General features: G+C 36.8%; 2 protein-coding genes, 1 long non-coding RNA gene and 3 other non-coding genes across 6 annotated transcripts; 5 read left to right on the plus strand and 1 right to left on the minus strand.

The window, feature by feature from the left end:
- Nucleotides 1-9,181: 9,181 nt before the first annotated feature.
- Nucleotides 9,182-26,171, plus strand: LOC115436802 (uncharacterized). Its single transcript, XR_003937873.1, has 3 exons — nucleotides 9,182-9,192; nucleotides 17,063-17,067; nucleotides 26,087-26,171. It is a non-coding gene; the product is annotated as an uncharacterized LOC115436802 (long non-coding RNA).
- On the minus strand, nucleotides 24,686-72,877 carry LOC115436798 (junctophilin-1-like). Its single transcript, XM_030159737.1, has 7 exons — nucleotides 72,222-72,877; nucleotides 44,952-45,711; nucleotides 38,156-38,274; nucleotides 34,588-34,863; nucleotides 29,330-29,751; nucleotides 27,096-27,192; nucleotides 24,686-25,139 (listed from the first exon to the last, which is right to left on the minus strand). The coding sequence occupies exons 1-6, from the start codon at nucleotides 72,598-72,600 to the stop codon at nucleotides 27,112-27,114; spliced, it is 2,037 nt and encodes a 678-aa protein (XP_030015597.1). The 5' UTR covers nucleotides 72,601-72,877; the 3' UTR covers nucleotides 24,686-25,139; nucleotides 27,096-27,111.
- Nucleotides 72,878-97,349: 24,472 nt separating this feature from the next.
- Nucleotides 97,350-106,369, plus strand: LOC115437384 (peptidase inhibitor 15-like). The gene is made up of 5 exons (XM_030160611.1): nucleotides 97,350-97,601; nucleotides 100,495-100,613; nucleotides 100,692-100,824; nucleotides 102,379-102,494; nucleotides 105,048-106,369. Exons 1-5 carry the CDS (start codon nucleotides 97,350-97,352, stop codon nucleotides 105,181-105,183), a joined length of 756 nt encoding a protein of 251 aa, XP_030016471.1. The 3' UTR covers nucleotides 105,184-106,369.
- A 6,891-nt stretch (nucleotides 106,370-113,260) lies between these two features.
- trnay-gua (transfer RNA tyrosine (anticodon GUA)) lies at nucleotides 113,261-113,347 on the plus strand. The gene is given in 2 exon segments: nucleotides 113,261-113,297; nucleotides 113,312-113,347. It is a non-coding gene; the product is annotated as a tRNA-Tyr (tRNA).
- A 1,434-nt stretch (nucleotides 113,348-114,781) lies between these two features.
- On the plus strand, nucleotides 114,782-114,868 carry trnay-gua (transfer RNA tyrosine (anticodon GUA)). Its single transcript is given in 2 exon segments — nucleotides 114,782-114,818; nucleotides 114,833-114,868. It is a non-coding gene; the product is annotated as a tRNA-Tyr (tRNA).
- Nucleotides 114,869-115,299: 431 nt separating this feature from the next.
- On the plus strand, nucleotides 115,300-115,386 carry trnay-gua (transfer RNA tyrosine (anticodon GUA)). Its single transcript is given in 2 exon segments — nucleotides 115,300-115,336; nucleotides 115,351-115,386. It is a non-coding gene; the product is annotated as a tRNA-Tyr (tRNA).
- The last annotated feature ends 28,793 nt before the right edge of the window (nucleotides 115,387-144,179 follow it).

The raw sequence follows: 144,179 nt of genomic DNA on the forward strand, positions 1-144,179 counted from the left end.
ATAGATTTTATTAATATAATTAAAAATCTTCATATCCCGGTTGATTTGGTTCTATTTACTATTGATGTGGATAGTTTATATAGTAACATCCTTGCACGTGCAAAGCAGGGGGCCGAGGGGGCTTGAGCCCCTGCCGCTTTGATCCTCTGCCTAGAAGTGCCCTTTTTACACATTTTTTTGTTTGTTTGTTTTGTTTTGCGCAAAAAACTGCATGACTAAAATTTTCGTGACTAAAATTTTGATCAATGATAATCAATGTTTAGAGTGGTTTAATATGGCTGTCACTGGACCTGGTCATAATGCCCTTTCATCTGTGTCACGCCCCACTCCTTCCTCCTGTGCAACCTTGCAACACACTCACACACACACACACACACGCACACACACACACACACACACACACACACACACGCACACACGCCCTGGTCTGGAGAATGAATGAGGAGAAGGGAAGCTCTGTGATTCCAGATATGTGAGAGTCCACCCCACTATCTGCCCAAAACATTCACTTGTCGCTCTGGTCCTATTCTTCAACAACTATAGTTTTGGGGCCAAAACCCGATGGTAAGTGAGTAAATAATTCAATATCATCATCACATCATGGAATGAGCTCCCAGACTAGCACACTCTAACAGCTGGTGTCCACCTGAGTCTGAGTCCTGCTGAAGCACTCACACATATTTACTTATGTTTTATTTCCATAAACTGTTGAGTTTTAGCCACAAAACTGTAACACATGGTAATAGTCCTCACTTTGGAGACTGAGAGATATATATTTTACACTGTAGAAAATGCACATCTTTTACAGTAGCCTACTATACACAGAAGAGGTGCAGTCTGAGTCTAGTCTAATTAGTCAGATACATTTATTGAATGAAAATAAGCAACAGCCAGCCCACAGTTTTCAGATAATTTTAACAAGGTATTTCCAAGGACTTGCTTGGAATGTGGAGTCTGGAAAATAATGATAATACTGAATGATAATAATACTGATAATGATAATAATGATGATAATAATGAATGATAATAATACTGATAATGATACTAATGATGATAATACTGAATGATAATAATACTGATAATGATACTAATGATGATAATAATTAATGATAATAACACTGATAATGATACTAATGATGATAATACTGAATGATAATAATACTGATAATGATACTAATGATGATAATACTGAATGATAATAATACTGATAATGATACTAATGATGATAATAATGAATGATAATAATACTGATAACGATACTAATGATGATAATAATTAATGATAATAATACTAATGATGATAATACTGAATGATAATAATAAATCTAGTAATAATAATGATGATGATGAAGATGTAGCATTAGTATTATATATCTTTTTTGGAAACTCAGTGACACTTTTCATTGGATTTTGTATTCATTCCATACACATTGGTGGCAAACTACTGTTGTAGCCACATCTGCCCACCACCAGCCACTCACTCATCCCTGACATTCACTCATGAATAATAAAATAACTTGACATGCATGGTGTGTATGTGGGTGTAGTTGTCGTATTTCTTATATATTTTATTGTTTTGTTATTTAGTTTGAAGATGCCTCTCAAACAAAGACACATTAAACAAAAAAGAAAGGAGCTACTTGAAGCTGCTAAAAGTAGCGGATCCCTTACCAACTGGGTGAAAAAAAGTCCTACAGGTATGCACAATATAAGGAACAACATTCCATACTATTCATGGGCATTAGGCACACCATTCACATGCATTAATTATCTTCCTGTAAATGTCTGCAGTTCCAGAACTTGCCACATTTGGGATGGGGATTATTCAAGACCAGTGAGACCATCCTTTTCAGAGTGATCTTCACCTGGCCTGCAAGGAGCCTACAACAAGAAAGAATTTCAAACCTAATTTTTATCACTTTATTTGACTTTGTAAGTTATTACATATTGTTATTGTAGCTGTCTGCCAAACTAATGTAAAAATGTATACTTTGTGTAATGATTTATTAAACATTTCAAATCATATTTAATTGGTAGTTATTCGTTTTCATGTGCCCTTTTGGAAGTTTGAGCCCCTGCCCCTTTATAGCTCTCTGCACGGCCCTGCAAACATCGACATAATGGAGGGTATTCAAACAATTATAGAATTCTTTCTTAAATACCTGGATATTAAAAGACCAGATAAGGAGCTTTTACAATTATTAGAAATCAATTTGACTAGAAATGACTTTGAATTTAATGGAGACTTCTATTTACAAATTAACGGTATGGTAATGGGTAAAAAATTTGCTCCAGCCTATGCGGACATTTTTATGGCCAACTGGGAGGCCACGGCTTTAGAAAAATATAACAAAAAGCCTTTATATTACTATAGATACCTGGAGGATATTTGGGGCATTTGGCATTATTCAGAAGAGGAGTTTAAACAGTTTTTCAATACACTTAATACTCACAACCCTTCCATTACATTACAATACACCGTAGATTCTAATTATATCAACTTCCTTAATACTATCACCTTTAAAGGGAAAAATTTCACAGAGAAACATACATTAGATATCAAAGTTTACTTACAGGATATAGATACTCATGCATTATTACATAAAAAGCACTTTCACCCTAAACATACCTTTACAGGGCTGATTAAATCCCAATTACTTAGATTTCATAGAATATGTGCTCAGGAGTAAGATTTCATGAATGCCACCAGAGTGTTATTTGCAGCACTGTCCAGTAGAGGGTACTCTAGGACCTTTCTTAGACAGCTCTTCAGAGGATTCAAGGCAGTCCAACCCATACAAGTGGGCTCCTTATTACCCTTAGTTATTACATACTCACCTTCTGCAGCAGTCCTGGCCAAGAGTTTCAGGGAAAATTTCTGCACTTCAATACAACTAAATAACCCACTCAGTGACATTAGATGGAATGCAGCATACAGAAAAAATAAACATTAGAGAGATATATTTGTCCATGCTAGAAATAAATCCAATAATACCAATAAAAGTGGAATGGACACTTTCTTTAAACAACATAGATGGATTTATTATTATCAGGGCCGCTTCATCTACAAAACAGCCAGAGAAGGAAATATTTATTCAAAAAACTGTTTGTTTGTTTGTTTGTTTGTTTGTTTTTTTATTTATTTACATGTAACAAATGCAAGAAAAATATGTAGGAGAGACCAGTTTGAGTTTGAATATTAGATTTAATTGTCCTAAACATAACATAACAAAAGCAAAAAATACTGATAGGTATGTAATCCAACATTTCACATCCCATGGATGGGATGCTGTGAAAGTACTTGTCCTGGAATGTAATCCACATTGGACCAAGTCTCAAAGACAAAGGGCAGAAAGAAATTGGATCATAAAATTAGGCACTACTTACCCACAGGGTCTGAATGAAAGAATCTACTTTACACCTTGAAGTTTACTTCTTTTCTTGATGTATCCCAATTTAGGGAGTGAAGAAGCTCTGGGGTTCCAGGGACTGACGAGGGTGGAACCTCTGTCATCAGGACAGGATGGAGAGAGCTATCCTAACCCTAACCCCTAACCCTAACTTCTCACCCTAACCCGAACCCATCAAGACAGGATGGAGATTTCAAGACAGGATTGGACGTTTTCTTTAGACTTCTCAGGTTGTTCATATTTGTTCAGGTTATTCACATTTTATTGTTACAGGATAATTTGTAAATGTCAATATTTTCATAATTTAATGTTATTTTTTTGCACTAAAGCAAAGAAAAAAATTAAGTTGTTAATTCTAGATTTTTTTGGGCTTAATTCAAGATTTTTTTTACTTAATTGAAGATTTTTTTTTTTTGCTTAAGTCAAGATTTTTTGCTAAATTTGAGACTTTGTTTTCGCTTAATTGAAGACATTTTTTTTACTTAATTGAAGATTTTTTTTGGGCTTAATTCAAGATTTTTTCCTTAATTCAAGCTAAAATTGTTTTGCTTAATTCAATTCAAGACTGTGGAAGTTTTGCACTTGGCAAAAACATCCCAGGGGCCGAACTGGACCCTTTGGCGGGCTGCATTTGGCCCCCGGGCCGCATGTTTGACACCCCTGCTGTACATGATGTAATTTATCTGGGGTTCGATTAGCTGTGAGAACTGTACATCTTCCTCCGTTAAAAGATGCTCTATGGGCCAAAGAGTTCAATTGTGGGTATTTTTGAAGGTTTCCTGTGAAAAACTGACTACATGTAAGCAGTGTTTAAAAAAACAAAACAAAACAAAAACAGTCAAGCAAAAAAAAAAAAAAAAAAATGTAGTTAATGAAAGATTGCTTTTGACCTGTTATATTGTATGTGGAGTAAATTTTTGTATGAAATGTGTGTCAGTGAAATTAAATGAAGTTGGGTGCTGATAAAGATGTTTAATTAAAAAATAGATAAATAAATAAAAAAGTAAAAATAAAAAACGGGGATGAAGAGGAGCCTGTCTTTACATGAGGGAGAGCTTCATTGGACAGGGGAACAGTGTGAGGACCAGGGTTTTTTTTATTTATTACCTCCGCCAAGGAGGTTATGTTTTTGCCAGGGTTTGTTTGTTTGTCTGTTTGTTTGTTTGTCTGTCCGTTAGTGTGCAACATAACTCAAAAAGTTATGGACAGATTTGGATGAAATTTTCAGGGTTTGTTGGAAATGGGATAAGGAAGAAATGATTAAATTTTGGTGGTGATCGGGGGTGGGGGGGCCCACGGGGGGGGCGCAGACCAGAAAATTTCATCCAAATCTGTCCATAACTTTTTGAGTTATGTTGCACACTAACGGACAGACAAACAAACAAACAAACAAACCCTGGCAAAAACATAACCTCCTTGGCGTGGGGGGGCCCACAGGGGGGGGCTACTGATCAGCCTTGGCGGAGGTCTGCGCTCTCCGAGTGCTTCTAGTTTCTTAATGTTTTACACAAAATAACCCTACCCCTGACCCTAACCCTGAGCCCTATCCCTAACCCTAATTCTAAATCCTAACTCTTCATCCCTAACCCTTATCCTAACCCTAACTCTAACCCTAGTTTAACTCTAACTCTGATCCTCCAATCCTAACCTTAATCTAACCCTACCTTTATTCTTACCCAATCCTCATTTCTTTCTTAACCCAATTTTTGTATCCATATAATATAATGATTATTATACTTGCAATTATTTACATTTTTATCATTATTATCAATGTTGTTGTTATTATTATTTTACATTTATATGAAAATGTTTATTATCCTGTTTATGGATACTTACCTTTATGTACCTGAAGGAATCCTATTTTTACAATAAATTCAACGCAAGACACCAAATGAAAGGTATACATTTATTCCACAATATTTTTTTCACAATAATGACACACAAAGTTTCAACCTTGTCATATATACTATTTTCTTTCATTTTAATGCACAAACTGACTTCCCCTCAGGTTTTTCATTGCCGTTTACAGGTGATGTGATCCATCCATGACGTCCTTTTTCAGTTTCTCCACAGCTGTGTGCATTGGGTGTGAGGGTGCGTTACATAATTACTGTTCTTATGACTGTTACAGGTGTGTGCTGTACAGTCAAACACATGCATGCACATTCTGTAATGATTAGAGTGGAAGAATGTGTTTAGTGCAAGATTAGAAGAACACTATTAGAACACAGTGACACCAGACCAGTGCAGGACATACTCCTTATTTTTACTGTATTTTAGAGTTTCTGCTTTTTTGTGAATGCTTTTTAATCTAAATTCATCTTTTTTTCCTAATTTTACGATTGTGCTGTTCTTCTGTCTAAAATTGTTGATATTTGTATTATTATGTATGTTTTACTTGTTTTGCATATATGTTAAATTTCATTGCATGTTCGGAATAAATCACTAAATCATAAATCAGAATTGCTTCTATGTTGTACCGCTTTGTGCGTATTTAGGAGACTCTGCAGGCTTGGAAATGAAACAAAGTCACCTCAGAATGTTACAAAAAGTGAACATTTTCAGGGTCTGTTCCATTTTATTGATCTGTTCCAAAACACAGTAAGGAGTTGTTTGCAAATCATTAACTTTTTTTTTTTTTTTTTTTTTTTTTTACTTAAACTGTATATGATGCCATTATATTTTCATTTTTATACATTTCCTAAAGATTGTGTTGCTACCTGTGACAGAGACAGACACACTAACACAACAGTTGTCATTGTTTTATAGAGTTTAAATAGTTAGTTTGGTTAGATTTTTTTTTTTTTTTGTATATAAATAGTTAATTAAAACTAATTTTACCATGTCATGTTACAACACATGCTGCTGTTTTGTTCCATTACACACCTCCTCACCTCACTGTCATTTGTAATAGGTTTTATATCTTTTATATTCTATCCTAATTTATTTTCTATACCACTTTATTTATTCGTGTTCTATTTTTACGTTTTTTTTTTTTTTTTTTTCTTTTTTGGATTGCAAGACCCAGAGCTACTTTTTCCTCCATATTTTACTTTTCTTAAGCGATTCAACACCATTTATTATAATATTATCCCCTGTATTTTGTGTTTTTTTAGTGCAGAGCAGGTATTTTCCTATATTTAATTCACTGATTACGTAGCTGCTCATTAAAGCTCAGATTAAAGTTGAAGGTTATTATATCAAAAACAGAGAAAAGTGAAGGAAAAGGGACTTTTTCCTCGAAGATATCAATAACTGAACATAAAACGAGATATCATGTCTGGATAACATGCCACTTTTAGTTGTTGTGTTATCTGTACACATTATAAGCTTTTCGCATGTGTATTCACGCCATGTCAAATACCACGCAATTAGCGGTTAGGGTTAGGGTTAGGTTTAGGATTAGGGTTAGCGATTACGGATATGTAAACCGGAGATCTTGGCATACATTGACACTTGATCAAATGGTGTTGAATAACATGTGAAAGGATGAAAATGCGTACATATATCACACCAAATACATAAGAACTCGTGGGTTTTACTGGTGAATCAATGCTGTAGAACACATGTGTCAAACATGCGGCCCGGGGGCCAAAACCAGCCCGCCAAAGGGTCCAATCCGGCCCCTCGGATGAATTTGTGGAATACAAAAATTATAATGACAGTATTAACAATCAAGGATGTGAAAATCCTTTTAGGTCAATTCAATCTGAAGTGGGTCAGACCAGTAAAATGCAATCATAACAATCTATAAATAATGAAAAAAGCACATTTTTGTCTTTTTTTCATGTAAGAAAACTAAAATTACACAAAAATGTTTATATTTACAGATTCTCCTTTTACAAAAAACTGTGAATAACCTGAACAAATATGAACAATATGAAATTTCTTAATAGACGTATGTAGAATTTTAACAATATTCTGCCTGTTACTAAATATTTTGTGTATTTGTAGATCCACTCTGATCTGTAAGTTGTGATGCACATGTGTAAATGATAAACTGAGGCGTAATATTGTTAACATTGCACTTATTTTTCTTAAGAATTTTCAGGTCGCTCATATTTGTTCATGTTATGTTCAAGTACAGCTCATAGATTTTCATATTCATTACGGAATTTTACTTTTTTCTCTCAAAAACACAAAGAAAACGATGTTGACATTATTTATCAGTTCTTAACCTATTGTTTATATTATTTTACTGGTCCGGCCCACTTTAGATCATATTAGGCTGAATGTGGAACTGAACTAAAACGAGTTTGACATCCCTGCTATAGAAGATGATGGTGTTTCCATGGTAACTACAGAGCCTCTACACGTCCAAATGGGTCATATCTAATGACCATGAAAAGATAAAGAACTGTATTTTACACCAGTTATTTCAACGTGTTATAGGTTTAGTGGATCAGAAGTTATTAAATATTTTAGATCAGTGGCTGTTTGGGTTTTTATGGGTTAAATAGGAAGCATCTAGTGAATTAACAATAAAAAAAAAATCTTTGAATCTTTGGATCTTCTCCGAACACCTACTATGTTTCCTCTTTAATTATTACTGAGCTCTCCATTGACCAGGCTTCTATAACACAGATACAGAAATACATTTAATCCTGTGTGGAAATGCCTCAGCTCATCTCTACAACTGTACGATGACTGATCAAATTTGGCAAATGCGTCTAATGTTCATGAGCTACTGGCTTCACCTCTGGCGCCATCGTGTGGATGACATCAGAACTTAATTATCTTTACAAAGTATGGGGTCATTTGGGTGAATTCATAATACTTTCCTTGACCTTTAACCTGGGTTCACGTTGTTTGCCTTGTGATACTTGCACATATTTAAATTAGACAAGTGTGATGTAAATAGTACACACACACACACACACACACATACATATATCGGGTCATTGTGATGTATTTTTATTTCATGCCACTGTGATGATGGACAGACTGGTAGCTTGTTGACAGGACATGTAAAATAGACAGCTGTTGACAGAGAAAGAAAAGGATGTATAGTATAGATGAAAAAATCCTAGGTGTTTGTTTGTTCTATTTTCTTCTCCGGTTCCAGATGAACTTTATAAATAAAGTTATTACCGAGCCACAGAAGTACATAATCAGCTGCTCTCTGCTGTCATTCATTAGGAGCCTTCTGAGCAGATATGATTACTGCCCTTCTCAGGCTCGACCAGACTGAGCACGCTCTGTCTGTGTGAGGGTGTAATCAAAGGGTCGTGGATGCACAAATACACTGATGCATTTTCGCTCTAATGAAGAGTCATGAGCCTTGATTAACTAAATATTAATATGACAACAGGTAAAGCAGGGTCTGAGTAACCAGCAATTTGGATTCATGTTTGTATTAAAGCATGTTTTATTTAAAGGAAAATATGACAAAAATACTATTTAATCTAACTTAACCCTTTATCGGGCAAGGGACTATTTTTGGTCATTTCAGCAAACATTAAATATGGGTCCAATCCCGTGCCTCAGTGAATTCAAGAAGCATGTTAGTTTTTATAACACTATGCAGTGATTCAGAGAGATTTTATAGACATTTTTAAACTGTAAATAGTGAATATGAGTGATTTTTGTCAGTTTATGACCTTATAACAGTCAATTTATTGCATGTATTTACTTCTTATCAAGTGCTGTTTGGATGTTTTATGGCAAGAGGAGGGAGACTAACACACTACGGTTGAAATGTTGAATTTCAGAGTATTTCAGTGAGTGCTCTATAAAGGGTTAATTGTTAATTGTTAGAATTTTGTATTTTCCAGTGAAAATCAGTTATTATAAATGTTCATAAAAGCTTAGAGTAAATTCAAATGTTACATAAAAAACAGAGAAACCTGAACTTATCAGTGACTTTATCAGCACAATATTTCATTAACTGAATATAAAACAAGTGTCCACAGCCACTGTCATTTGTCAAACTCCATGGGTTTTACTGGTGATTCAGTGTTGTAGAAGATAACGGCCTTTCCATGTTCACTAAGGAGCCTCTGAACATCCAGATGAGCCATATTTTATGTCGAAAAACTGAGAAAATACATTTTACCTGAATTATTTACATGTTTTATCAGTTTTAGTGGGTCAAAAATTATGAAACATTTGATATCAGTAGATGCGTTTGGTTGCTGGTGACTGTTTAGGACATGAAATAAAGTATATTTTGGTGTTACACCAGACATACATTCTTATCCAGCCTAACTCTGTCCCAGTGCATGCTGGGATAATAAGGTCTGACACATAAAAATTGAAAAAGACTAAAAAATTCCAAAACACCTCATGGAGTATTTAGTATGCTTACACTCCTTAAGGCTGTAGCACTAATCCAAAACACTTCCATACACTAAAGCATGTCTGGAAACCTGTCTGTTTACAACATGTAGTATATGACCTTCATGTGTAGGCTTTAGGTTTGACCACCTCAACCAACTTCTGCCCCATCTGTTTGGACACTTTTTAATTAGTTTCTTTCTTTCTTTCTTTCTTTCTTTCTTTCTTTCTTTCTTCTTTCTTTCTTTCTTTCTTCTTTCTTTCTTTCTTCTTTCTTCTTTCTTTCTTTCTTTCTTTCTTTCTTTCTTTCTTTCTTTCTTTCTTGTTTTATGGTGGGTGGCTGTGTTTGAGTGCAGACCAAAGTTCACAAAAAGCACAAGACAAACAACATCAGGTTTTGTCAATAAACACAGTATTTAAAAGAAAGAAAGAAAAAAAGGGAAAGAAAGTAAAAAAGGAGAAAAGAGAGATGGGAATAAGGAAAGGTGGAGAGAGAAAGAAAGAAAGAAAGAAAGAAAGAAGGAAGGGAGGAAGGGAGAAAGAAAGAAATAAGGAAGAAAAAAGGAAAGACCAAAGAAAGGAAGGAAGGAAGAAAGACAGAAAGAAAGACAAAGAAAGAAAGAAGAAAAAAGGAGAGAAAGAAAGAAGTAAAAAGAAGTAGAGAAAGAAAGAAGTAAAAAGAATGAAAGAAAGAAAGAAAAAGAAAGAAAGAAGTAAAAGAATGAAAGAAAGAAGTAAAAAGGAAAGAAAGAAAGAAAGAAAGAAAGAAAGAAAGAAAGAAAAAAGTAAAAATGAGGGGGAGAAAGAAGAAAGAAAGAAAGAAAGAAAAAGAAGAAAGTAAGAAAGAAACGAAAGAAGAATAAAAAAGAGAAAGAATAAAGAAAGAAAGAGGAAAAGAGCAAAAGAGAAAGAAAGAAAGAAAGAAAGAAAGAAAAAGAAAGAAAGTAAAAGAACGAAAGAAAGAAAGAAGTAAAAAGGAAAGAAAGAAAGAAAGAAAGAAAGAAAGAGTAAAAAAGAAAGAAAAAGAAGAAAGAAGAAAGAAAGAAAGAAAGAAAGAAAGAAAGATGTAAAAAAGGAGAGAAAGAAAGACCAGGAAGTCCATAGTGTGTATTGCAGTGAACCCACAATGTCAGCTGGGGCTTTCATGTGTAAACATAAACCACTCATTCTAAAAGGATAATAACTCTTATTTTCACAGGATTATAATGGAAATAAATAGATAACTGTAAATACTACCATCCACTTAGAATGATACTGTAGAAAAGAGAAGACACTTTTTCTGTTTTTAGTCCAAAATTCCTGCTTTTATCTTGTTGTGTACCTTCACCTTTTCTCTCTTTTACATGATTAAAATAAGACAAAATCTACCGTGTTCTGACACAGATGATGCAACATTCATATGAATAAAACCAACTAAATGAAGTGATGATGTTACAGTAGAATCCAAAGTAAACCTCCAGAGGACGGAGCTTTGCAGGCTGAGCTGATGTTTGGATGTTTTCTGGTGTCCGTTTCCTTTGTTGACCACAGTCCTGCTGCCCTGTTTCTGAAAACCAATGCAAATGTTACCGTGTGTGGTATCACAGCGGCCCAGAACTGATGACCTGTGAAACAGGAGAGGGGGTGCATGGGACATGTTTGAGGTTTGACACTGTCGGTGTCAGCCTGAAACTGATGCTGTTTGACCTTGGCCATTCTCACACTCAAATACCTCCCAAATGAAGTCCACCCTGATCCTCCTCAGACCGGCAGGTGAAGACGGTACACTTCTCCAAACAATGGAGCAATAATTTAAAGATGGACCACAAGGACATCTTCAAATAAAATGAATGAAACTATAATGACAAAAAAAAAAAAGTGGCTTTCAATGTAAGTCAATAGGAGCCAGGTGTTTTTGTAACCAACACCTAGTGGTCATCTGTGGTATTACACTTAAAGATACCTCTGCTTTATTTTGGAGCGACAGTCTTTGTGCCAAAATAAATACTCAACGGTTAATGAAGGAAAAAAAAAAATATATATACGATTAAGAATAAGCTGTTATTTTAAGTAAAACAAATATTATTGAATATGATTGAGTTTCAACAAGAGTATGTCGATATTAAATCAAAATGGTGACTCTTATAACCTGGATAAAAACCCTCATGAAAATAATATCATGTTCATTAGAAAACTACACAAAAGCTAAATTCAATAAACAGAGCCTGCAAAAGTCCCACTCTGCAAATGAATAAGCTATAAGTTACCAATTAACGGAACAATAATTTAACAATAAAGTAATAATAATAATAATAATAATAATAATAATAATAATAATGATAATAATAATAACAACAATAATAATAATAATAATGAGTGGTGCCAGGCACAACAAACTCCGCCCCTCACATATATTGTAGCTTATTTTGGCATCGATCTATCTGATGTCATCATGTCTACGAATGTTCTAATGTCAGCATATCAATAACCTTTATATATGGGCCAAGTTTGAAGTAAATTGAAACAACATTACAAAACTGATGTTTTTTTTAGCCCATTATAAGTAAATGGGGGGGGGGGGGGGTGTTTAAAAAAAATCATAAAAAATTTGAACTTTGACCTATTGTTCCCAAAATGTAATGACATCTATTCTGGGTCACTGGCAATCTGTAAACCCAATTTTGGTATGAATTCAACCGCAAGTTTTGCTGCTACAAACGTTTGAAATTTCACCCACAATAAGTAAATGGAAGTAAAAAGATTTTAAAAATTCATAAAAAATTTGAACTTTGACCTACTGTTCCCAAAATATAGTCAGATCTATTCTTGGTCACTGGCAATCAGTAAACCCAATTTGGTATGAATTCAACCAATAGTTTTGCTGCTAGAGTGTTAACAAACAAACAAATAAAGTGATACAAAAACAATACCCCTTCCTTGCCTCCCCTTGGGGGGGGGGGGGGGGGGTAATAATAATAATGGATTGGATGCACTTTTCAAGGAACCCAAGGTGCTTTACATTATTGATCCATTATTTTTTTCCTCTCACACCTCTCACATTCATACTTGAATGAATGAATGAATGAATGAATGAGGAAAAAAAAAAAAGCTGATTGATTTAGTCTGTTTAGACAGAATTCCAATGCAAGTGTATGGAAGCCAAGACCGTTTTACAACCAACACCTAGTGGTCATCAGTGGTATTACACTTTAAGAAACCTCTGTACTGGCTTAGTTTGGGAATCAGTCCTTGTTCTTAAATAAATACCCAACAGTTAATGGAGAAAAGAATAGATAAGCTCAAAAATAAGCTGCTTACTTGACAGTTTCAACCAGATTCTGTTGATATTGAAATCAAAATGCCGTCTCCTCTAACCTTAAACCAAATCCTTCATGAAAATAATGTCCCGTTCATGTTCTGCACCGAAGCCCCACCCTTCACAAACCTCCGGCGTTCGGTGTTGTGCTGCAGTCTCCAAGCAAACCAGCAGCTGTTGGCCATCGAGACTATTTCGGTCGAAGGCGAGCTGAGCCAACTTTCACACTTTGGAGTTTGAGCGTCTCTAATGGAATAGAGCGCCCCACGCTGCGAGCCAGGATCATGGTAGCAACAGGGAATGCCCCCTCTTGTCTGACCTCCTATTGTCTGAGTGTGTTGTAATACTGTAATCAGGACGGATTCAGGTGGCATTAGCGCAACTGTAGCATAGACGGCACAGTGGTAGACGGAGGCGTAACGAGGAGGTACACAAACAAACAACTTAGTTACAGTAGGAAGTAATTATGTAGGTATATAGGTGAAAAATTCTAAAGAAAAATAATCATAAAGAATACACAAACACCATGTACAATGTAAACCCACATTTTAATCCATCTCCATAGTAACAACTGCAAAAAAAAGAAATGTATATATATATATACTACAGGGTGGGGAAGCAAAATTTACAATGGACATTTAGTTGTTTTTTCTCAGCAGGCACTACGTCAATTGTTTTGAAACCAAACATATATTGATGTCATAATCATACCTAACACTATCATCCATACCTTTTCAGAAACTTGCCCATATGAGTAATCAGGAAAGCAAACGTCAAAGTGTGTGATTTGCTGAATGCACTCGTCACAACAAAGGAGATTTCAAAAATAGTTGGAGTGTCCATAAAGACTGTTTATAATGGAAAGAAGAGAATGACTATGAGCAAAACTATTACGACAAAGTCTGGAAGATACTATTAAAGAAGAATGGGAGAAGTTGTCACCCGAATATTTGAGGAACACTTGTGCAAGTTTCAGGAAGCATGTGAAGGCAGTTATTGAGAAAGAAGGAGGACACATAGAATAAAAACATTTTCTATTATGTACATTTTCTTGTGGCAAATAAATTCTCATGGCTTTCAATAAACTAACTGGTCATACACTGTCTTTCAATCCCTGCCTCAAAATATTGTAAATTTTGCTTCCCCACCCTGTACGAACAAAAAGTTAAGGATATTTCTTTTTTTAGTCCTTTTTTTGGTCATTTTTGCAATTTGTAAATAAAACTATGTCTGTTCATTAAAAAATGTGTTTCAATTCAGTTCACACACAAAAAAAGTAAAAGGCGCTGTGCAAGAATCCCAAATGAAAAAAAAATAGCCCAAAAATTAAAAATATCCTTAACTTTTTGCTAGTAGTGTATATCTATCTATCTATCTATCTAGAGAGAAAAAATACAACAATGTTGTAAATTAACCTATTGTTTGTGCACTGTATCACCAGCAATACTCAAAAAAACACTGGTATTAAATTTTTCAATGATACCTGCACGAAGCAAACAACCCAAATCTGTAAAATACAGCTGTGAACATTTTAGAAAAAAAGAAAAAAAAAAAGACTCTCAAATGGCCTGAACAAACATACATAATATACAGTCATTGAGAAATCTTAAAAGGGGAAAAAAAAAAAAAAAAAAGGATTGTCAGTTACATTTGCTTGAATGCTGGGGGTAAAAATGTTTATGGCACATTAGGCAGAATTAGTAGAAACTACACTGTACATAGAGATTTTTTATTTTTTTATTTATTTATTTTTTTTAAACCAAGTAAATGTCGGAGCTTGTTGCATACACATACATTAAAGCTCACATTAATGATTGTCTACACCTCTATCACACTCAAGCTTCCATACAACAATCCAGTTCAGTTTGGACTTTCTTCATACTTCTGTTGTTCTTCCCTCAACATTTAGTCAAAAAAAAAAAAAAATGCAAACACAACAATGCTTTTCTAATGTGTTTCCTTCTATCCTACTCAGATGACCCTTATATCTCTATCCTCTCTGCGATCGGACCCGAGGACAGCTTTGTAGAGAACTAACCAACGCCCACTCTCTGGTGACGGAATAGAAAGTTCATCACAAAATAACCTACATCTCATGAGGAAATGTGTTGGCATCCATGCCGTCCTCCAGGCACAGGATCAGGTGAGTCACTCTGATTAAAAGGCCCGGATGCTTCCTTCTAATAAGCCAGTGTTTAGAATCATCATTAAAAATAAAATTAAAAAAAACAACAAAAAAAAACAAACATTCATAACAGTGCTGCGTTGGTGTGACCGAGATGCAATAAGAAGACAAAATACATTCCACTGACAGCTTATTATAAGCCTGTACACTGCGAATACTTCATAGAATATGGACAGGAGTTCCAATTGTCCACAAAATAAACAAGCCTTGTCTTTTCTTTTAACCCTTTAACTACTGCAATCTCACTGGCGCTGCATTTTGCACTTTAGAGCATTCAAATTACTGTAACTCCTACACTGTTTACCCTATCCACAAAATTCCAACAGCATCAGAAAGCTGAGATTCTGAGCTTTTCAACACTATAGAACACTTTATGGCAGCACTTACAAGTACAAAGGAATTGTTTCAGACTTCCACACTGGAAATACCAAAAAATATTAAGTCATACAGTCACGGAAAAAAATTATTAGACCATCAAAAGTCATCAAAAACAATGGTTATGCAATCCAGTCCTAACTCCTGTGTGTGTCATGTGACTAAAACAGACTGAAAACATGGAATGAATAAAAGCACTGTTTTTGTCAGTACAATGACATTGATACTGATGGAAGAACTGAAGTGATTTTGGTTTTTATCAAGAAAACATGTTAAATGGATAGATATCAGCTGTGAAATTAAACTACTATGAGCTGTTTTTGTTGTTCTCATTACATTTGTCCAAACAAATGGACCTTTAGTTGGACCAGGAATTAAAATTAACAAGAAACTGAAGAAAACATGGGTGGTCTAATAATTTTTTCTGCGACTGTATTATGGATACTGAATGTTCAAGACCAAAAAGCATGTTTGAGCAGATGTAAAATAGTTGCAAAGAGTTAATTATGGACATTTACAGTTGTTTCTGATAATAAATATCCTAAAAACTTCAAGTCCATTTTTACTAAAACATACTGTTTTAAGCATTTTTTATTTATAATAATGATAATTAATGGCCAGATATTGAAAGTTAAGTTCTTCCTGAAAACAAAAGTGCAAAAAAAATTGGCTAAAACATACATTTTCTGACACTTTTATTGCAAAAAAAAAAAAAAAAAAAGATAAAGACTCCTAGGCGGCCTGTTATAATGGAAGTCTTAAAAGGGTTAATAGGCTCTAAATTGCAAGGAACATGTTTTGTTTTATTTAGTGGTGGGCAGCGATTAAATTTTTTAATCGCAATTAATCCTGTGGATTTCTGCGATTAATTGTAATTAATCACATAGTTATATTGGGGGGGGGGGGTGCCTGCATCAAAAGTGTGTATTGCCTTTAAGTGATATTTCAGACTCGAAGTACTCTGGTGATAAAAATAATTCCACATGTCAGTGCTTCCAAACACCTGTGTCCTTCTCAACCCCACCATCTGAAGACATTTCAAATGAAAATGTCCATGGAACAGACCGCTACTTTTACACATGTTTATGTCCACACATGTTTATTTCCAGTTGTGAGTGATTGACAGGAGTCTTAAGCCCACTAATAAGAACTAATACTAATAAGCCCAATAATATGTGATGTTCAGTTGTTCGAAGCAAGCAAAGGGGGCCCTGAAGTGGTCAGAATAAATTGCACTAACGTATGTTTTGTCCTTGCGGTGTTACTGTAGTCAGTTCGGACATAAGAAGTAACTAACGGACACATTTCTTTCACTCTGTTTGTATGGCCCGAAAAACGTTTGCCTGTGAGTATTTTATGTTCAGTTGTTGTAAGAATGAATAGTATAAAATATCTCTGATGTGAACCTTTGTTGCTGGATAAAAAGACGTAAATCTTAAGTTAATCTGTAAATGCTAATCATTAGCATGTCTATGGATTTTCCCATTCAAGTTAGCATCGAGCTAATCACATGGTAAATAAGTAAAGGTTAGTTCAAAGGCTGGCATATTATACCTAAACACAACCAATGAATTTACATAAACTTAACATGAGCCTGCATAAAGAATTAGCAACCCATCTGCGACTGCTAGCATAAACGAATTAGCTTAAACATGTTAATAACACATTGGAATAAACACATCCAAAACAACGTCATAAACATGTTACTAACGGCATGTTTGCATGTGAAATTATTTAGTAAACAACAGAATGATTGATACATACAGGTGTTGAACTGCAGGAGTTACACACAGTTTGATTCAGCAGTACTCAGAAAGTTCGCTTTCTCCTCTCAGCTATGCGCAGTTCACACAGAGCACCTGCGCTTGGTGCGTGTGGAGCGCCAAAATAAAAGCATGAGTTTCAAAATAAGAGTCCGTATGTATAAATGAACTAAGACTTGCTTGAAAGGCAGAATGACCTTAACAGGAGATTAAAAAATTGTTGGCGTTATTTAATGAATGCGTTAACGCTGTAATAACGCGTTAACTTGCCCAGCCCTAATTTTACTATTATTATTTTTTAATAAGTGGGTAGAGCATCAATTTAGTTAAAATTGTTCATGTCCGGTAAGTCTGTAAAACATCAATATTCCAATGTTGTACAATGATACCACCTATTAAAATGTCCCCATCCAACAAATTTGTGCTATTTAGATTAAGGCCCGATCACACCAGAAAGCAGCAAAGCTAAATAAATATGTGCTTCTACATAAAACTGAGTATGTGATTCTACAAACTTATGTGGTGAACCTCAGACAAGCCTGCACGCAAAGCAACAGCAGCTGGTAAGTGATTGTAACCCTAACCCTAACCCCTGACCTTAACCCTAACCCTAACCCCTAACTATAGTAACAGGAAACCATCAATTTACTGCGTTTACTTGCTGCTTGTGAAATGATGATTCGACAACCATGTTTAAAATATGTTAATGGAACAAAACACCAAATAAAACTGCTTTAAAGTCTTACAATGAGCACCATACATTTTCATTCAACAAGGCCCTCATCAGCTGATCTGAATGTTCAGCTGATATCTACATCAGTGTTTCCCTAAATTATTCTACTTCTACTTAATCCCGTCTCAACACTAATGACATAAACCCTCTTAACTGGAGCAGAATATCACCCTCTCAAACTTGACTATAATCAACCACCATCGCAAAAACATACACAGATGCATCATGGGTGTTTTACAAGAGGTGGATAATGTGCTTCTGCGAGTAACTTAAGGTATTTAGGAAGAAAAAGTTCCTAAAACCACCATCATCTCCACCTTCAAATGACTTAATTCTGTAAGTACATGCCATGAATGTCTTATATTTGTATAAATTAAACTTTATTTTATCAAAGCAGGAGCAAGCAGACAAGACCTGGAGAAATATATTACAAATAAATTAAGAAATTTGTGACTGACAGACATCTTTCTGCCAGATATTTATTTTCCGTAATACATACAATTAGTAAATCCTGCAGGAGAATCCACTAAAAATCAATTTATTTATAAACAGTATTTTACTGTTGCAAATGTTGCAGGGATTGGCCCTTAAATCAGAAAGTACAACCTTTAACCCATTAAGACCCAGGACTACATTTGTGGCATTTCCATTTTTTTTTTTTTTTTAATCTATATTTATCCTTTCTTAAGTGTTTTTTTCACCATTTATTATAATATTATCTTCTGTATTTTGCTTTTTTCAGTGTAAATCAGGTATTTTCCTATATTTAACCCATTAAGACCCAGGGATGCTTTTGTGGCATTTCCATTTTTTAAAAAAAATATCTATATTTAACCTTTCTTAAGCGTTTTATCACCATCATTTGTATTATTGTCTTATGTATTTAGCTTTTTTCCCCCAATATGTAACCCATAAAGACCCAGTGCTGCTTTTGTGGCAATTCCCAAATGATTTTTTTTTCTCCATTTTTAACCTTTATTAAGTGATTTATCACCATTTCCTCTAATATTATGCTTTGAATTTTGCATTTTTAAATCAGCTGTTTTCCAATATTTAATGTACTGATTATGTAGATTGTTCATGAAAGTTCAGACTAAAGTTGAAAGTTATTAAATCCAAAACAGAGAAAATTTATGAAAAAGAATATTTTATAATATATTTTGCTCTGTATTTTGCATTTTCAAGTATAAATTAGGCATTTTCCTATATTTCATTCGCTGATCATATAGATGTTCATAAAAACTCAGATCAAAGTTGAGGGTTATTATATCAGAAACAGAGAAAACTCAAGAAAATGTGACTTTTTAGGTAAAATCTATCATTAACTGCACATAAACCCAGTGTGTCCATCCACTGTCATTGATCCAACTCCATGGGTTTGACTGGGGAATCAATGTTGGAGAAGATGATGGTGTTTCCATGGTAACTATGGAGCCTCTGAACATCCAAATGGGTCATGTCTGATGACCATGAAAAGATGAAGAACTGTATTTTACACCAATTATTTACATGCATTGATAGGATTAGTGCAGTGGTTCTCAAACTTTTTACAGTGGAGTTTCCCCTGAAATATACTTTTTTAGCCAAGTACCCCCAACCCTCACTTCAGCACTTTTGATTGGAAAAAAAATTAGGCAAAATTAGTTCTCCTGCCATTGGTGTCTGTATATTTTCAAAACTTTATAAACAAACAACATGTATTTGACTGTAATATATCAAAAAAAAAAAAAAAAAAAAAAAAAATTAAAGTACATTTGTGTCCAAAATATAAACTGAAAATTGCCCTTTTTCACCGATAAGAAAAAGAAATAAATTGGTCATTGTTTAATAAATGAACCTTTTATCAACATAAAATAATTACTTAGCTAATAATCAAATAAACTCATTTTGAATAATATCAAATAGAAATGTTCTTCAAATGTTACCAAAGCTCAAACAAGATGATTGACAATAAAACTATTACATGAATCTATTGTGTTTTATATTTCAGCATTAATTCTCAGTTTTTATTTTGTATTCAGTACATGATGACTTATTTAATGGAGTTTTTAAAAAAAAAATTTCAAGTACCCCCTGGGCTTCTTCCAACTATCCCTGGGGGTAAATGTAGCCCACTTTGGGAACCCCTGCTGTAGAAGATGACAGTGTTTCCATGGTAACTACAGAGCCTCTGAACGTCCACATGGGTCATATCTGATGACCATGAAAAGATAAATAACTGTATTTTATACCAATTATTTACATGGATTGATAGGATTAGTGGGTCTTTGTGGGTTAATTCACTTTCTAAAGCTTATGATAACACTTTTAATTTTAATTTAATTTTTTTAACTTTCATTTCTATGCATCTTTAACTTGTGCCAAAACACCACTTTATTACCTGTTAACAACCTGCAAGCCCAAGCGATTCTCTACAGGTCACAGTTACTACAGCACCTTTCACATTTCCCATCACATCCTGCATCCCCAGTGCATTTAAGGCAGCTGTTCACTATCGCTGGTTTCACCTCATCCTGCAGACACTGATTCCAGTCAAGCTTAATCTGCTCAACTGCCACAACAATGGCCACAAATTCAAGTAAAAAGGATTCTATAGCTCAAAAGCGAACGGAATTCTACTCTGGAGCTGTGCCTCTGCTTATTGTGTCTGCATCTGTATACTGTTATCCATCCTACACGAAATAAAAAGGAAAAAAAACAAAACAAAACCAGGCTGCTTGTTTCTCACCTTTTTTTCTTGGATTCAACCCAATGGCTTTTCATTTTACTGCCTGAAAGGTCACTTCCTGGCGAAAAAGTTGAAACACTATTTAATAATAACTCAGGGCAGCCAAAGAGCGCCAACACACCCCCACCTCTTAGCCTGCCAAAGAAAAAGAAAATGCCAGAAAATGTCCACAAGTTACATATTTTTCTGTTGTACTTAAGTCTAACTGGCATTTTCTCCAACAAGAAAAGCTCTCCAAACTGTTACTCACGATACTGAATACACACATTTTACTCAATACTCTATCTGACGTCCAACCTAACGAAAACCAGCCAATATCTGCATGCTATCCTAGGCACAACAATCATAACAAAACACTGATAAATTCAAATAAATCCAGCAAACAGTGGAAACGTATTTAAGACGATGCTTTCCTTCCCCTAAAGTAAACTTAATTAAGTGTTCAAACATTTTCTATTTTACCCTTTTTTTTTTATATAAATACTGTACATAAAAATATTCACTATATGCCTCATCTGAAGGCATTTCAAAAAGCTAAATATTGAGATTATCATTCACACCCCAGCAGATGTTTGTTTTTTTTTTTTCATTTTTTGTTCCAGTCATGTGTCAGGTCTGTGAAAACTGAATTTTTCATTTTTAACTGTATTGCTATTTTTCTTTCTATATTTCAGGCTTTCCTGATGAGTGGGATGAAACAAAAATTTAAAGAAACCAGCTTAAAATGATGACACCGTTACAAAAATGTGGTTGAATATTGTTTAGACAGTGACCCATGGCAAATTTAGTATTAAAAGAGTGTGTGTCTTGTCTCAATGAGAGGAAACACTGCATTCAACAGAGCAAACTGTCAACATCAACCCATGCATGAATCATAAATCTACACAACAAACATACTATTTAATCTACGAAACGCAATTCTAACCATTATCCAATCGTATATTTGTGTAAATTTACCAAATAATTTCCTTAGAAGACATAAATAAAGTGTAATATTAATGCCTTAGTGTTTCATCACATATACAAATTATAAAAATTGCGGTCAACTGCTTTAACATGTAAAGTGCAGGACCATGACGCAAAATTACCTTTGAGGTGATTATGATGCAAAACAGCATCAGCTACTGAAACATCTCTTATTTAAAGTGATAAATATGCGATTTCAGATAAAACGCCACAGGCTGACACTTTCAGCTTGTGGCAGTTTATCACATTAATGTTGTGTAATGACTTGTGAATCAATAATAATAATAATAATAATGATAATAATAATAGATGTAAGAAATGCGTCTGTTGAAACTGTAAAATAACTGAAAAACAAATTAAAATCAGCTAATTAACGTTAATAAATACAATTTCCTTGACAGAGCATTCATTTACAGGAACTGTCATTCGACAATATTTAAATTAAAAGCAAAAAAATACAGAAATATACAAACTATAATGCTACACAGCTCTCGCTTTCCTTAAACTCTAACAGCCTGTGAGGCCTGAAATCATGTAGCTCCTGAGCAAAAAAAAAAAAAAAGTACATGCAAAACGTCAGAAAAGTGGAAAGTTCCTACTTCATGTAAAGTTCCTATTTCATGTCAACAAGTCACAATAAACATGGAGAGTAAACTGCCTTTCAGATTTGCTTGGAGCAAGAAATTTAAAAAATGTGGTGCCCTGAGCTGTTTAAAAAGCATTTAATCCTGAAACAATTCTGAAAATACTTTTAAAAGAACATGCTCAGATGCTTTTAGTTGTTCCTATATGTTATAGAACTTTCATTTTCAGTCGCTTTACTTATTACAGAACACTTTGCATCTTCTCTAATTTGGAAATAATACAGGATCTAAATAATTTGCAGCATTTGTGAACAGTGAAACTCCCCAAATCTGTAGCAACATCTTCGATAAATGAACAACTGTGTTTCAAATGAAGAAATAATACCAAAAAAAAAGGCCATTAACCCATAAAGACCCAATGCTACTTTTGTGGCAGCTCCAAAATAGGTTTTTCTCTCCATTTAACTTTTCTGAAGTGATTTATCACCACTGTGTTCTGCAGTTTTTCATGGAAAACCAGGTATTTTCCTATATTTTATTCACTGATCACGTACTATTCATAAAAGCTCAGATTAAAGTTAAGAGTTATTGTATCAGAAACAGAGAAAAGTGAAGAAAAAGTGACTTTTTCAGCAAAAAATATCAATAGTTGAATGTAAAAAAAGCAAGTGTGTCCATCCACTGTCATTGACCAAACTCTGTTGAATCGATGTTGTAGAAAATGATTGTGTTTCCATGGTAACTACAGAGCCTAATGGGTCATGGGACCATGAAAAGACAAAAAACAGTATTTTACACCAATTACTACTTGTATTGATAGGATTAGTGGATCAACAGGTATTAAACATTTTAGATCAGTAGATATTTTTGGTTTCCGGTAGCTGCCTTTGGGTCTTTATGGGTTAAAATAAATAAAAATAGTAGTAGTAGTAAAAAGGGTCAAGCTGGTAAGCTAGTGTGTCATTGTGGCTGCTATCATACGCCATGCTTACAACCATAAACATGATACATGAGCCAATGTTAAATTAAGCTCAGTAGTAACAAGTACGGTGGAAAACATGAAGGTGTAGAGTTATAAAGGGCAAGTAAAAAAAAAAAAAAAATCACCATACAAAAAAGTGAGTGTTATCGTTGTCAAATCTGCAAAAATTGCCCTTTTCTTTAAAGACTATTAACCTTAAGCTGAGGTTGTGGTTGTTAATCTCATCTGTTCATTTTGGAATAAAACTCCTCTGATTGTCTAATGTGCACCTGATGCGGTTGATAAAAAAAAAAAAAAAAAAAAGTGCAGGCCCTGAGACCCACGGACGCAGATAAAAACAGATATGAACAGATCGATAGGTGGACTGATGGAAATAGAGGCGCTCTCTCTCTCTCTCTCTCTCTCTCTCTCTCTCTCTCCCAGGAGCAGAGCAGAGAACAAATCAGCCGAGCGCTTCACATTCCTGCCCGGGCCCTTCTCACCCACCACCACGTCACTCTGTAAAACGGTAAGGCAGCTGTCGACTTCCATCAGCTCAAAGTGCATCTGCGAACATATCCAGTCTACCACCCACCCACACATACACACACACACACACACACACACACACACACACACACACAAACAGCCGACACATAAATGTAAAATACACTAAGATATGCACACGTTTGGTTTCCATCCAAGTATTTCATGTTGATTTTTTTATGTAGAAAAGCTTAAAGCAGCGAAATAAAAAAAACAACAAAAAAAAACGTAATAATCTAATCCCATAACACACTCACAACTGACGCGACAAATGGCGATGGCCGACTAAATAACATTAGTTCGATTAACAGTTCGATTAAAGTGCACTACAGTTTAAACTTAGCTTCAGTAAATGTTTACTGTAACACGACCGCAGCAGACCTGCATTTCAGATATTCAGATATTCTCTCCCCGAGTATAAGAACCCTACGTGCTGTAATGAAAGCGTGGCATACGACCAACATTATGTGAAAACCGAGCAGCAGTAATTACTTTTCCAGTACTAATCAAACGATGTTACGACGCTCTCTCCTCCTTCTCTTCCTCTGGTGGATCATTTAAGAAACAAATTCTCTTCAACTCAAACTTGGACGAGGCACAAACTTTTTTTTATTGCAGCATTTCAAAAAAAAAAAAAAAAAGAAAAAAAAACTTCCAAATTAGCTGAACAGTGGGATGGAAATGGAGCTACAGACAGACACAAGCACCACAAGTTATAGGCGTTTTTTGTAGAGGCAGTGGATATGCCAAAGGCCCTGCGCATTCATTCACATTCACGCCACAAACTCTCTGGGCTTCCCTGATATTTCCAACCCTGGTACAGAATCCACCACGGTCAGAACTCAGGGGCCGTTCTTCTTCTTCTTTTTTTTTTTTTTTTTTTTTTTAACTCTTGCATGCCCTATTTCCAACCAGTGACTGCTTGCTTCAGCTTTCATTGCACTCTGAGTGGAGTCACAAATCATCGCCAGCCCAATCAGGTTGGACTCGAGCACTAAAGACAGTCATTCAGTCCTTCCACAGAGGGGTGGTGGTGGTGGTGGTGTGGGGGGGAGGGGTGATGGAGGAGGTTTCATCTTTCTCACTCTACTTGTTTTTCACCTCCTCTCGCTCTCTCTCTCTCTCTCTCGCATGTGTTTATTCCTCCACTTCTTCTTCTTCTTCTTCTTCTCTTCCTCCTTTACCCAATCCTTTTTTCAGTCCTCTGTTATACCCATGCCGGTCATTCTGACTGGCACCTTTTTTTGTTTTTTTTAAAAGGCCCCTTTGGCTGATGGAGAATTAGTGGCTCGGGCGACTAGTCTGGACGAGTCCTCCACTGTGGGGTCAAAAAAAGCCAATATAAAGTGTTATTCCACTGAATGATATAATGATGTCCTTTTGAAGCAGGGTGCTCGCTCTTCATCCAAATAAAAATTCCAGACTTTTTCAAAACTGCTGTTTTTTTCCCCCAAAACCTTGACTTTATGTTCTTCTATACTTGCGTGCCTACTTTTTTGATTGAGATTGTACCTGTTGTGTGTAGAAGAAAAATAAATTTTAAAGCTGCGTTTGACTTTTGCCAACAATTTTTCATCAAATCTCTAAAATCCAAGTCATAGCCTAAGTATCACGAATCCATTCCCTCATGTTGATCAACTTTGAAGTGTCCTCCATCACAAGCAGTCTGTTTGTTTACATATCAAACCAACAAGTCACTCGGGCCTTTTTGGAAATTTTGTTGTGAAGTGCATCGTGGGAATGGAAGTTCCATGCAGCAACAAACACAGAAATGGCTTCATTGTTTCTTGCTGCTGAGTTGAATTCCGAAATGACCCAAGTGACGGTTTGGTTTCGGTTTGGTATATAAACAAACAGACCGCTTGTGATGGAGTCAACTTCAAAGTTGTTCACTGTGAGGGAAGTGATTCAGGTGTGCAACCAGGGAAAGACAAACGGATTCATGATACTTAGGCTATGACTCAGGTTTTGTAGATTTGATGAAAAATTGGTGATGAAAGTCATATGCAGCTTTAATAAATGTATGAATGAATGCATTATCCACAGTAAATTATGCTTTAAGGATTTGATTGAGATTATACCTGTTGTCTGTAGTGGAAAAGTTCATTTTAATATATGCATGACTGAATGAATACATAATTTGTAGTAAATTATATTTTACTGACATAAACATTTTTAAAACATGAAAATTACAAAAGTGAATGGATACCACACAAAGAAGTTTCACTTGAATCATTCCAGTATCAGCCAGTTCGTGAAATCAAGTTTTTTATCTGCTTTCATCATGTATTTCTTATCTTACAAGATTCTGGGCCTTTGAGCATACTCTTAAATTCAACTATGAGACAAACTTTTTTCAATACTTTATTAAAACTTTCACACAAAATCAAAATTCAAGACCTGCACAAGCACCCTGTGAAGTATGTTATAGTAAACTTTAAAGTTCCAGTGTGTAAAATTTAGTGGCGTTTAGAGGAACTGATTGCAGGAGTTTCTAGTTGGTAGATTTACATGACACTTAAAAAACTGGCTGCCTAAAAACAAATGCTAGTTCTGTTGAGGAACTTGTCAGTTGCGTGTAGTTTGAAGAAACACCACTAGAGGTCACTAATAGGGCTGGGTATCATGGCCAATTTCCTTAATTGATTCGATTTAGATTCATAAGGTTCTGAATCGATTTATATGGATTTGATTCAGTATTAATGGATTGATTCAGATACATTTTTAAAACAAAGTCACTGGAAATAATCTGTTGGAGCTGGGGGGGGGGGTTACCGGGGTGAGGTACTCGCAGTCCTGCTCTGAAAAATCAATGTGTCATCCACTACACACTGGATGAGTCACGTGGGCGCAGCATCCAAGATGGTTAGGGGACCTCTCGTCCTGCACATGCAATTTTTAGATTATTAGTGTAAAAAACGCATATATTTAAGTAATCTAACGCTCACTCTGAGTGCTTTAATTGCTCAAACAAAATATTTATGGTCAAGAAAAGGCTTAGAGGACATGGTGACATCGAAATATTTCAAAAACTCTTCTCACATGTCTACCCAGAGAAACCTGGCGCATGACGATGATCAAGCTGAGGATGACGCTCCCCTAACATACCGGAAAGTTTTGAAAAATTGTTTGCGGAAATTTAAAAAAAATATAACACACTGAACCTTTAAATGAACCTACCTTGAAATAAGCACATCACTCTTGTTGTGTTCTGCATAAATATTCTAAGTATTAACTGTATTTCTTGGTGGTTAAGGCCATAATAAAATCTTACCTGAGTTCAGATTTGGTCAGGTGAGAAAATGGACAAAAATAATCGCTAAACCAACATTCAACAGCATCACAAGAGCCACCAGGATAGAGTTCGGGCCCTGCAAAGAAACACAAGACACATTTATGTGATTTTCCACATTTTTGAGACTGTATCAGGGTAAAAAAAAAAAAAACCCTATAGCACATGACTGACTATTTAAGACCTTAAATATTTAACAGTTAATGATACAGATCCTGGAGAGCTTCGTTTAAGACAGGTTCTGCAGTGTTTCCTGTGGAACTGATCTGTTGGTGTGGTAGTGTAATGGGGGGGGGGCATGCGCTTGCATTTCAGTCTGTAATCACGTGCGTGCGTCCATTTCCATCCTACTTATAATACTATGGGGGTACGGGGTGCTGCAGTCCGTGCACCCCCGCAGGAATGAAAGTGAAACTTTATGCTCATTTAGGGGCAGGCAGGATGTTTGTCCTGGCCTATTATATAAGTGTAATGCGACAGTGATGATTTTTACCCCCGCCAAGGAGGTTATGTTTTTGCCAGGGTTTGTTTGTTTGTTTGTCTGTCTGTCTGTTTGTTTGTTTGTCTGTCCGTTAGTGTGCAACATAACTCAAAAAGTTATGGACAGATTTGGATGAAATTTTCAGGGTTTGTTGGAAATGGGATGAGGAAGAAATGATTAAATTTTGGTGGTGATCAGGGGTGGGGGGGCTCACGGGGGGGGCCACTGATCGTTAGTGTGCAACATAACTCAAAAAGTTATGGACAGATTTGGATGAAATTTTCAGGGTTTGTTGGAAATGGGATAAGGAAGAAATGATTACATTTTGGTGGTGATCGGGGGTGGGGGGGCCCACGGGGGGGGCCACTGATGAGCCTTGGCGGAGGTCTGCGCTCTCCGAGTGCTTCTAGTTTTTGTATGAAATGTTTGGTGTGGCGGCATGGATTTTGCTGTAGCGCTGCGTCATGGATGCTAATGTTTCTGCTACTGACGTCCAAGCTGCTAAAAATCCTACCTGAACTCCTCCACCCATAAATAATTGTTGGTGGCTCCACTCATTCCCATCTCCATTATGATAAAATGCCAAACAATAATTACTTTTGTGATTAATTATTTAAGAAGCTTTCCAAAGCAAATATAGCTATATCCTCCTGAGACCCAGCAGTGCATTTTTGTCCTCTATAGGGGACAAGAGTGTCACAGCTTTACTTGATAAAAAAAACAAACAAACAAACAAAAAAAACACTGTCCACTGCAAAGTACATTCCACACAAAATATAAAAATACATCTGTTACATTGTGTTGTTTCCTGTCAAGTTTATTATTTAACCCTTTAACCCCTGATGTGTCTGCGGTGAGCATCCAGAATGTATGATTTATTTTAAATATCAATAATAATTCAACTGTTTGCTCAAAAGGAAAAATTTCCAAACGTGCTGATAGAATAGACCTTGTCCTTTCCATAGACATCTGAGCATGCTCAGTGCATCTTTTGCAGCCTGTGTAATGGAGGGCAAAACACAGAGCAGCGACTTTGTGCTTTTTTTTTGCACCGTTTTCCTTGTTTTCTGTTTTTATTGTTTGCAGTGTTGTGGAGATTTTCCTTAATGTTTTTTATTTTGAGTTTTGATTGTGTAACTGCTTTATGGAGTTCAACCAGCTGCCAAAAAGCAGCTGGACTGATTTAGTGAAAAAAAAAAAAAAAAAAGAGCTCCAAAACTGGGTCCAAATTCAAATCCTTGTTGTTGTTCAGTGTGTTCCAGTTCACAGTTCATATTCAACATCCTAAATCTCTTATTGATGTTCATTCTAGTGCCTTATTTAGTCCAAACCTGTCAAACTTCTGTTCCTCTCTGTCTTTTTCTGTTATTCCACCTGTTTTGACCTAAAACACACTGTAAAACAAAGCCACTGCAGAAAAGGAACACAAACACATACTCACAGCAGCTTTTATGAACCTGAAACAGACGCACGTTTACCTGGAATAATGTCTCAGGGGTTAAAGGGTTAATATAAAAAAACCAAAACTTTTACTTTCTAGGGTCTCAGGAGGATACCACTGATTGTGTTTGTGGAATTTTTAAGACCTTTTAATGTCAGATTTAAGGATTATTAATACATTTTTGGAATAATTACACCTTCAGTTTGGGACAATCAAATTTGAGTGAGGTTCAAAGTTTTTAGCTGCAACAAAACCACACACCATCACCCGAAAAACTGCACACATATTACTCACTGACTCGTCCTCCACCATTTCAGGCACAATTTCCATACTAGCTTTCTTGGTTTCTGCCAGGCTCTTTGGTTTGGTTGACTCCTGTCTTTTTGGCTTGGAGGGCTCTGGAGCTTTGGTGCTGTCCTTTGGCGGGGCTGGCGACGGACTGCGAACAGGCGGCGACGCCACAGCCGCAGCCCCGTACGGTTTGGCAGGCGGCGGCAAACGTGCAAGACTAGATGGGTGGAAGTCGTCCTCCAGACCGATCATGTCATCGGGCGGTAGAGCTTTGACGTCGGCCTTGACGTAGTAGCTGTGGAACTGGGAGTGGATCTGCCCATTGCTGCTGGCCGAGGAGGCAGCGGCTGGTTTAAGGGGCACTGGAGCCTCCTGCTGCTTCACTTCATGTTTGAGAGAAAGTTTAGACGCTGCCTTTGTTATACCTGCCATGTAGAATAAACAAGAAAAAAAACATTATATTGAATCATATTACTGCAACTACTGGTGCCAATAATTACATCATATTTCATTCACTACAAACAAGAACAAACACTCTAAAACAGGGCTGTCAAACTCATTTTGCTTCAGGGGCCATATTTAGCCCAATTTGATCTCAAGCGGGCCAGACCAGTAAAATAATGACTTAATAACCTATAAATAATGACAAATCCAAGTTTTTCTTTTTGTTTTAGTACAAAAAACCCCCAATTAAATTATAAAAATATTTACATTTTACAAAAAAGATGTGAAGAACCTCAAAAAACAGAAATTTTATTTGAAAAATTTGTGCAATTTTAACAATATTATGCCTCGACTTATTATTTATACATGTACATTTACACACAATGTGACATAAACATTTGGTAACAGGCAGAATATTGTTAAAATTTTGGAGTTTGGAACTAAAATTTGAGCAATTTCTACAATATTATATCTCTTATTATTAATACAACTACAGATCAGTGGATCCATAAATGCACAAAACATTTAGTAACAGGCAGAATATTGTTCAAATTGCACATTTCAGGTTGTTCAGCTTTGTTTTTATTTATGTATTTATTTGCATTTTATTGTGAAAGAATAGTTTTGTAAATGTAAATACTTTCACACTGTAATATTATTTTTTTCACTTAAATTTTTTCCACATAATTTTTCACAAAGAAAATTTGTCGTTGTCATTATTTATGGGTTATTGTGTTGTTATCTTTACTGTAGATCACATTGACCTGTATGTGGAACCTGAACCAAAACGATTTGGACAACCTGGACTGTTCAGGTTCATTTTTGCACTTTCATCCTGTGGGCCGGAATTGAAGCTTTGGCGGGCCAGATTTGGCCCCCGGGCCACATGTTTGACACCTGTACTCTAAAAACTTCACACATGGGGGGCTAGAAGGCTGTAGAATTGGCTTGTGACCAAAGGGTCACCGCTTCGATTCCAGGGACTGGCAGAAAAAAGTTGTTGGCTGATGTGCCCTTGAGCAAGGCACTTAACCCCCCATTTGCTCCCCGGGCACTTGCTATGTCTGCGGTGTGTGGGTTAAAAGCAGAAGTTAAATTTCAGTGTGTGGTGCATGTACTGTGTACTGACAATAAAGGATCTTAATAATCTTAAACAGACTTAATTGTAGTTTTTACGCACAAGCGGTTAAATGTGCCCCCCCACACACACACACACACGCACGCACACACACCTGACTGAACAAGCACCCCCCCCAGTCAGTGCATCATACACACAGTGCAATATTTACACTATCTCAGTGCCATTATCACAATATCTATGTATCCTATATTGCCTCTATATATTATTTGTTGTACATGTTTCTCATCTGTAGAATAGACTTAGTGTTTTGTAGTTCTTTAGTTTAATTTAATTTTTACTTATTTTATTTTATTTGTATTTATTTATTTAATTTTATATTTTGTACATTGTTTACATTTTTCAGTACTCGTATGATATTTTGGGTGATATTTTAATACACTCCTTTTTAGCACGAATTGTCTTTTGTTGCTAAACAGAACAGAGCGGCTAAAAGAATTTTCCTGTGACAGTGACAATAAAGATCTATTGTATTCTGTTCTATTCTATTCATAAGCACATCATGCAATAATAATAATAATGATAATAATAATAATAATAATAATAATAATAATAATGGATTAGATTTCTATAGCGCTTTTTGGTCACTCAAAGCACTTTACATTATTGATCCATTATTCATTCGCTCTCACATTCTTCCTCTGGTGGTGGTAAACTACATCTGGGGCAGACTGACAAAAGCATGGCTGCCAGTTCGCGCCTACAGCCCCTCCGACCACCACCAAACATTCCTACACCAGTGTGAGTGGCACTGGAGGCAAGGACAAGGATACAACAGACCGACTAGGACAGAGCGGGATTCGATCCGCCAGCCCTTCAGTTATTGCATGACCTGCTCTACCATCTGAGCCATGGCCCCCCTCAAGTGACAGGTTAGAAACATTTCTACACATAGACCAGTACATATTTGCATTAGCATATTAGCTTTATTTGTATTTAGTTTTTCAGTTTGGTTCTTGATTTAGTAAAAAAAAGATCATGTAAATATTTTCATTTCTAACGCAAAAAGAGCAGTGAAATCACAGCAGAAAAAGAAATTGAGGTGGTTTTTACCCACAATTCTCAGTGTAAATGCACAAATTAGCATCATGTGACAGAACATCTAATCCAATACCAAACTAACATAAGGTAATTAGTAAGGTTAGGTAATGTAATTAAGTACATCTTAGTATAGTTGTACAGTTAATCAAATCTTAATCAGTTGTAACAACAACTGCAATGTCAACCTATGGAATTATATAAATACAAAAGGCAGTCATTTAAAGGTCCAGTGTGTGTGATGTGATATTTTGGGTTCAGAGAGGTACTGTCCGTAAACCCACTAAATTACTGTCCGTAAACCCACTAAATTACAGTTGCTACATTTTTTGTTAAAGTTTGTATTTTGTTTTTGTATTCCATATACTGCCTCAATGATGTACATATATGTTGGTATAAATAAAGGATAAAAAATATGCTTCATTCAGCAAATACATCCACAACTTTAGCTGTTATATAATTTAAACAGGTGGGTTATATAAAAATAGGACCAATGGCCCTGTAGCTTACCGGCCAAATTCAAAGCTTTGGGAAATGTATCCAGATGCCATTTATTCTCACCCAGTTCTGTGTATTTATTCTATTACAGAATTCGCCCATGTTTTGATCATATTCCAATCAGATCTGTAAAAAATTCAAATTCCAACTTGATATCATTGATACTTACTGATTTATTGGATCAATCCACTTCCTATCTGTTATAATGGGAACATTTTTCAAAGGTGCACCAAATCCAGAATCAGATCTGGATCCAAATAATTTCAATCCCTTGTGCTGACATCATCATACAGAAGCTGTATACCAAGTTTGAAGTCAATCAGAACTGGAAATTAGGAGAAGAAGACGACTGAAATTTTTTTCCCCATAAGAGCTCATTTTAAATTTTCCGTCAGTTCCAGATCCAGAAGAAGATCCTGATCAGCATGTGGACATTATGTTTTGGTCATCTCCCCATCAGGGCCGGACTGGAGAAATTTACACTGGATACCATTTATATTTACTGAGTTATTGCATCCATCCACTTCCTATCTGTTATAATGGGGAAATTTTTCAAAGTGGCACCAAATCCAGAATCAGATCCAGATCCAAATAATTTCACTAACTTTTGTTGACATCATCATAAAGAAGCTGTATACCAAGTTTGAAGTCAATCGAAATTGTAATTTTGGGAAAGAAGACGATTGAAAGTTTTGTAACGGACGACAGACGATGATGACAGACGATGACGACAGACGATGACGACAGACGACGACAGATGACAAACGACAGACGACGACAGACAACAAACGAAGACAGACAACAACACACGATGGACAACGACAGATGGCGACTACAGACGACAGCAGACGACAGACGACGACGACAGACAACCACAGACGACCACAGATGACGACAGACGACCACAGATGACGACGACAGACGACGACAACAGACGACGACGACAGACGACGACCGCAGACGACTACAGACGACAACCACAGACGATGAAAACAGACGACCAGAGACAGCGACCACAGACGACGACAGACTATGACAGACGATGACCACAGACGACAACCACAGACGACCACAGACAACGATGATGACGATGATGACAGACTACAGATAACGACAGATGACGATGACAGATGACGACGACAGACGACGACGACAGACGACAACGATAGAAGACAGATGACAACAGATGACAACAGATGACGACAGACAACGATGACAGACGACGACAGATGACAACGACGCCGGATGCCATATGACGACAATAGCTTACAGCCTGTCGGCTGGTAAGCTAATAAAAAGTTGTCTCCTATACAGCTCTAATGAATGGGGAAATTAGCTACAGAGATCCAAAAACTTTTTTCTACCATCCTGTAAACACATTTATTTCTGCTCTAAAGTTGGACATAAAAATGCTTTTTACCCCGTCCCCTGAAGGGTGCGGTTTCTTTGTTTGTTAACACTTTAGCAGCAAAACTGTTGGTTGAATTCACACCAGATTTGGTTTGTAGATTGCCAGGGGCCCAGAATAGATCTCATTACATTTTGGGAACAGAAGGTCAAAGTTCAGATTTTTTATGAATTTTTAAAATCTTTTTTGTTTTTTCCCCATTTACTTATTGTGAGTGAAATTTCAAATGTCTGTAGCAGCAAAACTGTTCATTGAATTCATACCAAATTTGGTTTATACATTGCCAGTGGCCCAGAATAGATGTCATTACATTTTGGAAAAAGTAGGTCAAAGTTTAAATTTTTGATTAATTTTTTAAAATCTTTTTTTCTCCCATTTACTTACAAAGGCTGAAATTTCAAATGTCTATAAAAACATCAATTTTGTTTCTATTTACTTAAAACTTGGCACATATATAGAGGAAACTGATATGCTGACATCAGCACATGTGTAGACATGATGACATCAGCAGGATCGATGCCAAAATAAGATACCATACGTGTGAGGGGCGGGGCTTGTTTTGCCTGGCACCACTTATTAGTAAAAGTATTCATGTTATTGCTAGAATTTAATTTCAGTGAGGTCCTTATTCACTGCACTAACACATATCATATCCATTGGTTAGTGTCTCTGCTATGTCACTGTTTTGATTCTATTAAAACACCATGTATTAAGTTTAAGGTCCGAGGTTCCTACCTGTGGTTAAAGCCTCGGGTGTTGGGCTTTTGTTTTCTTTCCCAGCAGGCACTGCAGGAGCGACGGTGGCAGGAGTCTTACTGGTGAAAAACGTCTTCTTGGTGACAGTGGGTGATGGAGTCGGGCTGGGAGCTGGGGTCTGTGATGGAGACTGGTTGGGTGTGGTGCCTTTGCGGTAAAAATGAGGGCTTCCTGATGGAGATTTCTCCTGTTTCTCCTCAGGAACTTCCTTCACTTCTATTGGCTCATTGTACTTCTGTCGTATGTAGTCAGGGCCTGGGGAATAGAAAGGAAAGTAAGGTCAAACAGAAATGAAGCACATGATCATTGGACATCTTCTACTGCGAAGGAAAATGGAGGGATAGTTAATTTCAGTGTTCTTCAAAAGGAAAAGAACATACACTGCTAATCTCCATACATACAGTTGCGGATAAAATTCTTAGACCACCCCTTGTTTTTTCAATTTCTGGTTCATTTTAATGCCTGGTCCAACTAAAGGTACATTTGTTTGGACAAATATAATGAGAACAGCAAAAATAGCTCGTAGTAGTTTAATTTCAGAGCCGATATCTATCCATTTAACGTTTTCTTAATAAAAACCAAAATCACTTCAGTTCTTCCATCAGTATCTGTGTCATTGTACTGACAAAAACAGTGCTTCTATTCATTCCATGTTTTCTTTTCTGTCTGTTTTAGTCACATGATACACACAGGAGTTAGGACTAGATTGCAGAACCAGTGTTTTTGATGACTTTTGATGGTCTAATAATTTTTTCCCCAACTGTAGGTGATGGTAACTTAATGAGTGTTGAATAACAAAAAAATCTACATAAAAAAAAAAAAAAAATAAATCTGCATATCAGCGTAGCCCCTGTTTTTATTCTGGCCATGATCATAACACTGGAGCTAAACTGGTGTGCGAATTTGGATTTCTTATTGGAAAGGCATTACAGGGTGCTTTCTCTTCATCCACATGAAAAATCCAGACTTTTTCAAAACTGCAGTTTTTTTTCCCCAGACCTTGACTTTATGTACTTTTATACTTGTGTATCTACTTTTTTGGTTTAGATTGTACCTGTTGTGTGTAGTAGAAAAGTTCGTTTTAATAAATGTGTAAATGAATGAATGCATAATTTGCAGTAAATTATATTTTACTGACAGAAATGTTTTCAAAACATATGAAAATTACAAAAATGGATATTACACAAGCAAGTTTCACAAGAATCATTCCAGTACCAACCAGTTAGAGAAATCATATCAGGGTTTTTTATATGTTTCCTCAAGTGTTTCTTATCTTACAAGCCTTGGAACATACTCTAAAATTCAGCAATGAGATAAACTTTTCTCAATACTTCATTAAGATTTTCACACAAAATTCCAGACTTTCCAAAGTCTAGAAAACGTTTACAAATTCGGCGCTTTTTAAAACTTTCAAGACCTGCATAAACACCCTGCATTACATCTGATTCATTACACTTACATTACATGTATCTTTAAAATATTGTATGTTTACACATTTGTATGCACTAGCATCAATAAACAACACATATACTTGCAAATGTTTCACATTAAATGTCTAATCTAATCTATCCTATTCTACAATACTAGATTGTATTCTATTCTATTCTATTCTATTCTATTCTATTCTATTCTATTCTATTCTATTCTAGCTGGTTATTAGGTTTCTAAAAAGTGAAAAAGTGACACCATGCACCTAAATAGGATATGGAAGCATGTTTAAGCCCCATAACTGATCAGATATTCCCATACAGTGCTACATTATGGCTGATACAGGACATATGAACTGATGAAACGTTCAAATGACTCCTGAAAAGAATGAACGATGCTTGTCTCTGATATAAACCCAGCTCCTGACGTCAGCTCTTTATGTGGGTTCCTTAACTTAGTGTCTGTAATGTCACAGCAGAGGCATGTGTTTGACCATAACAGGTTAAAGCCCCCCCCCCCCCCCCCCCCCCCCCCGACCCCTTGTCCAGAAACCTGCTACAGGCTTCCAGGCATTCCCAACATGAACAAGGTCACGGATGAGGCCTCATGGCAGAACGAGTCCACAGCTGACGGCAGCACAAGTAGCAGCGCCGTGACGTCACAAGTCGCACTATGTGACAAATGTTTCTGTACTTTTAAACTGGGAAAGAACATTATTGTTTATATAACGTATATATTTATATTGTGTATATACATGTTTATGTTGTATATATCTGTACGTATATGTATGTACAGGGTGGGGAAGCAAAATTTACAATGAACATTTAGTTGTTTTTTCTCAGCAGGCACTACGTCAATTGTTTTGAAACCAGACATTTATTGATGTCATAATCATACCTAACACTATTATCCATACCTTTTCAGAAACTTTTGCCCATATGAGTAATCAGGAAAGCAAACGTCAAAGTGTGTGATTTGCTGAATGCACTCGTCACACCAAAGGAGATTTCAAAAATAGTTGGAGTGTTCATAAAGACTGTTTATAATGGAAAGAAGAGAATGACTATGAGCAAAACTATTACGACAAAGTCTGGAAGATACTATTAAAGAAGAATGGGAGAAGTTGTCACCCGAATATTTGAGGAACACTTGCGCAAGTTTCAGGAAGCGTGTGAAGGCAGTTATTGAGAAAGAAGGAGGACACATAGAATAAAAACATTTTCTATTATGTCAGTTTTCTTGTGGCAAATAAATTCTCATGACTTTCAATAAACTAATTGGTCATACACTGTCTTTCAATCCCTGCCTCAAAATATTGTAAATTTTGCTTCCCCACCCTGTATATAATTGTACAGCTGTTTTATATTTTTAATCTACTCTTGTATTTTTCTTTTATTTTGGGTTTTTGTTCAGTTGTTGGTTGTATTAATGAACACAAGGGGCTGAATGGGACAAAGCAGCACAGCCAATAACCTGGAGGGGGCTGGGCATGAGTGTCTCATTTGCATTTAAAGGGCCAGACCACCTTTCTGGTGTCATTAGTCAGAAATAGTGTTGTAGATGGACCTGTGGAGTTGAATGAATGAGGAATTCAGAGCCAAGCAGAGCATTTACAGTTTATGGAGACCACAGGGAAATGAGGGAAAAGGCAGGATTCCATTTAAAAAAGTAAAATATCACTCCTGTAACAGCTTCTGTTTTTTGCACTGAACCCTTTGGAGGGGCAGTTTAGACCCATGGGCTGCATGTTCGACACCCCTGTCATAGAATACAACTGCTGTATTTACCTTGGCTGCATATCACCTTGTGTCTTTACACATAAATCTGAACTTTTTTTCTGAAATAATCTTAGTAATCGTTGAGACATGACTCTGATTCTGTTTTTTTTTTTAATGTAAATCAGTTGAGTTCCACAGTTCATTTATATGCAGCCTGCCTTCCACATCTCATGAATCACTGGTTATATTTACACAGACTGGCACTGTTAGACTTTTTACATCACTGGGTTACTGGTTTCCATGGTTTCCACACTGCTTCTTGTTGATTCCAGTGTGGCTCCGTGTCTTGTTGATACTGTGACTAAATTGTAGTTTACTGTACGCTGGTATGCTGCTGTTACCTGGCTGATGGAAGTTTGGCGACAGCTCTCGGGCCACGGCTCTGGCAATGTCTGAATCCTGACTGGCGGACTGGGCGGCCTGGTCTGCAGCATCTGCTTTGGCCCGGGCGTGGGATGTCCTACGAAAAAGACACAAAGACTCAGAATGATGAGACCCAATGTGCTCTGATCTGTCATTCATCAACACCTCAGACTCTACTATGGAAGCATTTAACTCATATATAAGTATAGTTTACATTTTGATAATATAAAAGTGTTTTACTATTCCAGAAATTGCTAAAGGTGATAATTTTAAGATATTCATAATGAACTTATTAGAACAGGGGTGTCAAACTAATTTTAGGGGCCACTTTCAGCCCAATATGGTCTCAAATTGTTCACTGGACCAGTAAAATAATAAAAGTTTAAAACCTCAAATTACATTATGAAAATGTTTACATCAACAAAGTTTCCTTAAAAATCAGTATATCGAACAACCTGAAATGTCTGAAGAAAAATAAGTGCAATTTTAACAATATTATTCCTCAATTATGTGAATTACATTTAGAAAATTAAACAAAATTGCAATTATTTCTCTTAAAGCATTTCGTGTTCATATTTGTTTAGGTTATTCACATTTTTCTGTAAAAGGATAGTTAGTAAATGTAAAGATTTTCATGTAATTTTACTTTTTTTTACACTAAACCAAAGATAAAAATTGGGGTTTTATATATTTTTTTATAAGTTATTATAATATTATTTTACTGGTATGATCCACTTGAGATCATATTGGTCTGAATATGGAACCTGAACTAAAATAATTTTGACATTGTTGAACCGTTTGGTTAGCCGGTTTTGGCCTGTATATTAGAATATTAGAATCCTCTTGGTTCAGTGTTAATCACCATAAAGCTCTTATTTATGCTTTATTATTTATTACCATAATCTAGGCCATTAACTAACAATTTTCCCTTAATAACCTCCTAGTCATTATTATTATTGCTATTGTTTGTTGCTTTAGCCACTTTAACAAACTTGTTTATATTTTGTATCTCTTTATTTTTCTATTGGCAGAGATAATATTAAAAATAAACAAATAAACCACATCACAGAGTTACAATTACAAGCACTTCAACTAGAATTTAAGCACTTTTCTAAATATACATCCGATTACTGCATTTTAAACTTCTTAAGAACCCATACAATAGACCAGATATTTATCAGAGGTAACTTTCCACACACAGTGCAGACGTTAAAAAGCGCCACTTATTTACAATCGGACGTATACCAACATGTAGTCAATCCAACTGGCCAAAAAAATAGGCACAACAGGAACACTTGCAGCAGTTCACAGGTCAACCAGGTCATCAACATAGAGTGATTAGAACAGCGAACAGATAAAGCACACTACTGACTGACGGAGTGTGTGTGTGTGTATGTGTGTATGTGTGTGCGTGTATGATGTGTGTGTGTATGCGTGTGTGTGTGTGTTGCTTCAGAAGTAGTGCCTGTCTAAATAAGGCCAGGGAGGAGGACGCTTATCAACAGCTGACAGGAATACTGTCTCACACTGACCCCCCTCCAAGCCTCGAGTACCCCCCCCCCCCCACACACACACACACACACACACAGGTAAGACATACATGCACTAGTACACACACAGCAGCAGTCATCTGGCCAAGAATATGCCTACTTGCTTCTCTCTGTCCATCCCACTCACCTACACCCCCCCCACCACTTTGTTCCCACTCTCTCTCTCTCTCTCTCTCTTTGTGGGTCACCCAGATGATGGGAAAAGTGACGCAAGCTGAAACCCTTCCACACGTTCCTGAGCACTGACCGCCATTGGTCAGCTCTGGCTGCAGTGTGAACTTCAAAGACTCCGTGTGCCGTGTCCTACATGACTGCAGTGGATTAGACTGTCTGAGCCTTTATTCATGTCTGTGCGGGTTTGAGGAGGGGGTCTGTGTGTGTGTGTGTGTGTGTGTGTGTGTGCGTGTGTGTGTGTATGCGTGCATTTACTCCCACTTCTATCCTGTGTATGTCTGTGACACACAATCATCCAACAACGCACTGTTACAAGTTCATAAAGTGAAATGAATCAGTTTGACGATCATATGCACCAACATTTTTACTATGGTCAAAATGAAACCAGGTCAAACTGAAGACTCCAATACAACCAATGAAGAAACTTTATCAGCACTTACTGTGTGGTGGAGCGATTAATCATGACAATTAAAACGACCTTGTACAGCTAATACTCCAAACAAAGAGATGCTGCTATCTTCTGAAAAATACTGTTCTGAGACCCACAAAAGCAAAACTTTGGGCTTTTTTTTACTTTAAATAATTATCTTGATTCAAAACAGCATAATGCAACAGTTGTTTTCAGACACATTTTTTTAACAGAATGTCCTTTGCAGAGTTTTTCTATTTTTTTTTTTTAAGTAAAGCTATGCAACTCTAGTTCCCTACAAAGGACAAAAATGCATTGGTTGGTCTCAAGGGATTATAATTTTTACATGAATCCAGGTTTGTCTGTCTGCGATGTCCCCTTATGGAATCTCAGAAATGCATCGAGGGAATTTCATAAAATTTATATATGTGTGTATAAACTGAAATATTAAAAAAAATGCCAAGTTAACGAGTAACAGTATATACATATCAAAGAGTTTTATTGGCATTTATTTATTTATTATTATTATTATTATTATTATTATTATTAATAATAATAATAATAATAATAATAATAATAATAATACAATATTATAATATATAATTATACAATAATAAATTAATGAATTGTTTACTTTATTTTCATTTATTTGCATTGTACAGTCACAAAAAAATTATTAGACCATCAAAAGTCATCAAAAACAATGGCTATGCATTCAAGTATTGACTCCTGCGTGTATCGTGTGACTAAAACAGACAGAAAGGAAAACATGGAAAATGACTAGAAATCAGCTCTGAAATTAAACTACTATGAGCTATTTTTGTTGTTATCATTATATTTGTCCAAACAAATGTTCCTTTAGTTGGACCAGGCATTAAAATGAACAAGAAACTGAAGAAAACAAGGGTGGTCTAACAATTTTTTTTCCATGACTGTTCTTCAAACAGCCTACATTAGGTATTGATAAACCTTAAATGGTCAACCACTATTCAACAGGATGTATCTTGACATATTTCAAGTGTAAAAAATAATAAATAATTCAAATAATGAATCAATAATCACATATAGTACATAGCCAACTGCAGCAGTGCATGCAGGGTTGATGAGGACAGAAGACAATATAACGGACCAATCCAAAAACAACCAAGTCCAACACACTCTGCCCTCTTCACAGTTTCCATCTGAGCTTTGTCTCCAGAACAACACAGGACAAATAATAACCACCCACTCATACGAAAGGTGAATTTAGAAATATACAAAAAGGGATGAACATGAATTCAAAGGACAGGTCATTATATTAATCAGCACCAAAAACAAAGATACGCTGGTAACTATAATTCGGTTCAGACATTAAGGTCATCAAAATTAACATTCTGATTCATTCATTCTGACAGGGTTTTATCTGTATTTCTTACATGTAGTTGCATTGCTGTTTCAAGTAACCCTATTATTTGCGTATTTAATCTGACTGAGTCACACTGTTTCGCATTTTTAAATGTGTACTTAAATTAAAAAAATAAATGAATAAATAAAAATTTATAAAACAGATTTTGATTTTGATAGGAGTTCAGAACCAGGCTGTAACATCTTGTCTGATAGTGCATTCTGTTTTTATTTAACCATTAACGCACTTATAGATTGTATGAATTTGACATATTTTGCATAGATTTTGCATTGAAAACCAATCACTAACAGTATGCGACTGACAAAGCATTTTATAGTGAATTATAAATAGTAATAATGCTTTCAAAATTGAAATGTAGAAATTCTTTATTTTGATGTAAAATAACAATAAATATCAAACCTAGGAGGAGTTTGAGGCGATTACACCTGCCAGTGCATCTGTTTGTATTTCTTTCTGTATATTATTACTCCTGCATTGTTACGTCCTGAATCAAACATCCCTGTTGTCGCTGGCAAGAACCAATCCTGTAACAGCGGGATCAGCTGCTGTTGAGGAGATAAATCTGGATCTGCTGGGGGATCACGATGTAAACCATTATCAACATTAAACATTACTACCAACCTCTGTACAATAACAAAAACAAGACACGCACTCATGACTGATCCCTTCCAAAGCAACAATGACATTATTTGCAGGGGGACAGATTACGATCAAGAACTACAGTATTAGAGGATCCTTACGGCTGATTAGAACTAGGCTGACAATTAGAGTGACTGTGGATTAATCTCAGTGTTAAAAGAAAACACTGGATGAGTTCTCCTGATGACTTGTTCCTGTGTTTGGAGCTTTTGGAAAGAAAAATAACTGTTTTTTTTTTTTTGTTTTTTTTTTTTTTTTTTGCTTCTTCTACCATGTTACAGACCAAATAATTAACCGAGACCATCAGATTAGTATAAAAATAAAACTACTAGTGGTTGGTGTATTATTACAATATTAGAATATCAATGATATGATGGGATCTGAATTATTAGGATCAGACTAAACCCTGGAAAACAATTTAATGTGGCAGGGTTTGTCTATTTAGCAACAATGTCAAGTTAGCATCATTGTTAATAACAGTAATAACAAATCATTTAAATTTGATTTAAGCAAAATTCTGAGCATAGCATATTAGTATAAAAATAATAATACAAGTTGTTGGTATATAATTACAATATTAGAATATTGCTATTATGATGGGGTCTGAAAAGGATCAGACTAAACCAGACTAAACAATTTAATGTTCCTGGCCTTGTGTAATTAGCAATAATATCAAGTTACTATAACTGACCATATGAATAACTGAGACCAGCAGATTAGTATACAAATAATACTACTAGTTATTGGTGTATTATTAGAATATTATATCACTGTTATGATGGGGTCTGAATAATTAGGATCAGACTAAAACCTGAGCCTGGACAATATCAACTTAGTATAATTCACCAAATGATTAACTAAGGCCAGCAGATTAGTATAAGCATAATATTACTAGTAGTTAGAATATTAGAATATCACTCATGTGATGAGGTCTGAATAGTTAGGATCAGACTAAACCCTGGGACACAATTTAATGTGCCTGGACTTGTCTATTTTGTAACAACATCAAGTTAATATCATTGTTAATAACAGTAATAACAAAGTATTTTAACTTAATTTAAGCAAAATTCTGAGGCCAGCATTGGTGTATTACTGGAATATTAGAATATCAGTGTTATGAGGGGGTCTGAATTGTTGGGATCAGACTAAATTTTTTTTTTTGTCTATTTAGCAATAATATCAAGTTATAATTCACCAAATGACTAACTGAGACCAGCAGATTAGTAAAAATATAATACCTGGTGTATTAGTATAATATTAGAATACCACTGGTATGATGGGTTGTGAATACTTGGGAAGTCAATTTAATGTGCCTGGACAATATGAACTTAGTATACTTCACTAAATGATTAACTGAGACCAACAGATTAGGATAAAAACAATACTACTAGTTGTGGTTGGTGTATTATTAGAATATTAGCATATCTGTTATGATGGGGTCTGAAGAGTTAGGATCAGACTAAACCCTGGAAAACAATTTAATGTGCCTGGACTTGTTTATTTAGTAACATTTAGGGATGGGAATCGATAAGAATTTAACAGTTCTGATTCCATTATTGATTCTGCTTATCGATCTGAGTCCTTATCGATTCTCTTATCGATTCTCTTATTGAGTCTCTTATCGATTCTCTTGTCGACTCTCTTATCCATTTTCATTGGCTGAGGCAATAAACAGGTGTGTTTGCATTAACTGTCTTTTATATTTCCATCTGTAAAGAAAATATAACATATACGGTATGTACAAATCATAATAACAGATGACACCGGGCCAGGTTTGGGGGGGGTCACCATACAGTGAAACTGAAACTTAAGGTGCTTTACTAATTCCTATGTCTCTTATTGTTGTGCATGTCATTTCTTTTCCCCTACCTTCAGAAACTTTTATTCGAGGGGGCAGGACCTTTGTTGCCCGCACCCGAACTGGACCCAGATGACGGCCTGGTGCTCACTCTGCTGCTAGATTCACAAGCGTTGCTAAGTAGCGAATCAAATACGTGACATTCCAGCAAATGAATCACATGTTGTGGACAAATGTTTGAAGAGATTGGAGGGATTCCACCCTTTAGAAGAAATGGAAGCTTTGACAGTGTTCAACTGGACCTGGTGTGGTCTGTTTGGACCTGGTGTGGTCTGTTTGGACCTGGTGTGGTCTGTTTAGACCTGGTGTGGTCTGTTTAGACCGTTTCTGTTTCAACGCCATGTTGGCTACATTCTGACCAAAACAATGCAGCTTGTGTGTGATGTCATCACACTTGTGCAACAAAGGCGATATCGATAAGCAGAATCGTTAAGCAGGCAGGCAAACGATTCCAAGGAATCAAACTACAGGGAACCGGTTCTCAAAAAGAACTGGTTCTTGATTCCCATTCTTAGTAACAATATCAAGTTAGTAAGTAAGTAAGTAAGTAAATTTTATTTATAGAGCACTTTTCACAGACAGAGTCACAAAGTGCTTTACCAATTCAAATCAGAATCAAATCAAGTACCATTGTTAATAACTGTATTTTAAGTGGATTTGGGTAAGATTCTGTAAAAGTGTTCCCATACAATCTAAAATACATTTCAGAAACACAGATTTCTCAGGCAGGACACTGTACCTAGAGATTGCGATCTCCACTTTGGTTCTGGCGATGGCTGCAGCTCTTATGGCGCCCTCAATGGCCCGATCCACTTTCTGTTTGGCCTTGGTGTTCTTCAGTGGTATCAGCTGCTTTCTGATTCCCCGGGCCAACACGTTGTTCTTGTACTTGCCTTCCTCTTTGGTGCCGTTGGGGAAGGTGGTGCAGCCGTAGCCGTGACGCTTATTGTTCAACCACTCGCCTTCATACTTCATTCCATTTGAGCGCTCAGAGACGCCGAAGCCGCTGCGTTTGTCATTCTTCCACTCCCCCATGTAGGACTCTGTGGTGGTGGCGTCCACGTTGTCCTCCAGAGGCAGGTAGTCATCGCCGGGGTCTCCGTCTCCAAAGCTGATGGTGGAATTGGCGTCACTTGAGCTGATGCGGCTCATGGTGGTGTCGCTGTGGGCCGAACTGCGCTTGCTAGAGATGGAAGAGCGGGAGTCTGATTTGCGCAGTCGCTGCAGGCTGCCGAAGATGGAACCACGGCGGAAAAGGCCCTTCTTCTTCTCTGGACCTTCTCCGTCTGAGTGGAAGTTGAGGACGAAGCCGCCACGTGTACCGGCAGGACTGTCGGACAGGCTGTCGCGCAGGACTGTACCGTTACTCTGTTCACTGCGGAGGGACGCCAGCGACGTTCGCAGCGGTGAGCGGATGACCGAGGCCATGCCGTACGGGACGCTCTGACGCACACCGTAACCATGACGCATCCCACCGGTCCACTGACCCTGATATGTACCTGCAGAGACAGAGGAGGAGAGGGGAGACAACTGTGAAATACATGCAGAAAGACTGGAAATGAAGACACAACACAGTGAAGAAGAGCGGCACGGTAGTGCAGTAGTTAGCACTGTCACCTAACACCAAGAAGGTTTGATTCTTTTAAATCAAGGTTAAAGACTCATTTGTTTACGGCTGCCTTTGATTAGAGTTTTTTCCTGTCTCTTACTCTTGTTTTATTTTCTTTCTTTTCACCATTCAGGTTTAAAAAGTGTGTGGTATACCCTGGGGCGCTGCTAGCAATTGTCGTTGTTGGGGGGTTGGTATGTACGTGGTGTAGGGGCGGGAGGTATATACATGGGGGTGAACTAACTGGCGTGAAACCCAAAGTGAAACTTAACTTTGGACATCCGACTCCCAGCCTCTATGCCTCCCCATTCCTATCCATTAGTATTATTACCACCACCCCCCCCCCCCAAGGGGAGGAAAGGGGTTTCATGTTTAGTCCGGTTTGTTTGTTGTTTGTTTCTTTGTTTGTTAATACTCTAGCAGCAAAACTGTTGGTTGAATTCACACCAAATTGGGTTTATAGATTGGCAGCGACCCAGAATAGATGTGGTTACATTTTGGGAAATGGAGGTCAAAGTTCAAATTTCTTTTAAATTTTTAAAATCTTTTTTTCCCCTCCCATTTACTTATAATGGGTGAAATTTCAAATGTCTGTAAAAACATCCAATTTTGTTTCAATTTACTTCAAACTTGGCACATAAGTAGAGGCAGTTGATATGCTGACATCAGCACATGCATAGACATGATGACATCAGCTGGATCGATGCCAAAATAAATTACAGTACGTGTGAGGGGCAGGGCTTGTTGTGCCTGGAGCCACTTGTTAACAGAATAATTTAGTTTTTAGTGAATCATTCTCCTTCACATTTGACAAAACCTGCACATGAAAAGGGATAAAACATACAGCGCTGTACAAAAGTCTTAAACCACCTTTAGTTTTGTTGTTTCTGTAGAGTTGAAATGTTTATTTTTCATTCTCTTTTCTTCATATAAAACAAGAAAATACAGGAAATATGTGCACGGTCAAAAAGACCTAAAAATCTGAAATGGGTCATCACTATTTAGTGTGACCCCTAACCCCATGAGAAGAAGCAGCAGAAACACCTAGAAACATGTGACGTGTTGAATGAAACCTGGTATAAAACATTAGAAAATTAATGCAATAAATCTAATATTGTTGAAACAAAATAGTTAAATACATAGAGCAAAGGGAGGTCTCATTAACCCTTTCATGCATGAATTATTATAAAACTAAAATAATGTGTCCTATTGGATTATTTTTAAATATATATCGTCACTGTCAGGCCTAAACCTCTTATGTCCAAAATGGTTATTTTTCAGGAAACTGGAAAAACAGTGTATATTCTAAATGAATTAATGGAGTTTAAAAGATGTAGACACAAACTGTTTTTAACAGTTTTCATGTAAAATATTTCTTAAACCATCAGGCCAACATGAAGACTGACCAACAGAACTGACCAAAAATGAACTTACGAGGTTTCCATCTGACAGCAACAATATATTACAGATGACTGTTTCTTTAAATACAACTTTAACGATAAATATATTTTTAAGCGAAGTGTCCCAAAGCCTCTCTCCATTCAGATGAGATATGATTTATTTAGAAAAACTTACTCTAAAATGTAACTGTAGTGGATGTTACACATACTTTAAGTGCCAATAACAATTATCGCATAATGCAGAAAAAATACTAATCAACCACTCCATCCATGTAATAATTTTGGTTTTATACTTTGGAGCAGCTACAGTACTTTGGAGTAATTATCAAAAATATTACAGTTTTAACCCTAACCCTATGTTTTATAGAAGCTGTTTTTTCTCTGAAACTTGTTTTTGCTGCTGTACATATTTCACATAGGCCTATGTTTTTCTCTTAGTAATAGTAGTTTATATATGTATATATATTATATTTTTACATTTTTATGCTCTTTTTCTCTTGCATGCCATTTTTTTTAATGCTGTTTTGTTTTGGTTGTGTAACTCTTAGTTAAATTATTCTATTCCAATTTTTTTTATATACTTATGTTAAATTCTTGTGTCATTCAGTGTGGATGGCCAAGTAAGATTTTCATTGTGCTGGGAAACCTGTTTCTTTACTGTACACATGACAATAAACACTTTGAATCTTTGAATTTTGAATATTCAGGTTGTATCTTACTTTCCATTTTTAAATCCTCTCTTAAGACATACAGTATGTTTTCTCTTTGGCTTTTAACTCAGTGTGAGGGGTTGGCTTTTATTATTTTAATTACTGTTATTGTTTTTATTAATTCCTTTATGTGTTTTAATTGCTTTTTATGTCCGTGTACAGCACTTTGGCCAACTGTGTTGTTTTTAAAGTGCTTTATAAATAAACTTGACTTAATACATATGCTGAGAAATGAACATGTGTGGTTATTAGAGCTTTATTAAACCAACAAACCTCATGTCTTTTTGCACAGTACTGTATATGAATCGAACACTCACTTTGACCATGTATTAAAAAAAGCAAATATCAAACAGTAATTGTGGGGGTTTTTTGTTGTTTTTTTTTAATCTACAGCTGGTTATTACAGTTGCAGAAAAAATGATTAGACCATCAAAAGTCAAGTCCTAACTCCTGTGTGTGTCATGTGACTAAAACAGACAGAAAAGAAAACATAGAATGAATAAAAGCACTGTTTTTGTCTGTACAATGACACAGATACTGATGGAAGAACTGAAGTGATTTTGATTTTTATCAAGAAAACATGTTAAATGGATAGATATCAGCTGTGAAATTAAACTACTATGAGCTAATTTTGTTGTTCTCATTATATTTGTCCAAACAAATGGACCTTTAGTTGGACCAGACATTAAAATGAACAAGAAATTGAAAAAAACAAGGGGGGTCTAAAAATTTTTTCCGTGACTGTATCTCGGGCAGAAATCGTCCTTTACAGTCAGCCTCTACTCTTTGAATCATCATCCTGATCTTTAAAGTGACGACTCTTGGCTTTCCTTCACTTTCCTACTGTTATCCAAACACTTTAAACTCAACAACACGGACCCCATCCTCCTTTAATCACTAAAGGTTAAACCTTCAGCATCATCCAGGAGCTAATCACCGATCAGAGTGCCACTCCGCTGTCTCACAGTTCATGACGCTGATCTGCATCCCAGTATCTACAGCAATATGGGTGGGGGGTTAATTAAAGGTGGAAATGTACTGACACATCACTACTTGCTTGCTGCTATGGGGTAATATCACCATTCTGTTTTTGCCCCGTTTTTGGTCTCTACCAGTTCCTGTGGACAACATCATTGAGCCTGTTTACATGCACACCAATACTCCCATCATTATCCGATATCTGGAGTCATCAGATTATTTAAGTGATCATGTAAATGGTATAATCTCACATGTTTTATCAGATAACAGCAGTAATCTGATTATGAGAAATCAAATTAATACACCTGGATTTCTCCCTAATACCCCGATGTCTTCATATCTGTTAATATATTTGATATATTTTGGCCGTTTATATCAGTGTAGGTGTAAAAAAAAATAAAAAAAAATATATATATATATTATAGAAAATGGGAGTGACATAGTCAAACATGGGAGGAACATAATAATAGAACGTTGAATTTACCATCACTATATACTGTACGTACTCAGAAAGAAATCTGAAAATGGACTGAAACATCTAAACCAGGGTTTTTCAATTATCGCTTTATCGATTACTCCCAGTTATCAGATTTTTTTGGTCTTGTAAAAAGGCTCAATGTCTGTGGTTTGGTTCTGGGAAGTTATTGTATGATGAGCCTGTTTACATGCACACCAATACTCTGATCAATAAACAATACTATGCATTTATGTACTAGTATGTATGCATGTACAGTATGTGTTAATTATCAAATCAACACACCTTTATTTCTCACCAATACCCCAATATCTTCATGTATGTATACAGGTTAATCTGATATATTTTGGTCTTTTACACTTGCACATGTGTAAACACTAGAGCTGCACAATGTATCGTTTGAGCATCGTCATCGCGATGTACATGTGCGCAGCAGTCACGTTGCAGGTCCTGTAATGTAGGAGGCAAATGAACTAAACATGTTCTCATCTAATTTCAAGGGTACCTGACACACACTACACACACCGACCCACCAATCACCATCGTTCTTAATCAGTTTGGAGTGAGTCGCTAGTAACAACATTGAAAAATGAGCAACGGACAAGAGAAAATCACCAAAAACGAAGACCTGGTGCCAAAAAGAAAAGCAACGTGAGTTATCTGGAATTGTTTCAGCCACAAGAAGAATGACACTGAAACATGTTCTGTGCTGATAGTGTCTGACACCTGTCGCCACAACAACAGGAAACACAACTAATTAGTTTGACCATTTTCGTCGGCACCACACAGCTATTACATACTCCTGAGTATTTTTTCATATCGCAATATGTATTGCAGGGTTAAAAAAAAAAAAAAAAATCGCAATGTTTTTTTTTTTTAATATCATGCAGCCCTAGTGTTAAATATAAGAATCAGAATCAGAAATACTTAAGTAATCACCGGGCAGGAAATTTGTGTGTTACAGTTGCTCCAACACAGTTAAAGTACAGAAAGAAAGCAACTCAAGAGCAAGGAAAAAGAAAAAGAGTTAAATTAGTAAACAAACAATGCTATGCATTTATGTACTATGTATGCATGTACAGTATGTGTTCATTATCGGATTAACACACCTGGATTTCTCACCAATACCCCAAAAAGCCATGAGAGATGAATGAATGATTTATTTATCTTTAAAATGGGATAGTTCCTATTAATGAACATTTACACGTAAGTACAAGAAATTATAGGCTAACTATGCGGCTAATTTCCATCTCGAGACCCATTGACAGGTAAAAAAAAAACCCAACAAAACAACAACTTACAAATAACATAATAGCATAACTGAACTGAGATATATAAAAAGACAAACAACAACACAGTGCGCACAAACAGACAAAAACAGAGAGACCAAGTCAAGCCATCGAACTGTTTACATGAAACAGTAAAGTAACTTCGAGAAAACCAAATGAGTAGTGAGGTACGAGAAGCTATAAATGATCTGCAGATGGACAGTGTCTGGTGATAATACACCACCTCCATTACCCAGTGGCTCCTTCCCCATTAGACTTCTATCCAAAATAAACACATGATGCAACAGAATTTCCACAAGACTGAGAAATAAAAGCCTCAGTGAAAGGGGTTTAGGTGAAAGACATGGAACAGTCATAGCGCTGCACACGTCATTAGGTGATAAAACAGCCCCTTGGTGTCCTGGTGAGGAGAGCTCCGGCTCCGGCCCTCATGGTTTCAGCTGGAGAATGTGAGAATGTGCTATTTTAAAAGATGGAAGTAACTTGAGACACTGGGAAGTCTGTTGAGTGGCCAAACATAACTCCAAGCAACTATCTTGCTATGTGGAATAAACCTTCTCCACAGTAACTGAGTTAAGACCCTGGTCTACCCTAAACCACAATAAAAGTAAATAAATAAAAAGATTCCTCAAAAGCTGTAAACCGGTTTGCAGCTTTGAAAGACTGACAATGGAAGATATTTAAGATATAACTAGAATCGTGTATCATTTTGCAAAACATCAGATTAATTCACTTTAGTCGCTCTTCACAGAGTAATACTTTAACCCTTTATCAGGCAAGTGACTATTTTTGGTAATTTAAACAAACATTAAATATGGGGCCAACCCTGTGTCTGAGTGAGATCAACAAGTGGTGGTTTTTACAACACTACACAGCGATTCAGAGAAATTTTATAGACATTTTGGAGCTGTAAATAGGGAATATGAGGGATTTTGAATGAATGAATGAATGAAGGAATTTATTTTGGTTTTACATCAATCATTGTACTTAGTTCATTAATCGTAATAAACATTAAAACCAAAATAGGAATATCCTCCTGACATCCAGCAATGCATTTTTGTCCTCCGTAGTGGACAAGAGTTTCACGAATTTAAAAAAAAAAAAAAAAAAAAAAAGTCCATTGAAAAGGACATTATATTAAAAAAAAATTAAAATGTATCTGAGAGAACTGTTGCATCACGCTGTTTCCAATTAAGGCAATTATTGAATGTAAAATGGCAAAAATATTTACTTACTGGGTCTCAGAAGGATAGGCTAATACACCTAATACACTGCTTACATCAACTGAAATGTGTACAGCATCGAGCATTCACAACATAATAATAATAAAAAAAAACAACAACAAAAACATATCTACCATCTCAATTCAATATTTCTAAATAATTTTTAACTTAAGGCACTTTTTTTCTCTCTCTTTTTTTTTTTTTAAATTTAGCCAAAGTTTGTCAGTTTATGACCTTATAACAGTTGTTTTATTGCATGTGTTTACGTTTTAGCAAGTGCTGCAGCTGCCTTGATATTCAATGGTAAGAGGAGGTAGATGATGACTATGTCCAATAACACACTAAGGTGAAAATTTGAATTTCAGAGTATTTCTTTTTTTTTTGTTTTTTGTTTAAATTAACTTTCTTTATTGGAAGCAATTTCACAGGCAACAGCATGACAGTGCAATGTGATAGAAAGGACTTCCATTCTTTCATTTTTTTTTTATCCCTCCCACAATCCCACCCTAACTGAAAGAAGACAATTCTTAATGTAAATCCAATATTGACATGTGATCAGTACAGAATTCATGCAACAATTGTCTAATTAAGAAAAATTTGTAGTTAAAATAAAATAGAAAGAAAAATAAAGAAAAAAAATCTAAAAAGTTTTTTGTTTTTTTTTTAAAAAGGGAATTTCAGAGTACCGGTATTTCAATAGTCACTTTTCCATTGACCCTCAAATTGTGCAAATATAATTTGTGCATAAAAATTTACCTATTTTGCCAAAAGTCTCATTTTTCGATTCCAAGTTTTTGTGCTGGTAAGAGGTGGTTTTTCGGGTGTATCTGTAAATAAACACCATATTTATGTTTGTTTCCATGTTTATGGAATGACTTCTCGTGTCATCACCCGATAATAAATAAACAAATCATCGCATTTGTGATTTAATGGAAAAACCAACATAACGCACTTCTGTTTTTTTGACATTTAGTAAATATCGGTAAAATTTTGCGCAGATGTCCGATGGAAAAGGGACTATTAAGTGCCCTATAAAGGGCTAAATTAACCAGTTCTTATATTTTCTGAGAAGAAATCACATTAGTCGTGTTTGCATAAATTTGTTAAAGATGAAGGATTTAATGAAAACTCTTTTTTTTAGCAACGGCAGAACATTCAAATCTTACTTTTTTTTTCTTTTTAAAATTTTTGTTTATACACTAAGACTGCACATTTTTCACTTAAGAGTCCATACTTTTTTTTTGTTTTTTTTTTGTTTTGTTTTTTAATTATGGATGTACAGAAACACACAAATAGCTGGAAACTGACACAGACACTTACATCTTATCAGATACTGCAGTGTGTGTGTTATGGCAAATGTTTTCTGGAAAAAAGCACTGCAGGCTTAACTACCAGCGACAGATACCGAATCACATGCATTTACATCACTACTGTCTCTTCTAGCAGCTTTCATGCCGATAAATTTATGCCTCTAATCTATTCTGTTATTTTATTCTTTAATTTTGTTTTTTCTCCTTTAAGTCGCTTTGGAAAAAAGCGTCTGCCAAATGCATAAATGTAAATGTAAATTCTGTTACTGTTCCAATAATTAATATCGATAAACCAATAATCTGTGCATTCTGGAGAGCGCTTTGACTATTTATGATGGATTAATTCTGGTAACATCCAGGTGCAGAGCAGAGCTAAAGATAGAGAGACACAGTAAGACAGAGAGAGAGAGAGAGAGAGAGAGAGAGAGAGAGAGAGAGAGAGAGAGAGAGAGAGAGAGAGAGAGAGAGAGAGAGAGAGAGAGAGAGAGAGAGGCCCCTTGGCAGAGAAGCCGAGCAGGTTTCATGTAACCAGTGGAGGTAAAAGTAGCCCACGTTTACCCTTTACTGCTGCAGATGGACAGATACACTAATGTGGTGCTAAGAACCGGTTATAAAATATAAAACGAGTAAAGTTGGATTTAATGGGTTACGATTAGGGTTAGGTGTGGCTTGTTGACTGGGAGACCCCCCACCCCCCCGCTCCAGTTTAACACCAAACCTGTGGAGAACCTTGGTCAAAACCAGCCAATGTAAATGACCTGGTTCAAGGTCAGGGTTTCTGGTTAGTTAGATGTAGGTAGGGCTGAATGATATTGGAAAAAACTGACACTGCAATATTATTTCACTGATTAAATATAATGATTTTTTTTTCTTAATTAAAGGGATTTTAATCCTCTAATGCCAAATGTATCATATTTGATACATGAGTTTTGAAGCCCTCTACATGATCAGTGTGATATCTTTTTGTCATGTAAAACCTGATGTATACAATTAGATCCATGTAATACACAGATAATCCACCAGGGGGAGGAGTTCATTCACCAGAGGCCTTTAGTGACACTACAAGACTGACATTAATGAGGAAGGAGGAAGAACTAAGACCATTTAGAAAAGAAATTAACTATTTATTAGACATGTTTGTGTTTGTATTATGTTTTTTGTTTGTTCAAAAATAATATTTGAGCATTGAGACCCGATGTATCAAATATGATACAAAATTGAAACTCATACATGGAAATTTATAATTGATATTTTTTTGTTTGTTCAGAAGGACCAATAAAGGCTCCAGTTTCAAAGAACTGGAATTTTCTGTCAATGATTTAATGATTCAGGCTTTACAGGGTTAAATCAAAAACATGAATATTTGTAAGAATTACGAAGCATAAAAGGAATGAGTCCACCTGCACAGACACTAAAACATAATCATGATCAAAAAAGAAAAAAACAAAACTTTTATTTACTTTTTGAGTGCAGACATCTCCTCTTAGACTTTAAAATTCTACAGCTGGTTTCAAAAACCCACTATGACTATGTATTTTTACCTGTGTAAATACATATTTATATATATCTTCCAATGGTGCTAGGAGATAATCCAAGTTCTTTGGAGCGGGGCTGTCAAATTCACTTTAGTTCAAGGGCCACATTCAGTCCAATATGATCTCTAATAGACCTAACCAGTAAAATAATAACATCATAACCTATTAATAATGACAACTCCAAATATTTCTCTTTGTTTTAGTGAAAAATGTAAAAAACAAAAAAAAAAACAAAAAAAAAACACATTATGAACATGTTTACATCTACAAAGTATCCCTTAAAAATGTGAATAACATGAACAACCTGATGTTTCTTAGAAAAAAAATAAGTGCAATTTTAACAATATTGTACTTCAGCTTAACATGAAAAATCATTTTGTGAAAGGATGCTTTGTAAGTGGAAACATTTTCATTAATTTTTACTTTTTTGTTCCTCTAAAAGAATCGTCATTAAAAGAGTTCTCATTATTATTATTATTATTATTATAGATTATTCTATTATCTAACTACTCCAAAACAGCTGGGTTATATGCGGCCCCTGAACTAAAATGAGTTTGACACCCTTCTGCATTTCCCAAATTTATCCTATTGGCCAGATTGAACCCTTTGGTGGTCCAGGTTTGACCCGCAGGCCATATGTTTGACACTCCCATTAATAGTAAATAATGAAATTTCTCGTGCAAATGAACAACAAAATGAAAATCTGTTGATCGTCATCTTGTTCCAACCCGCAAACAAAATGCAGCATGATTTGTTTACTTCATTTCCCTCACATTACACATCTCCGACTCATTCAAAACAACATAATCCTCCATTTCTAACAGGTGTCCCCCTCATTGTGCAGCTCTAGATGACCCCCCCCCCCCCTCCCCCCTTCAGATGCTGCCTGTGGCTTTGCTCTTGAATACTTCCTTATTCAGGGTGAAAATATTCACAGCTGAAGTTCCCAAAGATCTGACTTGACACTTCCACTACTTTCATGGATCCAAATAACCAGACTGAAAACTCTGTTCGAGTCACTCAAGTTGCACTGGGATACACGACCAACTAAATGAAGTAAAATAAAATAAAGTAAAATAAATCAAAAAAAAAAAAAAAGTGAAATGAAATGAAAGGAAATGAAATGAAATGAAAGAAATGAAATGAAAGAAAGTAAAATGAAATAAAATTAAATTAAACAAAATTAAATAAAATAAAACAAAATTAAATAAAATAAAGTGAAATAAAATGAAGTAAAATGAAAAAGAAAAGAAAAGAAAAGAAAAGAAAATGCTCTAGATTTCTCGACAAAGCCTTTTTGTTAGGGATGCATGCATTCTATCAGTCCAGAAGTTCTCAGTTGGTTTATTCTTATTTTATCCACAAATAAAATTCAATTACATGGCACTAAAATGATTCCCACATCACTCAAGAGAGGAGACAATAAAAAATAACAAACAAACAAACAAAAACACTGAATACAACAGCGACAGTAAAAATTATAGATAAATGTTTTACTCTTAATTCTATGATGCATTTCATGTTTACAGGATGCTTCCAGTCAGATGCAGAGTTTATTTTATGAAGCATTTTTATGAAATACTGTAAAATTTGGCCCTGATCCCAATGCCCAAAACCAGTTCACTTAACCCATAAAGACCCAGTGTGACTTTAGTGATAGATTTGTCTTTATTTAACATTTCTTAAGTGATTTATCACCATTTATTGTAAAAATTACCTCTGTATTTTGCGAATATTCAGTTAAAATCAAGTATTTTCTTCTACTTAATTTAGCGATCATGTAGATGTTCACAAAAGTTCAGATTAAAGTTGAGGGTTATTGTATCAAAAACAGAGAAATAAATATATCATTAACACAACATAATCTAAGCATCTCCATCCACTGTCACTGATCCACCTCCATGGGTTTTACTGGTGAATCCATCGATCCATTGGTCGTCGAGGGCCGGTATCCTGCATGCTTTAGATCATTCCCTCTTCCATCACACCTGGAATCCATTGCATCATTATCAGGTTTCTGCAGAGCATGATGATGAGCTGATCATTAATTAGAACCAGGTGTGGCTGGAAAAGGGAAATATCTAAAACATGCAGGATACCGACCCTCCAGGTTCAGAGTTTGACACCCCTGTTGTAGAAGATGATGGTGTTTCCATGGTAACTACAGAGCCTCTGAACATCCAAATGGGTCATATCTGATGACCATGAAAAGATGACAAACTGTATTTTACACCAATTATTGACATGTATTGACAGGATTAGTGGATCAACAGGTATTAAACAGTTTAGATCAGGAGATGGTTTTAGTAAAACGGTGGATGTTTGGGTCTTGATGAGTTTATTATCTGGGCATAAATTCTGTAAATTCATGCTCCACCTTTACCTCTGTTTTGAACGAAAGAAGACACATACAGGGTTTTTTCTTTTTACAACAAAACAAAAGAGGAGAAAATAAAACTCTGCTCAGATCTGGGTTGGGTGATATCACAATCTTAGATCATGAGTCATATTTGGCATGATCCCATTTTCAGATTAGGACATTCAGTTACTCTCCTACTCTGTTCATATTCATTTTACTGTGAAAACAAAGATTTTAGTAACATCCTTTTGTTTTTTTTTTTGTTTTTTTCTAATTGGTGATGCATTTTGATACGCAACAAACATAAAAAGAAGTTTACAGGGTGGGGAAGCAAAATTTACAATGAACATTTAGTTGTTTTTTCTCAGCAGGCACTACGTCAATTGTTTTGAAACCAAACATATATTGATGTCATAATCATACCTAACACTATTATCCATACCTTTTCAGAAACTTTTGCCCATATGAGTAATCAGGAAAGCAAACGTCAAAGAGTGTGTGATTTGCTGAATGCACTCGTCACACCAAAGGAGATTTCAAAAATAGTTGGAGTGTCCATAAAGACTGTTTATAATGGAAAGAAGAGAATGACTATGAGCAAAACTATTACGAGAAAGTCTGGAAGATACTATTAAAGAAGAATGGGAGAAGTTGTCACCCGAATACTTGAGGAACACTTGCGCAAGTTTCAGGAAGCGTGTGAAGGCAGTTATTGAGAAAGAAGGAGGACACATAGAATAAAAACATTTTCTATTATGTCAATTTTCTTGTGGCAAATAAATTCTCATGACTTTCAATAAACTAACTGGTCATACACTGTCTTTCAATCCCTGCCTCAAAATATTGTAAATTTTGCTTCCCCACCCTGTAATAGACTATTGTATATTAAATAGGGCATCAAAGTAGTTGAATCAAAGTAGAGTCGAGTAGAATTTGACTGAATTTGACAAAGTTCACCTCAACAAAATACAATTAAATATACACATACAGAAACTAACTGACTAAAGCTTGTCCTGAATGTCTTCTGTTTTCAGTTCACGATGGACAGAAAAAGTGTCATAAAATAGTGACAAATTATACACATTGTAAACTGACTGATTCCAAGACATTACTGAGAAAACCTAATCTGCTGCAATCATAAAGGCACCACACGAAATAATGCACAACATGATAGGAAGTGATAAAACCAGGCAACATAATAAGTAACAAAAAGAAAAGGAAAAAAAAAAACAAAATTCTTTCCCTGATATGTTTTCACATATACATAAATAATTGTGTATTGCCTATGTGTAATTAATTAATTAATACAGACTACCATGATTAGGAGATATTATCACATTTATTAATGATTGTATTTGTAGTAAATATTTGAAGTGCATATAAATATTATACTTTATATTAAAAACAGTTGATTACGTAAATCTGATTGTGTGTGAGGTGACTACAAAAGTATATGTGAATGGTTTTTATGGATGCTTTGTGTTACTGTAAAAATATATATTTAAACAAAGTGTGTTAACAAAGCAAAGGAAGCGGAATTCATTTAATTATTAGTTTGTAAAAAGGGGGTGGAGTCTATAAATTATACTTCTTCTCACTCCTTTTCGAGCACCGAAAATTTTGTTTGACCATGTTGTATGGTTCTTTATTATCTGATGATTCTATGTGCTCCAAATAAAATTAAACTAACTATATATTCAGCAGTGATTAAACAAAGAATTCCACACAAAATTCAAATGTATCAAATATGTACTGTAGTGTAATGTCTACAAAATACACAACTATCCATAGCTTTAATTGGAATAACCACCTTGTGATTTACAAGGATTAACCCATAAACACCCAGTGCTACTTTAATGGCAGTCCCCAAAATGAATTTTTCTCTTTTTTAAGTAATTTATCACCATTTATTACACTATTATCCTCTGTATTTTGCATTTTTAAGTGTAAATCATGTATTTTCCTATATTTAATTCAATAATTGTGTAGATCAAAGTGAGCTCAGAGTAAATTCAAAGTTTTTTTTTTTTTAATTAAAAACAGAGAAAACTGAAGAAAAAGTGACTTTTTAAGCAAAAATAAATAATTAACTGAACTTAACTGAACATAAAAAAAAATTTAACCTACGCAACACCCAGTGCTACTTTTGTGTCTGTTCCCAAATGATTTTTTCCTCTCTACTTAACCTTTCTTAAGTGATTTATCATATTTATTACAATATTCTCTTCTACACATTGATTTTTTTTCCAGTGACAATTAAGTATTTTCCTATGTTTATTTCACTGATCATATAGATGTTCATAAAAATTGAGATTAAAGTTGAACGTTATTGTATCACAAACAGAAACAACTGAAGAAAATATGACTTTTTCTGTAAATTCTCTCATTAACTGAACTTAAAACAACTGTGTCCTTCCACTGTCACTGATCCAACTCCATGGGTTTTACTGGTGAGTCAATGTTGTAGAAGATGATGGTGTTGCCATGGTAACTACAGAGCCTCTGAATGTCCAAATGGGTCATATCTGATGACCATGAAAAGATGAAGAACTGTATTTGACACCAATTATTGACATGTATTGATAGGATTAATGGATCAACAGGTATTAAACAGTTTAGATCAGGAGATGGTTTTGTCAGTGGTGGACGTTTGGGTCTTTAGGGGTTAAACTATGTCACATATTATAGTATTAAATAAACTATAAAATTAGATGCATTGTGTTAGTATGTAACGCAACAGTGACACAAAACAGAACCAAAACGCAGGACGGTGTATGTTTCAGATAAAAACAAGACGAGAACTTATTAAAAAAATAAAAAATGTGAAAGCACAAATGGCAGAAAAAAGCCCAAATCTGATCTGTGATCAGCCTGTTCACTGTGGGTGTAAATTCTGTTGGCTCAGTGTTCAGTTTTGGAGTCACTGTCCAGTATATTTTTGGTGCTGCACTGATTTTCTTAACCCTTTTAAGAGTGTCATTATAACAGGCCGCTTACAGTAGGTGTCTTCATGTTTCCTTTGCAATAAAAGTATCAGAAAATCTGTTTTTTTGTCCATTCTTTTGCACCTTTGTTTTCACAGGTAATTCAACTTTCAATATCTGGCCATTAATTATCATTATTATAAATAATAGATGCTTAAAACTATCTGTGGAGTAAAATTATAGAACAAATTGATTGTGGAGATAGAACAAATATCAAACTTAATTCAGTTTTAAGAAAGATATAAAAAATTGATTATTGTAAGGTACAGTATTTAGTAATGACAATGAGGGCTGTTTGTTTATGGATAATATTGAGTTGATAAATCTACTGTAATTATTGAAGAAAATCGTTGAATTGTTGAGTCTGTTTGTATGACTGTACTGCCATGAACATATTGTTGTGTATAATTCAGTTACTACATTATGGATTAGTTGTGGGTTGAATACTAAAATTAGGAAAATTGTATTGTTTGAATCTTGTATTAAGTTATTGATAAGGGTGTAAAAACACTGAGGGGCAGGATTACCCACTTTGCATATGTGGTCATAAAAAAGCACTATATAAATCTATTCCATTTATATTATTATTATCATTATTATTATTATTATTATTACTTCTTCCTACTCCTTTTTAACATACTTGAAGATAGATTCTGTTCATTTAACTGTTATTTTGTTTTTGTTTTATTTTATTTTGCTTTGTTTTGTTTTATTTGGTTTCTTAGCGTGTTCGAAATAAATAAATACATAAAATTAAATTAAATTAAATTAAAATGGTGTGTTTTAGTAAAAAAGAAAAAAAAACAGACTTGAAGTTTTTAGCATATTTATTATCAGAAACAACTGTAAATGTCCATAACCAAACTTTTTCAGATTGCAGAAATAAACTTTCAACGGTTTTCTATCTGCTCAAGCAGACTTTTTGGTCTGGAGCATTAAGTATCCATACTATGGCTTCATATTTTTTGTTATTTCCAGGTGTTTTTTAGCCTGTGTAGAAGTCTCTGAAACAGTCTCACATTGCTGCCATAAAGTGTTATACAGTGTCAGAAAAGCTCAGGATCTCAGCTTTCTGATGCCATTTGAATTTTGTGGATAGCACAAACCTATCAGAAGTTACGGTAATTTAAATGGTGTAAAGTGCAAAATGCAGCACCGGAGAGATTACTGTTGTTAAAGGGTTAAAGGATAATAGTAGTATGTTAAGTCGAGAGAAAATATTCACAAGTGTCTCGTTGAACATTATTGTCACTGTAATAATTAAGGTACTCAAATGCTTCTATGTGACTGTTTTCTTTCCAATAAATCAAAAACTCTTAAGATACAAAAGAACATATTCAGAATTAACCAGTGACGTCAGCAGTTCGTTTCATTTTTACAGACTGAACAACGTAAACTGTATTTATCACATTCTGTCAACACTGAGGACAGAATGATCTTAATACCCTTCACTTTTACTTTCACATCTGAGTATATTAGATGCAAAAACAATAAAATGAAAAAAAACAAAAACAAAACAGCACTCTTTCTGTCTCTCTGTTACTAACACACCAACTGCTTCTTGAAATAAAAGCATATGTTAAAGAACAGGTGCAGATTTAATCAACTGATTTACTTAAACTTGTAGTTTTTTCACCTCAAATAAACTTAAATTAGGCTAAAAAAAAAAAAAGTGCATATTTTACATAGTACATCCCTCTCCTCAGTCACTGAACCCAAAATATTATCAACAAGCAGCACAATTACTATTTCATTTTGCATATAATAATTATAAATGACGATTTTAATCATAATATTGACACAATATCTGTACAACTTTCATGCATTAATGGAAAGGAGCTGATCTGATACAATCCCAGTTACTCCCACAAACACACATCCATATACTGAACAGTTGTACAGGGTGTCCCATAAGTCTCCATACATAGGAAAAATAAACTTTTCTTGACATAAACCGTATTTATTTATATAATATGCTCTATATGACTGCCATTTTGTCGGGAACACATTTCAATGCGTGTCCTCCACTGCTGAAGAACTATAAAGAAGAAATATAAATACATGTTAGAACCATATGTATTATGTCCCCTATGTATGGAGACTTATGGGACACCCTGTAGTTTAGCTATAATTAACATAATAAAGAAGAACACAGTAATATACAATCCATTACTCCTATGGTGAACAGTATCATCATCACTGTATTATCCTAAATTACATCCAAAAGTATGTACACTAAATAAAATAAAGTATTATAGAATTACATAATAAAGTATTTTTACCCCTTCTCGTCAAATGATAGATAAAAAAAATAAAATAAATAAATAAATAAAGTGTAACAAAGGCTCAGTATCTAATCATTGTACCAGTGTAAATATGATTACTGATGAGTACAAACAGGACCAAAAATAAAAATTTGAGATGAATAAATGTTGTTTACATGACTGTAATTAACAACACTACAGTCTGTTAACTATGTCACCACTGTAGTAATAATGCCAGCAAAACACCTTATGAAGAAGGAAAAAAAGCCTTTTACTGACACTTAATTTTGTGTACACACATAATATATACTTTGTTAGTAAAAAAATTAACACGATTCACAATATATCACAATATTTCATTTCATGATCAATATTAAAAAGTACTGTATCGATATTTTTAGGAATTTATTCAAATGCAGAAATGGCAGAGGTTCATTTTGGATTTTCTATTTTGTTTACATTTTTTGGGAATCGTGAAAGCTCTTTTATTTATATTTTCACATGGGTATTTTGCTCCGTTGTTTGTATAGCCTACTAAAATAAGTAGTATTATGATATTGCATGGCATGCATGTAGTTTTGTTAAAATTGATAACACTGTTTTGTTAAATAATGGTTATTGCAAACTTGCGAAAAGCACTTTTTACTGTTTGAAAGAGGATGATGTTAGTTCCTTTGTTGGGATTGCACAAAAACTGTACTGTCTGCAAAATATAATTTTATGTATTTATGTACAGGGTGGGGAAGCAAAATTTTCAATCAACATTTAGTTGTTTTTTCTCAGCAGGCACTACGTCAATTGTTTTGAAACCAAACATATATTGATGTCATAATCATACCTAACACTATTATCCATACCTTTTCACAAACTTTTGCCCATATGAGTAATCAGGAAAGCAAACGTCAAAGAGTGTGTGATTTGCTGAATGCACTCGTCACACCAAAGGAGATTTCAAAAATAGTTGGAGTGTCCATAAAGACTGTTTATAATGGAAAGAAGAGAATGACTATGAGCAAAACTATTACGAGAAAGTCTGGAAGATTCTATTAAAGAAGAATGGGAGAAGTTGTCACCCGAGTATTTGAGGAACACTTGCACAAGTTTCAGGAAGTGTGTGAAGGCAGTTATTGAGAAAGAAGGAGGACACATAGAATAAAAACATTTTCTATTATGTCAGTTTTCTTGTGGCAAATAAATTCTCATGACTTTCAATAAACTAATTGGTCATACACTGTCTTTCAATCCCTGCCTCAAGATATTGTAAATTTTGCTTCCCCACCCTGTATGTATATATTTATTTATTTATTTTTATGTGTGTGTGTGTTTTTGTACTGGTAAAGCTGGATGTTAAAACTTTATTTATCCAAATCTTGCTTTTTTTTTTTTTTTACATAAGAAAGTTTTGTGATATCGCATTAGATCCTGTTCTGATCAAATAAAAATTGGCATATTTCTGGTGTAATTAGATTTTTCCAGGAAATAACACAAAAAAAAAAAAAAAAAAAACTGCGTTGTTAACAGTATTGTGATATATCGTATCGTAATCCTAGTATTGTGATTTGTATCATATCACCATTTTCTTAGCATACATGACATAACTTCAGTATACAAAGCACATTGTTGGAATATTCAACCAAGGTATAAAATCCAAACAAAGCATGTACTATGAGTGAAAAATAAGGAAATGAATAAGTAAACTGGATGTGATATACTGAACATTACAAAACCATGTTAGAATATAAATACAGAGCAAAAGAAGAAGTGAGATTATGTTACTGACTACATATTAATGCGTGACTGAAAGAGCAGCAGTTAAACAGTGGTAAAAAGATGTGGAAATAATTTCATTCATTTCATTTATTTGTTCATTTTGAGCATTAACAGAACACGTGCAAGTTCAAAAAATTCCAAAATCATTCATTTACACTTGAAAGGGAGTGGGAAGAAGAAAAAAATTATGATAGATTATAACACTAAATTTTAAACATGATTTAACATGACACGTTTACTCCTGGTTAATAATAGTGTCATGACCAGATGAGTCAAATGTAGGTTTGTCACACCTACTACACACAGTTATTTTATCTGACTCCAGTCTTTGTGTATAAGGGTTAAAACTGTTTCCATTCAGCTGTGTAAACCTACCAGAAATGTCACATTTCATCACTATTTCCACATTATTTTCCACTGTTTGAGCTCCGAGTACCGTGTTAATCGGTTGTTTCTCGAGGCTTTTAACGTCTCGCTACATTTCAATGAGCTTTATCTGTAACTTTGTATATTTCAGTAATGTTTTGTATTATTACGTTATTTATATCCTGTCTGCCCTTGGTGCTTTTTTTGTTTATGACGCCTAAAAAGCATAAAGAAATGTGTATTTACATGCTTGGATGTTCACTGACAGTAAATGGCTCTTTTTCTGGTGTTAAAATTAGGCTCACAGCACAAAAGTGGCATAAAATGAACAAAAAAAAAACACCAAATGACAATGAAATGTCAACTAAAACTGCATGATTGTGACCAAAATCCTCCGCTCAGCACTTTAAAAAGACCTCATTTCAGCTGCGGCCTTAAGTTGCTGGTCCTAAACTGGATATTTTTACGGTTTGCGACAGGTCAGACGTATATGTGCGCCTGTCCTCAGGTCAGCATGGCTCTAAATTTAATTGTGGTCTAAATCAGGCTGAGCAGCAGGTGTTTCTGTTTACATGAAGTGACACATTTTACTTCCTGACAGTTTGTTTAACAAGAATGAGGCAGCAAGAAAAGCATCTGACAAATGAGAAATGTAACATGTAACACTTAGACGGCAGTAATTTACCCATACTTCAAATGTTTGTCACAGATGAAACTAGAATGAAGATTATTTTACAGCTTCTTATAATTTTGTCTCATGTGAAAAACTATTAAACTGAACTGCTGATCATACAGTCAGTAAGGAATCATAAAAACAACACTTCAGTGGTTCATTATAGAACATTTGCAGACTAAGAAATGACTCATTCACAGTTTTATTACTTATTACTATTATTATTATTATTTTATTATTTCTATATCTTTATGTTGCACATTTTTTCTTGCACTTTATTCTGTTGCTATTGACTAATGAATTTCCACACTGTGGGATCAATAAAATCTCCAATCTAATCTCATCTCATCTAATCTAGTCTAATCTAATCTAATCTAAATCTACTCTAAATCCAAACTAATCTAATCTAAAATAATCTAATCTAATCTAATCTAAATTTACTCTAAATCCAAACTAATCTAATCTAAAATAATCTAATCTAAATCTACTCTAAATCCAAACTAATCTAATCTAAAATAATCTAATCCAATCTAATCTAAATCTACTCTAAATCCAAACTAATCTAATCTAAAATAATCTAATCCAATCTAATCTAAATCTACTCTAAATCCAAACTAATCTAATCTAAAATAACCTAATCTAATCTAATCTAATCTAATCTAATCTAATCTAAATTTACTCTAAATCCAAACTAATCTAATCTAATCTAATCTAATTCTACTCTAAATCCAAACTAATCTAATCTAAAATAATCTAATCTAATCTAAATCTACTCTAAATCCAAACTAATCTAATCTAAAATAACCTAATCTAATATAATCTAATCTAAATCTACTCTAAATCCAAACTAATCTAATCTAAAATAATCTAAAATAACCTAATCTAATCTAATCTAAATCTAGTCTAAATCCAAACTAATCTAATCTAAAATAATCTAATCTAATCTAATCTAATCTAAATCTACTCTAAATCCAAACTAATCTAATCTAAAATAATCTAAAATAACCTAATCTAATCTAATCTAAATCTAGTCTAAATCCAAACTAATCTAATCTAAAATAATCTAATCCAATCCAAACTAATCTAAATCTCACCAAAATCTACTCTAATCTAATCTAACATTTAACATTTCATATTCTGAACACATGTAAACAGAAACAACTAGAAAAGCACTCGGAGAGCAAAGACCTCCGCCAAGGCAGATCAGTGCCCCACCCACCCCACCCCCCAATCACCACCAAAATTTAATGATTTGTTCCTTGTGCCAGAATCAACATTTCATAAAATTTTCCTGAAAATCCATCCATAACTTTTGGAGTTATCTTGCACACACACACACACACACACGCAGACAAACTCTGATGAAAACATTATTACCTCCACCGTTACACTTGGCGGAGGTAACAATGAAAGTTGTCTCAAATTGCTTCACAGTCTGTATTTTAAATGGGTATAATTTTACACCTGAGAGCAAATAAGAACTGTGGTCCCTAACTGACACCCCCCCACCCCCCCACCCCCCACAAGGACGGAGCACTGGTGGTTAAAGAGGAAACCAAACTAGGGCTCGACTTCCTATCAGGACCAAACAGCTAAAGTTTATCATTAACTGATAAGTGTGAGAGGTTGGCTTTTATTGATTATTATTGTTTTTATTAATTCTTTTAACTGTTTTATTTGTTTTTATATCTGTGTACAACACTTTCGCCAACTGCGTTACATAAAGTTGACTTGATAATAAATTCATTATCCTTAATGCTCTTTTAATTTGAGTGTCAAATTAAAAGCTTTTTATTAAAGTTGGTCAGCAGTACTTTAAATTAATTTTATTTTTCACTTCAGGGTTTGAGGGTAGGGGCTGCAGGATTTGGTGGAGGCAGAATTACAGAGGTAAATACTGCGATTTCTGATTTTATTTACTGAAAAAATACCCAAAAATATTGGGACTTTAATTTTTGCACATCTTATATGTTTAGTTTTTTTTGTTTGTTTTTTTCAGCAACCTCTAGGGCTGAAAAGTGAAGTCAGTGTTGAAGTGGAAGAACCTCAGACCCTTTAATGCAAACTCATTCTAGTTCAGTTTAGGCCACAAGCAACCCAAATATGACCACAAAGGGGTCAAACTAGTAAAATAATAACATCAAAACCTACAAATAATATCAACTCCAACCTTTTCTCTATGTTTAGGGTGAAACAAGTAAAAATACATTAAGGAAAATACAAACTATTCTTTAAAAAAAAATGTGAATAACAAACAACCATGAACAACTAACCGAAATTTACTAATATTATATCTCAGTTTATCATTTCCACATGTGCATTACAACTTACAGATGACAGTGGATCTACAAAGACATGAAACCCTTAGTAACAGACAGAAGACTGTTCAAAGTACACTTCTCTTTGATAATTCATGTTATTCACATTCTTTTGTGAGAGGATAGTTTATAAATGTCAAAATGTTGATGTAATTTTACTTTTCTTACAACAAAATAAAGACAAAATTTTGGAGTTGTCATTATTTATAGGTTATTATGATAGTATTTTAGTGGTCTGACCCACTTCAGACCCAGATGGGCTGTATCTGGCCCCTGAACTAACACCCTTAACTGTTAATATCTTCAGTGTAATTTTTGTATTTCACAAATTCATTCCACGGACCCTTTGGCGGGCCCACAATAAGAGCCTACAATACATATGACACCTGCCTGTAGCTTTTCATTAATCCTTAAAGAACCATATATATATATATATATTTTTTTTTTTTTTAAATCACAACTTCCAAATGATTTTTATTTGACAGTGATGAGCCTTGACTTATTAAATATTAAGATAACAACATATAAGGCAGGTTCTGAGCATCACCAATGTGGATTTATCATGTATTAAACCATGTTTCATTTTAGAAAATATGACAAAAATACTCCTTAAACTAACTTAACCCTTAAAGACCTAGAACCATTTTAGTGATGACTTCAAATTAATATTTTTTTCTATATATTTAACCTTTCTCAAGTCATTTATCATCATTTATTATAATATGATCCTCTGTATTTTGCATTTTTCAGTAAAAATCATGTATTTTCCTATATTTCATTTGCCGATCACGTAGATGTTCATAAAAGCTCAGAATAATTTCAAAGATTATCACATAAAATCACTAAAAAAGTGACTTTTTCAACAAAATACATCATTAATAGAATGTAAACAATAGTGTCTATATCCACTGTCACTGATCCAACTCCATGGGTTTTACTGGTGAATCAATGTTGTAGAAGATGACGGTGTTTCCATGGTAACTACAGAGCCTCTGAACGTCCAAATGGGTCATATCTGATGACCATGAAAACTAAGAAACTACATTTTACCTCAGATATTTACATGTATTGATAGGATTAGTGGATCAATAAATATTATTATATATTTCAGATCAGTAGATGCTTTTGGTCACAGGTCACTTATCAGCATTTATTATATGATCTTCTGCACTTTGCATTTTTCAGTGAAAATCAGTGTTTTCCTCTGTATTTAATTGAGTGAGTATATTGATGGTCACTAAAAGTTTAGAATAAAGTACATTTTACCTGAATTATTCACATGCATTGATAATATGGATCAACAGGTATTATAAAATGTCTATCAGTACATGCTTTTGGTCAAAGGTCACCTTTCCAAGTGATTTATCAGCATTTCTTATGATTTTTTGCTGAAAATCACTGTTTTGCTTTATATGTAATTTAGTGACTATGATGATGTTGACAAAAGCGTCAACATTTGTTAAACATTTTATATCAGTAGATGCTTTTGAGCACATGCAGGTCACTTTTTCAAGTAATTTATCAGCTTTTATCATAATATAATCCTCAGCATTTTGCATTTTTCTGTGAAAATCAGTGTTTTCTTCTATATATAATTTAGTGACTATGATGTTGATCATTAAAACTTTGGAGTCAAACTGTATTTAACCTGAATTACTGACATGCTTTGATAATATTAATGAATCAACAGGTATTAAAAATTGTACATCAGTACATGCTTTTGGTCAAAAGTCACTATTCCAAGTGATTTATGATTTTATCCTCTGTATTTTACACTTATCAGCATAAATCAGTGTTTCCTCTGTATATAATTTAGTGACTATGCTGATCATTAAACCTTTGGAGTTAAACTGGATTTGACCTGGATTATTCCCACGCATTGATTAAAGTGGATCAACAGCTGTTAAACCTGACAGATCAGTGGCTGTTGTCTGGTTTCTAAGTTTTCTTGTGCTGATGTGTGGGTGCCCAGTGGGTGTCCTGTAGGTGTCTAGTGAGTGTCCAGTGGGTGTCCAGTGGGTGTCCTGTGGGTGTCCAGTGGGTGTCCTCTGGGTGTCCTGTGGGTGTCCAGTGGGTGTGCTGCAGGTGTCTAGTGAGTGTCCAGTGGGTGTCCAGTGGGTGTCCTCTGGGTGTCCTGTGGGTGTCCAGTGGGTGTGCTGAAGGTGTCCTGTGGGTGTCTAGTGGGTGTGCTGTGGGTGTCCTGTGGGTGTCTTGTGGGTGTGCTGTGGGTGTCCAGTGGGTGTCCTGTGGGTGTCTAGTGGGTGTGTTGTGGGTGTCCTCTGGGTTCCCAGTGGGTGTCCTGTAGGTGTCTAGTGAGTGTCCAGTGGGTGTCCAGTGGGTGTCCTCTGGGTGTCCTGTGGGTGTCCAGTGGGTGTCCAGTGGGTGTGCTGTGGGTGTCCTGTGGGTGTCTTGTGGGTGTGCTGTGGGTGTCCATTGGGTGTCTAGTGGGTGTGCTGTGGGTGTCCTGTGGGTGTCCAGTGGGTGTCTAGTGGGTGTCCTGTGGGTGTGCTGTGGGTGTCCAGTGGGTGTCTAGTGGGTGTCCTGTGGGTGTCTAGTGGGTGTCCAGTGGGTGTCCAGTGGGTATCCTGTGGGTGTCCAGTGGGTGTCAAGTGGGTGTCCTGTGGGTGTCCTGTGGGTGTCTAGAGGGTGTCCAGTGGGTGTCCAGTGGGTGTCCTGTGGGTGTCAAGTGGGTGTCCAGTGGGTATCCTGTGGGTGTCCTGTGGGTGTCCTGTGGGTGTCCAGAGGGTGTCCAGTGGGTGTCCAGTGGGTATCCTGTGGGTGTCCTGTGGGTGTCAAGTGGGTGTCCTGTGGGTGTCCTGTGGGTGTCTAGTGGGTGTCCAGTGGGTGTCCAGTGGGTATCCTGTGGGTGTCCAGTGGGTGTCCTGTCGGTGTCAAGTGGGTGTCCTGTGGGTGTCCAGTGGGTGTCTAGAGGGTGTCCAGTGGGTGTCCTGTGGGTGTCTAGAGGGTGTCCAGTGGGTGTCCTGTGGGTGTCCAGTGGGTGTCTAGTGGGTGTCCTGTGGATGTGCTGTGGGTGTCCAATGGGTGTCCTGTGGGTGTCCAGTGGGTGTCCTGTGAGTGTGCTGTGGGTGTCCTGTGGGTGCCCAGTGGGTGTCCTGTGGGTGTCCAGTGGGTGTCTACTGGGTGTCCAGTGGGTGTCCTGTGGGTGTCCAGTGGATGTCTAGTGGGTGTCCAGTGGGTGTCTAGTGGGTGTCTAGTGGGTGTCCTGTGAGTGTGCTGTGGGTGTCCTGTGGGTGCCCAGTGGGTGTCCTGTGGGTGTCTAGAGGGTGTCCAGTGGGTGTCCTGTGGGTGTCTAGTGGGTGTCCTGTGGGTGTCCAGTGGATGTCTAGTGGGTGTCCAGTGGGTGTCTAGAGGGTGTCCAGTGGGTGTCTAGTGGGTGTCCTGTGGGTGTCCAGTGGATGTCTAGTGGGTGTCCAGTGGGTGTCCTGTGGGTGTCCTGTGGGTGTCCAGTGGGTGTCTAGTGGGTGTCCTGTGGGTGTGCTGTGGGTGTCCTGTGAGTGTGCTGTGGGTGTCCTGTGGGTGTGCTGTGGGTGTCTAGTGGGTGTCCAGTGGATGTCTAGTGGGTGTCCAGTGGGTGTCCTGTGGGTGTGCTGTGGGTGTCCAGTGGGTGTCTAGTGGGTGTCCTGTGGGTGTGCTGTGGGTGTGCTGTGGGTGTCCTGTGGGTGTCTAGTGGGTGTCTAGTGGGTGTCCTGTGGGTGTGCTGTGGGTGTCCTGTGGGTGTCTAGTGGGTGTCTAGTGGGTGTCCTGTGGGTGTGCTGTGGGTGTCCTGTGGGTGTCCTGTGGGTGTGCTGTGGGTGTCCTGTGGGTGTCCTGTGGGTGTGCTGTGGGTGTCCTGTGGGTGTCTAGTGGGTGTCTAGTGGGTGTCCTGTGGGTGTGCTGTGGGTGTCCTGTGGGTGTCCAGTGGGTGTCCTGTGGGTGTGCTGTGGGTGTGCTGTGGGTGTCCTGTGGGTGCCCAGTGGGTGTCCTGTGGGTGTCCAGTGGGTGTCTAGTGGGTGTCCTGTGGGTGTCCTGTGGGTGTCTAGTGGGTGTCTAGTGGGTGTCCTGTGGGTGTGCTGTGGGTGTGCTGTGGGTGTCCTGTGGGTGTCCTGTGGGTGTGCTGTGGGTGTCCTGTGGGTGTCCTGTGGGTGTCTAGTGGGTGTCCAGTGGGTGTCCTGTGGGTGTCCTGTGGGTGTGCTGTGGGTGTCCTGTGGGTGTCCTGTGGGTGTGCTGTGGGTGTCCTGTGGGTGTCCTGTGGGTGTGCTGTGGGTGTCCTGTGGGTGTCTAGTGGGTGTCTAGTGGGTGTCCTGTGGGTGTGCTGTGGGTGTCCTGTGGGTGTCCAGTGGGTGTCCTGTGGGTGTGCTGTGGGTGTGCTGTGGGTGTCCTGTGGGTGTCTAGTGGGTGTGCTGTGGGTGTCCTGTGGGTGTCCTGTGGGTGTCTAGTGGGTGTCTAGTGGGTGTGCTGTGGGTGTCCTGTGGGTGTCCTGTGGGTGTCTAGTGGGTGTCTAGTGGGTGTGCTGTGGGTGTCCAGTGGGTGTCTAGTGGGTGTCTAGTGGGTGTCCAGTGGGTGTCCTGTGGGTGTCTAGTGGGTGTCTAGTGGGTGTCCAGTGGGTGTCCTGTGGGTGTCTAGTGGGTGTCCAGTGGGTGTCTAGTGGGTGTCCAGTGGGTGTCCTGTGGGTGTCCTGTGGGTGTGCTGTGTGTGTCCTGTGGGTCTGGGTGGGGGGTGTTGTACCGTGCAGCCCCTCCCTCTCACCTCCATCCCCGTACGTCTCCACGCCGTAGCCGTCCTGCAGCCCGTTGCTCCAGGTGCCTTCGTACCTGGCCGGTGTGTTCAGGCTCTGCCGAACCCCGTACCGGCCCTTGTACCCGTGCGTCCACTCCCCCCGGTAAATCCACCTCCCTTTGGTTTCCACGCCCAGTCCGTGTCGTTTCCCCTGCGCCCAGTACCCCTGGTACAGGTTCCCGCTGGGCCAGGTGTAGACCCCCACCACCTCGAACCCGTTGGACCAGGACCCGGAGTACTCTCCCTGGCCCTTGGGTCCGGTGCACACGCCGTGGCCGTGGGCTTTCCCGTCCTCCCAGCCTCCGCAGTAGGTGCCGCCATCGTCAAAGTCGAACCGACCGCCCGTCATTCAGAACCGGAGGGTGAGAGCGGAGCGGAGCGGCGGGAGCTGAGGACCGGAGGACCGGAGGACCGGAGGGTGCGTTCACAGGAGTGGGCAGGCGGACGGACGAGCCCCGGACAGGAGGACAGCTGCGGGCGGAGGAGTGACGGGACTCTGGCGGAAGGCGGATCCGCGCATCGGCGGTGCTGTGTCGGTTACTGGAAGCGGGGACGTGGGAGGGTGAGAGGCGGCCGCCACGGCTGCCACAGTTCCACAGCTCCACTGCTGAGTGTTGGAAGACTGTCAGACTCCCACTCCCACTGTGGACACAACTGAGAAAAGTTGTACCACAGAAACACGGAGGGGCTTCCGCTAGGACCTGTCAAAATAAAAGCACCAGTGAGGAGATGACTGGTGTAAATGAGGATGGATGGATGGATGGATGGATGGATGGATGGATGGATGGATGGATGGATGGATGGACAAACGAACAGACGGACGGATGGATGGATGGATGGATGGACAAACGAACAAACAAACAGATGGATGGTTGGATGGACAGACAGACGAACGGATGGACGGACGGACGGCCAGATGGATGGATGGATTGATGGATGGATGGACAATTTAGTCAGTAGTAAATCTGATCTTTTTATTTTCCTCTAAACTTACTCTTCTTTACTGCTGCATTCTATTTATAAATGTGTTCTTGTGTTCATATGTATTTCACTTATCACTATACTTATTCCCTACACTAGAACATAACTTATTTTATAATGTAATCCTTCAGCTGTATTTGTGATCAGTAAATTAAATATAGGAAAATACTTAATTATCACTGGAAAAAAAAAATCAATATACAGAGAAGAAGATTGTAATAAATCATGATAAATCAATTAGGAAAGATTAATTAGAGAGAAAAAATCATTTGGGATCTGCCATAAAAGTAGCACTGGGTCTTTATGGGTTAAAATGCTTAAATTAGTTAATACTAATGAGAGTTGTGGTTTAGCCTAGATCAGGGGTCAGCAACCCTGGTCCTAGAGAGCCACTATCCTGCATGTTTTAGATGGATCCCTCTTCCAACACAGCTGATTCAAATGATAAGCCTATCATCCAGCTCTGCAGAAGCCTGATAACGACCGTCAGGTGGACTGGAGGAGGGGACCATCTAAGACACAGGTGTCAAACATGCAGCCCGGGGGCCAAATCTGGCCCGCCAAAGGTTCAATTCCGGCCCTGCAGGATGAAAGTATAAAAATGAACCTGAACAGTCAAGGTTGTCAAAATCCTTTTGGTTCAGGTTCCACATACAGACCAATGTGATCTACAGTAAAAATAACAACACAATAACCCATAAATAATGACAACTACAAATGTTCTTTGTGAAAAATTATGTAGAAAAAATTTAAGTGCAAAAACCCCCAAAACATTACACTGTGAAAATATTAACATTCACAAAACTATTCTTTCCCAATAAAATGCAAATAAATCCATAAATAAAAACTAAGATGAACAACCCGAAATGTGCAATTTTAACAATATTCTGCCTGTTACTAAATGTTTTGTGCATTTATGGATCCACTGTGATCTGGAGTTGTGTTAATAATAAGATATGTAATATTGTAGAAATTGTTCAAATTTTAGTTCCAAACTCGAAAATTTTAACAATATTCTGCCTGTTACCAAATGTTTATGGAACACTGTGTGTCAATGTACATGTATAAATAAGTCGAGCTATAATTTTGTTAAAATTGCACTAATTTTTCTAGTGAAATTTCTGTTTTTTCAGGTTATTCACATCTTTTTTGTAAAATGTAAATATTTTTGTAATTTAATTGGGGTTTTTTTGTACTAAAACAAAAAGAAAAACTTGGATTTGTCATCATAGGTTATTTAGTCATCATTTTACTGGTCTGGCCCACTTGAGATCAAATTGGGCTAAATGTGGCCCCTGAACCAAAATGAGTTTGACAGCCCTGATCTAAGACATGCAGGATAGTGGCTCTGCAGGACCAGGGTTGCTAACCCCTGATCTAGATTGTGAAGCCCATCCAATAATAAGACCACGCCCATTTGCACATAGTACTAGCACATACCAATATACTCTAATAGACTAAATGGAAGTGGCTTAAAAACAACACATTTTATTTACATTTTTGATGATCAATTATTGTACCCATGTAGATTTGTGCACTTCTTATATTGGAATTTTTTTTTTTTTTTTTCAACAGTATCTTCTTCCACTTTGAGTGATTACAACACAAACACACCATCACTACATTAAAGGACACTTATTATCTGCTTGAGTGAAACATATCTGTATGTGTTTTGTAAATGTATAAATTATAATATTTTTTATATTGATAAGTAATCATGTTGTTTTTAAAACAAATCTTAAGAAATCTGTAATCAACAATAGTTGCTTTTCCACTGACCCTCTAATTGCCCAAATATAACTTGCACATAAAAACTGACCTAATGGAAAAACGACAATTTCGCCAAAAGTCTCATTTTTCGATTCAAAGTTTTTGCGCTGGTTAGAGGTGGTTTTTCAGGCGTAGCACAAATGGTATATCATGCAAAACTGCAATGGAAAGAGCTTTTTTCGCAACTAGAGTTAGGTGAATTAAACAGATGTTGACGTACGTTACAAGAGAAGAAGAAATGTGTGCGTACGTGTGGACACACCAGGAAACCACATCATTTTTTAATTTAGTAGGAGATAGAGGGGGAATATATAATAATAATGAATATATCTATAAATCAACACCATATTTATGTTCATCGCCATGTTTATGGAAGGACTTCTCGGGTCATGTCACAATAATAAATAAACAAATTATCGCATTTGTGATTTAATGGAAAAACAGACATTACGCACTTCTGTTTTTTCGATGTTTAGTAAATATCGGTAAAGTTTTGCGCAGATGTCCGATGGAAAAACGACTAGTAAAACAATGCTAAATTAATGTAACTATGTTTTTGTTTTTTTCTGTCTATGTGCTTTGTAAATGTATAATTTGTAATACTTTAATGTTTTTGAATGGACCCCAGGAATATAGTCTCTACTTTGATAGAGACTAATGGGGATCCTTAAATAAAAAAATAAATATGTGACCTGATTCTGATATGAAAACACCTCATCTGTCTGAGTGTGTCAGTAGGTATGTACAGCTGAACTGGACCTGTCCAGGGTTTACTGTGTTCATGTACAACTACAGTGTATTATAAGACGTCAAGATGGCCAACATCTAAATTTAGAAATGTCACCAGCTGTTGCTAACTGTTGCTCAAGTGCACATGTAATAAGGCCTGGAAGGCAGTAAATAAAACATAAAATTCTACATGTTTCATCTAGTAAATAAATAAGGACATTAACCCTTTCATGCATTGTGGTCACTCCAGTGGACAGTTATTCTCCAGTTGTTCTCTTGTATATTCATAGGTTTTATTGTTTTAGTTCCATATGAGCCAACACAGTGGACACTTATGCAACATCCCATAATACACTTCAATTCATACCATTACTATAACTTTGCTGTTCTTGATAAACCTGATCTGCAGTAACCTGTTTAAGTGTAAATTAGTTATTTGTTGGACAAAAAGAGTTGTTTTTTGCATATTATATGAGGTAATAACGAGCATTAGAGTATGTTAAATGTGAGAAAACATCAAATTAGCAGCCTTAAAAATGTTTTCATTTCATTGTTTTCATTTTACTTTCTGATATTGGGTTTTAAATACATATTTCTTTATGTAAAAAATGAAATGCATGGACATTTTTGTAAGTCCATGAAAAGAAAAAAAAAAACTCGATCGCAAATTTTTTTTTTAATGCCTACGGAGGTATAAAAACACTCCAGAAAAAAAAAAATCTGGACTAAGGTTCTCATAATTCATGCATGAAAGGGTTAATAAAACACCTTCATTTTTTTAAAAATAGAATTGTGAAATTATCTGCACATTATTCCAACAGCTTTTAAACACATGTACTTTTATTTTGAAGGCACACAAACTACATTACTTGTAATCTGTGGGCTCTTTATGTCTAACTTTCCACTGCTCTGGGGGCCTGGAACACCTGATGATATATATACTTGTCTTGTAAAATCACTTACAGCTCTAAGTACCACAACTGTGCCACGACTCGGAGAAGTTTACAACACTGGAGATGAGTATTTATTATTTGTGCCAAAAGACAGAGTGTCTCTGGTTTGGTTTAACAACAGACGAAAAAAGGAGGAACAGAAGAAAAAAAAAAGCATAATGTCTAAACTTGGATCATAATAAAGGCAGTAATAGTGTTTAGTGTACAGACAATATCAGCTGTTCCCAATAAAGGACAAGTGAAAGGCGCAACTGGCATCATCATGGACTCTCCAACACTGCCATCTTCTGGAAAATACAGCCGGCACAGTTCAACCTGTAGATCTAGAACCCAGAAAGACCCAAAAGTCCACCAGCAACCAAAAGCATCTGCTGATCTAAAGTGTTTAATAACTATTCATCCATTAATCCTATCAATACATGTGAATAATTGGTGTAAAATGCAGTTTGTCATCTTTTCATGGTCATTATTTGGACGTTCAGAGGCTCTGTAGTTACCATGGAAACACCGTCATCTTCTACAACACTGATTCACCAGTAAAACCCATGGAATTTGATAAATGACAGTGGATGGACACACTGGGTTTATGTTCAGATAATGATATGTTTTACTGAAACAGCCAGCTTTTCTTTAGGTTTCTCTGTTTAGATGTAAAAAAAAATCTTTGAGTTTTCACAAACATCTGAATTAAATATGGGAAATATACTAGAGGAAAAGACATGATTAGCAGTGAAAAATGCAAAATGCAGAGGCAAGGTGGCTTTATTTGAGTAATTTAGTAATTATTTTTTGTTTATGAAAAGTTCATTTATTCATTCATGACCATTTTATTAGTTTTTCTTATCAATGGAAGATGGCATGTTTCAGTTTGTACTGTGCACACAAAATTTACTTATAAAGATTTGTTATTTTTGATATATTAAAGTGAAATATATGTTGCTTGTTTACAAAGTTATGAAAATAAAAAACAGACACCTTTGGCACATTTTTTAGTTTGAGAACCACTGGTTTATTACATGGCATGGCACCAGAGCAGCTTTAACCCTTTATCAGGCAAGTGACTATATTTGGTCATTTCCACATCCATTACAAGACAGTGATGGTAGCAGTTCCAGTGAGGTCAGTGAGTCCACAATCTGAGGTCCAATGTGGTCTCCAGGGTCTGTCAGGTCTAATGTGGTCTCCAGGGTCTGTCAGGTCTAATGTGGTCTCCAGGGTCTGTCAGGTCTAATGTGGTCTCCAGGGTCTGTCAGGTCCACCTCTAATGGAACTAATGTAAGGACTGATGTTCAAAGGGGTCATGCGGATGTGGACAGGGGTCTGGATTTATGTCATTAAAGTCAGTATTTTGCTCATTTAATAAAATAAAGGCAGATCTTTTTTTTTTTTTTTTTGTAATTGTCTTTTTATTCGGATTTTCCATGGTTCACATGTTTATTCACATAATTCACCATTCTCATCCATTCATCTGAAAATTACAAACTCAATCACACAACGATATGTTCGTGACTTCACAAAAAACACAGATAAGGATGATTTTCCAGGATGATTTTTTTTTTTAACCTCCTCAGACCCAGCACAGTACCAGCTTTTTTTGTTTTTGATTAAATCAGTGCCTACAGGGTGGGGAAGCAAAATTTACAATATTTTGAGGCAGGGATTGAAAGACAGTGTATGACCAACTAGTTTATTGAAAGTCATGAGAATTTATTTGCCACAAGAAAATTGACATAATAGAAAATGTTTTTATTCTATGTGTCCTCCTTCTTTCTCAATAACTGCCTTCACACACTTCCTGAAACTTGCGCAAGTGTTCCTCAAATATTCGGGTGACAACTTCTCCCATTCTTCTTTAATAGTATCTTCCAGACTTTCTCGTAATAGTTTTGCTCATAGTCATTCTCTTCTTTCCATTATAAACAGTCTTTATGGACACTCCAACTATTTTTGAAATCTCCTTTGGTGTGACGAGTGCATTCAGCAAATCACACACTCTTTGACGTTTGCTTTCCTGATTACTCATATGGGCAAAAGTTTGTGAAAAGGTATGGATAATAGTGTTAGGTATGATTATGACATCAATATATGTTTGGTTTCAAAACAACTGACGTAGTGCCTGCTGAGAAAAAACAACTAAATGTTCATTGTAAATTTTGCTTCCCCACCCTGTATATTGGAAATATCATGATGCAACCGTTTTTTCAGATGCAGTTTTTAACATTTTGATGGAATGTCCTTTGTGGTGGACAGTTTTCTTTTCTTTTTTTTTTGTATAAAGTTATGAAACTCTTGTCCACGAATGTGAACAGAAAACTCATAGCTGGGTCTGAGGAGGGTGATTGCTGTTTTTTTTTTTTTTTAAATCAGTATTTCAGTATTTTTATCAGTACTTTACAGTATTTATTTAATGCTGTTGACAATCAGGAGCTGAGTACAGTGTTTTGTTTCTGTGTATTTTATATGCTGAAATGACAAATAAATCTGAATCTGAATCTGACTCTGATTGGTCCTCCCTCAGCAACACAAAAGATGTAATTTATCCAATGAAAAATGAAGAACTAAACTCCCTAGAACAGAAATGCTGGGGTGCACATTTGTGATATTAAAAAATTAAAAGCAAAAAAACAAGAGTCAAAAAGGAAAAAGGAGTGAAATGGACACCAGACATGGAAAGGCAGATCATTTCTAATGTACTGGTGTATTTGGTCAGGTTCCAGCCTCTTTTTACATTTACATGCTCCAGTTTCAGACCAATATGCAGCAGCATCTCTCATTATTTGTAGACAGATGAAGAACCTGGACGACTGACAAATAAACCAGAACATGAGAAATGATGCTACTGTCTAGAACTGTGAACTTACATTCCATTCTCTCAGGAGTAATTATTTTCACTTAGTTGTTGGATTAAATGTAAAAATACTAATAAAGGAGTGTGAGCTGCTTCCAGGTTAGTGGGAGGATATGTAGCTATGTTGTGGTACTACTTGGTGCTATAACAAAAAAAAAAAAAAAAAAAAAAAAAAAAGTATAAAGATGCTAAAAAAAAAAAAAAAAACCTGGGCAGGATGAGAGAACAAACCACTCCCCTCTGACTCTGGCTCAGTGTGCAGCTTATGCACGATGGCACTTTTCCAAAGCCTGATTATGTCCGAGTGTGGAAGGTGAACTGCGGTTGTTTCCATTCTTTTTAATTACAGTAGGAAAATATGATACAGCGTTGAGACAAAAGCAGCACACACAGATGAAGGTGCCAACTTGGCTGTGAGTTCTGCACCATCCATCACTGGACTTTATCTGGAGCAGAGTTGTGAGAAAACAACACTCGTATTCACTTTGTATGTGCCTCCACCATTTTTATCAGTATTTATCAGCGTATCAGCCAGTAAAAACACTGCGTCATTGTGCTATTACAGAAACAATGATTTCACCAGTGGGTGGGTTAGTGGACTGTACTGTTACATGGAATTATTGTAAAAGCCTAAAACATAAACTTGATTTACACACATTTACTGTACTTTCGATTACTAGATTTCACTGAACACACTCCATGGAACTAGGGCTGTGTATCGGCAAGAACCTGGCGACACCATACAAATCACAATCCTATGATATATCAAAATATATCATGATACTATTAAAAAGGACATTTTTTTAAATGATTATTTCCTTGAAGAACTGAATTACACCCGAAATCTGCACAAATACTATACACATTTTTATTTGATCACAACAGGATCTAATGTTCTATCACAAAATCTTCTTCTGTTAAAACTTAAAATATGTTTTACAGACATTACAGTTTCAGATCCTGTTTAAATGTTCATTTTCTATTAGTTCAGAACTAACATCAGAACAGCATTTTTGTGCAATCCCAACAAAGGATCGAACATTGTGTAACATGTGTTTTAAAGCTTTTTAAAGCTTACTGCAAACAAATCTACCCACGGGTACAAATAAAGTCAACTTGAACTTGAACTTGAACTTTTTCTTCTATTTTTGTATCTTACTCCTTTTTTTTAGGTTTCATCTGTTCTTCTGTATTTTTATTTATTTATTTCATTTTTTAATTTTTATTTTATTTTATTTTATTTTATTTTATTTTACAGTTGTTCTGTGTCTTTTAATCTATTCTTGTATTTTACTCTGTTATTTCAGTTGTTCTGTTCAGCACTTTGCTCCACTGTGGTTGTTTTAAAGTGCTTCACAAATACAGTTGAATTGGATCATAAACACAGTCCACTTGTTTACATAACAAACCGAAACGTCACTTGGACATTTCGGAAATTTTGTTGCGAAATGCATTGTAGGAATGAGAATTCCACACAGCAGCAGCAATGTTGCTGTTTCTTTGTGGGTGCTGAACCGAAATCTCACCTTTACCTCCATCCATCCACTAAACCCATTCTATAAAAGAACCTGGTGGACTGCAGACGTTGACGCTGTCGTGATCTGACTCCTTTTGTTGGCGAATCTGTGAGAAACTACTTTTGCTTGGATGTTGTGTGGAATTCCTAAATCATGTACTTTTATAGTGAGTGAGTCTCACGCAACGCTCTGTGTGTCCCCCCCCACCCCCATTATACAGGTGATTGGGGGGGATGCACTGAGCATGCTCAGACACTGGGGCGCCGATAAGTGGGGGTAAACATGACAAATTCATTGGGCCCAGTGTTTATGGGGGGGGGCAGTGTTTGTGTGTGTGTGTGTGTGTGGGGGGGGGGGGGGGGGCAGTGGTTGTTGGGGGGGCCCAGTGTTTGTGGGCGGGGCCAGTGTTTGTGGGTGGGCCCAGTGTTTGTGGGGGGGCCCAGTGTTTGTGGGGGGGCAGTGTTTGTGGGTGGGCCCAGTGTTTGTGGGGGGGCCCAGTGTTTGTGGGGGGGCAGTGTTTGTGGGTGGGCCCAGTGTTTGTGGGTGGGCCCAGTGTTTGTCGGGGGGCAGTGTTTGCGGGTGGGCCCAGTGTTTGCGGGGGTTCCAGTGTTTGCGGGGGGGCCCAGTGTTTGCGGGGGGTCCAGTGTTTGCGGGTGGGGCCAGTGTTTGCGGGGGGTCCAGTGTTTGCGGGTGGGGCCAGTGGTTGCGGGGGGGACCCAGTGTTTGCGGGGGGGCCAGTGTTTGCGGGGGGTCCAGTGTTTGCGGGTGGGGCCAGTGGTTGCGGGGGGGGCCCAGCGTTTGCGGGGGGGCCAGTGTTTGCGGGGAGGCCCAGTGTTTGCGGGGGGGCCAGTGGTTGCGGGGGGGGGCCAGTGGTTGCGGGGGGGGGCCCAGTGTTTGTGGGCGAGCCCAGTGGATATAGCAGCTGTGAAAATTTCATGTAAGATCTGCTGTAGAACAGAGGTGTAGAAGTCGAATGGTCAATGAATGCAAGTTTCATTTTCATATAATATATATATTCGTATAATAAGTGACTTTGTTTATGGAGTGCACGTCTACATACATACACACACACCCCCTGACAAATTGAGAAGATAGTCAAGTTCTGTAGGGTTATGTTATGTTTTCATGCAGCACCCCTGCTCAGACATCTATGGAAGTCACATGGTCTATTCTCTGCTTTTAAATGTTTCTTATTGAGCAAACGGTTGAATTTTTATGAATATTTAAAATAAATCATGCGTTCAGGATGCTCACCACAGACACGTCAGGGGTTAAAGGGTTAATCGCTGCAGCAGTTGGTCAGTGGAAGGCTCTAACTTATTTATTTAGTGTAATCCAGGCAGTGACACATTTTTTTTTTTTTTTGTCAGAGTCAGACTTACATTTGACATTTATAAATGAGGTGGGGCCTCTCAGACTCACAAATGTCATCCCACTTGCTGAAATGACCTAATAAGATTAATATTTTTGTTTTTTGGGAAGGAGGGTTGCTGTGGGCTGTTTATTTTGGGGGAAAATCCCACCATGTTTCTGTCATGTTTATGCAGAAAAACACACTTTCTTTTTCGCTCAACTATAAAAACAAAGCTGGTTTATGCTATCATCGAGTCAACTTTGCAAGCAAAACCTTTCCAACAACAGGAACACCACGTTATAGTTGCAGTAATTCCTTTATAGAACACATCAATTACTCATGCATCTGCCATCACAGTTATGAGGAATGATAATGAGATGTTTATTGAATACAAGCCATGAAAAGTACAAGTAAATGTATCACATTGCAGAACACAGAACCGTCGCCTCCTGTTCAAGAAGGAGTTGTTTTGTGCCTGAAAGGAAGTGGACTGAAACACAAAAGCACAGACTCCCACACTGTTCCCACTACTCCTAATGGTTCAGATGGGAGCTCATGGAACTGTAGAAAAGAGCAAACTTCTCAAATCAAAGCAATCTGTCAGCGCAAATCTGACGGATCACACCACTAAGTCATACTTCAGTTAACCCATAAGGACCCTGCGCTACTTTTGTGGCAGTTCCCAAATGAATTTTTCTCTGTTTATCAACATTTATTCTAATATTATATTCTGTATTTTGTGTTTTTCTATGACAATCAGGTATTTTCCTATATTTAACTCTCTGCAGGGCACTCACACAAATGCTCTGAAATTCAAAATTTCAACTTTAGTGTTATTGGACATCGTCATCTACGTCCTCTTCGGTTGCCATGACAACAGTCTCCCTCCTCTTGCCATAAAACATTCGAGCAGCACTTTTTAAAAGGTAAACACATGCAATAAAACAACAGTTATCAGGTCAAAAACAGACAAAAATCACTTATATTCACTATTTACAGCTTCAAAATGTCATGAGTCACTGTATGTTGTTATTAAACCAACACGCTTCTTGACCTCACTGAGGAACGGGATTGGACCCATCCTATATTATAAAAGGGAATTGGAGTCTGTTATGGAGGTAAATCTGTCTCATCAGATTTTGAATTATAAAAGCCATTGAATTTGTTGCACTGAATTTTTTTGCGTTGAAATTAAATATCTGAATATTTTTTTTGCACTGAAATTAAGTATCTGAATTTTTTGTCTCTTAATTTAACTATGTTCATAAATTTAGAATAAAAAACTTCAGATGCCAAAAATTCAAAAGCAAAAAATTCAGATGTAAAAAAATTTAGATGCAAAAAAATCAGATGCAAAAATTTCAAAAGCAAAAAATTCAGATCACACATCTGCGCTGACCGTCTTCCTGCATCAGTGTCACATGACCAACCTAACGTAACTCGACTGGCTGGGTGACGGTTCAACTTGAGATAGAATCGATTGCTTATCCTTGGTGTCCTGGATGTGTGATCTGAATTTTTTGTGTCTGAATTTTTTCCTTCGGAATTTTTTGCATCTGAATTTTTGCTTTTGCATTTTTTGCATCTGAATTTTTTGCTTTTCAATTTTTTGCATCTGAATTTTTTGCATTTGAAGTTTTTTTATTCTAAATTTATGAACATAGTTAAATTAAGAGACAAAAAATTAAGATACTTCATTTCAGTGCAAAAAAAAATTCAGATACTTAATTTCAGTGCAAAAAATTCAGTGCTACAAATTCAGTGGCTTTTTAATTCCAAATCTGATGAGACAGATTTACTTCCATAGTCTGTGTGTCTCAGGCATCACACAAAATCTGGAAAAAGCTGACCGCTGTAATTTGGCATACTTATGTGTTTTTGGTCAATGAAAAGACTAACAATAACGGCAAGTTGATAGGACCAATATTTTGGGAAATATTAGTAATTTTGGAATACAATAGCCTTATAATCACATTGCTATGGCTATAACACTTTGGTGGTGACTGCTGGACAAATGTGGTACAGCATGCGTGAATATGCAACATATATCCGTGCTGGGGAATCAGGATGTTGCCCCTCAAGATTGAGATGTGGATTTTAAAAACACCCCCCCTTTTCACATCCCACCCTCAGTATTGACAACGATGAAGTCCAGGATCTAGAACCTGTAACGCACCAGTATTTAATATGACCAAAAATAGTCACTTGCTTGATAAAGGGTTTATTCATGCATCACACTGATAAACACCGTTATGTCAAAGTAGCACCAGGATAAAATTGTGTAGTGTTACATCAAAGGTTTACCATATTACTCTGTATTTCTTTTTTTTTTTTTTTTTTTTGGTTAGTTGTTGCGTTGTTAACCTTTGCATCTCTCCAGAGCTGCTGCCAGTGTAATGTTAGTGTAACTGTTGCTATGATTTATTTTTCTAAGAACAGACTGTTGAACCTTTGGGTTGAAACACAGATGTATGTGAGAGAGCTGCCTCCAGAGCAGGTCTGAGCTTTTCTTTATATGGTATTAAAGGCTCTCAGCTCCCAAAATACACACACACACACACACACGCACACACACACACACACACACACACACACACACACACACACACACACACACACACACACACGCACACACACACACACACACACACGCACGCACACACACACACACACACACACACACACGCGCACACACACACACACACACACGCGCACACACACACACACACACACACAGAACAGATCTATCAGAAGGTTCACAGTAGATAATAAAATGCTGCTGTTGTGATTTTATACAGGGTGGGGAAGCAAAATTTACAATATTTTGAGGCAGGGATTGAAAGACAGTGTATGACCAGTTAGTTTATTGAAAGTCATGAGAATTTATTTGCCACAAGAAAATGTACATAATAAAAATGTTTTTATTCTATGTGTCCTCCTTCTTTCTCAATAACTGCCTTCACACATTTCCTGAAACTTGCGCAAGTGTTCCTCAAATATTCGGGTGACAACTTCTCCCATTCTTCTTTAATAGTATCTTCCAGACTTTCTCGTAATAGTTTTGCTCATAGTCATTCTCTTCTTTCCATTATAAACAGTCTTTATGGACACTCCAACTATTTTTGAAATCTCCTTTGGTGTGACAAGTGCATTCAGCAAATCACACACTCTTTGACGTTTGCTTTCCTGATTACTCATATGGGCAAAAGTTTGTGAAAAGGTATGGATAATAGTGTTAGGTATGATTATGACATCAGTATATGTTTGGTTTCAAAACAATTGACGTAGTGCCTGCTGAGAAAAAAACAATTAAATGTTCATTGTAAATTTTGCTTCCCCACCCTGTAGTTGTGTATTTTCCAGTCCTCCCAGTAGACAGGGTCAAATACTCCATAGCTGGACAATACTTCAAACTTCAAACTTAATACGACATCCCACAAAAGTAAGAGTGTTCATGAATCACATGAACATCACAAAACAGTCATTCTCGACAGCTTTCCCAGACGGTAACATGGTAAAGTTTTCAAGATGATTGTGTTTTGTCACAGAAGCGACACAGCAGCCCCTCCAGCTGTGACCTGTTGGCCTCATGTTCGTATTAGTGGGATGTTTTTCTTCAGTTATTGAACTCTGACATGTGTTGTTCCGTTCACCAAACGCACATGTTCCCTTCTGCACATGCTACGTTCCATCAAGGTCAACAAAGCAACAAAAAATAATGTATATGTAATGGTTAAGAATAGCACAAGCTAATTAATACATTTATCACATTATGTAATATTGGAACTAATAGTACAAGTAAATGTGAGACAATAAGAGTGTTTCCATGCTAAAACAGACATTTTCGATGCTGTTTTACTGTTATTACCTCCGCCAAGGAGGTTATGTTTTTGCCAGGGTTTGTTTGTCTGTCTGTTTGTCTGTCCGTTAGTGTGCAACATAACTCAAAAAGTTATGGACAGATTTGGATGAAATTTTCAGGGTTTGTTGGAAATGGGATAAGGAAGAAATGATTAAATTTTGGTGGTGATCGGGGGTGGGGGGGCCCATTTCCAACAAACCCTGAAAATTTCATCCAAATCTGTCCATAACTTTTTGAGTTATGTTGCACACTAACGGACAGACAAACAGACAGACAAACAAACCCTGGCAAAAACATAACCTCCTTGGCGGAGGTAATAAAGTCAACAAAATACTGAAACACATCCAGCACATGACATGTTGAAATTGTAAAGAATGTAGCTGTATTTTTTTTTTTTTCTCTGGTTGGCAATAAACAAAAAACAAATAAACAAGAAAATCACTCAGAGAGCGCAGACCTCCGCCAAGAGAGATCTGCCCCCCCGATCACCACCAAAATTTAATCATTTCTTCCTTGTGCCAGTATCAACATTTCCTGAAAATTTCATGAAAATCCGTCCATAACTTTTTGAGTTATCTTGCTAACAGACAAACAAACAAATATGCTGCATTCAGAGTGTCTGCAATGAAATACAATTAAAGCAGTAAATTAAAGTGTTAACCATATTATGCCAGATATTTCTTATTCAGGGTTGCAGTGTGTGTAGATGAAGTTTCTGATGAACTTAAGAACCTAAATCTAAAACAGCCTGATGTTTTAACAAATGTGTTCATGAGGTGTTGCTTTTGGACAGAACAAGGGAATAAATGAGCGTTGCATCCATGTGTGGGACCTGCCACATGTTCCTCTGGACCTCCTTCAAGAACAGAGTCCACATAGTGACATACAGAAACCACCAGATGCAACAGATTATCTCCATCCTGTTTCCACCGGTGTTCCAGCTGTGCTTGTGTCATATGGGACAGACACCAGAGTGGAGTTTACATCAGCCTTCATTTACTGTAAATCTATTGGAAAACTTTAAGAGTTACACATCAGGGCTTTGATAATTACAGTCTGTTACGCAGCTTGTGTTGTTGGTGAATGATTTGTGGAGAAGAACAAGTCTTTTGTGTGCATGAAATGAACTGAATCATTGCCTGAGATTATTTGTTTGTTTCTCTGTACAGTTGAATGGAACAACCACACTGCAAAAAAAAAAAAAAAAAAAGGATATCTGTCATAGACCAACTGACTTGAATTTGGAATATTCATCTTGAAATATCTTCTTTTTTTTTTTAAGAATTATTTACTTATTGAGACTTAATCTTGTTAAGATTATTTGGGTTGTTCCAAGAATTTTCATCTTGATCTACCCCACTTAAATACTACAACTAATTATAAGCACTATTTATAAGAAAACAAGCTACGTTATTGGAGGATTAATATGACAGACACAGGAACTGTTAACCCTCAAGAAATATTTACTTGTTTTATGCAATTTTGCCCTTACAGATCTATCATGAAAAAAGGTGAATGACATGCACATCCAAAATTAGAGGTGTGCAGGATCCCAAAAAAGTAGAACGTGAAAAATAAAGGAAGGTCCGCACAACCTGTGAGCTCCCAAACCATTTAATAGTGACGTTTGGGGCCGAGGCCCTTCATCAGACTGAGGACAGAAACTTTCACAGGTGTTTTATATGTGGCGTCGAATCACAACACGTGACCCGCGTTATACGTCATAACAGAAAAAAGTATTAAAACGTTGCCCAATATAAACTTCTTAAAAACAATTTTTCTTTTCTTTTCTTTTGTTTTTGCTCTTGTAAATCTGTTCTTGTATTTTTGTTAATAAGAACTGTGCACACATGCTGTGGTGTTTGTCACCACATTCAGATGGACAGTATAACTACATGGACCTGTAGAAATTAGATTAATACCTGTTTACAAATATGAGTGCAAAGCAATTTGATCTCTAAAAATCATGTATATTTGTAGACATTTGAAACACTTTATGATTTATGATTGATTGTACGTATGATAAGGCTTTATGAGTTATTTTCTGCTCTTCTAAGATGACGTATATTGCATGTCACGTGCTATTGTGGTCGGACACTGCATATAAAACACCTGTGTATTTTGTATTTGTGGATACTTTGAAATGTGTGACTCTTGATCATTTACAATTGATCATGTGTTTGAAAAGTTTTAATACTTTTTTCTGTTATGACGTATAACGTGGGTCACGTGTTGTGATTAGACGCTACATATAAAACACCTGTGTAAGTTTCTGTCCTCAGTCTGATGAAGGGCCTCGGCCCCAAACATCACTATTAAATGGTTTGGGAGCTCACAGGTTGTGCGGACCTTCCTTTATTTTTTCACGCCCATACAGATCTACTCATGACATCTTTATAAGACCATATATGTACTTGAAACAAGTATATTCTGCTTAAAATAAGAATTTTTGCATTGTATAATCCTTGGATCACATTATGTCATTATTACCTCCACCAAGGATGTTCTGTTTTCATCAGGGTTTGTTTGTCTGTCTGTTAGCAAGAGAACTCCAAAAAGGAACAAATGATGACATTTTTGGTGGTGATGGGTGGGGTGGGGGGGGCTGATCTACCTTGGCAGAGGTCTGCGCTTTCTGAGTGCTTTTCTAGTTAGATATGAAAACATTAGAAAACATTTTCTTATTTTAAGAAAACTTGATAAATGCATATTTCTTACTGCATTGGCAGATAATTTTACTTGAAATACTTGAAACTTTAACCCAATAATGTTTAATTTTCTCATTTTTGTACAGGCCTTTTTTTTATATTCACATAAAGGCAGTTTTTTTCCTCTTAGCAAATGGCTGAATTTATTAGAAGACAGTGAACTTCCTATTTTTTCACATGATTGCACATTTAACAGACCCAAAAAAAAAAAACACTTAAATGCTATTTAGCCCATATGAGAGTAGAGCAGAAACTAAAACTGAATGTGTTTAATGCTATCTATCTATCTATCTATCTATCTATCTATCTATCTATCTATCTATCTATCTATCTATCTATCTATCTATCTATCTATCTATCTATCTATCTATCTATCTATCTATCTATCGTTCTATCTATCGTTCTATCTATAGTCTATCTATTGTTCTATCTATCGTTCTATCATTCTATCGTTCTATTGTTCTATCGTTCTATCGTTCTATCTATCGTTCTATCTATTGTTCTATCTATCGTTCTATCATTCTATCGTTCTATCGTTCTATCGTTCTATTGTTCTATTGTTCTATCGTTCTATCTATCGTTCTATCGTTCTATCGTTCTATCTATGTATCGTTCTATCTATCATTCTATTGTTCTATCTATCATTCTATCTATCTATCTATCTATCTATCTATCTATCTATCTATCTATCTATCTATCTGTCTATCTATCTATCTATCGTTCTATCGTTCTATCTATCGTTCTATCTATCGTTCTATCATTCTATCGTTCTATTGTTCTATCTATTGTTCTATCTATCGTTCTATCTATCTATCTATCGTTCTATCTATCGTTCTATCTATCGTTCTATCATTCTATCGTTCTATCGTTCTATTGTTCTATCGTTCTATCTATCGTTCTATCTATCTATCTATCTATCTATCTATCTATCTATCTATCTATCTATCTATCTATCTATCTATCTATCTATCTATCTATCTATCTATCTATCTATCTATCTGTCTATCTATCGTTCTATCGTTCTATCTATCTATCTATCGTTCTATCGTTCTATCTATCGTTGTATCATTCTATCGTTCTATCGTTCTATCTATCTATCTATCTATCTATCTATCTATCTATCTATCTATCTATCTATCTATCTATCTATCTATCTATCTATCTATCTATCTATCTATCTATCTATCGTTCTATCATTCTATCGTTCTATCATTCTATCGTTCTATCTATCGTTCTATCGTTCTATCTATCGTTCTATCTATCGTTCTATCTATCTATCATTCGACACCACACCATTTAATTTTTCTACAAACATAAACAAGTGTGTAGTCAAAACTTCGCAGACATTCCACAGACATGCTCATGAACACAACGCAGTAGCACTGTGTGTGGTTGTGTTGTACAGATGTAGGCCAAGCATTGAATGATAATGATAAATTAGTAAATGAAGGTTTTTACTGGACTGATTGTAGTCAGTCAGTGCACTGAAAAGTTTTTTTTTTTTTTTTTGGTTCATCGCTCTGTTTTCTCATCATTTCACAAAGCTTCTTATTTAATGGAATTCTTTGCTTTAGACTCATTGCAGTGTTTGTCTTTAGCATAAGAAAAAACAGTATTATTTATTGAAGTCATTGTTAGCTTTTCCTTTTGCTTTTAACCCATAAAGACCAAAACATCCACCACTGACCAAAACCATCTACTGATCTAAACTGTTTAATACCTGTTGATCCATTAATCCTATCAATACATGTCATTAATTGGTGTAAAATACAGTTCTTCATCTTTTCATGACCCATTTGGACGTTCAGAGGCTCCGTAGTTGCCATGGAAACACCGTCATCTTCTGCAACATTGATTCACCAGTCACACCCGTGGAGTTGGATCAATGACAGTGGATGGACACACTGGGTTTATGTTCAATTAATGAGAGATTTTACAAAAAAAGTCACTTTTCTACACTTTTTTCTGTTTTTCATAGAATAACACTCAACTTAATCTGAGCTTTTATGAACATTTACATGATCAGTGAATTAATTATAAGAAAATACATGATTTATACTGATTAAATACAAAAAACAGAAGATAATATTATAATAAAAGGCGATATATCACTTAAGAAAGGTTAGATATCGAGAAAATGTCATTTGGGAACTGACACAAAAGTAGCACTGGGTCTTTATGGGTTAATTAAGTGTAGGCAAAGAAATAACTTAATTATTTTGAGAAATTTATTTATTTGTTTGTTTGTTTGTTTGTTTGTTTGTTTGTTTAGCAGGGACAGTACACATTAATGAACATTTCTGTAAATGTGCTGGTATTAGCAAAAAAACCTATTTTCAACTGTTGTCACTGGGTAAGATGTGAAGTGCGAGCATTCATAAAATTAGAAACATTTAAAATATTAAGGCTACACACACACACACACACACACATTACACAGCATTAGTTCACATATACATATAGTATACACAGTTAACCTTTAAGTATTAGTACAAACACCTGGAATGATAATTGAATGAATAATGAATAATTTTCATGTTAAATTATTTATTTTCTCATCGGTGAAAAATAGTCAAAGTGGTGAAATAATAGTGAATTATAAAGTGAATGTCCAAGACAGTAGAAGTGGTGAATTTACAGCGTAGATACTTCAGCATTAATGTGACCTAAACTTAACTTGTCTGCCTTAATTATATAAAAAAAACTTTAAAAAAAAAAAACAGTATTTCCAGACTTGAGCTTCACTCCTCAGTTGTACAGACCATAACACTGAATCACTCAGTTTTAATTTACTGCTCTTACTTGCCAACAGTTTCTGGCCCACTTAGATTTTTTTTTTTAACCTCCTGGCAGAGAAACTATTCTTAAGGGGGGGAACCTGAGTGGATGAGGCCAAACTACAACAAGTGTACTTTCCGTGTTGATGACAGGACTCACTTGGGGTAAGGAGGCCTTGATAGTGAACTCTCCTCAGCTGGCTTTGTTTATGAAACTGTGCACAGATACAATCAAACCCTTCTATTCTCTGTAGCCAGGCTCTTAAATATACACGACGTCATGTTTCAGGCCTTTGGGATCAGGCTGCAAAACTTTAAAAGGGCAACAGAGGTTGTTTTAGAACAGAACTGTACTGTGGTGATGTACGACTGAAGTACAAATGTGCTGTCAGGTTCTAATAGAATAAAGTGAAAATACTCCATTACAAGTAAATAGTCTGCATTAAAAACTTCACTTAGATCCACTGTTGTCCATAAAACTGGAATAAAATATTTTTACCTCTTCTCATGAAATGACAGAGACAATAGTCGTTTTTCCATCGACCCTCAAATTGTGCAAATATACGAGGGGTGATTGAAAAGTTTTGAGCCTAACATGGAAAGGATTAAGATATGAAGACCAAATTTGGTCCATGAAATCTTTCACATATCTTAATCCTATCCACTAAATTTCTTCGTCATAACAATCTTTTTCCCTGTTTTACAGCTCCCTGAACTTTCTGTATCAAGTGTTTCCTGAAAAATGGACAAACTTGAGTATCGGGCTGATTTGTGACTATGGATGAGACTTGGGTCCATCACTATCAGCCGGAGACCAAGGAGCAGTCCAAACAGTGGAAACATCCCATGTCACCAACGCCAAAGAAGGCAAAGGTCATATGCATACTGGATGACAGCCCCATACTCAAGTTTGTCCATTTTTCAGGAAACACTTGATACAGAAAATTCAGGGACCTGTTAAACAGGGAAAAAGATTGTTATGACGAAGAAATTTAGTGGACAGGATTAAGATATGTGAAAGATTTCATGGACCAAATTTGGTCTTCATATCTTAATCCTTTCCATGTTAGGCTCAAAACTTTTCAATCGCCCCTCGTAACTTGTGCATAAAAATTTGCCTAACTGAAAAACAACAATTTTGCCAAATTTCTCATTTTTTTGGTGGTTTTTCAGACACAGTGAAATCGGCATATCACACAAAACTGCAATGAAAAGACCTTTTTCAGCCGCGACTACAGTCACATGAACAAAAAAGCAGATGTTATAACAAACGAAGAAGAAGAGTTTTCAAAGAAACGTGTGTATGTGTGGACACACCAGGAAACGAAATAATTTTTCAATTTAGTAGGAGATAGAGGGGGACTATAGAATAATAATGAATATATCTGTAAATCAACACCATATTCATGTTCGTCTCCATGTTTATGGAATGACTTCTCGTGTCATCTCGCGATAATAAATAAACAAATCATCACATTTGTGATTTAATGGAAAAACTGACATTATGCACTTCTGTTTTTTCGACATTTATTAAATATGGTTAAAGTTTTGCACAGACGTCCAATGGAAAAGCGACTATAGTCATTTATTCTTTGTAAATCAAATGTAACTGGGACTCAGTATGTGACCATTGGACCTGGGCAAAGGTGATACTGATGTGTGTAAAGAGGAATAAACAGAGGAATATGTCTGAAAGCACAATTATTCCAACTTTATACACAAGTGTGTGTGTGTAACAGGGACATCTAGTGGTGAGGTGGACCTGACAGACCCTGGAGACCACATTGGACCTGACAGAGCCTGGAGACCACATTGGACCTGACAGAGCCTGGAGACCACACTGGACCTGACAGACCCTGGAGACCACACTGGACCTGACAGACCTGGAGACCACACTGGACCTGACAGACCCTGGAGACCACATTGGACCTTACAGACCCTGGAGACCACATTGGACCTTACAGACCCTGGAGACCACACTGGACCTGACAGACCTGGAGACCACACTGGACCTGACAGACCCTGGAGACCACATTGGACCTTACAGACCCTGGAGACCACATTGGACCTTACAGACCCTGGAGACCACATTGGACCTTACAGACCCTGTAGACCACACTGGACCTGACAGACCTGGAGACCACACTGGACCTGACAGACCCTGGAGACCACATTGGACCTTACAGACCCTGGAGACCACATTGTACCTGACAGACCCTGGAGACCACATTGGACCTTACAGACCCTGGAGACCACATTGTACCTGACAGACCCTGGAGACCACATTGGACCTGACAGACCCTGGAGACCACATTGTACCTGACAGACCCTGGAGACCACATTGGACCTGACAGACCCTGGAGACCACATTGGACCTTACAGACCCTGGAGACCACATTGGACCTGACAGACCCTGGAGACCACATTGGACCTTACAGACCCTGGAGACCACATTGGACCTGACAAACCCTGGAGACCACACTGGACCTGACAGACCCTGGAGACCACATTGGACCTGACAGACCCTGTAGACCACACTGGACCTGACAGACCCTGTAGACCACATTGGACCTGACAGACCCTGTAGACCACATTGGACCTGACAGAGCCTGGAGACCACACTGGACCTGACAGACCCTGGAGACCACATTGGACCTGACAGACCCTGTAGACCACACTGGACCTGACAGACCCTGGAGACCACATTGGACCTGACAGACCCTGTAGACCACACTGGACCTGACAGACCCTGGAGACCACATTGGACCTGACAGACCCTGTAGACCACACTGGACCTGAGATTACTGACTCACTGTTCTCATTGTAACTGTGACTGTCACTGTCTTATAATGTATGGCGAAATTACCAAAAATAGTCACCTGCCTGATAAAGGGTTAATAACCTTCAAAGACCCTGCATTGCATTTTTATCCTCTCAGTGTGTGTTCAGTGTGTATTTAGTGTGTGTTCAGTGTGTGTTCAGTGTGTATTCAGTGTGTGTTCACTGTGTGTTCATTGTGTGGTCAGTGTGTATTTAGTGTGCGTTCAGTGTGTGTTCAGTGTGTGTTCAGTGTCTGTACAGCGTGTGTTCAGTGTGTGTTCAGTGTGTGTTCAGTGTCTGTACAGCGTGTGTTCAGTGTGTGTTCAGTGTGTGTTCAGTGTGTGTTCAGTGTGTGTTCAGTGTGTGTTCAGTGTGTATTCAGTGTGTGTTCAGTGTGTGTTCAGTGTGTATTCAGTGTGTGTTTAGTGTGTGTTCAGCGTGTGTTCAGTGTGTGTTTAGTGTGTGTTCAGTGTGTGTTCAGTGTGTGTTCAGTGTGTATTCAGTGTGTGTTCAGTGTGTGTTCAGTGTGTATTCAGTGTGTGTTTAGTGTGTGTTCAGCGTGTATTCAGTGTGTGTTCAGTGTGTATTTAGTGTGTGTTCAGTGTGTATTCAGTGTGTATTTAGTGTGTGTTCAGTGTGTATTCAGTGTGTGTTCAGCGTGTGTTCAGTGTGTGTTCAGTGTGTATTTAGTGTGTGTTCAGTGTGTATTCAGTGTGTGTTCAGTGTGTATTTAGTGTGTGTTCAGTGTGTATTCAGTGTGTATTTAGTGTGTGTTCAGTGTGTATTCAGTGTGTGTTCAGTGTGTATTTAGTGTGTGTTCAGTGTGTGTTCAGTGTGTATTCAGTGTGTATTTAGTGTGTGTTCAGTGTGTATTCAGTGTGTGTTCAGTGTGTATTTAGTGTGTGTTCAGTGTGTGTTCAGTGTGTATTCAGTGTGTGTTCAGTGTGTGTTTAGTGTGTGTTTAGTGTGTGTTCAGTGTGTATTTAGTGTGTGTTCAGTGTGTATTCAGTGTGTGTTCAGTGTGTATTTAGTGTGTGTTCAGTGTGTATTCAGTGTGTATTTAGTGTGTGTTCAGTGTGTGTTTCGTGTGTGTTCAGTGTGTGTTCAGTGTGTATTCAGTGTGTGTTCAGTGTGTGTTCAGTGTGTATTCAGTGTGTGTTTAGTGTGTGTTCAGCGTGTGTTCAGTGTGTGTTTAGTGTGTGTTCAGTGTGTATTTAGTGTGTGTTCAGTGTGTATTCAGTGTGTGTTCAGTGTGTATTTAGTGTGTGTTCAGTGTGTGTTCAGTGTGTATTCAGTGTGTGTTTAGTGTGTGTTCAGTGTGTGTTTCGTGTGTGTTCAGTGTGTGTTCAGTGTGTATTCAGTGTGTGTTCAGTGTGTGTTCAGTGTGTATTCAGTGTGTGTTTAGTGTGTGTTCAGCGTGTGTTCAGTGTGTGTTTAGTGTGTGTTCAGTGTGTATTTAGTGTGTGTTCAGTGTGTATTCAGTGTGTGTTCAGTGTGTATTTAGTGTGTGTTCAGTGTGTATTCAGTGTGTATTTAGTGTGTGTTCAGTGTGTGTTTCGTGTGTGTTCAGTGTGTGTTCAGTGTGTATTCAGTGTGTGTTCAGTGTGTGTTCAGTGTGTATTCAGTGTGTGTTTAGTGTGTGTTCAGCGTGTGTTCAGTGTGTGTTTAGTGTGTGTTCAGTGTGTATTTAGTGTGTGTTCAGTGTGTATTCAGTGTGTGTTCAGTGTGTATTTAGTGTGTGTTCAGTGTGTATTCAGTGTGTATTTAGTGTGTGTTCAGTGTGTATTCAGTGTGTGTTCAGTGTGTATTTAGTGTGTGTTCAGTGTGTATTCAGTGTGTGTTCAGTGTGTATTCAGTGTGTATTTAGTGTGTGTTCAGTGTGTATTCAGTGTGTATTCAGTGTGTATTTAGTGTGTGTTCAGTGTGTATTCAGTGTGTGTTCAGTGTGTATTTAGTGTGTGTTCAGTGTGTGTTCAGTGTGTATTCAGTGTGTGTTCAGTGTGTGTTTAGTGTGTATTCAGTGTGTGTTCAGTGTGTATTCAGTGTGTGTTTAGTGTGTATTCAGTGTGTGCTCAGTGTGTGTTCAGTGTGTGTTCAGTGTGTATTTAGTGTGTGTTCAGTGTGTGTTTAGTGTGTATTCAGTATGTGCTCAGTGTGTATTCAGTGTGTGTTTAGTGTGTATTCAGTATGTGCTCAGTGTGTATTTAGTGTGTGTTCAGTGTGTGTTCAGTGTGTATTTAGTGTGTGTTCAGTGTGTGTTTAGTGTGTATTCAGTATGTGCTCAGTGTGTATTCAGTGTGTGTTTAGTGTGTATTCAGTATGTGCTCAGTGTGTATTTAGTGTGTGTTCAGTGTGTGTTCAGTGTGTATTCAGTGTGTGTTTAGTGTGTATTCAGTATGTGCTCAGTGTGTATTTAGTGTGTGTTCAGTGTGTGTTCAGTGTGTATTTAGTGTGTGTTCAGTGTGTGTTTAGTGTGTATTCAGTGTGTGTTTAGTGTGTATTCAGTATGTGCTCAGTGTGTATTCAGTGTGTGTTCACTGTGTGTTCAGTGTGTGTGTTGGACACTGGACACACATGCAGCATGAACTCCTGACTCCTCCTCCTCCTCCTGAACTTTTTCCTCCATGTGGACTTGAGTTTTTTTGTGAAACTCTGGGGGCAGAGTGAACCTCCACAGCTGCTCATCCTCCAGCACCAGGAGCATCTGCACAACAACAACAACCACAGCTGAAGTAGAGCTGCATCATCTTCTTTTGGTTGTGCGTAAAAAGCCGCTTCAATGAGAGGCGTTTATTTACTGACCTGTGCAGTCCTGCTGTGCGGAGTCCACGGACGGCTCCGGAACTCCACGGACTCCTCGGGGATCCTGCAGCCGAGTGGGGATCCTCTGATCCGGGGCAGCTCCGCGTCCGGCGGACACAGGACGCGGAGGAGACGTTACATCAGCCAGAGCGACATGGTGGCCATCCTGGACTACCACAACCAGGTCCGGGCCAACGTGTTCCCCCCTGCGGCCAACATGGAGTTTATGGTAACTAACAAACAAACAAACAAACAAACAAACAAACAAACGAACAAACAAACAAAGAAAGATAATGGGAGTCTTTATAATGAGCACATTTTACACTTTAAAAGTTATTTATTTATTTATTTACAATTATTATTATTATTATTATTATTATTATTATTATTATTATTATATGGTATTTCGGTATAGTGTAGTTTAGTTATCCATAAAGAAAGATATAATTAAGGGCAACTTTACAGAAAGTCAAATAAGTTTAAATAAAGTTAAATTCATCTACTTAAAGCAAAAAGCATAGTTTAATTATTACATTTGTTTATTCTGGGCCTAGTTGTGCATGAGTAGACCATACATGGCATCAGTTTTTCCAGGTTGTTGGCAAATAAGACGGCATTTAATTATCATTATTATTATTTTTTCATTAAATTAAATTAAATTGTATTTTATGTTGTATTTTTTGTTATGTTTCAGTTTGTGCTTAGAATATAAAGTCATGTGTTAAAATAAAGAAATTAGATTAGATTAGATTAGATTACATTACATTAGATTACATTAGATTACATTAGATTCAACTTTATTGATCCTTTGGGCAGTTCCCTCAGGACGTTGAGGTTCCAAAAGCAGCACAACACCAAATATACACACAAGAAAAAAGCAAAACAATAACTATAAAAACAGTACAAGTGTTTTCTGTGTGCTGTGGCGTTCCCAGTCTGCTGTCTCTTGTAAATGCACAGGAAAAAGATCAGAAACTAGTGATAAATATACACATTCATGTCTTCTCATATGCATAAATCTATGTGTCAGTATGTGCTTATGATCAAAATAATGCATTAAAATATACAAGTTATCAGTTACTGTGTAAAGTTTGTACTCTGCTGTCTTTTAAGTGACAATGGGGGGGGGTGGGGGGGGGGGTGGTTCATTCACCAGAGGCCTTTCCAGTGACACTACAAGACTGACATTAATGAGAAAGGAGGAAGAACTGGGACCATTTAGAAAAGGAATTAGCAAATTGTTAAACATGTTTGTGTTATATTATGTTTTTGTTTGTTCAAAAATAATAATATTTGAGCATTGAGACCCAATGTATCAAATAGGATACAATATTGAAACTCATACATGGAAACTGATATTTGAGAGAACTGAAAAAGAACTGGAATTTTCTGTCAATGAGTTAATGGTTCAGGCTTTATGGGGTTAATGGATACTTTTATTAACTACAATTGGGATTAGATTTAGTCTGAAAATTAAACAAAAATTACACTAAACTGTTGAATTTAGATTTAGTTGCAGCTCATGTTGTGTTGTTTGTCCCAAAGACTGTTGGTGTTTGACGTCTAAGCTTAAATCTGCAGAGTTGGCATGTTGAGTATTTGTGTTACTATTTTTATCATATTAACTTCGCAGATTGACGTCCTTTTTAAGAGTATACGTTGTCTGACGTCATGCTGGCTGTGTTTTTCTTTATCAGAACTGAAGACATTAGGGTCTTTAGTGCATTTGACAGAAACAGTGCCATCCAGATGTACTGTGTTTGTCATTTTGCTACTTGTCGCTGTCTTTGGTGCTGATTTACACCCATCTGTCTGCAGGCTGTCACTAAAACAGGCCTTTCCAACCTGTGATGTTAGTAGACTTTGACTTTTGTTTTCATTTCTTTTCATTTTCGCTGCTGCTGGAGGGGCTGAACTTGTTTTCTTTTATGTCTGATGCTTCTTACCTCCCAAAAATGATGAATTATCAAACATTTTCTTGGAGTCTGAAGAAAATGGATCGTTTTTATTTTATCTGTTTCCTCATCCAAATCTGTCACCGTGTGCCTCCCACTGCAGTCCATACAACCTGTATTTACTGTTGTACTGAAATGTGTTTGGAAGCTTTTTGGTAACTATGCAACCAAAGGACAAAACACACACATTTGGGGCTAAAAACATTTGCATTTGGAGCAGGAAATTAATAAAAGATCAGGATTAGAGGGTTTCTGTGAGACTGTAGATAAACTGCAGAGTAGTTTTTTTTTAACCCATAAAGACCCTGTGCTACATATGTGTCAGGTCCAAAACAGTTTTTTCCCCTATATTTAACTTTTCTTAACTGATTTATAACCATTTATGAGAATATTATCCTCTACAGCTTGTGTTTTTTGTTTTGTTTTTTTTTTTAGTGAAAATCAGGTGTTTTCCCATTTTTAATTCACTGTTCATTTTAATGCCTGGTCCAACTAAAGGTCCATTTGTTTGGACAAATATAATGAGAACAACACAAATAGCTCACAGTAGTGGAATTTCACAGCTGATATCTATCCATTTAACATGTTTTCTTGATAAAAACCAAAATCAGTATCTGTGTCATTGTACTGACAAAAACAGTGCTTTTAGACATTCCATGTTTTCTTTTCTGTCTGTTTTAGTCACATGACACACACAGGAGTTGCATAACTATTGTCGTTGATGACTTTTGATGGACTAATAATTTCTTCATGACTGTATCAGAAACAGAGAAAACTCAAGAAAAAGTGACTTTTTCAGCGAAGATATCCATAATTGAACATAAAAAAACAAATGTGTCCATCCACTGTCATTGATCCAACTCCATGGGTTTTACTGGTGAATCAATGTTGTAGAAGATGATGGTGTTTCCACGGTAACTATGGAGCTTCTGAAAAAATACATATTTTCACCCAAATTATGACCATTTATTAACCCTTGTTTTTTCTCAAGAGTTGTTGTAAATGCTTTTAAGAAGGAAAAAAGTAATGATTCTTCTACAGCTTTTTCAAGATGTTTCCTGAGTGTCTCCTATATTAGAAAAAATGGAAATATTGCTTTTGTCTATATTTGTTCTGTATATTTGTTCTATATTAGTTCCATTGACACCAGCTGTTGCTCTTTTACAGATGTGGGACAATGACCTGGCCCGGACAGCCGAGGCCTGGGCTGCCACCTGTCTGTGGGAACACGGACCCGCCTACCTGCTGCAGTTCTACGGTCAGAACCTGTCCGTCAGGACCGGAGGGTCAGTACACATGACGGTGAACATGATCAGACGGTCAGTGTCGTCCTCGATATGGACCCATGTGTCCTCTGTCCACAGGTACCAGTCTATCCTGCAACTGGTCAAACCTTGGTATGATGAAGTCAATGACTATGTGTTTCCATATCCTCACCTGTGCACACCCAGATGTCCTCTTCTGTGTTACGCACCCATGTGTACTCACTACACACAGGTAAGAACAGCAGCAGCAGCGTCTGACAGCATGTGTTCGCATGCTCAAAACAGTTATTTAACATCTGCAAATACATTTCACACATTCTGCAGAAAATTGAAAAGAGTAAAAACACATTTAGTTTAAAAAAAAAATTAAGACAATGAAAACAGAATCAAAATGTGTCGATGTGACACCATTGATTGTTGTATGTTACATAATAGATGCTACTTTTCCATAAGAGTAAGATATTCCAATGCTGCGTTTCCACTACGTGGAACCGAGTGACTCAGCTTGACTCGACTCAACTCCACTAGGCCTTTTTACATTTCCATTGTGTAAAAGAAAGCTGGTACTACTTTTTTAATACTTGCTTGGCTGAGGTTCTAAAACAGGTGAAGAAATACTAAAATGTGACATGAAAACACTGCAGACCACTGATTGGTCAGAGAGTTGTCTCTGCGTCATTGTGTCATCAATGGATGAAAGGAGGTTCAGACATTTCTGTCCTTGGTGGCCGATGAAAATATCAGCACGAGCTTGACAGAATAAGTGAGTTTATCAGCAACTCTCTGAGCAAATGTCACAGAAGTTAGACGCAGTGTCGCTATGACGACCAGGTACTCTAAAGTCAGTAGTATCCTGTGATGGAAACAGTCTCCAGGAATAGTACCTGGTACCCGAGTGGAGTCAAGCCGGTTCCACATGGTGGAAACGCAGGACAACAGCTCATGTATACAGACTTTAGTCTTTATATACTCTATATACTGATGCATCATTTTCACCAAGTCTATATATATAGACTAAAGTCTACATATACATGCAGTTTATATATAGACTTGTGTTTTTTGTTTTGGACTGAGGAGAAAGTTGCAGAATTCTTTTTTTTTCACCCTGGAGCTTGTGTCAATTAAAACTTTAAAAATTTGAGTTCATCAACAAATCACAGGTTTTAGTTCTGGTTGTAACTTGTCAATTTCTGAACTAAATATATGACTTTAAAAGTGACTTTCATTTAACTAGTATCTGCTTATGAGAAACAATAAAAGAAACAATCAGTGTTCAATTTGAAATTCCTCACAATTCAATTTTCATTCAATTTTGGAAACTTAGGAGCTTGTATTTACTTAGTTTAGTATTTGTTAGTCCAACCTATGTATTAACATTGTCCCACACCTCACTGAAGACCATAATATACTGGAACATGTTAAGAACTGATCTAAATGAACAGTACACCTCCATTATTGTGGAAATTTAGCTGATTAAAGTCTATGTGGATTCATTTTAGCCTGATGTTATCTATTCCTATGGTTGGTATATTGTCTTAATAGTTCACCAGTTTCACCAAGTGTAACAGCACTTTGACATTATTACATGACAAAGTTTTACTGATAGTGAAGGAATATTAATATGTTTCACCACAGCTGAACTAAAAATGCCTCGATGCTGCTCTAAAATATTTATTACTGGTTTTATAAGTGGATCAGTTTGATTTGACCTTATTTGCTCTTTTTAATCTATTCGTGACAGAGTGCACCCAGATAAAGTGGTTTGGTTGTACGGTGTTTGTTTCAGATGGTGTGGGCCACCACCAGCAGAGTGGGCTGTGCAGTTCACACCTGCTACAACATGTTTGTGTGGGGAGCTGTGTGGAGAGAAGCCACCTTCCTCGTCTGTAACTACTCCCCTAAGTATGACTTTACTGTGTTGGCCTGCATTTACATGTGTGCAAATAAAACAGATGTGATGACAGATGTCCCTGTTCCAGCTTGTCGTCAGGTTTACGTGTCTGCGTGTCGTGATGAGATCAGATCAGATTCAACTTGTGTCAATGGACTCTGTTGGAGCTACAGCAGAGATGGAAGTTTAGTCTGAAGTGGTTTAAGGAGGAGGAGAACCAAGGTTATAATAGTTTTGGATTTTTCATTATAGTTTAGTTTTATTTAGTTTTAACTTTTTTTTCTCTAATTCAGTTAGTTTTAATTTGTTTTTAGAGCAGGTTTGCTAGTTTTTATTAGTTTTCGTTATTTTCTAAATGCTTAGTTTTAATTTCGTTTTGTCATGTTTTTTATCTTCTTCGCCATCGAATTCAAATAAATCCCGTACAGAACTCTGCTGCTTTCTCCCAACTTAAGTCTCCATGTTTCTAGGTAGAGTGGGGATGAGAAGATGACTCTAAATGACAAGTGACGGACCGTTAAATATCATATGGTGCCAGCAGCTAAAATTGCTTGAGGGAAATAAATCGCTTTCGTATCAGTCCAATGTTGACAAAGACAAAAACGAAGGGAATTTTATCCATAATTTTTATACATTTTAGTTAGTTTAGTAAGCACACAATACAGTTTCAGTTAGTTATTGTTGTTTTCTTTTAATTATAGTTTTTATTTATTTCAGTTAATGAAAATATTTTTACAATTCTAGTTTTCGTTATTTCGTTAGTTTTCGTTAACGATAATAACCTTGAGGAGAACTCCTGTTCTATAAAAGCATCTGTCCCAGTGTGATGATGAGGATGATGATGACAATGATGATGATGATGATGATAATGATGACGATAATGATGATGATGATGACAATGATGATGACGATGATGATGATGATGATGATAGTGATGATGATGATGATGACGACGACGTCAATGATGATGATAGTGATGATGACGATGATGACGATGATGAGCACGATGATGACAATGATGATGACGATGATGATGACGATGATGGTGACGATGATGATAGCGATGATGACGATAATGATGATGACAGTGATGATGACGATGATGATGATGACGATGATGATAGTGATGATGATGATGACGATGATGATGATAGTGATGATGATGACAATGATGACGATGATGACAGTGATGATGATGATGATGATAGTGATGATGATGATGACGATGATGATGATGATGACGATGATGATGATAGTGATGATTATGATGATGATAGTGATGATGATGATAGCGATGATGTTGATAGTGATGATGACGATGATGATGATGACGATCATGGTAATGATGATGATGACAATGATGATTTTGATAGTGAGGACAATGATGATGACAATGATAGTGATGATGATAGTAATGATGATGATGATAGTGATGATGATGATGATAATGATGATGATATGATGACAATGATGATTATGATAGTGAAGACAATGATGATGACAATGATAGTGATGATGATGATAGTGATAGTGATGATGGTGATAACAGTGATGATGATGATGATGATGATGATGATGATGATGATGGTGATGATAGTGATGATGATGATGATGATGATGACGACAGTGATGATGATGACAGTGATGATGATGATGATGATGATGATGATGATGGTGATGATGATGGTGACGACAATGACAGTGATGATGATGATGATGATGATAGTGATGATGATGATAGTGATGATGGTGACAACAATGACAGTGAGGATGATAGTGATGATGATAGTGATGGCGATGATGATGATGATGACGATGATGATGATAGTGATGATTATGATGATGATAGTGATGATGATGATAGCGATGATGTTGATAGTGATGATGACGATGATGATGATGACGATGATGGTAATGATGATGATGACAATGATGATTTTGATAGTGAGGACAATGATGATGACAATGATAGTGATGATGATAGTAATGATGATGATGATAGTGATGATGATGATGATAATGATGATGATATGATGACAATGATGATTATGATAGTGAAGACAATGATGATGACAATGACAGTGATGATGATGACAATGATAGTGATGATGATGATAGTGATAGTGATGATGGTGATAACAGTGATGATGATGATGATGATGATGATGATGATGATGATGGTGATGATAGTGATGATGATGATGATGATGATGATGACGACAGTGATGATGATGACAGTGATGATGATGATGATGATGATGATGATGATGATGATGATAGTGATGATGATGGTGACGACAATGACAGTGATGATGATGATGATGATGATAGTGATGATGATGATAGTGATGATGGTGACAACAATGACAGTGAGGATGATAGTGATGATGATAGTGATGATGATGATGATGACAAAAATGATGACCACTGGTAACCCACCAGTTGAGAATGAGAGAATGACTGCTCTAAACCACAGGGTTGACACTTTGGAAAACAGTTTGAACATTTGTATTGACATTTTATAATTCCATTGAATTGCCATGTGTTGTGTTGCTTCTCCTCAGGGGTAACTGGATCGGGGAGGCTCCTTACAGGGTGGGGGTTCCATGTTCTGCCTGTCCATCCAGCTATGGTGGATCCTGCAGCAACAACATGTGCTTCCCAGCTGTCCAGTCCAACTACATGTACTGGTTTAAGTGAAGATGCAGGACAGTGAAGCTTCTGGATGAATCATATGTAACTGGAGAACACTTTTTCAACTCACAGAAAACAGCCATCAGATACTGCTCTAGAAATGTAACCGACAAAGAATGTTTCTGGTGATACAAAGTTTGACATTCTATCCAGTAACCCTTGGGATGTGAAAGGCAACACACTTAGGGTCAGGACTACTTTTGTGGTCACAGACCGGTGCTGATGAGACCTAAATAGAATGTGCAATTCACAAAGCACCTGCAAAGGGTTGAATTCACCTCAAACTGTGCTGTGCAAATAGCTTCATGGTGCACCTGTGCCATTTGCATGTGAATTAGGGTATATTTACACATTCGGTGCTAGATCAGTCTTTTTTTATGTGTAATTCACAAAGGATCATGTAGTTTCTTACAAGCAGTCAAACTGGTGCTATTAAGATTTGTAGGAAATGTTTAATAATTGTGCACAAACTGATCTGTCTTTTGAGTCTTGAACATTGTGTGTACATAAATAGTGGCCGCCATTTTAAAGCCAGTAATTTGTGATGTGGCCATGTTGGCTTTTTGGAGCCACAAGTGACTATATATAGACAAAATAGACAGAACCAAGGGGTTAAAGGTGAGCTAATCCTAAACACTAGCTTATACAGTAAAAGAGTAAACTTCATCAAGTCCTGTGGAAAAAAAGTCATTTTATGGTCTTACCAGTAAAACTTATTAACCGCAACTTTTTTTAAGGAAAAAAAAGCAGTTTATTAAACAAGTGGTTCCAGGCACAACAATCCCCGCCCCTCGCATGTATTGTTGCTTATTTTGGCATCGATCCAGCTGACTTCATCGCGTCAGTGTGTGTGCTGATGTCAGCGCAGACATAGACAGCACAGACACATTTCAGCCATTATAAGTAAATGGGAAGAAAAAAAAAGATTTTTAAAATTCATAAAAAATTTTAACTTCGACCTACTTTTCCCCGAATGTAAAGACATCTATTTTGGGTCACTGGTAATCTATAAACCCAATTTAGTTTGAATTCAACTAATAGTTTTGCTGGTACAAACGTGAAATTTTGCCTAATATATGTAAATTGGGGAAAAAAAAAAAAAGATTTTAAAAATTCATAAAAAATAGAAACTTTGACCTACTTTTCCCAAAATGTATTGACATCTATTCTGGGTCACTGGCAATCTAAAAATCTAATTTGGTATGAATTCAACCAATAGTTTTGCTGCTAGAGTGTTAACAAACAAACAAACAAACAAATAAACAAACCAAACACAACACCTCTTGCCCTTGCCTCCCCTTCGGGGTAATTAACCAAAACCCTGAAAGTCCAACTCGGCAGGTGAGCGAGCATTTGCCCTGATATCTTATTAATGGAGCAATAAATCAAAGCTGGACCATCAGATCACTACAATCACAAAAATTACAGATCACAGAAATGACAGGAACTTTACCAGGAAGTTTAATTTTACCCGGGATTTTGAAAAACCTTGGTGTGTTTCCACCAAAATTTCCTGGGTAAAAAAACTTTGCTTTCGCTGAAAAATGTAACTTGTCAGGGGATTGGACTTTTGAGAATCCATCCGAGCTTGATTTAAATGCATTTCCAGTAACTTTGAGGTGGTGGAAATGCAAACTACACACATTACCAGGAATCCTTTACCCAGGTAAATCTATTCTTGGTAATAAAAGTTCCTGGCAATGTTGGTGGAAAAGGAGCTAGTGTATGAGTATTTTTTAGAGAGAAGTTCAGTGTAAGTCTATGGGAGCCAGAGCTTTTTGTGGCCAGACCCAGTGGCCCTCAGTGGTATTACAGCTTTAATATCCATCCACACTGGTTTAATTGACTTTATTGGTCTTAGGGGCCATTCACACGTAGCCGGGGATTTTATAAACGTTAATTTTTGTCTGCGTTTGTACCTATTGTTTACATGGTGATGGGCATGTGCACCGAAAATAAAGGTTTCTAAAAATTCCGGCCAAAGTGGAGATTTCTGCATATCTCCATTTTTGCGTTTGCACATAAACAGAGGGAAATGTGAAAATGGAGATTCTTAGTTTTCGTAGGCAATATTCTACCAAGTTCACATGCGATGATACAGTTTAGAGGAAGAGGATGGAGCTGATAAGTGAAGTTGTAAGTATTAAATGAGAAAATCAAGAAATTTGGCAGCGAATGTTAGCATCTTAGCTAATTAGCGCCATCTGTTCATCTGCTTAACCCTTTATAGGGCACTCATTGAAATACTCTGAATTTCAGAATTTCAACCATAGTGTGTTAGTCCCTCCTCTTGCCATAAAACATCCAAGCAGCACTTTCTAAAAAGTAAACACATGCAATAAAATGACTGTTATAAGGTCATAAACTGACAAAAAGTCACACATATTTGCAATTTACAGCTTAAAAATGTCCATAAAATCTCTCTGAATCACTGTGTAGTGTTACAAAAACCAATTTGCTTCTGACCTCACAGAGGCATGGGATTGGACCCATATTTAATGTCAGCAGAAATTACCATAAATAGTCACTTGCCTGATAAAGGGTTTACAGGATCTTTGTGTATTTACTTGATATAAAATAAGACTTTTATGCTACATTTGAAAACTACATCCTCATAGGGTCATAGTGAACATGACTTTTTGTTGTGATTCTTTACAGGATTCTGATTGGTTAATGGAACATGTCACCCCACTACTCTGCCATCTACAGGCCTGGCATGCTCTTGACGGTATAGATATATGTGGCCATATAAACGCAGAGTTTTCCAAAAACGATCACGTCTGCACAAGGTTTTTATTCTATTCTATTCTATTCTATTCTATTTTATTCTATTTTCAAAAATACCTGGCTATGTATAAACGTAGCCGTACAGTGACTATGAAAGTCAGGCTGCTTTATTACAAAAACTCCATTTTATCAGCCTGGAATCTGACTGTAACAGCTACAGAACACAGTTAATTACAGTCAGATTCTCACTCATCTGGTGTTAGTGAAGTTACCACCATCTGATTTCACCATCTGTAAGAGTCTGAAGACACTGTGACATAAAATAAAAGTTTTATGTCCGAAACAGAACATCAGCGCTAATGTCTATATAAAACATTCAGTGACACATGAGCTTTATTTTAACCTTTTAAGGAAATGTCAGCAAAGTACCAGCTTTTTTTTGTTTTGTATTAAATCAGTGCCTATACTGGAAACATCATGACGCAACAGTTTTTTCAGATGCAGTTTTTCAAATTTTTATGGAATGTCCTTTGTGATGGACAGTTTTCTTTTCTTTTTTTTGTATAAAGTTGTGAAACTCTTGTCGACACATGTGGACAGAAAACCCAGAGCTGGGTCTGAGGAGGTTGAGTTCAAAACATTAAATGGAACACGTTTTAGACCTGCCTTAATTACATTAGTGGACATTTCGGTAAATTGTGAAATACACACAAAATACAAGACAAACAGAAAGAGTGAAAGTTGATTTGTGATTGTGGAGAGCTCTGTGTGTGGGCACCTCTGTTAATTAAAGAGAATTAATTCCCTGCAATTTTCATTACAGGCCAATCTCTTAATGGAAAAAGTCTGAAACACTAGAAACAAGTGTACTTAACAGATGCCAAATAAGAGGTGAAAATTAAGTACAATTAGTGGATACACTTGTTTTTTTGTTTTTTTTTTATCTTTAGTGCTATTTGTAATTAGGGGCACGATGATAATCATAATATTTGCATCATTTCTGGAAGTTTGGAGGTTGTACAATGGCAAGGGGAGAAAAAGTGAGAACAAATAGAACAGAACTTTTACTATTTTACAGTCAAGTGTGCTTCCACGTCCATTTAAAGACATTTTCAGTGTATTATCAGAGTTCAGAGATTAATACAAATAAAACTTCTGCAGCTTCTCTCTGCTCTGTTTAAAAGCTTCAGTGACTCTTTACAGTCTGTTCAGAATAAAACAAAAAGTCCCACCACAGGCCTGGTGATGTAAAAATGACCAATTTTTCTCTATTATTCACATTTATTACAGAAATATCATGGCAGCTCCCCTAACTTTTCCATCACAACTTGAAATGCAATCATATTGTCTGTCTTTATATTGAGTCTGTTTGGGATCATATACTTAATTCTGGTGTTTTAAGCTTTAAAGAAAAGAAAAGAAAATCTATCAAGTGCATACGTGTATATTACAAGTAAAAGTTTTGTTTTTGTTGTTACTATGTCATTACTATTTCTTATTTTAAAGTGAATAATTACAATAAAGTTTTTTTTTTCTTTATCCAGTGTCTGAGATTATATTTTAAAGGTATTATTTTTTGTAAGATTTGAACTCATCATGTTTTCTCTTGAGGTTACAAGAAACTTTCTATTGAATAACTTTACCAATATTGTCTCCTTCCCTTTATTTACCTATTGTCCAAAAATAAATAAATAAATAAATAAATAAATAAATAAATAAATAAATAAATAAACCCTTCATTACATCTTCTACAATGACCAGTTGCATGAACACATTTTGATAGATTAGCTATTTTAAAGAGTCCTATTAAAACAGGCACATCTGTGGTGTTATGGGCCAAAATCAGCTACGGTAGAATTTAGAGGTTGTTTATACAGAGAGAGAAGAACAGAATAAGTCCTGCCAAACCATTAGGAACAAAATGCAACAAAACAACACAATGGCAATAAAATCCCACACAAACACAGACTTTGCTTTCCAGAGGTGACACTTATTCATAAGTTGTTGTTCACAATGCTTTTCATTAGTCTCATAATATAATTGCCTAAGTCATATTTTTGGCCAATTTGTGATATTTGCATAAAATGAAGCAGCAGTGTTAGCAGAGTAAAGTTATGCAGATATCACAGTTTGGCCAAAAATATGACCTAAACACTAAATATGACCACTTTGGTTCATAGAAGCTGTTCTGTTTTTTTTTTTTATTTTTTTTTTTTATAGTAACTTTTGTTTTTACTACTATATATACTTCACATATACAAATTGGATCTTAATACAGAAACTAAGAAATACATATGTGGGGTCATTAGAACTTTATTAAAACAATAAATCTAATGTTGCTTTTTACACAGTTTTATATATATATTTGCCTTTTCTTACCGTCATTATAATAATGAATAATAATAATAAATTTTATTGGGATAGCGCTTTTCATGGAACTCAAAGACACTTTACAAAAAGCAGATAAAGCAGATACACAGAAACCAAACACATTAAAAACAGATAAAAGCAGGTGCAAAAGGCAGGTGTATGAATATAAAACAATTAAACATTAAAAGCAATCTTAAATAAGTGAGTTTTTAAAAGGTTTTAAAAAGTCATAAACATTGCTTTTTGAATTATATCTATTTGCCTTTTCTTACCGTCATAAACAGTAATATAATAGATGATGAACTGCTCCCATTTTCCACGGAAAAAAACAACTTCATATAAGAATATGAGGTCTGTCAAGTTAGAAACTGAATCTATAAAATATAAAGTTATCATAACATAGATTGTAAGTTACATAAAATGTGTTGCAAAGTAAATAAATAACTTCCAATCCAATCCAACTTTATTTATAAAGCACTTTAAAACAACTTCAGTGGACCAAAGTGCTGTACAGAAGACTAAAAGCACAATAAAAATTAATTGAAAGCATTAAAAAAAAAAGCCCAAAACATTAAAATCAGATAAAAATAGATAAATAAGACAAGTTAAAATATAAAAACAGAAACAAAATGTCAACATTGCACGAGTGTTAAAAGGCCAAGGAGAACAGGTGGGATTTAAGAAGAGATTTAAAAACAGGCAAATCTGGAATGGGTCAAATCTGACATGTAAACACAAAGATTTGAGACCATTTTTGTGCTAATTTGCCTTTTCCTTTTAATATAAAACATCCAAGTTAGTCTGAATCTATCTATCTATCTATATATCTATCTATATCTATCTATCTATCTATCTATCTATCTATCTATCTATCTATCTATCTATCTATCTATCTATCTATCTATCTATCTATCTATCTATCTATATATATATATATATATATATATTTCTGATCCCTTAAATAGCCTTCTTTAATGCAGCCATATAAACAAACAAAATATGCACTTTAATGGAATAAAAAGCACATGTTTTAGGGGACATATCTTAAGAGAAACATTGTAATTGTAATAGCAGAAGTGTCACTGTAGATGGCGGCAGTCAGTCATCTAGTCTTTCAAACAGCAGCACTTTAAGCAAAGAGATGAAATTATATAAGATTCAAGAATTTATCTGAGAGTAGACAAATAGGACAGCATAAGCACACCAAGAGATAAATAGAAAACAGTTGAAAAAAGATTTAAGTCATATATGTTTGTCCATTCTTTGGAAATTAGAAGTGCATCTGAACCCTACCGTGACCTATTCTGCACGTCTGAGGGAGAAACATGAATAGATGTGCATGGACGGTTGAAAGTGGACAGATCATAGTGGCTATTAGGCCACATAAGGCCAACAAAATATGAAACAATTTCACATGCAGCAAAGCATGACAAGAGCAAATTGAAATGCCTGCAAAGCAAACTGTGTTTTTTTCCCTCCTTCTGCGGTGTAAATGCATCTTCAGTTGTGTTTGAGCGAGAAAGTGGGACTACAAAAGACTAGAAGGCTGCAGGGGTAATAGACTGACAGTGTGCACTGCGTTCTACATAATCTTAAGAGTCGCTTTACTGTTTTTAGACCAACTTTTGTGAGGGAATGGGTCAGAGTTGTACATGCAGATATGGAAGTGTTTTAAATATGCAGTTCCATTAAAAAAAATGCCCAGTAATTTCCTCCAATAATAATATGCAAAGAGAATGCAACAGGTTGGAAATATAAGCAGTACTTGGTATTATGTGCCTTCATTTGTGGTTTGAGTTTTGCATGTTGGATTTGTTTTTAGAAAAGTACAGATAACATGTACAACTTCATACTTCATATAGAGATGTTGAGTTTAATCAAAGTGTAAAAAAAAATGTCTTCATGATCTCTGTAAAAGCCATTTCCTGTAAATGTGCACTGAGAAATTCCTGGCACTAGGGGGCTGTCGATCAATGTTCTGATGTAGTTTTGGATCCTGGGAGTTGTTTTCATCAATACTGCTGATTGATTACATAAATAAATGAATGAATAAATATAAATTGTAAGAAATACACAATAATTTATAGACTGGATGATTGCAGTAACTTTTAAAAGGCCATATTCATCCTACAGGGTGGGGAAGCAAAATTTACAATGAACATTTAGTTGTTTTTTCTCAGCAGGCACTACGTCAATTGTTTTGAAACCAAATATATATTGATGTCATAATCATACCTAACACTATTATCCATACCTTTTCACAAACTTTTGCCCATATGAGTAATCAGGAAAGCAAACGTCAAAGAGTGTGTGATTTGCTGAATGCACTCGTCACAACAAAGGAGATTTCAAAAATAGTTGGAGTGTCCATAAAGACTGTTTATAATGGAAAGAAGAGAATGACTATGAGCAAAACTATTATGAGAAAGTCTGGAAGATACTATTAAAGAAGAATGGGAGAAGTTGTCACCCCAATATTTGAGGAACACTTGTGCAAGTTTCAGGAAGCGTATGAAGGCAGTTATTGAGAAAGAAGGAGGACACATAGAATAAAAACATTTTCTATTATGTCAATTTTCTTGTGGCAAATAAATTCTCATGACTTTCAATAAACTAATCGGTCATACACTGTCTTTCAATCCCTGCCTCAAAATATTGTAAATTTTGCTTCCCCACCCTGTATAGGAGTGAACTCTGTCAGTTACAAAGGTATAATCTGAAATCTGAATAGCCTTACCTGCTCCGTTTAGATAGACTGTATTTAAAACATACCACAGAGTCACATCGCCCATGGAATCTGAACATTTCCATTGCTGACACCATGTGTTTGCTCTACAGCCCTCTGAAACAGTCATTGTGAGCAAAGGTCAACATGAGTTTGAACACATGCTACATGTAGGGAAGACTACAGTGAAACTCCACCAAACATCAGTTAGGAGTGGACTGCCAGTGGGTCATATGTCTGGTAAAACTCAGCCATCCTGGACCTTCGATAGCTCAGTTGGTAGAGCGGAGGACTGTAGTGAGGATAGTAGGCATCCTTAGGTCGCTGGTTCAAATCCGGCTCGAAGGAAAGTGTTTTATGGGTGTGACTCAGTTGAGACAGTCAGACTTAAGCTCTGAATGTCCTTTGACTTCTGGTTTCTGCAGAGGCTGAGGTCTGTCAATATCAGTCAGAAGATGCTGTGGATGTTCTACCATGGGTTTGCTCTACAGCTCTCTGAAACAGTCATTGTGGGTAAGAGTCAACATGTATTTGAACACCTGCTACATGTAGAGAAGACTACAATGAAACCCTACCAAACATCAGCTGTGATCATTCTTTATTCAACTGTGAAATTAATCGATACGTCTTGTTACTAGAGATACATGATCATTTATAGACTGGATGATCGCAGTCACTTTTAAGAGGCCAAGGTCATCCTTCAGGAGTGGACTCTGCCAGTGGGTCATGGCTCTGGGAAAACACTGATGGATTGGACCTTCGATAGCTCAGTTGGTAGAGAAAATATAAATTGTAAGAAATACACAATAATTGCATGGCAGTTCTCTCATTTTGGATAACAGTCACAGAAACACTCTCATGTATCTTGGGCTGCAGAATCCCAGCATCCCCAACGCTCTGTTTGCTGGGGGACTTGACACACATTACAATTCCAACTAAACACAATAACCCATTACTAATTTCTCTGACCATCGCCAAGAAAATCATTTTTCAAAACTGGAAATCCAAACACTCCTGCCATATCACCCACTGGACAAATTTACTCTCAGAACACATATCAATAGAAAAAATAACAGCCTACAAAACAAACAATATATCAGCCTTTGAGGAAACATGGAACCCATTCACAAACTATCTAAAGTCCACCCAGAACTCGTACCAAAGCAGTAACCAAAACCACAGCCATGTACAGGATCACATATCAGACCACATCCAACCCATAACAAACATTTTTTAATTGACATCATCCACATTAACTTCATTCTTTCTCTCTACCTCCACATACAGACAAACCAGGATCCCTGCTCCCCTTCATTCCCACCTACACTTCTTTCTTCCCCTTTCTCTCCCCTCCCCTCTTTCTCTCTTCAACCAAGCCCCCCCCCCCCCTTGCTTTTTTTTTTTTCCTTTTCTTTTTTTTTTGGATTAGAAAGTAATATTTTTATTGTTATCATTATCATCATGTTATCATTATTATTATCATATTGCTATTTACATTTCTGATCTTTTTCATTGTAATATGACGTTGTTGTTTGTCAATACTCTGTCATTGTTGTTGTTTTTTGTTTGTTTATTTGTTTGAGTTTCCTTTTGTTTATGTGTTGTTGTTTTTCTGTCCACATTGTCTTGTTAACTACCACTAATAAAATAAAATAAAAAAAAAAAAAAAATGAAATACACAATAATTTATAGACTGGATGATTGCAGTAACTTTTAAAAGGCCAAATTCATCCTATAGGAGTGAACTCCTTAGCTTCTCTGGCAATTATCAGCATTTCACAACCTTCGATAGCTCAGCTGGTAGAGCGGAGGACTGTAGTGAGCATCACAGGCATCCTTAGGTCGCTGGTTCAAATCCGGCTCGAAGGAAAATATTTTATGGGTGTAACTCAGTCAAACTTAACTTCTGAATGTCTTTTGACACCTGGTTTCAGCTGAGGTCTTTCAGTATCAGTCTGAAGACACTGTGGATGTTCTGTCATGTGTTTGCTCTACAGCTCTCTGAAACAGTCATTGTGGGTCAGAGGTCATCATGTGTTTGAACACATGCTACATGTGGAGAAGACTACAGTGAAACCCCACCAAACATCAGCTGTGATGATATTTGCTGCTGGTGGTTCGGGTTAGAGCAGGACTTTGAAGATGATAACGATTTCAATCAGCCATTTATTCCATCAGAATACAGTTTGTGAGTCAGATTTGTAAGCATGAACAAGGCTGTAATCTGACATGTGAACGGGCACGCTTCAGGAGTGGACTCTGCCAGTGGCTCATGGCTCTGGTGAAACAGCTGAACTGAACCTTCGATAGCTCAGTTGGTAGAGCGGAGGACTGTAGTGGATATAATAGACATCCTTAGGTCGCTGGTTCAAATCCGGCTCGAAGGACTGTTTTATAGGTCTAACTTAGTTGAGACAGTCAAATTCAACTTCTGAGGTGAGTTCTGAATGAAATCTTGTAGGAGAAGCTTATCTGTCTGTCTATCTCTGTCTATTTTAGTTTTAGATTTGACATGAATATTTCAGAAATCTAGAGGTAAAACATTTAAAACAAGTATAATGCTAATGGTATACAAATTGGCTTTTTGTAAAACGAAGCAAAAAAAAAAAACAAAAAAAAAACCCCAACTTTTATGCATTTTGTAAATTAAGTAAAACTATTATCACAAAATAAAATCACATTATTATGTCTCAAAATTGTTTTGCAGCCCAGCTCTATGTTAGTAATGAAACATCTGAATTAAATGTGTCCCAATACTTTTGTCCATATAGGGTAGCTGCATCTTTTCTTAATGAGTAGATCATAAAGAAAAACAAACCAGTACAAAGTTCTGTGGCTTATGAAACAGCACTGATTGCAGGTTAGTTTTATATAATTTAATTTAATGTGTGTGCATAAAGATCTCCACTGCCAACAATTTTTACAAAACTGCTGACTGCGCTCGTTTTGTAAAATCACTTTACATACTTGTACGTTCCCATTTTATATATTTGTATATCTGTTTTATAGAGACAACAAATGCAATCATCATGTTTGCATGTGTAAAAGAGTACTTCATTACTATTACAGGGTGCTTGAAAGTCTTTGAAAGTACGGAATTTTGTTAAGCTGTTTTCCAAACCTAGAAAAGTCTGGAATTATGTGTGAAAATCTTACTAAAGTATGGAAAAAAAGTTTCTCTCATAGTTGAATTTTAGTGTATGCTCAAAGGCACATAATTTTGTAAAATAAGAAATACATGAGGAAAGCATATAAAAAAAAAACTTGATATGATTTCACTAAACGGTCGGTACTGGAATGATTCTAGAGAAACTTACTTGTGTGATTTTCATATGTTTTGGAAACATTTCTGTCAGTAAAACAACTTACAGCGAATTGTGCATTCATTCATCCTTACACTTATTAAAATTAGCTTTTCTACTACACACAACAGGTAAAATCTCAACCAAAACAGTAGGCACACAAGTATAAAAGCACATAAAGTCAAAGTCTTGGGGAAAAAAACAGCAGTTTTAAAAAAGTCTAAAATGTTTATGTGGATAAAGAGAAAGCACCCTGCTAGTACTGTTGTGTGTTACTATTCTGAAGCATTAGTCCAGGATGTTGTTTGTTTTTTCTTGGGCGAGGGCACATTTTAATAGCTCTGACAAAAGTGTTTTCTACATCAAAAAATACCAAAATGTGAAGGAAGTAAATGCTTGAAAACCTAAGCCACTAACTCCACTAATCCTGCTCTGTTGTGCTGGCAGACGTTCAATTCTTATTTCCAGCTTTCAATCCACAGACTGAAATGTCTGACCACTACAACTTTTTTTTTTTTTTTTATTTACAGCGTGTCTTGAAAAGCCCACAGACTGGCGTTTAGTTTCCTCTGAGTCTTACATCATCTTCCAGAGGTCACAACAGAGCCACCGTCATCTGCCAATTGATTTCATTCATCTCAGATTCTCACAGGTGCTTGACTATAGACCCACCACCTTCCACCCACACACTCATTCTTGTGACTCTTTATGAATTCCACAGAGCTCCAGTGTCCATGAATAATAAAAGTATCCGGAGTGTCGTGGACGTGTGAAACAGATAATCTGAGAATCAGTAGTGTATCCCGTCTCCTTTCTCACTCCAGTCTCGCAAACCCGACATGGAACATACACAAACTGTGTATGGATGCAGGATAGTGAACAGCTGCCTCAAAGGAGCTGCTCAGCGGTGGGATCGTTACAATATCATTTCCAAAAACACTAGCTGTGTCCAAAATCCTTCCTTCATCCTCTCATTCACTGCTCCATCTATAAAAAGCACTCGATATGTCTCTAAGCTGTTGTTTCCCAAGCTTAGGGTTGGGGACCAAAAATGGGCCATGGACCTGTTTTTATAACTGAACCTTTTATCGATACATTTTCATTTATCTCAAGGGCAAGTCTTTTTCCGATTTTCCTCTTGGATATTTTTTTTTCAAATGCCATTTGAAATGTGAACAAAAATAGCTGTAAAAGGGAGTTAGTTGTTTGTTTTTTAACAGTGTTGTGCAAGTTACTTCCAAACTGTAATACATTACAAATTACTAGTTACTGTTATTTAAAAGTAATTCCTTACCTTACGTTATTACTGCCTCAGAATTACAATGCGTTACATGAGTCCTGTGTTACTTTGAGTTACATACAGATTCTCGTCATAAATGGCATGTGCCCCCCCCCCAATCCAAGAGATAGGAGAGCTTTGGGGATGCATAAAGTTGCACCCCAAGGTACATGTGGATAGCTCAGTAATTAACGCTATGGTCTACGATGTTTGAATCCCAGTAGAAACGCTTGCATTTTTTTCAGCATTTTACATGTTCAAACAGGGGACACGGTGCTGAGGACACCAGTCGATAAATACGCAATAAAGAATTCTAACTAGCCATAAAATGTTAGCTTGCCTTGACATTGCTGATCACAGGGATCACGCTAACGCTAACTAGCTTCTTAAAGCAGGGTTAGGGTTAGTAATGAGCATACGTCCATGTGACCACTGTACTGTCTTTTGCCATCTTCATCCATTGGCTGAACACCAAAAGGAAACAGAACTTTACTGACACATTTCTGATTCCTTAAGGTCTCATGATCTGGCAGTTTTTTGTTTTTTCTTTTTCATTTGAGCAATTAAATTATGGGTGAAGAGAGTGTTGTAAAGCACTAATGAACATGTACCGAGTAAAATATTACTGAAAATTGATTGGTAATGCCTTACACTACTACGTTACAGCGAAAAGTAATCAGTTACTGTAATGCATTACACTTGTAACATGTTGCTCCCAACACTGGTTCTTCTCAGTGTTAAACATGACTACTGATGTTATTTTTGTAATGCACAGAGTACGTAGACTGAACCCACATGCACGACCCAGAGACAGATGTAAAAGTTCACAGTGTTTATTAAACACCAAGCTCACTGACAGTTCACTGATAATGATAATGAACAAAATCTTGAGAACAATGAGCCCCGGGTTCTTCTTTGGGTTAGTAAACTGGACGGGAGACGAAAACCCACAGTCCGGATTGGTAGAGCACGTCGGCAATCCGACTAAGGAAAAGCAGAGGGAGGTCAGTGGCAGAACCAGGTCATACACGGGCAGGCAGACGGAAAGGCAACAGGACATAAGGATCAGGCTAGCTCACGTACCGTAAAAACAGGCAATAAGGTCGAACACACGTAGTCAGTTGGAGGCTGAAGTACAGACAGGGATAAGGCAACAGGCAAAAAAACAGAGATGGCAAACCAGGTCATACACAGGCAGACAGACAGACAGACAGACAGGATCCAAAAAACGCTGGTAAGTATCTCACAGGGAAAATACGAACTGGTGACCAACAAGGGAAAACACAGGGCTTAAATACACAAAAGGGAGGGAAGACAATGAGACACAGGTGGAACAAATCAGGCCGGGGACAGGTAATCACATGTTGATAGGGTTTCAATGTAGTCTTCCTACATGTACCAGGTGTTTGAACTCCTGTTTGAACCCTTGCCCACGATCATCGCTACAGGGAGCTTTAGACCAATCAGGAATCAACAATCCTGAAGGGCCTTGAACCCTCAATCTGCTGATCTGAAGTCTGACACCTTATCCTTTAGGGCATGTGGTCATATGAGTGGTTTCTTAATGACAAGAGTACCCACACAGACATGGAGAGAACATGGACTCGAACCCTGGACCTTCTTTCTGTTTTGCAACAATTCCTTTTGCCCTTTTGTTTTTCATTACATAACATATGTTTGTTTGTGTTGTCAATCCTTGTGCTCCAAAAAGACAAGAAACCTCTTATTAGGGCATCTCAAAAACGACTTTTCTCTTCAGATCACGGTGTTACTTAAACCAGTTAATGTCCAACATGATAATAGCTTCCCCCAAAAATTTCAGCAAAATCCGTCAATGTTTGACCCCCCCCACCACCACCACAATGTATGAAGGGCCCGTCAAAAAATGCCAAAAACGCTCATTTTAACCCAGAAAATCACATATAATGAGGTCTGAAGTGTCCATAAATTGCTTTTATGGACTCTGGTATTTTACAGCATCCCTGTAATATCAGCTTCATAGGTTATTGTATCAGGTGATAGATAAGTGAAAATAAGGTGATTTTAAGATCACATAACTCAATTATAGGCTAAAAACTTCAAATAGAAAGAAGTTCAGAACAGTAAATGTACTTGAACACAATGTCTGTTTTCTGAACCCCCTTTTCAGCAAAATATAGATTTGAGTTGCAGACAAATACAGATGAACACTGAAATAATAAAGATAAATACAAGATTTAAGGGAGACTTTAATGATGACATGGTTCTGATCATCTGGACAGACTTTTATACATTTGCACTTCACACTTTATTCACATATTACTGACTCTAGAGTTTCTGTTCCATTTGATTCTTTTAAACTCTGGTAGTTTGATTCTGTGGAACCATGTTCCCTCTATGGGCTCCATCCATGGATGCACTGGCATCATCTGGGATGTCCTGAACACTGGTCTGCAGCAGCAATAACCACAGACAGCTCCCACACATTCATCCATGCCTAGAAGGTCAAATATCAGCCAGGACTGGACTAGGGTCCCACAGATCCTCCAGGTCAGGCTGCTGTCCATGCAGGAACTTCTGTGTTTTAAAGGTGGGCTTTCCTCTACTGAATCCTGCAGGTTTGGTTCTTTCCTCTGGTGAATCCTGCAGGTTTGGTTCTTTCCTCTGGTGAATCCTGCAGGTTTGATTCTTTCCTCTGGTGAATCCTACAGGTCTGGTTCTTTCCTCTGGTGAATCCTGCAGGTTTGGTTCTTTCCTCTGGTGAATCCTACAGGTTTGGTTCTTTCCTCTAGTGAATCCTGCAGGTTTGGTTCTTTCCTCTAGTGACTCCTGCAGGTTTGGTTTGTGAATCCTGCAGGTTTGGTTCTTTCCTCTGGTGAATCCTGCAGGTTTGGTTCTTTCCTCTAGTGAATCCTGCAGGTTTGGTTCTTTCCTCTAGTGAATCCTACAGGTTTGGTTCTTTCCTCTAGTGAATCCTGCAGGTTTGGTTCTTTCCTCTAGTGAATCCTACAGGTTTGGTTCTTTCCTCTAGTGAATCCTGCAGGTTTGGTTTTGTGAATCCTGCAGGTTTGGTTCTTTCCTCTGGTGAATCCTGCAGGTTTGGTTCTTTCCTCTAGTGAATCCTGCAGGTTTGGTTCTTTCCTCTAGTGAATCCTGCAGGTTTGGTTCTTTCCTCTAGTGAATCCTGCAGGTTTGGTTCTTTCCTCTAGTGAATCCTGCAGGTTTGGTTCTTTCCTCTAGTGAATCCTACAGGTTTGGTTTGTGAATCCTGCAGGTTTGGTTCTTTCCTCTAGTGAATCCTACAGGTTTGGTTCTTTCCTCTAGTGAATCCTGCAGGTTTGGTTCTTTCCTCTAGTGAATCCTGCAGGTTTGGTTCTTTCCTCTAGTGAATCCTACAGGTTTGGTTCTTTCCTCTGGTGAATCCTGCAGGTTTGGTTCTTTCCTTTAGTGAATCCTGCAGGTTTGGTTCGTGAATCCTGCAGGTTTGGTTCTTTCCTCTAGTGAATCCTGCAGGTTTGGTTCTTTCCTCTAGTGAATCCTGCAGGTTTGGTTCTTTCCTCTAGTGAATCCTGCAGGTTTGGTTCTTTCCTCTAGTGAATCCTACAGGTTTGGTTCTTTCCTCTGGTGAATCCTGCAGGTTTGGTCTTGGTCTGCAGTTGTGTCTCCATGTCTGCTTTGGTTTCTGTTAGTACTTGTTTATCAAACAGACTTAGTACCACAGTAGACTCAGTCAGGTACAACATGTGACGCAGTATGAATGTCTGTACTTTAGGCACGTCAGTATCCATTTAGTATCCATTAAGCATGGGAATGTATTTAAAAACAGCATTTTTTGGTGTTTTTTGGTGGGCCTTTCATACTTTGCAGTGTGGGGGGGGGGTCAAACGTTGACGGATTTTGCTGAAATTTTTTGGGGGGCTGTTATCATGGTGGAGATTAACTGGTTTAAATAACACTGTGATCTGAAGAGAAAAGTGATTTTTGAGATGCCCTACCTCTTATACAACTGATGGAGTCTCCTTGTATCCTTAATGTTTACTACAGCCTTCCAATTCAATCTCAGCCTGTCTTATTTTCTCTCTTTCTGTTTTCATGTCTGTTGGTCTTTTGTCGCACTGGGGGATAGAGCTTCTGCGAAGTCAACAAGCAAAACAAAAGAGGCCACTTGTTGTCTTTATCTCTGCCTCCGACCCTTTTGTCCACACCCTCCTCAATGCCACTTCTTTCTGTCAGGACCAAAATAAAAGCAAAGAGGGGGGTTCTGAGATTCATTTGATTCACCGTAGACTCAGGTTATTTTATCTCTCCCACACACAGCTTTAAAAGGTCACAGCCAGTCGAAATATTTCACTCTTAGCAGGTCCCTATCACAGTTTTCAGGATACGCTGATTCATGTAATGGGAGTGGTAATGGTTTAGCATGCTTCAAATAAATTAGTTTGTACACTTGTCAACAGAAAAGCCTTCTGTTCTATCCTCCTCCTCCTCACTGCATCCTCCTCCTTCTCTGTTTTCTTTTCTTGAATTTCGTTATTACAGTACTTACCCATTATGTCCATACAAAATGTAATGCAGCAGGGTTTTTGTTCTTTTTATGGGTGTAACTGGAGCTGCAAATTCATCTTTAAAACTAGTGGATTGTAGTGATTATGTAAATGTAATTTGTGGAGGTTGGGGATATAAATGCACAGTAAATATTCTAGACACTTCCAACCATCAGTACACCAATAGCAGGTTTCAGGTTCTTTACAAAAAATGCAGCTTGTTTACATTTTTTCGCTGTAACAGTGCTTTAGACACAAGTAAATTCTGTTAAAACAACATTGGGAACTAACTAGCTATATGCAATAGCATCATGAAATTAAAGTACAAAGTAAATGTAAGTTACTGACACAAAATATTACTTTAAATCCCAGTTAAAGTGGTTAAGTCCCAATATATGCTTGAAATTAAAAAAAAAAAAAAATGCTTGTATGTAGAAGATGAGCTGGTCACAAACACTGGGCTGCTGTGTCTTAGTCCATATATTATTATTTTTATTTTATGTATTTGATTGCACAATTCAAGAAAAGCAAGAAAATGAAAGACAAACATCATATATGAAATAAATTATATAAAGATATCTCCTGAGAAAAAATAAACAAAAGATTTTTTTTAAATGTTATCAATATATATTAAGTGATTTCATAGTATATACAGTATCTCACATTTCTGGAAACATTTAATCATATCTTTTCATGGGACAACACTGAAGACATGACACTTGGATACAATGTAAAGTAGTCAGTGTACAGCTTGTATAACAGTGTAAATGTACTGTCCCCTCAAAACAACTCAACCCACAGCCATTAATGTCTAAACTGCTGGCAGCAAAACTGAGTACACCCCTAAGTGAAATGTCCACATTGGGCCCCAAGTGTCAATATTTTGTGTGGCTACCATTATTTTCCAGCACTGCCTTAACCCTTTTGGGCATGGAGTTCATCAGAGCGGTTTCCAGGTTGCCACTGGAATCCTCTTCTTCTCCTCTAAGACGACATCACGGAGCTGGTGGATGTTAGAGACCTTGTGCACCTCCACTTTCCGTTTGAGAATACCCCACAGATGCTCAGTAGGCTTTAGGTTTGGACACATGCTTGGCCACTCCATCACCTTTACCCTCAGCTTCTTTAGCAAGGCAGTGGTGGTCTTGGAGGTGTGTTTGGGGTCATAATCATGTTGGAATACTGCCCTGTGGTCCATTTTCCAAAGGGAGCCCATCGTGTTCTGCTTCAGTATGTCACACTACATGTTAGCGTTCATGGTTCCCTCAGTGAACTGTAGCTCCCCAGAGCCGGCAGGGCTCATGCAGCCCCAGACCATGACACCCCCACCACCATGCTAGACTGTAGGTGAGACACACTTGTCTTTGTACTCCTCAGCTGGTCGCCGCCACATACGCTGGACAACATCTGAACCAAACAACTTTGGCTTGTTCTCATCAGACCACAGGACATGGTTCCAGTAATCCATGTCCTTAGTTTGCTTGTCTTTAGCAAACTGTTTGCGGGCTTTCTTGTGCCTCATCTTTGGTTCCATTTGGACGTTCAGAGGCTATGTAGTTACCGTGGAAACACCGTCATCTTCTACAACATTGATTCACCAGTAAAACCAGTGGAGTTAGATCAATGACAGTGGATGGAGATGCTTGGTTTCATGCTCAGCTAATGATAGATTTTGCTGAAAAAGTCACTTTTTCTTCAGTTTTCTCTTTTTCTGATATAATAACCCTCAACTTTACTCTGAGTCTTTGCAAACATCTACATGATCAGTAAATCAAATATAGAAAATACCTGATATTCACTCCGTATACACAAAATACAGAGAATAGTGTCACAATAAATGGTGATAAATCACTTTTAAAAAGTTAGATATAGAGAAAAAAAAGAAATGGAACCACCACAAAAGTAGCACTGGGTCTTTATGGGTTAATTTGGAACAAGATGAGATGTTGCTGCAAAATGAAGATGTTTTCTAAAATTATGGCATAATCAGTTACCTAAACCTCAAAACCTTCCCAACACTGATTATGAAATCTTGCACCACAGAGCACAGAATGAGAAAAGGTTCAATAGAGACTGACAGTGAGATGAAAGTACAAGGACCATCATTAGTGAGACCTTCATAAAAAGTGTTTCTCTGGGCAGTCATACCTGACTTGTTAACCGCTAATATGCAATCCTGAGAGGATCCTATGCAATTTCTAGAATGAACACAATCATTGTAGTGATGAGGAATATAATTTGACTTGACATTTGACGGTAATCTTTCTGTGAACTAATACATAATACATTTAAAACCTCCCCCGTGTATCACAATGAAAAATGGCGTATCACTCCACAGTCTCCTCAGCAGTAATAGATTTGGCCTGAATCAGATTGATTCTTGAGTGTCCTTTCACAGCCCAGACGGCAGAAATGAGATTGGACCGACTTCCACCTGAGCAGCGCCACGACGAGTGTTGACGTAAAGGAAAATGTTAGAAAGATTAGAACCTGATCAGATGCAAAGACTCTGCGATAAATTCTACAACAAACTGCCAGTATTTAATATCTCTGCTTGTCATGATAATGTCACACCGTGGCTTTTCATTTAGCTAATGTTGCTTACGTTAATCATCATTGCTCGCTCCAACAGTCTGTGACATATAAATCGGTTGAGGTCTCTAATCAACAAGGATATTCTAATTATTTATACAGAAGACTAGTAATAGGGAGGGAATAGTAGGACTGAGGCAAAGCAGCTGGGCTGATTCTACCCCACTGAGTCATTTTCCTCTTCTATAGAAAGGAAGAAAAGCCTCCAAAACGCTCCTGATGGTTATCTTCCATGCCAACAAAAGGCTGCCTCTGGGTTTTACAATACTATTTTCACATCGTGATATAGAAATACCAATTTATTTCACTTATACAAGGGATTTTTTTCATTATTGCATTTTTCTTTACAATGGCTAAAGCACAATTTCTGAAACAAGGGCCATCTTTGTTGAAAACCCACATGTAAAAACACAAATATACACCAAATATAAAACTCTACCTACCTTTACCGTACACACAAACACCAAACAAAGACTTCTTTCCACATGCACAACTGTAAAAATGCTGTGTTAACTATAAAACACTTTCCATTTGGAGCACCATGTAACTCTACAGTAGATCCTGAACACAAAGGGGAACCAAACAAAATGTTTTTATTTTCAATCCTCTCATGTCAGTCCTCATAACACTCAGAACAGCCCTGGTCCTTGTCCTCCTCTCTCAAATCCACCTTTTCCTCTGACTCGTGCTGCGAAATTGGTCCTTATTGTTGGACAAAATGAGAGGGAAAAGCTGAATACTGCATATAGCACTCAAGCTCTGATGTCTAAGTGATGGGTTTGGTTACATTGCACAGGAGCAACACACACAACTGGTTTTGTAAGTGTCTACTGTGGATGGCTGTAAAAAGTGTGTTTTACAATTTCAAGTTTAAGTGAAAGAACAAGGGAAACCATACAAGAACAAATTGTCTCTTGCTTTTGTTCATATCCTACATATTATATTGTCTTATTTTGTTTGTGCCCATACACTTGTAGGATTCACCAATGTTTCTGCTCACATTTGATGACACCACCATCACATCTGTTTTCTACAAATTCCTTACTTTTTTTTTTTTTTTTTTTTTTTACACGTGTATAAGGGTGCTTCTATGAAACTGGGTTCATTTTGGTACCTGCCAGTTTGCCAGCTTTTTAGACCCAGTAATACAGTGTTTTTTCAACCATGGGGTCAAGACCCCACGTGGGGTGGCCTGGAAGTTATTTGAGGTCACCTGAAAAGTCTAGTAATTGATTTTTTAAAATTGCTAATACAAATGTTTTTTTAATAATTCAATATATATTTCATTATAATTAAAACGCTACACATTTTTCCTAATAAAAATCAAGTTCAAACTAGAAAAGCACTCGAAGAGCCCCCCCACCACCACCAAAATGTAATAATTTGTTCCATGTGCCAGTATCAAATTTTCCTGAGAATTTCCTCAAAATCCATCCATAACTTTTTGATCTTGCTAACAGACAAACAGACAAACCCAGATGAAAACATGACCTTTGCCGTTCTTTAGCGGACATACTAATCATGTGACTGCATGTTTTATTGTGCTTGAACCTGCCCAGACACAGTCGCAGTCAGAAAACCAGAGAACAGAGAAAAGAAAAACAGAGAATGGAAAGATTTCTTCACCCTCCTGGCCCTGCTAAGACATCGCCAAGAGAAAAATGTCTCCGTTTTGAATGCCAGGGATCGCCAGAAATTTGTGACGTTTAAATGGGGTAACGAGCCAAAGAAAGTTGGAAACCACTGCAATAAAAAATGAGAAATTTAGAGATATTACTCCCCAGGATGGACCTAATGATGACCTCAGATAACTGCAAAAAAAATTATACTCCTGCTCTGAGCCATCCCATAATTAATGAATTTTTAATAAAATATTGAGGCCAAAAATAGGACCAAAATTGGAACATGAAAAGCTCCCTAGGTGTCAGTGCATTTGATCTTGAAAACATGGCTGTAAATGGTCTTATATACCGCTATACATAAAGACACTGTGTTAAATTTGAGGATCCTAATGGTTTTTCTAATCCAGACATTCAGGTTTTTCATGAATTGGCAGTCTCATTCCAGGTTTTGTATGCAGCCCATCGTGTCCATTTGTGTTACATGCAGAACCTGCCCATTTAAACACAAATAAATTGCGAGTGATTTTGCAACAGCGGTCATTTTTGTGAAACACTCTACCTTGCATATTTACTTTGATTCCAAAAATGTACCTGTGAGAGAAGAAAAAGATATTCGAAAAAGTAGTAGCACATAATTTTTGTGTCCTTTTTACCGTGTTTCACGTGTTACCATGTTACAAATCAGAATGCCATCAAACTTGAGATTTTGTGTAGTTCAGATAAGTTTTAAAAGTGAAGGATGAAGTTTTACAACACTTAGGAGAAAGTCAGAGTTTATTCAGCCTCTGCTTAACGTCATCGATGCCCTCTGGCCTTCTCAGTCATTATACACCTGCACACTTTTCCCATTAAAAACCTTTGGTCCAGATACCACACAGGTGCGATGTTATGTGGTCAATATGTTCTGACCTTGTCCTCTGGTATTCACGTCTTCTACCACCTCCGATCTGTTCTCAGCAGTGCCTCCACATTGATTTCATCATAAAATTTAACCAATTCTAAGCTGTTATTTCTCTACAATAACAAGCATTTCAAGACTTCAAGAAGTCTTTTTTTTTCAGTAATTATGTAACAAGAAATCATCTCTTTTTTAAAAAAAAATCTTTATTTCAAACATGTGGACAGTGAAATCAAAACAAAACCAACCAACAAAATATCAGTAATGATACATAAAGATAAGATATTCCTTTATTGATCCCACAATGGGGAAAATCACAGTGTTATCAGCAGCAAACATACAGATAAACATACACGAAAAACAAAGTCATATAAATTTGAATAGAAAAGTGTTTAAAAGGAGAGTGCAAATATGGTTTGATATGATATGAATGTAGTGCAAATGGTTATAAATATAAAAAAAATATATATATAAATACGGATTTGAATATATACAGATTTGGACAGGTGCGGTTTTAGATATATAAATATGGTGCTTATAGACAGTGGTGTATATAGACAGTGATGGACAACATAAGTGGAATGGAGGGAGGGTTGTTATTACACCACATATGTAGACCATATATGTGGTGATCTACTTGGAGCAGGACTGGTTGTGGAGTCTGACAGCAGAGGGAAGGAAGGACCTGCAGTATCTCTCCTTCGTACAGCGCAGGTGAAGAAGCCAGTCACTGATGGAGCTTTCTAGGGCTCTTACAGTCTCATGTAGGGGGTGTGAGACATTGTCCATGATTGATGACAGATTCGCTGTCATTCTTCTGTCCCCCACCACCTCAACTGGATCAAGACTGCAGCCTTAAACCGAACCGGCTTTCTTCACCAGTTTGTTCGGTCTTTTCCTCTCTGCTGCCGTGATGCTGCTGCTCCAGCAGACCACACTGTAGAGGATGGCAGATGCAACTACAGAGTCGTAAAAGGTCCTCAGAAGAGCTTCCTGCACTTCGAAGGACCTCAGTCTCCGCAGTAGGTGGAGTCTGCTTTGGCCCTTCTTGAAAAGGGCCTGGGTGTTGGCAGCCCAGTCCAGGTTCTGGGTCAGGTGAACACCCAGGTACTTGTAAGAGTCCACTATCTCAATGTCTGTTCCCTGGATGTTCACCGGAGAGGGAGGGGAGGCCTTGTGCCGGCGAAAGTCCACCACCAGCTCCTTTGTTTTTCCAGCATTAATCTGGAGGCAGTTCCGCTGGCACCAGGCCACAAAGTTCTGGTTCAGTTCTCGGTACTCATTGTTTTTAAAAGGTTAATAAGTAAAGAAAAGACAGAAAGAAAATAAAAATAAATGAAATTAAACATGCACGAAAAGGAGTAGGAAAAAGTCAAAACTTATATACTCCTACCCCCAATCTCTATTCCTTATGATCTCTATATAGCAATTATTAGTTTATGTAAATATCAATATAATACTAATAACAACAATAATATAACAATACAACACATCCTAATTCCTATATACACTAATATAATAATACCCATTTACAAATTATCATATCAGTATCAGCACTCTCAGATATTAATAAAAACTAAAAAACAAACAAAAACACATATACATATATAATATAATTACATATAATATTCTATATTATCCTACATAGTAATACAGTAATAATATATTCCTAAATCGATAATTAAACTAGATATTATCAACACATATGTGACAACAGGATCTTATAAAAATGAGAAATTTGGTTCTTCAGACTCTACAACACCATAGTTTTCTCATAAACAACAGTCAAGATTTAAGCAAATAAAGTTGATATATTGTTGTTTTTTTATATTTCTTATGCTGTTTTTTTTTTTTGTTTTTTTTTTTACCAGATTTTAATCTGTCTTTGTTTTTATGATGGTTGTATTTTGTTGCTCTTAGCCTGCTTTGCACCCTGTGTTACCACTGTTTTTTACTTATTTCCTTGTTTTATATATGATTCGTATATGGCACTTTGGCCGGCTGTAAAGTTCTTAAAGTGCTTTATAAATAAAGTTGGTATGGCATGGCATGACATGGTATGGTATGGCATGGTATGGTATTGAGCGGACAATGAGATGAACCAAAACAAACACCCCAAATAGATTTGATGCAGTGAAGAACTACTTTCCTATGGCTAAGTTTACTCAAATATACATGAAAACGACACATATTAGTAAAAGTGGTGGATTCTCTCTTATAACCTGTTGCTGCAGCTTTTCAGTTCAGTCCAATTCAGTCTCATTTTGTGCCTTTCCATCACCATGTTTCTTTTGTTGCACTGGAGGAGTAAAGATTCTGCAAGTCAACCAAACCAGCAAAAAAAGAGAAAAAGTAAAAAAAAAAAAGTCACTTGTTGGTTTTATCTGGGCCTCTGACTCTTTTGTCCACACCTTCTGTCAGGTCCAAAAACAGGAGCAGGGTGGAGGTTCTGACATGAATCTGATGGATGATAATATCAAATGACTTGATCTCCTTCTCACACAGCTGAAAAAGGCCTCGTGGTGATTTAAAAGTGGAAGATTAGACCCATTTGTCAGTCTTTTTACCACCCAGGCTCAGGTTACTAATAAAACATCCTCCACTCAAATAAAATGACTCAGATTCTCATGTAATTTATTTAACCCTTTAACCTCTGAGACATTATTCCACTGGATATGTGTCTGTTGCAGGTTCATTAAAGCATCTGTGAGTTTGTGTTCCTTTTCTTCAGTGGTTTTGTTTTACTGTGTGTTTTAGAGTCAAAACCGGTGGAAGAACAGAAAAAGACAAACAGAGGATCTGAAGTTTGACTGTTTTTCCTAAATATGTTTCACAGGCGTTTATGTAGAGTGTTTGTTTTAATAAAAGATACGTCATATTTTATGTATGAGTTGTTTCCTTATCAGTATAATAGTGTGTTAGCTGATTTGTGAAAAGCACTTTTTTTCTGTTTGATATCTTCAACATAAATGTGCATATGTCTGCTGCACATTGACCTGCTGCAGGACTATGTCGATTACTCCTCTACAAACAACACATCCAGGTTGTTGTGTCCCCTGAAGTGAACTGTCCTGACTTCAGTTTTAGAATTCTGAGCAGATTTTGTCTATATGATTAACATGGACAACATTAGACACAGAAGTGCAGAAAAAGAAATGAACAGAAGAAAAAAACTAACCAGAGAAGAGATGTGGACAATTACAGTAGACACAGACAAGATACTGCAAACCCCAAAAAAACAGGACAACTGAAGCTGAAAACAGGGTTTTGCTGTTGGTTGCTTAGCAACATGGAATCCTGGACCTGTGTGTAAAGGAAGGAGTGAAGAGAAGTTCTTAATTATGGATCACTACAATTAATTCACTATTATCAGGATATTGACTGTAAAGATTCACTCTGTAGTACGAATTGTAGTAGTAGAAGTAATAGTAATAATAGTAATAGAAGCAGTAGTAGTCGTCGTAGTAGTAGTGGTGGTAGTAGTATTAGTAGTAGTAGTAATAGTAGTAGTAGAAATAGTAGTAGTAATAGTAGTAGTAGTAGTAGTAGTAGTAGAAATACTAGTAGTAATAGTAGTAGTAGTAGTAGTAGTAGTAGAAATAGTAGTAGTAGTAGTAGTAGTAGTAGTAGTAATAGAAGTAGTAGCATTAGTAACAGTAGTAATAGTAGAAGTAGTAGCAATAGTAGTAGACCTTGTAGTAGAAATAGTAGCAGTAGTAATAGTAGTAGTAGTAGTAGTAGTAGTAATAGTAGTAGTAGTAGTAATAGTAGTAGTAGTAATAGTATCAGTAACAGCAGTAATAATAATAGTAGTAGAACTAGTAGTAGCAATAGTAGTAGTAGTAGTAATAGTAGAACTAGTAGTAGTAACAGTAGTAGTAATAGTACTAATAGTAGTAGTAGTAGTAGTAGTAGTAGTAGTAATAGTAGAACTAGTAGTAGTAATAGTAGTAATAATAGTAGTAGTAGAACTAGTAGTAGTAATAGTAGTAGTAGTAATAGTAGTAGTAATAATAGCAGTAGTAGAACTAGTAGAACTAGTACTAGTAATAGTAGTAATAATAGTAGTAATAGTAGTAGTAATAATAGTAGTAGTAGAACTAGTATTCGTAATAGTAGTAGTAGTGGTTGTAGTATTAGTAATATCAGCCCCTCCCTCTCAGAAATGACATTCATCTATCAGTCCAGTGCAGATGCAGTTATGGTCTGTAATAAACAGAATGATCCTTACATGACAAACACAATCAATGACTTGATTTTTGTCGGAAGGAAAATGTACTTTGTCTTTTGGTTAGGGTTAGAAGGTGGGGTGGATGGCACACACACACACACACACACACACATATACACACACACATGCGCACACACACACATGCACGCACACACACTTGCAACACATACGCACACATGCACACACACACACACACACACACACACACACACACACACACACAGCCACTACAGACTGGAGTTTACATCCAGATGTAGAACAGAATATCTTCATTGTCAGTCGCTTTTCCATTAGACATACAGTATACACAAAACTTTACCCATATTTACTAAATGTCGAAAAAACAGAAGTGCATGTCAGTTTTTCCATTAAATCACCAATACGATGATTTGTTTATTTATTATCGCAAGATGACACGAGAAGTTGTTCTATAAACATGGCGACAAATGTAAATATGGTGTTGATTTACAGATATATTCATTATTCTTCTATATTCCCCCTCTGTCTCCTACTAAATTAAAAAATGATGGGTTTTCCTGGTGTGTCCACACATACACGTTTCTTTTAAAAGTCTTCGTCTTCGGTTGTTGTAACATCAACATCCTTCTCTTTTTTTTTTTCATGTGACTCTAGTTGCAAAAAAAGTAGGGTGGGCAAGTTAACGCATCATTACCACGTTAACGCATTCGTTAAATAATGCCGACAATTTTTTTTCTCTCCCATTAATACCGTTTTATTCTAACTCCTATTCTTCTGCTTGTGTGCGTGTAGCGATTAGCTGCAGATAGACAACAGGTTTACCAAGAAAAGACGGACGCCCAAAACTTCTGTCCAAATCTGTTCCTGTAGACTCACTGTAAAACTGCTACATACAAACAAAATATGTGAGTTCTGTTCACTGCCTTAGTACATTTACATGGCATTATACATTTAAATGAATGGGAAAAAGGAAAAAAAAAAAATGGCCTTTTATCCAGAAACAAAGGTTCACATCAGAGATATTTGATACTATTCATTCTGACAACTGAACAGAAAATACTCACAGACAAACGTTTTTGGGGCCATACAAACAGAGTGAAAGAAACATGTCTGTTAGTTCCTTCTTATGTCTGAACTGACTACAGGAACATCGCAAGAACAAAACATACTTTAGTGACACTTAATCCCACCACTAGAGGGCCCCCTTTGTTTACTTTGAACAACTAAACATCACATATTATTGGGCATATTAGTATTAGTACTTATTAGTGGGCTTAAGACTCCTGTCAATCACTCACAAGCGGAAATAAACATGTGTGGACATAAACATGTGTAACAGTAGTGGTCTGTTCCATGGACTTTTTCATTTTAAATGTCTACAGATAGTGGGGCTGAGAAGAAGCACTGACATGTGGAATTATTTTTATCAGCGGAGTACTTCAGTCTGAAATATCACTGAAAGGAAATACACACTGTTGATGCCGGCAAACCCCCCCCACCCCACCCCCATATAACTATATGATTAAACGTGATTAATCGCAGAAATCCACATGATTAATTGTGATTAAAAATTTTTATCACTGCCCAGCACTAGAAAAAAGTTCTTTCCATTGCAGTTTTGTGTGATATACCATTTGCGCTATGCCCAAAAAACCACCTCTTGTCAGCGCAAAAACTTTTAATCGAAAAATGAGAGTTTTGGCAAAATCGTCATTTTTCCAGTAGGTCAATTTTTACACGTAAGTTATATTCGCACAATTTGGATAGAATGGAAAAGTGACTACTGTAACCAGAACAAGACAGCTGAAGCACTGTCCAATCAGTGCAGTAATTAATTCAAGTAAAGGAAATACAACAGTTAACAGCTGAAGCCATTCACACACACACACACACACACACACACACCCCTACTCACACACACATACATACACACACACCTACTCACAAACACACATACATACACACACACCTACTCACAAACACACATACACATATACACACACACACACACGTATACACACACACACACACACACACACACACACACACACACAGTATGTTAAAGACCTCTCTATAGGACACCAGCAGTTCTCTGTCAGATATTGTTCATCATGAACACCCTCAGGAACTCGTCAGCAGATTTGACAATAGTACTACTGTGGTGGGTGGGGGTGCAGTGGGGGGGTGGGGGGTGCAGAGCAGGGGCCTCAGCACACAGCTCTGTGTGGAGCAGGGGCTGTACTACTGTGGTGGGTGGGGAGCAGGGGTGGGGGGTGCAATGGGTGTGGGTGCAGTGTGGGGGTGCGGTGGTGGTGGTGGTGGGGAGTGCAGTGGGTGTGGGTGCAGTGTGGGGGTGCAGTGGTGGTGGTGGTGGGAGTGCAGTGGGTGTGGGTGCAGTGTGTGTGTGTGTGTGTGGGGGGGGGGGGGGGGGGTGCAGAGCAGGGGCCTCAGCACACAGCTGTGTGTGGAGCAGGGGCTGTAGTTATTATCATGTCTGTGGTGGTGGTAGTGGGTCTATGCCATTAAATCTCTTTGTTTCATTCAAACAATATCAAATATTAATACTAATAAGAGGCTTTATTACCCAGGTAAGGGCTATGGTTTTTGGTTTGGTTTGTTTCATTTTTAACACTCTAGCAGCAGAACTATTCATTGACTTCAGACCAAATTGGGTTTATAGATTGGCAGTGACCCAGAATAGATCTGATAACATTTTAGGAACAGTAGGTCAAAGTTCACATTTTTTATACATTTTTAAAATCCTTTTTTTCCCCATTTACTTATAATGGGTTAATTTTAAAATGTCTGTAGCAGCAAAACTATTAGTTGACTTCTTACCAAATTGGGTTTGTAGATTGCCAGTCACCATGAAGAGATGTCATTACATTTTGGGAAAAATTGGTCAAAGTTTAAATTTTTTTAAATGAATTTTTAAAATCTTTTTTTTTCTCCCATTTACTTATAATGGGCAAAATTTCATGTCTATAAAAACATTAATTTTGATTCAATTTACTTAAGACTTGGCACATGTCTAGAGGCAATTAATATGCTGACATCACCAAACGCATAGACATGATGACATCAGCTGGATTGATGACAAAATAAACTACAGTATGTGTGAGGGGCGGGGTTTGTTGTGCCTGGAACCACTTGTTTCTGTATTTAACCAAACTCTAGCATAATCATAGCTAACCAAGCACTATCAGTGTGTAAAACTACAGGAAAAAAAAAGTTCAGTGATGTTCAACAATGAATTGCAGTGTGGTTAAAGATCGCAAAAGATCATGCTTTGGTTTAAATATGAATCATTTTATAGTGAATTACTGATAATATCTCTGGAGGCTATTTCTGCACCATATATAACAGCGTCATCATCAAACCATAATATCAAAAATTGCCTTGGTTGGTCTGGTTAGCAGACAACATAGGCTATTGTATATTACCTATTAACACTTTACATTTATATACAGTATAGTACTTTGAAATTGCATGACATTAACAGCAGCATATGATTCTATACACAGCATCATGTTTATAGTAATAATAAGGAAATATGACATATATATGGTTTGATTTTACTTGTGAATGTAGTGAGTGAGTCATTTAATTGATACATCCTGTACACAGTATTTATTACCTGTATTTAATGAAATACACTCATAATAGACATAAATCACACACATCCATTGAACAGTCAAACAGCTTTGAAGGGCTGATATCCAAACACTGTTAGGAAAATTAATTCCACCAGCCCCAAATGGACTTTTGTGTTGATGTAGGTGAACCTAATTAAATTTTCAAGCATCACATGTGTGTGTGTGTGTTTGTTTGGCTTCACTTGTGTGTAAGTGTATTTTTTTTTTAATTAAGTCAGTTGACACCCCAGGGTAGTGTTATTACAGAGGTGACACACCTCCTGGACACTGACTAAACAAGCTGCATTTTCATTTAGCGGCTCATGCAGCAAGTGTGTGTGTGTGTGTTCACTCACCTATTGTGTGTGTTCACGCACCTACTATGTATGTGTGTGTGTGTGTGTGTGTGTTCACTCACCTATTATGTGTATATGTGTGTGTCGGGGGGGGGGGGGGGGGGGGGGGGGGGATAATAGCTTTAGGTGTCACACCATATCGGCCCATCTTTTTATTAGACCCTGACTGTAACGAGTAATTAACTTCCCGCCGAGAACATGTTTGCTCCTCTGTTGATGTCATAAAGAGTGATATTAGCAAACCACGGGTCACAATTTACTTTTCCATTTCTACAGGCAAGGAAACTAATGTGTATGCGTTTTACATTATAAATCAGAGGCGTCAAACTCAGGTCGGACCAGTAAAATAATAACGTGATAACCTATAAATAATGGCAACTCCAAAGTTTTCTGTTTGTTTTAGAGTGGAAAAAGTTAAATTACATGATGAAAATGTGAATAGCATAGAAGTAAAACCTGAAATTTCTTAAAATAACTTCAATAATATTATGGATCTACAAAGGCACAAAACATTTAGTAACAGGTAAAATACTGTAAAAATTGCACTTAATTTTCTCAAGACATTTCAGGTTGTTCATATTTTTCAGGTTATTCACATTATTTGTGAAAGGATAGTTTGTTAATGTAAATATTTTCTTTTCTTTTTTTCACATTAAACCGAGAAGAAAATTTGGAGTTATTATTATTTATAGTGTATTATGTTTTGGTTTTTTTTGTTTTTTTTTTTTAACTTGAGATCACATTAGGCTGTATGTGACACCTGAACTAAAATGAATTTGACACCCTTTACCCTTAATGTCTTCAGTGTCATTTTCACGCTGTGGACCCTCTGGTGTCCCAGTTTTGGCCATATGTTTGACACCCCAGCTGTAAATCATCTAGTTTTATTGGTGAATCGATGTTGTAGAAGATGACTGTGTTTCCATGGTAACTATGGAGCCTCTGAATGTCCAAATGGGTCATATGTGATGACAATGAAAAGATGAAGAACTGTATTTTACATCAATTATTTACATGTATTGATAGGATTAATGGATCAACAGGAATTAAACAGTTTAGAACAGTAGACAGTTTTAGTCACTACTAGACGTTTGGGTCTTTATGGGTTAATATGAGCTATTATGAACATACATAATCTACATAATCAATAAAGTATAGGAAAATAAATGATTCACACTTAAAAAAAGAAAAAGAACGACAAAAATATTACAATAAATAGTGATAGATCACTTAAGAAATTGTAAAATAAAGAAAAACATGCATTTGCTGGTTAATGGCTCAAGATCTAAGATCTAAACGATTTTTTTCCTGCCTTGCAAACTCAAAAACACCCTTTCATATGTGGACAATCTCCTTGAATTGCCTCTGATGCTGGAGAAACACATGCAACATTCATGGTGCACTGGGAAAAGTCAGCGCTAAGACATACAACAGGAAAAAATGGTTTCTTCTACAGATGTAAAACAAAGTATAGGACAGTGATGATAAAAAAAACAAGCATATTGGCAGTTTTATCAGCAGCTCCAGGAAACTCATATAAATCAATGTGAACTGACTCCGACCCATGGAAAAATAAGTGTGAACACTTGTCCACTGGGCGTTCACATCATTTTCACTGTATTATCACACTCGGTCCACTTTAGCACCATCGTGTCTTGTGTTTCCGTGTGTGTCATCTCAGCTGGGGTTTGCTCATGATTAATCAGAAGTTAATGACTGTAAGCCAAATCTAAATTTGTCAGCTGGTGTGATGAAAATCATCTGGACTTGAATGTCTCAAAAACTAAAGACATGATTATCGATTTCAGACACAACAACAACGACCACAAAGTGAGTGTGATCCATGGTGCAGAGGTTCAGATAGTGGATTCATCCAAATATGTGTGCACTATTTTTGACTGTAGGCTCAGGTTTGATGCCAACACTGAATGTGTGGTTCAGAGGGGCTGACAGAGAATCCACCATGACGAGACTGAACTGTTTTAATGTCAGGGAGAAGATTTGAAGAAACTTTTAGTGTTCATTTATTGAAAACCTTTTAACTTTTTTTGTTGTTGTTGTTGATTTAATGTTTTAACTTTGAAAGACAAGAACAGTCTGCATGCTGTGGTAAAAATATGCTCCCAGATCATTGGAGTCAGACTCAGACTTGTCTTCCCTCTGGGAGCTTTGGGTGGTGAGAACAGCCCAGTCCATCATCAGGACCCTCGCCTTGTGTTACTGTGTCAGAATAAAAGCCCAGTCCATAATCAGGACCCTCGCCTTGTGTTACTGTGTCAGAATAAAAGCCCAGTCCATCATCAGGACCCTCGCCTTGTGTTACTGTGTCAGAATAAAAGCCCAGTCCATCATCAGGACCCTCAGCATGTGTTCCATCTGAAGTTTACCTTAATGCCTTCAGGCCTTCAGGTGTTCCCTCGCTCCTTGGAGAACCAACACATATTCTAAATCTTTTATTCCTTCAGCTATCACACTTTTAAACTCTGACAGAAGCCATTTTAGTCATTTTGTATGATTTTTTGTTGTTGTAGTTTTTTTTTTTTTTTTTTTTATATTAGCAAAACCAATAGGGTCTTTAGCCTTTTAGTCTGCATTGGTATTTATTGATTTCTTATTGTTGATTATTTCAATGCATTTATTCGTAGCTGCGTTCAATAGTCCTTCCTGTATTTGTGCACTGAATTATTTGTATTTGCCACATTACACTTTGGATGTGGGCTGATGTCTGTGGTAAGCTGCAAATGAATTGCCCGTAAGGGATAAATAAAGTTTTCTGAATCTGATTCCTAAAATGTAATCAGATCCATTCTGGGTCACTGGCAATCTATAAATAAATTTAGTATGAATTCAACCAATGGTTTTGCTGCTACAGACGTTTGAAATTTTGTCCATTATAAGTAAATGGAAAAAAAAAAAAAAGACTTCAAAAATTCATAAAAAATTTGAACTTTGACCTACTTTTCCCAAAATGTTATCAGATCTATTCTGGGTCACTGGCAATCTATAAACCTAATATGGTATGAATTCAAGCAATAGTTTTGCTGCTACAGATGTTTGAAATTTTGTCCATTATAAGTAAACGGGAAAAAAAAGACTTTCCAAAATTCATAAAAAATTTGAACTTTGACCTACTTTTCCTAAAACATAATGGCATGCATTCTGGGTCACTGGCAATCTATAAACCAAATTTAGTATGAATTTAGCAAATAATTTTGATGCTGGAGTGTTAACAAACAAACCCAACCAAAATCAATACCCCTTGGCCACACTTTGGGCAGCAGGGAACAAAAAAAGCAAACAAAAAAAACTCCTCATCACTGTATTGTTAGTCAGTTTAAGGCTCTATTGCGTCAAATAGTGACACAAACTGCCCATATGTGTCTATACATTTTATTGTTTTCTGATTGATCCATTTACACCATATGGCATTACATGACTGTATTTTACCAATCGAAGGGTTCATGTATGTGTACGTTTGTGCATGCCCAGGTCAAGTGCACATATGAGTTCAGGTGTCTGTGGAACTCTACATCAGCACAGAGCCGCTGTGTGTTGCATGTGAGCTGCAGGCCTGCGCTCGAATAATTAGTGGTGCCATCTGTGTGTCGGGGGGGGGGCATCCATACGCCCTGTGTCTGGTGCCCGCCTCCAGCTACTAAACTATAAAACAGGGTGAGCAGCTCGGGCTCAGTGTGTCGCACCACGATAGAGGTCTGACTCAATGTCACTGCCAGTCCCACAGTTACAATGTCACCAAAAAAACTGTGGAATATTAACACAGCAACTGTTTATTAGGGTTCATATTTAAAGATAATAAAAGTCTATTCCCATCCATTTTCAAACAGTGGCATTTATTGGGATTAGACATTTATTTTAGGGATATTAGACAAAGGTTTTCATGACAGTGACTGATTCTTTTATTTTCATACTATCCATTCAAACAATATACCCATTATAAGTTTACAGCAGCAGTGAAATATTTAAGTACACTTAACCGCAAGATCAGTTTCCTTCACAGCTTTATATAAAAGCATTCTAATTTGGTTTCCTCTTAGCTATGACAATGACAATTATTCCCATATTGTATTTTTTTAAACACACATCTTTATTAAGTGTAACACGGTAATGACACCCATGTTAGTACTTCACACTGATTCGACTCAAGGAGTGAGGGATGGTTAGTTTACGGTGAACAACATTGTGTTTATTACAACAATAAGAGCAGAATCGACTCAGAATCCAAAAATTCCCAGTATAAACAAAACAATAACAATTAAAGTGTCCTCCGACAGCCATTGCTGCCAATATCAAAGTTCAAAGTTCAGTCCAAAGTTTAGTTTGAATTTGTGTCAGTTCAAGTATATTGTGTGTGTGTTAGTTCTACCCGGGTAGTGTGTGTATGTGTGGTTACTGTCAGGTTGTTTCCTCCAGGTGTGACTCTTCATGAAGACGATGAAGATTAAGGATCCAGCATCCTCGCCAATCCCGTCTTGTCTCAGACACAGAAAACCTGGCTTTCGGCTCGATGTAGATCCAAAAACTCAGCCAAAAAAAACAAAAAAAACCCAATCTGAATAGTAGAACACAAAGTTAACAAGCAGTCATCACTTTCTGTACAGAATTATCCATCTCTCTCTCTTTTACTCAAATGTTACTGATAATACTGACCACAAAGAAATAAGCAACTGTACCATGAGACAAATAAAAATAAAGTATCTCAAGTCACCATTAGTTTGTCTTTTTTTTTTTTTTTTTTTTACAGCATCATCTAAATCACGTAACACAAAACATTTATTTTCTCTCAATAATCAATCATGACTCTTAGATACACTTATAAATACTTCTACAACTGTCTCAAGATGAATCCAATACATTTACAGGGTGGGGAAGCAAAATTTACAATGAACATTTAGTTGTTTTTTCTCAGCAGGCACTACGTCAGTTGTTTTGAAACCAAACATATATCGATGTCATAATCATACCTAACACTATTATCCATACCTTTTCACAAACTTTTGTCCATATGAGTAATCAGGAAAGCAAACGTCAAAGAGTGTGTGATTTGCTGAATGCACTCGTCACACCAAAGGAGATTTCAAAAATAGTTGGAGTGTCCATAAAGACTGTTTATAATGTAAAGAAGAGAATGACTATGAGCAAAACTATTATGAGAAAGTCTGGAAGATACTATTAAAGAGGAATGGGAGAAGTTGTCACCTGAATATTTGAGGAACACTTGCGCAAGTTTCAGGAAGCGTGTGAAGGCAGTTATTGAGAAAGAAGGAGGACACATAGAATAAAAACATTTTCTATTATGTAAATTTTTTTGTGGCAAATAAATTCTCATGACTTTCAATAAACTAATTGGTCATACACTGTCTTTCAATCCCTGCCTCAAAATATTGTAAATTTTGCTTCCCCACCCTGTATATCAAAACTGAACGTGCCCGTGAGCTTCATCGCACGCTTTTCACTTCTACAACATTGAACATGGCGTCCAAATTGACGCAGTGGAAATCACCATTGATCATGTAAAACAAATTAATTTTCAACTCGACTCAATAATTTGACAGATAACAACATCCTTGCAACATTTACTATCGACTCTGATTGTTTTTTTTTTCATGAAAGAATGTTCGATATTTCACATTTATAACAACCGAAAATGTACGGGTCTATTAGCATGTTAGCATCTTAACATAATCAACCATAACACAATACTATTAACATATCACTCACCGGAGTCTTCGGTAGGAAAAAAACGAAACAAAACAATCGCCCCAGTCGCCGGATTGCAGGCGCTTCCTTGTGAAACTCAAAACACAGACTTGTAACTATGAATATAAAACAGTCTCTCCTAAACTTTTTATCTTCCTCCTAAGTATCTCGTGGTAGCTTCTGTATTTGACCTAGCTTAGCGTCTCTTCTTCCCAACATGCAATGCCGTACTACCGGAGTATTTTTTTTTTCCACCAAGCATACATGAGGTGTCCCCCTGTGGCCACACAAAGCAATTACATCTGCACAACGTCATGAATTCACACAAAAATGAACAATGAACTAAAGTACACTTAGTAAACCCATTTACATTTTCAAGGGGTTACATAAGGTTTTAACACATTACATGTCTTTTCTGACATGAATTGACAACATTGTGTGGGTCTCCCTTGAGCACAAACCCCCAGAGCCCCCCCCCCCCCCCCCCCCCCCAGTATTTTGTTATTTTAATGTATTGTATTTTACTTTCTTTTCATTACATTATCCATTTCATTATACCAGTGATGATACAGTGATACTGTGAGTTTCTGTTATGTTGTACTGTCATAGCAAAAAGAAATACAGGGTAGGGAAGCAAAACTTACAATATTTTGAGGCAGGGATTGAAAGACAGTGTATGACCAATTAGTTTATTGAAAGTCATGAGAATTTATTTGCCACAAGAAAATTTACATCATAGAAAATGTTTTTATTCTATGTGTCCTCCTTCTTTCTCAATAACTGCCTTCACACGCTTCCTGAAACTTGCGCAAGTGTTCCTCAAATATTCAGGTGACAACTTCTCCCATTCTTCTTTAATAGTATCTTCCAGACTATCTCCTAATAGTTTTGCTCATAGTCATTCTCTTCTTTCCATTATAAACAGTCTTTATGGACACTCCAACTATTTTTGAAATCTCCTTTGGTGTGACGAGTGCATTCAGCAAATCACACACTCTTTGACGTTTGCTTTCCTGATTACTCATATGGGCAAAAGTTTGTGAAAAGGTATGGATAATAGTGTTAGGTATGATTATGACATCAATATATGTTTGATTTCAAAGCAACTGACGTAGTGCCTGCTGAGAAAAAACAACTAAATGTTCATTGGAAATTTTGCTTCCCCACCCTGTAAAACTTGAATTTCAAGAAAAAAAAAAAAAAAAAAGACATATTCTAATTCTATATAACTATGTTCACGCTGCATATTTTTTCTGAAATGAGTTTTTTTTGTTTTTTTTTTTTTCTTGTGTGTGTGTCTGTGTGGTTGTTCACATTATAATTTAACCCATATAGACCCAGGGCTACTTTTGTGTCAGTTCCCAAATGATTTTTTCCTCCATATTTAACCTTTCTCAAAAAATGTATCACCATTTATTATGACATTGTCTGTATTTTGCGTTTTTTCAGTAAACATCAAGTATTTTCCTGTATTTAATTCACCGATCTTGTGGATGTTCATAAAAGCACAGATTAAAGCTGAGGATTATATCAAAACAGAGAAAACTGAAGAAAAAGTGACTTTTTCAGCAAAATATATCATTAACTGAACATAAACCCTGTGTGTCCATCCACTGTCATCCAAATCCATGGGTTTTACTGGTGAATCAATGTTGTAGAAGATGACAGTGTTTCCACGGTAACTACGGAGCCTCTGAACATCCAAATGGGTCATATCTGATGACCATGAAAAGATGAAGAACTGTATTTTACACCAATTACATGTATTAATAGGATCAGTGGATCATCAGGTATTAAACATTTTGAATCAGTAGATGTTTTTGGTCGTCGGTGGCTGTTTGGGTTTTTAAGGGTTAAACACACTACCATCAGCTTCACCTGTGAACAGTCCTAGATACAGAAAAGGGTGCACCATTGTCAACAGGATACAAACCCGCGCGGGGAGACCCCAGTGGATTCCTAGTCCAACGCCTTAACCACTCGGCCACAACAACTAGTGAAGCATCTGATCCATGAAGATGTTGGACACGGGACTGAGACAGTTGTCCTTTGAGGACTCATTCTTTCACGGATCCACTTAGTAGGTCTTAATGCTCCATTCAGAGTTTTTACTAAAATCCGATCTTTACGTGGTTGTTCACCTTATAATTCAAATGTGACTACAATCAGACTTTTGTGTGAAAAGTCTATGGTCCTGAAGTGACCTGCTTGCACAGAAGATGTGATGTCACACACAGGAAGTAGTTCTAGCAGCGTACAGAAGTATATGTTTCATTACCTCCGCCAAGGAGGTTCTGTTTTTGCCGGCGTTGGTTTGTCTGTCTGTCTGTGTGCAAGATAACTCAAAAAGTTATGGATGGATTTGGATGAAAATTTCAGTAAATGTTGATACTGGCACAAGGAACAAATGATTAAATTTTGGTGGTGACTTGGGGGCGACTGACCTGCCTTGGTGGAGGTCTGTGCTCTCCGAGTGCTTTTCTAGTTGAAAATATAATCTCCCTATAAGAAAACAAACATCTAAATTTGTCTTAAATGTACTCAGTATTAGAATTTTGGAAAATATTGGGATACAAACTACCAAGGACATGTTCTGTGCTGCATTTGGGTCATTAAACAGGAAATAAAACATACCAAGTAAGGATAAATATTTGATCAAAATCCTCTTGGTAGCGTCTAAAAAAGCCATCACACGAAAATGGTGTAAAGAGAAACCCCCTACCCTAAATAACTGGAGAGACACTGTGGAAGAAATGTACAACGTGGAGAGACTTCTTTCTATCATAAGACTACAGCAAGCAACATACGAAGATAACTGGAAAAAATGAACAATATACAAGACGACAACTGACACATGTTCTAATGTTTATGTTGTAAAATTTCAAAAATGAAACAATAAAATATAAGTTTTTAAAAAATGTACTCAGTATTCAAGTGACTGAAGTTAAAACAATGGTTTTACTCTTGGACAGATTCAAGCTTGACCTTGACTTGCATTTCCAAATGTCAACAGTTTTTACATCAGCTGTGTCAGTCCTGTTGTGC

Source organism: Sphaeramia orbicularis, chromosome 17 (genome assembly GCF_902148855.1).
Source record: "Sphaeramia orbicularis chromosome 17, fSphaOr1.1, whole genome shotgun sequence".
NCBI lineage: Eukaryota > Metazoa > Chordata > Actinopteri > Kurtiformes > Apogonidae > Sphaeramia > Sphaeramia orbicularis.

Excerpts from the sequence above, each read along its gene's own strand:
- LOC115436798 (XM_030159737.1), bottom strand. The coding sequence starts at position 72,600 with ATGACGGGCGGTCGGTTCGACTTTGACGATGGCGGCACCTACTGCGGA. Across the intron at positions 34,864-38,155 it reads GCCAAACTTCCATCAGCCAG|GCCCTGACTACATACGACAG; the intron begins GTAACAGCAGCA and ends TCTATTCCCCAG. Across the intron at positions 29,752-34,587 it reads ACCCGAGGCTTTAACCACAG|GTATAACAAAGGCAGCGTCT; the intron begins GTAGGAACCTCG and ends TCTACATGGCAG.
- LOC115437384 (XM_030160611.1), top strand. The coding sequence starts at position 97,350 with ATGAGAGGCGTTTATTTACTGACCTGTGCAGTCCTGCTGTGCGGAGTC. Across the intron at positions 97,602-100,494 it reads CGGCCAACATGGAGTTTATG|ATGTGGGACAATGACCTGGC; the intron begins GTAACTAACAAA and ends GCTCTTTTACAG. Across the intron at positions 100,614-100,691 it reads CTGTCCGTCAGGACCGGAGG|GTACCAGTCTATCCTGCAAC; the intron begins GTCAGTACACAT and ends CTCTGTCCACAG.